The sequence below is a fragment of the Schistocerca serialis genome, chromosome 2 (assembly GCF_023864345.2).
Source record: "Schistocerca serialis cubense isolate TAMUIC-IGC-003099 chromosome 2, iqSchSeri2.2, whole genome shotgun sequence".
Classification (NCBI taxonomy): domain Eukaryota; kingdom Metazoa; phylum Arthropoda; class Insecta; order Orthoptera; family Acrididae; genus Schistocerca; species Schistocerca serialis.
This window is the reverse complement of record NC_064639.1, coordinates 798,297,739-798,441,917: the sequence shown is the minus strand read 5'-3', so window position 1 is coordinate 798,441,917 and position 144,179 is coordinate 798,297,739. Positions and strand designations below refer to the sequence as shown.

Genomic DNA, 144,179 nt, shown 5'->3' with positions numbered 1-144,179 from the left:
TATTTTTCTGTTAAAGCACAGCTCTTTTGCTTTACACATGCAAAATTTTACATTCGTACATTAATAAACATCGCTGTAACGATTTTTTAAATAAATGTTTACATTTTCCGTTATACCCCCTTAAGTCGTTACGTCTTATCACGGACAATGCAGTGGCTGACCGCCTTCACTTAACGACTCACAGCAGCGGCGTTTCCTAAGAGTTGTCAGTGCTAACAGACAAGCAACAACGCGTCGAATAACCGCAGAAATCAACGTGGGGCGTACGACAAACGTATCCGTTTCGCCAGTACGGGGAAATTGAGCATTAATGGGCTACGGCAGCAATACAATAGTTTGACGCGAGTGCCTCGACTAACAACAAAACATCGCCTGTAGAGGCTCTCCTGGGCTCGTCACAATGTGGACAGGACGTTAAACGACTGCAAAACCGTGGACTGATCACACGAGTCCGGATTTTTGTTGGTAAGAGCTGACAGTAGGGTTAGATCGTGGCGCAGACCCCACGAAGCAACGGGTCCAAGCTGTCAACGAGGCACTCCACAATGGTGTGAGTTGTGTTTACATGGAACTGAACCGATCATTGACTGGAAATTGTGTTCGGCTACCTGGAGACTATTTGCAGCCATTCATAGACTTCATGTTCCGAAACAACGATGCAAGTTTTATGCGTGACAATGTGCCATGCCAGCAGGTCACAATTGTTCGCGAGTGGTTTAAAAGAACATTCCGACAATTCGAGCGAACGATTTGGCCACCCAGATCGACCGACACGAATCCCAACGAACATTTACGGGACATCATCGAAAGGTTAGTTCGTCCACAAAATCCTGCAACGGCAGCAATTACCCATTATGGGCGGCTATAGAGGCAGCGTGGCTCGATATTTCTGCAGGGGACCTCCAACCGCCAGTCAAAAGCCTGAATAAACAGCTTTTGGAGCGCGGACCAGAGCGAGACGTGAAGGAAGAGGGTCAGTGAGGTTCCGGGAGACAGCGATAGGGATGTGGATGTGGAGCCGTTTCGGGCCCAGCGCGGTGGCCGGTTGTGCAAAGAGCCCGATAGAGGTGGTCCCACAGATTCCCAATCGAGTTCTGATCCGGGGGTTTGTTGGCGAGCGAAGGACCGCAAAGTCGTGCAGGTGCTCTTCGAACAACGCATGTACCCACTGGTACATGCCATTATGCTGAGGAGAAACAAACTGTACGCAAGGATGGACATGGCCCCCAAGGACAGATGCACATATGTGTCGATGCACTGTGCCTTCCAGAAGGACGAGATGACCCTGAGAATGCCACGAAGACGTCCTCAAGACCATAACACTACCTCCTGGTTGTAGGGTGTTTGCTTTCAGACGTTTCGCGCCGTAACTGCCAACGCGGTACTGTCGTGCAAACTGCAGCCTTGGTCAGCGATGAACAGCAGTCGGCGTTGGTGCAGGTACCAGGAAGCTGCTGCGGAGGCCCTCTTTGGGTGGGCACTTGCTTTACAGTTGCACGTTGGCGCCATTTTACCACGTAGGGTATACTTAAACCAGTGCTGCATTCGTAAACTTTACAAACTTAGCCGTTTCGGAAATGATTCCATCCTCGTCCCGAAAGCCAATGATCAAGGCCTTTTGGATGTCAGATAAATCACTCCGTTTCAGCATTGCGTTTCTGTGGTCTGAATAGCTGAATGATGGTAAAAAGAGGCATCTGGCGTGCGCTGAATTGGAGGGTGGTGTCCAATGGTTCTTCATACAGCTGATGGTCTTGATGATCTTTTTACGAATGGACACAGGTCTCAGGGTATTTCCTACAGCATTTTGCAGTGTATCAGCTTCAGAATACAAAGTTCCCGAACACATATATGAAATATTTCACAAGAAAATTGTGAGATAAACAAGGCTCCCAGAATTTGAATTTCAAAAAAACCAGGGAAATGCCAAAATGTCTTCTTAACTGATTTGAAGTTAAGTGAAAAGAATATTTGGCAAACCCTTAGGCAAAAGCAAATACTACCTCATCTTGAAAAAAAATTTGAGAAACATTACTAAAAAGGTTACTTCTCACAAAAAAATAAAAAAAAAATAAAAAAAAAATTCAAAAATAGATTTTGTCGGCTATAATTATGCTGTTGAATTTTGTACTAATACTAATTAGCAATATTAAAAAAATACTTATAATAAGACAAAATTGTAAAGCAAATATTAATGTAATAGGGGTAACAAGACTAGAACTAACATTCAACAATCTATAAATTTTAACCTGGATGCAGAAAATAATACGATAAATGATTTGTTCTCTTATACACTTGACTTCCTAAAGTTACTCAATTTTTGAAAAGTTAATACTATTTTGAAAATAGCCTTTTCTGTTACTTTCATCATAACTGTGTAATACAATACCACTTGCAACATTGCAGGTTATGATAGCAGTTTCACTACCAAAAAATGCAATACCATACCTCAGAAGCAAGTCCTCTGTGCCTTTTTGGCACTACCATGGCTTACAATACCTTTTATATTGTCAATAGTTCATGAAATACTGTGTGCAGCATAGACACTACTAAAACATCAAAGCATTTGATGAAGTTTGCTAACATGGCGCAACTTCAATTTGGGATACCATATGGTAAAATCTATCACATAACTAAAAGTTCTGTATGATAATTTAAGTTCAAGTCTAGTTGGGGTTACCATGTAGTGTGTTTAAACACAAGTTCATTATCATTTGGTTCAACTCATGATCAATGAAATAACTTATATTTATAAGCGCTATGGTGAGTGTCCATAGAACATGTTGTGTAACTAACACTTAAAGCACAAAAAATGGAAATTTTCTCCCCAGGTCATGGAGTTGTCTGAAATTTACATACCATTTCTGGTTGAAAATTCACGTAAAGCTAGATAGAATTGGGAAATGTCCACTTAGGTAATACACAAAATTATATACTGTACACAGGTGATATTATGTATCAAATTTTGGGAACCAAGTGCCCACAGATGTCAATAACTCTCCTTATACCTTTTATACACTTCGGTGAAAATAGGATTTGTTTTACTTTGGAGTTCTGTATCATAGATGTCAAGATAAAATTGCATGGTGCATTCTGCACTGTTTACAAGTACTTTAAACGCAAAGAATAGTATACATATATTACTAATTATTAGACAGTATCTTCAAGGCATTCGCAAAATGATAAAATGTTATGCAGTGCTTATGGGGTGTGAGTATAGTATTCAATAGCAATGTAGTCTTTGTACCTGTTAGTATCTTTCAAGAATGACCCTCATACTCATAGTTGGTTACATAAATAACAAAACATAAAAGAAAATATGTAACAGCACTAAGATATTTACAAGTCATTGTGTGGGATATAGTTGTGTTGAAACACTTAAAAATTAGAATTTCTGTACAGATAAATGTTGATAATTGGATGTTTCAATAAGTCACTGTATGGTTGTAACATTTGGTGCATGTCAAGCAGAAGACAAATTCAGTATAAAGTCTTAAGAAAAGTAACACAATAACTCCAACCTCTGATTAGATTTTCAGGAACAGTAACGCAACAGTTATATGTTTCAAGTATATAGTCTGATACCATAAGTAGTTCAATTTATAAAGCCTTTTGAGTACTGAATACATCAAGCATCAAGTGTTCAGATTTGTCATACTGACTTACTTTATATGATTCAGTGAAAGTATAAAAAAATTTCATACATTCAGAAATAAACAGTTTTCACTTCTCATTACCTTTCAACAGTGTACAAGTATGTAGTGGTGTATAGATGTAGTTATTAATTCATGAAAAACATTCTCCAGTTTACTTCCATTTTCAAGTGTCATGTTCTTCACATTAATTACCAATAAGATGCTTAATCACCTTTCAGTGTACAGATTACTGACATGTTGCCTAATTACAAAAGATGCCAACCTTGTCCACTGTCCACCCCTATTTTCAACATTCCTATCACCATTTCTGTTACCAGAATTTCTATTTTCATAAAGCTGTTGGTCCTCGCAGTTTGGTCCTACATCCTGATGATTTCTAAAATTATTTGGATTCCTGTCATTCCTCCCTAGGTTGTTGTTGTTATGTCCTCGGTTAAAATTGTCATTATTATTTGTATTTCTATTATGATTGTGATTACTCCAGTTAGGCCTACTGAAATCAGTACTGTGTTGGCCAAACCTTTTATACGCCCTGTCCAACTTTTCTACATATTTTAGGAACCACAGAATCATCTGGTCCATAAACTAGCCCTTCTCTTAATTGCATCTATTTGAGTTAATTCATAAAAAGATTGGTCTAAGTGAGCAAGTTTCATGATCTGGTCTTTGCACAACTCTTTCATACCCTCTCTCTGCTCCCTGTAGATAGGTCCATTTAAAAGCTCACTCTTTATCCTTGCCTATTCAGTGTTAGACCAAAACTTTCTCAAGAAACACTTTTCATATTCATCTATGGATAAATTTCTACAGTCAAGTTGTTGTCCCATGACAAGGCTTCCCCTTCTGCTGGTCTTTTAATGAACTTAATTTTTAATTCATCACTCATACCAGGGAGCAAACTATCATGGAAATGTTGTATAAAGTCAACTGGATGAAATTGCTTGTCACCAGGGAAAGACTTTAGTGGCATAGTAGGATAGCTTTGGTGTTCTACGTTACAGAATATATTAGGATAAAGTCCCATCTTGTAATTGTTGTGGTTGTTTTTTGAGAATAGTGGCATCACTATGTAAGTCTGACACACTTGAGTCTGTTACCTCAACTATCTGCTGAACATTATCATCTACACCTGAGGCAACACTGTCTATTTTTTCATTTAGCTTATTTATAGTGGTTACAGCTTGTTTACTAGTGTCTCTAACAGCATCTTTACAGCTAACTTCAACAGCACCTATCTCAGATCTGAGATTCTTGTCTACTTTTCCCATTTTTGTCTCTAAAGATTGTATTTTGAACTCTGAAGCCTCTACCTTCCCCTCTACTTTTTTCACACGTTCATATATAGATTTCACTTGAGAAAATGCACCAACTAAGTCTTTTATAACATTATAAATTTGCAGATTAAGCTCTGCTCTAATGAGATTACATTCTGAGTCTACTGACTTTTCAAGTTTTTCACTATTTTTTTCCACTGGTGACATTAATGCAGTAAACATGTCCTGTAAATTTAACTGTCTGGTTTTTTCACTCACCATTGTTTCACTTACATGCGACTGTACTTGTTTCTCACACCAGGACTCGAATCTAACATGCTGCTGTCTAAAAATCCTGAGTCTGCACTGATTTCATTTAACTGTTTTGATTGACTATTGTCTAATACATCCTGAAATGTGTCTTTATTGGCTGTGTCCTGTTTAAAGTCAACAGTTGAAGCTGCTACGTTCGGCATATTTATTTTATTGTTCTGGTCACTATCTATTTTTTTGTAAATTTGTTCATAAATTATCAAGACTTTTGGTCAGGTGAATACAGGATTATAATTACAAAATCAAATAGGTATAATGTAGGGGTAGTTTCAATAATGAATAAAAAATAGGAGCACACTACAAACAGCATAGTGAATTTATTATTGTAGCCAAGACAGCCACGAAACCCACACCTGCCACAGTAGTACAAGATTGTATGCCAACTAGCTCCTCAGATGAAGAGATTGAAGAAATGTATGATGTGATAAAATAAATTATTCAGTTAGTGAAGGCAGAAGAAAATTTAATAGTCATGGGGGACTGGAATTCAGTAGTAGGAAAAGGAAGAGAAGTAAAAGTGGTAGGTGAATATGGAATGGGTGTAAGGAATGAAAGAGGAAGCCACCTGGTAGAATTTTGCACAGAGCATAACTTAATCATAGCTAATTCTTGGTTTAAGAATTATAAAACGACGTTGTATACTTGGAAGAGGTCTGGAGACACTGGAAGGTTTCAGGTAGATTATATAATGGTAAGTCAGAGGTATAGGAACCAGATTTTAAATTGTAAGACATTTCCAGGGGCAGATGTGGACTCTGACCGCAATTTATTGGTTATGAACTGTAGATTGGAAATCAGCATTAAAACCGTAGAAACTGCAAAAAGATGGAAATTTAAGAAGATGGGACCTGGATAAACTGAAAGAACCAGAGATTGTAGAGAGTTTCAGAGAGAGCATTAGGGAATGATTGACAAGAACGGGGGAAAGAAACACAGTAGAAGAAGAAGGGGTAGCTTTGAGAGATGAAATAGTGAAGGTAGTAGACAATCAAGTAAGTAAAAAGACGAGGGCTAGTAGAAATCCTTGGGTAACAGAAGAGATATTGAATTTAATCAATGAAATGAGAAAATATCAAAATGCAGTAAATGAAGCATGCAAAAAGGAATACAAACGTCTAGAAAATGAGATCGACAAGAAGAAGAAGTGCAAAATGGCTAAGCAGGGATGGCTAGGGAATAAATGTAAGGCTGTAGAAACATATATCATTGGGGGTAAGATAGATACCATGTACAGGAAAATTAAAGAGATCTTTGGAGAAAAGAGAACCACTTGTATGAATATCAAGAGCTCAGGTGGTAAACCAGTCCTAAGCAAAGAAGGAAAAGCAGAAAGCTGGAAGGAGTGTATAGGGGGTCTATACAATGGTGATGTACTTGAGGGCAATATTATGGAAGTAGAAAAGGACGTAGATGAAGATGAAATGAGAGATATAATACTGAGTGAAGAATTTGACAGAGCACTGAAAGACCGAAGTCGAAAGAAAGCCCCTGGAGTAGGGAACATTCTATTAGAACTACTGATAGCCTTGGGAGAGCCAGCCACGACAAAGCTCTACCATCTGGTTAGCAAGATGTATGAGGCAGGTGAAATACCCTCACACTTCAAGAAGAATATAATAATCCCAATCCCAAAGAAAGCAGGTGTTGATAGGTGTGAAAATTACCAAACTATCAGTTTAATAAGTCACAGCTGCAAAATACTAACGTGAATTCTGTACAGACAAATGGAAAAATTGGTGGAAGCAGACCTTGGGGAAGATCTGTTTGGATTCCGTAGAAATGTTGGAATACGCGAGGCTATACTGACCCTACGACTTATCTTAGAAGACAGATTAAGGAAAGGCAAACCTACATTTATAGCATTTGTAGACTTAGAGAAAGCTTTTGATAATGTTGACTGGATTACTCTCTTTTAAATTCTAAAGGTGGCAGGGATCAAATATAGGGAGTGAAAAGCTATTTACAGTTTGTACAGAACCCAGATTGCAGTTATAAGGGTAGAGGGGCATGAAAGGGAAGCAGTGGTTGAGAAGGGGTGAGATCCTATCCCCAATGTTATTCAATCTGTATATTGAGCATGAGGTAAACGAAACAGAAGAAAAATTTGGAGTAGGAATTAAAATTCATGTAGAATAAATAAAAACTTTGATGTTTGTTGATGACATTGTAATTGTTTATGAGACAGCAAAGGACCTGGAAGAGCAGCTAAACGGAATGGACAGTGTCTTGAAAGGTGTATATAAGACGAACATCAGCAAAAGTAAAACAAGGATAATGGAATGTCATCGAATTACATCAGGTAATGCTGAGGGAATTGGATTTGGGAATGAGACACTTAAAGTAGTAAATGAGTTTTGCTATTTGTGGTACAAAATAACTGATGATGGTTGAAGTAGAGTGGATATAAAATGTAGATTGGCTATGGCAAGGAAAGTGTTTCTGAGGAAGATAAATTTGTTAACATCGAGTATAAATTTAGGTATCGAGAAGTCTTTTCTGAAAGTATTTCTATGGAGTGTAACCATGTATTGAAGTGAAACATGGACGATGAATAGTTGAGACAAGAAGAGAATTGAAGCTTTCAAAATGTGGTGATAGAGAAGTATGCTGATGATTAGATGGGATGATCATGTAACTAATGACGAGGTACTGAATAGAATTGGGGATAAGAGGAATTTGTGGCACAACTTGGCTAGAAAAAGGGATCGGTTGTTAAGATACATTCAGAGGCATCAAGGGATCACAAATTTAGTATATGAGGGATGCATGGAGGGTAAAAAATCATAGAGGGAGACCAAGGGATGAATACACTAAGCAGATTCAGAAGGATGTGGGTTGCAATAGTTACTCGGAGATGAAGAAGCTTGCACAGGATAGAGTAGCATGTAGAGCTGCATCAAACCAGTCTCTGGATTGAGGACCAGAACAACAACAACAACTACAACAGAAATTATCAATGCAAGAAAAACCTGGTCAAAATGTTCACACAACACTGCACTGACAAAATACAAAAATAAATGTTTTAATTGTAACTTAGCTTATTATTATCCTGGATTGGGTAGGTGGCATCAACTTTGATAACAATGCTTCAACCTTTTACAACAATGTATGTCCATAGTGTTGTGTCGTTCCACATGTACTATGTCAAACTATACTTGGTGTAAAATCATTCCACTTTTCCACACAATTATATACTTTCTTAGTCACCTGAAACATAAACACTGTCAAAAATCCAAATGTACAAGTTTCCTGGTCACAATGGCACCACTTTACCTTTGTTACGAACAATTGGAAGACCGTTAATTGCAATAAATGTTCTAGGTGTTCACACATTGTTGGCCGGTTATAGTGGTAGTTTTAAGGAAAAAACATTGATCTTGTTTTTTGAGGATCTCCTTCAATCCGTTGCTTGAATTTCTTCTGTTTGGAAGTCAGGTTCTCTTGTAGGTCTGGAAACCCTACAGGTTGGTGTGTTTCTTGAAATATGGGGCAACTAACTGATTTCTATGTAATTTTTATTTTTAGTAGTCCTGGATGCCTCGCTGCCATCAAATTTACAATGTTCACTCAGTGGAATACATTCCATTTGTATGCAACTCCAGAAAAACTTTACATTTCTCACCCTCCTTCCTTGCTGCCAGACAACATACAAGCAAACCCTACCCAGTTAACATCATTCCAAAGTACATCAGTAAAGATATAGTCATACTAACATCGAAATATAGAACATTAAATCAAAACTGATTTACAGAAAATGAAATTTACTCAACAGCACAACAGAACAATTATGACAACATAGGTTCACATAAACAAAAATATATCTTTTTTCATTACAGTAATTTTATGAATTTTTTTTTAAATCAGAGGGGTTAATTGTGTTAGCATGACATATTATGTAGTTAGAGTTTAAAATATTTCAAATAAGATAAAAAAAATGATAAGATTGTAAATTTAAGAATATATATGGTCCAAATGGCTTATTGCAAGTTACAGTTCCCTCTGCCATGCATTTCATTGTGGTTTGCAGAGTATAGATGTAGCTGTACATGTCGATATACAGAGAGCTTGTGCTTGGAGCCAACACCCTTTCGGTGGTAGTCAGCAGTCATCATGTGATTTCTCCCCCATGCTTACCAAGAATGGATTAACAGTGAGCAGTCAGAGCAGTCACATGCTACAGGAACAAACAACCTTTGCTGAAGTGATGCTTCTAATCAGCATGTAGGTCACAATGATTTATACTTTAATATTGCATGAAAATATTACAGTAAAAATTTGATGCACCAACTAAATTGACTAGGTGATCTGCACAATTGCTCCCACTTTCATTTTTAGACATACAGTGGGAGGGGGTGGGAGGATCTGCATTGAGAGACTTATGCAAGGGTTGTTCAATAAGTAAAGCAACACATTTTTTTCTCAGCCAATTTCAGTTGAAAAAATGCAGAATTTGTTGTGGGGCATTGTAGAATATTTCCACATCAGCCCCTATGGTTTCATGAAGTTCCAACATGTGATGGTGCTACATGTAGCCTTCCAGTGGTGTCTGTAATGGAGGTGCCTTCCAAGTGGATACCTGACATTGGGTTTCTTTTGGCTGAAAAACAGATCACTGTAGATATTCATAGGTGCTTTCAGAATGTCTATGGAGATCTGGCAGTGAACAAAATCACAGTGGGACATTAGGCGAGGCATGTGTCATCATCACAATGAGATCATGCAAATCTGTCTGTCTCCTGCTTGCCGGCAGCACACAGCTGTGACTCCTGCAATTTGTTTATCACCACAAAAATGCAAATGATCTTCTCTTTCTCCGTGACAATGCCAGGCCTTCCCCAAGTCTGCACACCCAAGATAAGCTCAAAAAACTTCACTGGACTGTTCTTTCTCATCCACCCTACAGCGTGAGCCTCACACCTTCCAACTTCTATCTGTTTGTCCCAATGAAGGCTGCTCTCCACGGGAAGCAAGATGTAGATGCTGGAGAGGGTAGTAATGCAGCTGGACATTGGCTCCAGTGTTGACCAATAGTGCGCTACTATGTTGGCACACTGGCCCTTCCAATAAGGTAGCATGAGGCCATCACATTGAATGGAGATTATGTTGATAAATAGGGTTGTGGAACCAGAAGAATGGGGAATAATGTGGTGTACTGGAATCCTGAATAAAACTAACCTGCTTTCAGAAAAAAAGAAATGTGTTGCATTACTTATTGAATGCCCCTCGTGACTTCGGTAACAAAGGCCTGAGTGACAAAATTTGCTAGATGGAATTACATCTTTTCTTTTTTTTTATTGGCCTGAACAATGGCCAGATGGTGCTGTGCTTGTGGCTGAATGCGTGAAATGATAGGATTGGCCTCCACACAGTTGACTAAGCACAATCAACAAACACAGCTGGCGATCTGGAACACTTGTATAACTTACATTAAAGAGTGTTTTTGGGAAAATGTTACAAATTAATATGGGCTTTGGATACTGTGGCCAAAAATTTCAAGCAATGTTAACATTAATGATAATTTTAAGTATTGAAGATCACACAAAACCGAATAAAAATTTACGTATTAGTACATTTAGCTTGAACACATCCAAAAATGATAATGTTAAGAGTGGGGCATCTCATAGAATTTTCAGAAAAAGAATTGAGACTCATTGGGGTCATTTCTTAAAAACCCATTATATAAAACCCAATAATCAAAATGATATTAGCTCGAATATTAAGTAAAAGATATTGCTACTACTTTAAACAGATGAAAAAAGCATATTGCTTAAATTTTCTCAAAAATCTGTGAGCATCTTATCTCCCCTAATCATATTTGCACACCTTCAAATGATCATATCCAATAAATGTGTGAAGCAAATAGTGTGAACTGCAAAGATAGTTACTGCAGTAATCATTCATTTACCACACAGTAAACGACAAAAAATTCAACTGTCACTTTCAATATTGCCTCAAAAACAAGTTAATCTCTCATAACTCACTTAAGAGTCCTTGCTATGGATCCATTGAGAGTTCAGTTAGTGAACAGACTGCAATGAAGTTTTCTTCTTCAGTCAAGAAATCAAAGTAACTTGAAATACACATTAATCAAGCAAAGGTTGCAGCAGGTGGACTTAAGTGCCAACTCAAACATCAGTGGAAAGTAAATCATAGACAAATATTCCTTACTTAAAATCATATAGAAAAAGTGACAAAAAAGCATCATAAAGATCATGTAGAGGAAAGAAAAGAACGTATCCAATCTACAGGCAGTCCAAAAAATATTAAATCGCTACAGCATGTTCAAACTCTGACATGAGACTTTGCAGGAATACAGCTTGATGATATCAAACGCCATTTAAAAACATGTCAACAGAAAACCACATGGAGCCGGAGAGTGGGGATGAGCTTACAATACTTCAGTAAATTTTAATGACTGCCAAAGAGAAATAAGGGAAGCTTTTAATAGCAATGAGTTATGGGCTCTGTAGGTGGTGAGTGCCAGACAGTTCTGTAGGTCCAGATGAGGGAGCATGCATCCTTGCAGTTTTTGTGACATGACATCTGGCTTGCATGCCTCATGTATATGATCTTCCAGATTGCATACTTTGAGATGTTCAGCCTGCAACACATATGGCAGCAGGGCACAGGGGACAGTCCACGCGTGGTACAGTGAAATACATTGTGCATCATTTATCAGAGACAAACAACTTTCTTTCCATGGGTGAGCACCAGCACAACTATAATTCACTGTTAAAAGTATTTTGCAACATATATTTTGTATATCCACTGAAAACTATTCACTGTGAACAATATAAGCTTTTCTCAGGGACTTCATAAGTTCCTGGTTGATGTTGCAGCAAATACAAGATTCAAAATTGCTACCATCTTCAGAACTCATTATCTGCAATGAATACACAACAGAGATGCACAAAACTGGCAAAGATTTCAAAACAAAAAAGTACTGAGATATGCTAAAGAGCATTGTAACTTGGATATGAAGTAAAATTGTGCTAGTTGACAAGCAAGCAAGGACAGAGTGTATATTAATTTAACTGAACAAGGTGTCATGACACTAAGATTGATGAATAACATAATCATATTAACAGAACCCATGCACAAAATGAAAGGGGCGCAGCAGGAAATGCAGTCACACAGAGGCCAACAGTGGCAGCTAGGATCAGGAAACAGCAGTATTGTGTTTTCTCTTATGAAATGCATGACGGATAAGACAACCATTTAAAACAAACATCAAAAGTCTATGGCAACAGGGAGATGATCAATGATGTTTTGAGATTGATGTCATTGGTTGTGTATTAAGAGAGGGAGTAAGGGGACTGCCACCAACAGCAAAGCCAAGTAGACTAGCAGTGGGTAAACAATGAATTAAGGGGAGCACAATCCTTCAATATGGAACAAGAACAAACATGATAGGTGCATCCTTCTTGAGATAAAAAAAGAAGAAAATAGGATACCACCAATGGTATGACAGTAAGGCACAAAAATAGAGGGGGAGGGGATATAAAAGCTAGCTGGAGTTAGACCACAGAGTTGTCCAACATTTATTAAATGTACAGCACCAGAATGATCAAATGTGAGTCTCTCCAAACATAGCAGCATAAGAAACCATAGTCATGAAATTAATTGTGTCCCATTAGTCTGGGATCCACTGCAGAAGTGAAGAAATATACGAACTTACAATTAAATCATCTGTAAGCATACTATACATTTCTCACATAAAGTACTTTTTATAGAAAGCTGCAAGGTATTACATGTACTTCATGTTTTAACTTCAAGTTGAACAAATATATTTCAAGAACAACCCAATACATGTAAGTCACAGATCAAGTAAACAAAGTAAGTGGTATGTACACTTTGACAGTCAAATCAGAAATGGGTCTGAGTCTAGTGGCCGCTGGCTGGCTGGCCACTTAGGTGGCGCTGCTGCTGCATGGCTGGCGGAGGACAGCGCTGCATGTAGAGGATGTGCATAACTGCGCAGCGGCACTTTGAAAGATCGGTGAGTCACAACACTTTTCCCCCCTTTGAAGTTTCTGCACAGGTCTTGATGGAAGTGGCCTGTAGATTGTTAACGTCCATTGGTGTTGTTTGACTGGCTGTAAAGTCTTGAGGAGGAGGCTTCCCGTACGGACGGAAGTGTCCCCGATGATAACGGGTCGAGATGACAGGAGACATGGCGGTCGAATCTGCTGGGGCCCCATTCACCAATCTGCCTGTTGCGGCAAGTCCGGTTGTTATAACAGGAGACATGGGTGATGTGTCTGCGTCCGTAGGAGAAGGAGGTGAGTAGAGGTGCTCCGACAGATGGTGGTCATCTGGTTCCTGCATGGGCATGTCTCCTGTAGGCGCCAGTTCTTGTGCTGGCACCGATATGATGGTGAGAGGACTGCGTTGTGAGTAATGAGAGATTCCAGGATCCCGAGTGGCAGGTAGAGCCGAAGGCAGTGTAGCGGCATCCAGAACAGGCGTTGCCGGCACACGAGGCCAAAGCTGGTCCGAATGATGCACTGCAACACCTGTGTCCGTCTGGATTTCATACAGGCATCAGCCACGTTGTCGTAAGATGTGACCAGGACTCTATTTTGGCCGCCTGCCATATCCCCGTACCGATACAAGGTCGCCAGCGGTGAACCGGCCAAGTGAAGGCACCCATGGCCGTGAGGTGGACAGCCGCAGAAGATGAAGTAGTGTGCGGGGCTGTCGGCCATGTAAGAGCTCAGCTGGGCTGTGGTCGCCCATGGGTGGGGTGTGAAATGCTAAGAAGCTAGAAAATTGGAGAAGCGCATCATCAGCAGCAGAAGAAGTCAGGAGTTTCCTCGTCTGAGCCTTAAATGTGGAGACCAGGTGTTCAGCCTCACCGTTTGACTGTGGATGGAACAGAGGGGCCGTGGCATGCTTGACGCCGTGGTGGGCACAAAAATTGCGGACCATTATCAGTAACAAGAGTAGAGGGAAGGCCATCCAAAGAGAAAATGCGAGCTAGAGCATTTGTGGTTGCCACGGTGGTAGGCGACATGCAACGGACAATGAAAGGAAAGTTAGAGTAGGCGTCAATAACGAGAATCCAATAAGTTCCTAAAAAAGGTGCCGCGAAGTCAGCATGAATACGCTCCCAGGGCTTCTCAGGCGAAGGCCACGGTGACAAAGATGACTTTGGTGCGGTGGTCTGTGATGCACAAGGGCTGCAAGCAGCGACCATGTGTGCGATTTCAGAGTCGATGCCAGGCCAGTACACATGACAGCTCACCAGAGATTTTGTGCGAGAGACACCCCAGTGCCCTTGGTGAAGGGCACGTTGCCTAACTTCTTTGTTGGGCGCCAACCGGATAATAGCATCCTGTACCATGGAATTGGCGTAGGATTCTTTGTGAACGTCAGTAACAAATTGACACTCTCGACTGAGGCCGTGAAGTTCACCTGCCCAAGCGCGATAGGATTGATTTTGTTGTTTTTGACAACGATAAAAGGCAACACGAGAGGCTACCTCATGCGTATACTTTTGAAAATATACGGACAGAAGTGAGCACATTTCAGCAAAGGACAAAGACGCAGGATCTTTCAAAGGAGCCAATTGCGACAACAACCGATACATTTGAGGTGAAATCCATGAAAGGGACAGAGACTTACATGTTTGGTCGTCCGCGACATGAAATGCCAAGAAGTGCTGTCAAAGATGTTTTTCGTAATCAGACCAGTCTACCGCCATAGAGACAATGAGGAGAGATGCCCCGCATTGGATGCGGTGACAAAATCACGAATCACAGTTGTGAGAAGCGTTTGCTGTTCTATGAGACCTTGCAATAGTTGCTCTAAAGCAGCCATGGAAAGCTGTGGGTCAACGATGAAAAAGAAAAATTCACTACCTCGTCACCAATTGTTATAACTTCAAGTTGAACAAATATATTTCAAGGACATCACAATACATGTAAGTCACAGATCAAGTAAACAAAGTAAGCCGTATGTACACTTTGACAGTCAAATCAGAACCGGGTCTGAGTCTAGTGGCTGCTGGCTGTCTTGCCACTTAGGTGATTCTGCTGCTGCATGGCTGGTGGACAGCACTGCATGTAGAGGACATGCGTAACTGCGCGGTGGTACTTTGAAAGATTGGAGAGTCACAACACTTTACATGTTGTAGCAAATCAGCAGAGAAAGAAGAAAACCGTGACTGAGTCCTAGACTTGGAAATATTCTGTTGTGGCTGCTGCTTAGCAGCGCTGAAATTTCTGGTAAGTACTGATGTATAGCAACATAGTCTAACAAAATACATTCAATGGAAAGGGGGGTTCCACATCCTATACTTAGAAGCAAAACTCAACACTCAGTAATTCTGTTCATCTGGCAAGCATAATTATGTATTACAACAAGTTCACTTTGTTTGATACTACTAACAGATAAATAGCAGATTTCAAACATGTAGATTGCAAAACAAACTTGGTACATTCTCTTCAGTGACAAAGAAATTGTAATACATAAAATACAAAAAATTTGAAGAGTATTCTTGATAATCAAAAAACAGGCAAACTAATATTGACTCCATGGGGACTTTACAAACTAGCTGGGCAACATTACAGAGATTGGTATAGACAGACTGAGTCTCTAGCAATTAATAGCACAAAATGCATTTCACAAAGATCTTGTCAGAGGAACAATGGTGAAAAATACAAATAGGAGACCACCTCTCGTCTGAAATATGTGAAACTTGCATGAAAGTAAAAGCCTTGCAGTACAATAATGGTATTCATAATGCATTTGTCACCAAGCATTTTGAATCATAAGATCATCAAATTTCTTAAGAAGATCTTAAAAACAGAGTAAGCTTATGTACCATTTCCATTATAAGTGAACATATATTTTAAATGGTGATTAAGTGGAATACAAGCAGATGTGCTAGACAGAGTCAAAACCTCCAACATTGGAAACACAATTCTTCATACAATACCTTCTGAAGAAGACAGTTTAAAAAATGTTGAAATCATAATCAAGGTTTAATCGACCTCTATTTTGCAACTGGTTGGCTGTTATTTCCAGTCCACTGAAGCTCTGGCATGCACAGTTGATGAAGTGCAGCCATAATCAAAATCTTAAGGTAGTGGTACAGAGAAGATTTTATTTAGTTGAGAATGAATATTTCTGCTGCACTGTTCAGACAGTAGGGTGATGGTTGAAGATGAATAAGAGAGAGTGCAATGTTTCAGAAGACCATAAAACAAACACAGGCTATGGTAATCTCTACACTCATTGCTACACAGCAATGGTAATTGCTCATATGCAGGAATGATATGGTCGAAATAGCACACATCACAAATGTATCAAACACAAGCATTCATTGCAAGTTCTAGCCATTGTGAGTTATCATATCAAATCCCTTGGAGAAAAAGATCACCATAATCAAGAACATGGAGTGTTAATAACATTCTATGACTTTACTTTTAAATTTTTTATGTTCCTGTAGTGAATGAAGTCATAATAATAAACACACAAACTGTACCAACCCTTGCATTTGTTTACATTAGGGCCAATGTACGTGGTAGCTCTTCTCATAATGACAGGACAGTGGTTCATTGTAATTGTGTTTTATTGCTATATGACCATTTTCCACACATTAAGTTGTCAACATGCTCTTTAAAAGGACTTCCAAGTGCCACATAGAAATCACTTGGATCCATAAGAAATTAAATTGATGTCATAATTCAGCAATCATAAACGTTAAAAATCGCTTACATATGTTGGGCAGTTTGCCACACCGTCTGCTGTTAATTAGCAAAAACTGTGCTTGGTTGTATTTGGGGTGTCTGTTTTAGATGAATGTGGCTCTTTTAGATGAAGTGCTCAAACAGAAGTGTCTTCAGCCTTAACAAGAGATATCCTTTCAAATGATGTTGGGTAAATATTTTTGTTGATACTGGAAAAGTGGCAACTTAGACAAGAGGCTAAAGGTCTTTTGAAATGCATAAAATGTTGGAAATGGAAATAGTGGTACTACTGTGGGATAAGATATTGCAAAGTTTCAGACCACCAGTATTTCATTTCAATGAGAAGAAGGGGAAAAACTACCATCACTATTGTAGGAAAATTTCACAACAGAACCAATGAAGTCCAAAGCATGAAAATTCTATAGAGATTAGTGTAATTGAAAATATTACCAAAAGTCTGTGGCCACTTGAAAAGTTCAGAATTACATTTTTTTCTTTTCTTTTTAGTGTTTTCTGACAGTTAGATTGCCACTTGATCAAGAAGACAGAGATAAATCTTGAAGTTGCAAGCTTCATTTGGACTCATTCAACATTTAATAACACTTACACTGTATGAAATCATAACTGGTGCAACTAAATCAATTCAGAACTGCTCACTTCAAAACTGTCCCAGAGATACTGAAAATAGTTTTGAATAGGAACAGATCTAATTCAACAAAGTTTTCAAAACTGACGTAGATAAAACTATTTCTGAATTTCATGATGACACATACAAAGCAAGGTTTTATCAACACACAGTACACAGTTCATTTGACTTCTGGGTTTTTTAAGCATAAATTGTACTGAAGATTTTTCTCACTCTTATTGTTGCTAATTACAATGATGAATTTCCTTTTTCATAATTTGAAAGAATTAAGAACAAAGTAATGACCAGAATAGTGCTACAACAACCATCTGTCTCTGATGTGTACTGTGCATGAGTTGCTAAAGAAAATGGACATCTCAAAAGAAACCAAAGTATATTTGCTTGCTATATTTTGTCAACTCATTGTCAGAACCAAACTGAAGTCTGGTGTAAGTGTGTATTGTAAATAATGCTGATTAATCACATAGTTGTTTAATAACAGGTGTTTGTAGCAAAGTATGTGGAATTATTTGCGTTAACCTTAGCAACAGTCTTGGAAAGATTAGTAAGTAATTTGTGTGCAGCTGCTAGCACCATTACATAAAAAGCATAAAGTTCCAATATAACTGCTTGTCTTATGTTAGAAACCAGGCTTGCTCTACTAACACTGCATCAGATGCACATTATGGTGTGGTAAATTTTGTGAATATTTTCTGTTCAAGTCTTTGGATATAATGATGATACACTCTAGCATGAAATCCTTCTAGTTTGAAAACTGGTGCACATAAGAACATAAGTGGCATTTTGCTGTCTCCTGCCAAACAGGGGTGTTTGTTTTACAGTGCAGCCATGAAACAATGAATGTTTAAATCTATGTGCATATTCATGCTCTAATGTAGACATGTTTATTAGAAATTCTTCCTGTTTTTGTAAAGCATAACTGAAACAGAAATGATATCCAGCACACTAGTACCTAGATGAATGTGTGTAAATGTCTGGAAACCTCATTGAATGTGGCTAACAGGACTGACTAGGAACCTAATATCAAATTTGGATAGCACTCACCTTCGCAATTTGAATGTTAACTCATTACTTTAAATGTTACGCACTACCGTGTTTCAGGTGTCATATGGAGGTGGACTACACGCAAGCTTTCGTGGTAGCCATCAGTCATCTGTATTAACTGTTTGACTGGACTGTGTTGCTCCGTCTTGAAGCAGCAGATTCCTTTCTCAAAGATGCCAAGTTCTTGCCAGTTGAAATGTCAAACACCAGTCACTACAAAATAAATTCTTGTGCTGCATCTTAACTGTGCATGTATTTTACCTCCATTATACACATTCCATGCTACAGCATACAACTTGAACTAAGCTCACAATACATATTACTCTTGTCATTTTTGTCCTGTACATTGTCTCTGAGTTTCTCTTGACAAGTGACATCATGACCATTGTTTTGCACAGTGGAGTTCTGTGGTCCACAGTGAATCTCCAAGGTGGGACAGTGTTTCCATTGAATATGTGCCCTGGTTAGCAGGTGTTGCCATGTGTAGGAATCCAGGTACCCATCACATGACATGTGAAAAAGAAACAAAAATATCCCACACAATATGTGGTCCCAAACACACACTTACTAAAAAAACAAAATACTTGCAGAAGGCCATGACTATTCTTTGTTGGTTAGGGAGACAGAGAGAATGACACATTTATTTTTCCAAAGTGATATTACCTCTCATATCCTGCTAGTTACAAAAATATCCCACACAATATGTGGTCCCAAACAAACACTTACTAAAATAAAAAAATGCTTGCTGAAGGCCATGACTATTCTTTGTTGGTTAGGGAGACAGAGAGAATAACACATTTCTTTCTCCAAATTGATATTACCTCTCATATCCTGCTAATTAGATGAAGGATGTCTTGACAGCTCACTTAGCTAAGCAAATAAAAATATATTCAACTATTTTAAAGGTTGTGACAAAGCAGGGTGGGATCTTCCTATTTCCTCTCTAGTTTTGCCATCTGCCTCGTTAAATCCATTTTTTCAAAATGGCTCGGAGCACTGTGGGGCTCAATATCTGAGGTCATCAGTCCCCTAGAACTTAGAACTACTTCAACCTAACTAATCTAAGGACATCACACACATCCATGTCCGAGGCAGGTTTCGAACCTGCGACTGTAGCGGTTGCGCCATTCCAGACTGAAGCACCTAGAACTGCTCAGCCACAGCGGCTGCCTCATTTTATTCATTTTTTTTACTAATTACCATTAACATACATGAATATAATCTGCATTTCCATAAAAGAAAAAATTTGGCCCTCAGTCTTAAGAAATATAGCACCAGATCTAATTTTGTGCTTAGTTTTGTGTATGTAATTATTTTCCTAATTTATTTTGACTATTCCTAGTTAACATCTTTTGTTATAGTGTAAAATCATTAATTGTTTCATGACTCAAATGCCATTGTTGACTTATAAACAAATATAAATTCTGGACTAATTATAAACATTTGGAAGAACTACTAAGATTCTTAAAGTATTTATCTGGCTCTTTTCAAAAACATATTAGCAAAGCCAACCCTTAATTTAATTCCATAATAATTACCAGGTTTGTCAAAAGTATTGTTTGTATAACTAGATCTGTTAATTTCATTATTTAAACAAATAATTTGGCCTAACCTTTGTGGTAGAAGTAACTGTTTAAAAGGAGATTTTTTTCTATATATTCAGTTAATTGATTGAGTTATGTTTTAATTGTAATTTCTGTAACTTGAACATTGAACAATGTGTAGTTTCAGTGACTATTATTGTGAGGATATATAAAGGCCTGATTTTTGGTTCAGAGACAGTCAGTCCACAGCTGATTTTCAGACAGGAGGTCTGTATCAATTAGAGTAATGCGTCATCTGAACAGTGGAATTAGTGTTACATAAATAGGCCATGTGTTAAAACAATAACAGTGTCTGTTCAATTTATTTGAGAAATAGTGAACTGTGTTGTTAGGTATTTACTGTTCATAGATGTTCAACAGCAAACTATTGTAGCAGTTTGCTGATATTTGCCTGCAAGCTATTAGTGAGCCTTATCTGAATTTACCGACAGTGAACTGACCATATAACTGTGTAATATTGGGAGGTTGTGAACAGTGAAAGTAAAGAACTGTGAAACACAACTGTGCAACTGTCGGCTACACCATTTACAGTAGTCAGTGTTGAACTTCCACCTCCTACCTCCTTATTTTTCAGCCAGTATAACAATGCAGTACATCGACATTGAGGACAATCAATGACAAAACAAAGCAGGCAGATGCCACCAGGTGACTTTGCACTTAACTCAGCAACAATAGACAATAATTCTTTCTTGTGCATTACTTACAACTACTTTCTAAAAGTTGCAGTAAATCACTTTATGGCGTTTTACTTCTCATTTCAAAAGAAAATATAGCTTAAAGTAATTCCTGTACCCTTATATTTATATTTCAGTCACTGGATGTTGCAAGTCTTGCTAGGTATTGGGTATTTACCTGTCTTTCCATTTATATGTCAATCTCTTTTAGGAAGTAATTTTATTAACAGTACCATCAACAATTTTAACATAATCTGTGTGGACTAGTCACCCAAAACAACTGTTCCATTATTTATAATTTTCAGTTAGTCATCACTAGCTTTCCAACTTCTGGTCCATCTTCAGAATCCATCCATTTCACTCAAGAAACTGTCAAGTATTGTATATCTACCAGTCATTCTCTTGTTACTGTGCTCATTTTGTCATGTAGTTTACTTAAGAAAATATCTAGATAACTTATCCTAAGTTAAAAGTAACCTCCCTTGGGAAAAGTACTTATAAACTCCACCAGATACTTCTTATATTCCATAAAACTATAAAAATTTCCAGGTACAAACAATTAATCCCCTTATAACAAATGGCCTACCAACTCAAACACGTAAAGGCTATTCTCCATAATGCATAAAGTAAAACTTGATTGTCTTTTATTATTGAGGTAGGATTGTCCCCAGATGATTCTTGGAATTTTTTCTGCAATAGACTCAAGTATTTTATTGCATAGATAAAAAATCTACTCACCAAGTAGTGGCAGAACACACACATAACAGACTGTTGTGAATGGCAAGCTTTTAGAGCCAGTGGTTCGTTCTTCAGGTAGAAGGGTTGAAGGGGAAGGAAGAAGTGTGAAAGAGAAAGACTGGAGAGCTCTACGAAAAGGGGTAGATTTTGGGAAAGTCACCCAGAACTGCGGGTCAGGGGAGACTTACCGTATGGCATGAGAAGGAAAGTCTTTCCTTCTCATCCTGTATGATAGATCTCTCCTGCCTGCAGTTCTGGGTTACTTTCCCAAAGTATACCCCCTTCCCTAGACCTCTCCAGCCCTTTTCCTTCACCCTTCTTCCTTTCCCTTCAACCCTTCTGCCTGAAGAAGGAGCCACTGGCTCTGAAAGCTTGCCGATCATAGCAGTCTTTTATGTGTGTGTTCTGCCACTGCTTGGTGAGTAGATTTTTTATCTATCCAATTAAATAATTTTATCAATAATTGATTGTTTACGTTGTTGTGTACTTATTTGTGTATCATCAAATTTTTTATCATGCTATTCTCAGCTCAGAGTTACCACACGCTTAAGGGTATTTGCAAATTTCTTTTACTTTTACTGCTACTAATTCACTTATGCTCTTTATGCCACAACTGGATAACAAAGCTTAGATGTCTGTCCCCTTTTTCATTTATTTTTTTAAGGTTACAGAATACCACTGAGTTAGTTTACTTTGTTAGCTTGGAGTCAGCCAAAAAATTTTACATTGGTGTACTACACTTACAACACTGTTAAATACATCACTTATTGCAGAAAGACACTCTCTACATACTTACAGTTCTCTACTGAGATAGTCTCCCCTTATTTCTTATCTCACTTATCCTTTTAGTTCACCCCACCTTTCTCTGACACAAACATGGAGCACATTATCCTGTGGCATGTGAAGCATCTACCTATCTTCCATTTTATGTTACCTAGCCCTCATTCCTATGGCATCTAGAACTCACTTCTACATTTTGAACTTACACATCCACTGCAGCTGCTGAAGAGTGCTCCTCCAAGTGTTGAGACACTGTAAGCTGGGATATTCATACATGATCTTCACCAGGGTATAGCCTGGATGTCACCTCATCATTAGCTATGGTACTGTACTTGTTTATTTGGGCCTGACTAACCCTTCTCCTGTTTCATATGACATCAGCAACATTCAGGTTTTTCCATTTCTCTATGAACATGCAGCCAGAAATGTACATTTATTTCTTATTTTAACAATACATCTGGGGTACATTGGCTGGATTATATTTTTCATTGCTAATACTTAAGCTTTTATATCACATACCTTCTTAAGGAAACTTATTCATAGAGTTGGTTCACATTGATTGAGGGTCAAGCTCATTATTGGTAAGTAATTTATCTTCTTCTTATTCTAATTGCTAAGTGATCAAATAATTGGATCACACAGCTCCCTAATACTTCTGTAGTCGGGCTACTAAATCATATTAAATCCTGAATATATTAATCAATCATGCCAAAAGTGCCTGTGACAATATTGTTTGCTAACACTTACACATAGTTGTAACTGACCAGATATTGTGTAATCACTAATTTTATAGTCTTCAGCAACAGCTGACAAAACTGAACATTGATAACATCACTTAATTCTACTCATTCAGTATTAAATCCCAACCATGTAATACATGATTTAACATACAGTAACACTTTATCACCTGTGAAGACTTAATTTAATACTGAACTTAAACTCTGCCTCTGCCAATATCTGTCTATATCCTACTAATATTTAAATTTTCTGCAGTAGCAGAGCAAACAAATTTACTTTCAGTATGCACGGACAAACATTTCTCTCAATAATATTCCTCTCCTTGTGCAATAAACAAATGACTATATAAATGTAGATCCTATCCTTAGTTAAGTAAATAAATTCAAAGCACTATAATGGTGTAATAGCTGCTAATCAATGCTTAATATATGGTAAATGAAAGACTCTCCAGCCCTCTGACTGGCAACATGAACCATACTGCATCTTTAATGAACTCCAGTAAGCTCAGCATGAGATAACATGTCCACCACTGGGATTTGGACAGTAGTCATATCTCAGGTGTTTACTCCCTACTGTGCTATTTAACAACTCTCCACTTACTAGTAAATAAATCACACCTTAAGAGTATATGACATGTAATGCAGTATGGGGAATTTTTCTTGAATGGTCCCAATGTTTAGGGAATGATCCAGAAAATACCTTCCAAAAATACATTGGCTGTACTTCTTCTGATTTGAGCTTTGTAAACTGCTTCAAAAAACTTCTTCCATTCCCTAGTTGCAATTCCTCAATTAGCTCTCCTGCCAGTCTGCTACTGCCGATTATTTGCTGTTTATTTATCTCCCCTTTCATTTCCATGCACTCATCTCAGATTTACTGGAGTTCCTCCTGCTGCCTATCTGAGACTGTGTGTTGTACTGACAGTCAGTTTGATTTTCTTTTGTTCTAATACAGTCAGCCTTACTGTGTGTCTGAGCTTTGTTGCTTTATTGTCTTAAATTGCTCTTCTTTAAATTCTTGCATTTTCTTTACATCATTATTTACCTCATGAAACTGTTGATTAACCTCTTTTCTTACTAGTCGTGCTGTTTATACACCTCTTTGTGTGACTCCCCAGTTAAAGTCTTTATTGCAGTTTGAAACTCTGTATTTTTAGTATTTATTATTTTTTTCTCTCTTTTTGAGGTTCCCAAATATGTGTCTCTCAACTTGTTTTCGTTTCTCTTATGCTAGTAGACAATTCAGTTCTTACAGCCCAATTCACACAGAAGTGGCATGGTATGGATGTCTGTCATGAACATGATGCTGTTTCATGCCATGTTAACAAATGAGGCAACTCACACAGAGATGCCATGGCATGAATACATCATTTGTGGTCCACAAGTGGTGCACCAAAGGGATGCTTGGTGGAGACATCCAAGTGACAGGCTAAAGTTTTCATCACTTTCATGTGTCAAAATGCAAGATAATTTAGAGTGTAATGTAAGGTTTTGTGAAATAATAGAAAAGTATCCTCAGTTATATGATCATAATCATGCTGATCAGTGTGCAAGCAAAAGCATGGCAGAACATCACTGGAGAACTACAACATGTATTTGGTTGTTGCCACCTATCTGGTTTTAATTTACGGTAATTTCTTCATTCCCTTTTAGTTTTCTGTATCTTTGTTTTCTAACCTGCCTTTTTTTCACTGTCCCCTTTCCAACCTCTATCACATAAATTGCATTTAGCTTTTTGCTCTTATTAACTTGTGCACGATGTATTAGCATTAATCTCTGTTTTGGATATTACCCTATCTTCCATCTTTAAGCTACCAGGTCTTCCAATCTCGTATGGTGCAAACCCCAACAATCAGTCTTCCCCCTCATCCTGTCCGTTTCTAAACCTCAACAGTCATTTTCTTTCACTCTTCTTCCTTCCTGTTCAACCTTTCTGCCAGATGATGGAGCTACTGGCTCTGAAAGCTTGCAAACTCTAATACTATTTGTGTGTTCTCCTGCCACCACTTGGTGAGTAGATTTTTAATCTATCCAGTATATTATATTTTAAAAAAAACTGGATTTTTTATGTTACTTATTGCAGAATAGGAAGCTTATTTTGAGAAAATAAGAGAGCACAAATCAAAACATATAAATTTAACACTATTCATGTTGCAGTTATACTAAAGATGTACAATCAGCATCACATTTTCTGTTCTCAGCCAACGGGTTCTGCCAGATAGACATGCGTATCCTCTGTTCACCTTGTAGTTGCTTATAGAAATAGTTTTTCATTTGATATATACTGTCATATGTCGCTATTTGCAGTTTTTATTGGTAGAAATTGATCATACAAAATAGGGGAAACAGACATGTTATCTGGTGGCAGATTTCTTTTTCCAGTACCTCTCCATTACTGTGCAATGCCTTGACAAACCTATGGTTGCAGGATGTTATGAGTTTTTCTTCCCCATTAGTGTATTAGAGTCACCAGATAAAATTTGTAGCCAGACATATTCTGTTCTCAAAGAGTCTCTATGTGTCCCTTAGTCTAATGCACTAAGGACCATGAAATCCTCTAGTTACTCCTTGCAGACAAAGAATCCATTGTCCTTGTCATTGGCAGTGACTGGAGTTCAGTCATGTGGTTGATGCAGCTTACGTGAAAAACTCTTTTGTTCTTCTCTATAAGAGTACAATTTCTATGACATGATAGGAAACTATGCTCTATAACAAATAATTTCTGGCCTACAGCATGAAATATTTAGGGACAATCAGATTTTGGAGAAGTTTCCTAATAATTAGAAGATACGTCACAACATCTGTGATATTTAGGCTTACCGTCAAAAGAAAATATATGAGAAATCGGAATTATGACCAAAACATTCCAGTTTCAGCTAGATGGTACACTACTACATTAGAACTCTGAATATGTTTAACATATAGTCCTTTTGACTACACATATCATGAGGAATGTTTTTCTAATTACGAGTTTCAGTTACAACGTTATTCCACACACTCCATCAGGTGATAATTTCCTAGGAACAGGACCATTTCTCCTCGATATAAATGGCATCCACTATCCTCAATGCCTTGCATTTATTGTCTCTTCCACAGTTCATTAAAACAGTGTGTTATCTTTTCCCACTTGGCTGCAGAAGGTTGTAGGTTTTGCCATACAACGCGTGATGTTTCATGTGTAGTTGACTGAACTGTGGAATGGCCTTTCAGAAAATAGAAATGAAAGGACTTTGAATGAACTTCGAGTACCATACTACCTGCAAAAACAAAATTGCATTCATTTTATTTTCTATTTCATATGCACAGTGACAAATAATGATTACAAAGGATAACATTGATCCGGCAGCGTGGGATTTATTAATCAATTTCAGGTAATTTTGGTCTGATGAATATGAAAATAATAATATTTTTGTTGAATTGACTCTACTTTTTGAAATAAAGGCAATCCATTTAAGCTGGAAATTAAATTATAAAAAAGAGTAGAATGCTTTTTAAAACATTTATTTTAAAGTTATCAGATGATTTCAAACAAACAAAGTGCTGTAAATGATACAAAGAATTATAAAATTAATCATAACAACAAAACCATAATAATAAAAATTGAGAAAAACATTTTGTATGGGATTTTATTTGGTGTTTTTGGTCCAGACAGTCTCTCTGCAAGTTTTAGCAGTAGTCTGCTGTCATATGGTGATCCTGGTGACCTTGATACCTTTCTCCTGTAATGTTGATGGCCTGGTAGAACCATTCCCATTGTTTTTCACTGCAATCTTCCAAGTTGTCATGAAATTTATCTAAATGACTGCAAAAAATGCAATTTCCCACTCATATTAGTTCCTAGTTTTTGGAAATTCTGGAGAGTTTTGTCTACTATTTCAGAATATTCTTCAGCTTTGTGATTTCCCGAAAATTTTTTAACAATTGATACAAAGCTTGCCCATGTTTTCCATTCAACTTCAGCCATGTGCTTTGTGAAATTATTGTTGTTTATAAAAGTACAGATTTGTGATGAAATGATTGACAAATACATTTGAAGCAATCACCATTCCTATCTAAAGTTTTAACAAACTGTTTTATAAGGCCAAGTTTAACAATAGTGGCGGAAAAATGATTTTTTCCCAACTGACCGACAGTTCATGAATGATGTTATCTTTTCCTATAGTCAGGTTCATTCTCAGTGGCCAGTCTTTCCAACTCCACTGTTCATTTTTTTTTATGACTGTACCACAGATGAAGAAAACAGGGATATTTAATGTATCCACTTTGCTGATACAGCAAGAAATTCACAATTCTTAAATCTACACACATCGAAAATTGATGTTGATGAAATGAAATTGTCTCTAATACAAGTTTAACATTTTGATATTCTTATTTAAGACTAGTTGAATGAGCTATCCAGATCAAAGCTGATGTATTTGCATTATGCAGTAACACACATTTAAAACTTTGCTTTGAGCTGACTAGGAAAACTCGCCAATCTTTTGGTTTGTATACTGGAAGATCCATTAAATTTAAAAGCCCAGAATTATCACTACAATGTACATAATTCATCTCATTAAAATATGGAAGACTGTTGTCTTCCGCAGTGTGATGGGATGTTATTGATACGTCAGGCTGAAGATAACGTCTTTCCTTTAGTCTTGATGCAGGAAGCTCAGCTGATTTCTTAGACAAATTTAAATCTTGCATCAAGCCATTTAGCTCACCCTGAGAAAAATCTTGCAGTGTAGGACTACATTATTCGAATTCACTTTCACTACTGCTTTTACTTTGACTGTCTAACATTTTGACAACATCACAGTAACCATATGATAAGGAAGTAAATATTGGTAATGACAAATCTTCACTATGCCATATTGGTGGCTTAGCGGATTGTACGTTTGGATAAACACAAGAATAATTTTTGTATCAATTCATACTTTTTACATTCACAGCACAAAAGTTTATGTAGCAGAAATGGTCGGCGTTATTAACATAAGACTTCCATGAAAAACTCATACCTTCTGTAACAAAAACGTCCAAACAGGACAGTTGCATGAAGTAAGAAACACAGTATCACATTTGTACAAAAATTGTAATGAATGAGTAATTCAAGAAGCTTACCTGCAAAAAATAATAAGGCAAACCACAAAAGCTCACTTTTGAAATGGTTGATACAGTGCTATCTGTGAGAAGCAGAGCTAGTTAATGCAGATTGCCAAATGTGCACAAGGTGCCATCTGTTGGATTCCTGACCTCTCAAAGGCATTTGACACAGTAAACCATAAGCTACTGCTCCAAAAATTGGGTACCTATGGCTTCCATGGAAAATCTGTAAGATGGTTTTCATCTTATCTCAAAAACAGACACCAGAGGGTGGTGATACATCAAAAGGGAGAGAGAACTTGCTCTTGCTGGAAAAAAGCACAAGCAGATGTGCTCCAGGGCTTGATATTAGGACCACTTCTGTTCGTATAGTAGATAAATGATCTGCCTAGCAAAATAAATACAGATACAATACTTTACGCAGATGACTCAACTGCTGTAGTCTGCTGCAAAAACACTGAAGAATTAGTATAGACCACGAAACAAACTCCACAAGAACTTGAAAAATGGATAAAAAATAATGCTATGAAATTAAATCTTGAAAAAACCCAAATCATACACTTCTGGACCAAATAAACTACTGACTGTATATCGCAAATAGAATATTTAGGTAAAGAACTGTCCACAGTTGATTCTGTAAAATTTCTTTGGATAACTTTAAATAAAAACTTGCAATGGGCTGACCATGCGGATAGTTTACTGAAGAGATTAAATAGTTTAGTTTATGCAATGAGGGTGCTACACAAAGTAACGGGTTTAATGGTGTAGAAAATTGTATACCATGACAGGAACTGTTGTGACTCGCCGATCATTCAAAGCGCCGCTGCGCAATTATGCACGTCCTCTAGTCCTCTACGTGCGGCGCTGTCTGCCAGCCATGCAGCAGCTGCGCCACCTAAGCAGCCAGCCAAGCAGCGGCCGCTAGACTGGGACTCAGTGCTCATTCAAATGCTAACGTGTACACATGTCTTGCTTGTCAACTTACTCTGTGACTTATATGTGTTGTGTCGTTCTGAAATATATTTGTTAAACTTGACATTATAACAATTGGTGAAGAGGTAGTGGATTTTTCCTTTTCACCGTTGACCCACAGGGTTCCATGGCTACTGTCGAGCAACTATTGCAAAATCTCCTTGAACAGCAAACGCTTCTCACGGCGGTGATTCGCGATTTCGTCGCGGCGTCAAATGCGGGGCATTTCTCGTCATTGGCTGTACCTCCTTTTCCTCCTTACAATGAGATGGCAGAAGACTGGTCTGATTATGAAAAACGTCTTCGACAGCACTTCTTGGCATTTCATGTCACGGACGAATAACCATGTAAGTCTCTGTTCCTTTCCTGGATTTCACCTCAAATGTATCGGTTGTTGTCGCAATTGGCTCCTTTGAAGGATCCTGCAACTTTGTCCTTTGCTGAAATGTGCTCACTTCTGTCTGTCTATTTTCAAAAGCAAACGCATGTGGTAGCCTCTCATGTTGCCTTTTATCGTTGTCAAAAACAGCCACATCAATCCTATCGCGCTTGGGCTACTGAACTTCACGGCCTCAGTTGAAAGTGTCAATTTGTTACTGACATTCACAAAGAATCCTATGCCGATTCCATGGTACGGGATGCTATTATCCGGTTGGCGCCCGACAAAGAAGTTCGGCAACGTGCCCTTCAGTTGGCGAATCCAACTCTAAATGAAGTTCTCTCCATTGCGCAGTCTTTTGAAATTTCTCGCGCCGCTGGGGCGCAAATAGAGGCATGGGGTGATGTCGGGGAAATACAACCTCTGTGTGCTGTTGACGATGCTTGCGGTGTGTCCCCGCCGGCCGACGTCACCGCAGTGCGCTCCCACGCGCAGCCTCAGCCTAGCCGTAAACAACCCACTAAGAAACTGCAGCAAAACCCCCGGCAACTTCCTTCATGTCCGCGGTGTTTTACGAAACATTCACGCGAGGATTGTCCCCAATGTTGGGCTGTGTGTCACAATTGCAAAAAGAAAGATCATGTGTCTTCCGTTTGCAAATCCGACCGCATACATGATGTTCATGAACATGACGCTGATTCTGATTCTGTGTTATCTGTCAATTGCACTTCTTCCCTTTCAGGGAAGTTATTCCTCACTGTCCAAATCCTTGGTCAAGATGTTCACATGCAAGTGGACACTGGTTCTGCTGCCACTATAATTAATTCTCAGACGTATCTTCAGTTGGTTCTCCACTCATGTCACCTGTCACTCGGTAATTACGGACGTACAATAAACAGAAGATTTCTCTCTTGGGACAGTTTAATGCTGAGGTATCTTAAAAATCCGTTGTTCGCACTGTTCCCATATTTGTGGTCGACCAGAGCAACGCAGAAAATCTTTTTGGTTTCGATGCCTTTCGCGTTTTTGGGTTCTCCATAGATGACTCTGTCAATATTGTCTCTGATGCTGTTCCTTATGCTCAACTGGGTTCCTTGTCGACGACATTTTCATCCCTTTTTTCTCCTGGGTTAGGCCATGCAAACGACTTTGAAGCTCATATCACACTCAAACCCACTGCTCGGCCTAAGTGTTTTCGGGCTCGGCCCATTCCTGTGGCCCTTCGTGATTGGGTAAAATGGGAGTTGGATCGTCTCACTACTTCAGGGGTCTTGCTTCCTGGCACTTCCAGTGAGTGGTCCTCTCCTGTCGTTGTCGTTGCTAAGCCAAATTGTGATATTCATCTCTGTGGCGATTTCAAAGCCACTGTAAATGCTCAATGCCTCATCGACACTTACCCTATGCCCCGTCCTGAAGAACTGTTCACTAAATTTGCTGGAGGCCAGTATTTTTCTAAAATTGATCTGTCAGAAGCTTATCATCAACTTCCTCTCGACACTGCTTCCTGGCAGTTTCTGGTCCATAACACGCCTTTTGGCCTCTATCAATACCAACACTTGCCATTCGGGGTTGCTAGCACCCCTGCTCTCTTTCAGCGATTCTTGGAACAATTATTGCTCCCTGTGCCTGGGTGTATCAATTACATGGACGACATTGTTGTCACTGGCTCCACCACTGAAGAACATCTTCAAAATCTCTGCACACTTTTTCATGTCTTACAGACTGCCGGTCTTAAGTCTAATCTTCAGAAATCACAATTTTTTCAGGCATCTATCACGTACTTGGGGTTTCAACTCTCTCAGGATGGTATTCATCCGCTCCAGCAAACTGTCGCTGCGATCGATGCCCTTCCTCGCCCTACATCTGTTAAGGAACTGCAAGCCTTCTTGGGGAAAATAGCATACTATCACAAGTTTTTACCGTCTGCGGCTTCGGTGGCTCAGCCGTTGCATCGCCTGTTGCATAAAAATGTGCCTTTTTGCAGGTCCGCGTCATGCGAAGCGGCTTTCCAGAAATTGAAGACTATGCTGAATCAGGCCCCATGCCTGGCTACTTATCGACCTGGCCAACATCTTATTCTTGCCATAGACGCCTCTCAATACGGGGTCGGTGCAGTCCTTGCACACCATTTTTCTGATGGTTCGGAACAACCCATTGCTTATGCCTCCAAAACGCTCACGGATGCCCAACAAAAGTATCCTCAAATTGAGAAAGAAGCTTTGGCCATTATTTATACTCTTTGTAAGTTTGATGTTTTTCTCTACGGCTCAAAATTTCATCTTGTTACGGATCACAAACCCCTTGTTTCCTTGTTTCATCCATCAACGTCACTTCCCAACAAGGCTGCACACCGCCTCCAGCGTTGGGCTCTTTACTTGTCTCATTTCAATTATGAGATTCATTTCTGGCCAATGGCTCAACATGCAAATGCTGATGCTCTGTCTCGCATTCCCATGGGTCCTGATCAGGCATTCGATAGGGACAAATTTTTGTGTTTCCACCTGGATGTTGCCGGGCAGCGGGTTGTGGATGGGTTCCCCATCACTGGGGACAGGCTGGCGGCTGCTACAGGTTCTGACCCTACCCTCTCCCGGGTTTTACGCTGTATTCAGAAGGGTTGGCAAGATCGCCCGTCCGCTAAGACTTCTGATCTGTTGCAGAACTACTATGCTTTGCGCTACCGCCTCACGGCTAGGGATGGTGTTATCCTCCTCTCCACTGAAAATGCTTCACCGTGTGTTGTGGCACCTGCGTCTTTGCGTGCTTCGGTCTTGTGCCTCCTTCACCAAGGGCACTGGGGTGTGTCTCGCACGAAATCTCTGGCGTGCCATCATGTGTACTGGACTGGCATCGACTCTGAAATAGCACACATGGTCGCTGCCTGCGGCCCTTGTGCGTCACAGGCAGCTGCCCCGAAGTCACCTTTGTCACCGTGGCCTTCACCTGAGAAGCTACTGGGAGCGCATTCATGCTGACTTTGCGGGACCCTTTTTAGGTACTTACTGGCTCCTTGTAATTGACGCCTACTCTAACTTTCCTTTCATTGTCCGTTGCACGTCGCCTACCACCGCTGCAACCACCAGTGCTCTCGCCCGCATTTTTTCTTTGGAAGGCCTCCCCTCTACTCTTTTTACTGATAATGGTCCGCAATTTGCCTCTTCCAAATTTGCGGATTTTTGTGCTCGTCATGGCGTTATGCATGTCACGGCCCCGCCGTTCCATCCACAATCCAACGCTGAGGCTGAACGACTGGTCCGCACATTTAAGGCTCAGATGTGGAAACTTCTGACTTCTTCTGCTGCTGATGTTGCGCTTCTCCAGTTTCTGGCGTCTTACCATTCACCCCCATGGGCGACCACAGCCCGGCTGAGCTCTTACATGGCCAACAGCCCTGCACGCTACTTCATCTTCTGTGGCCTTCCACCTCACGGCCGCGGGTGCCTTCCCTTGGCCGGTTCACCGCCGACGACCTCGTCTGTGTACGGAGATATGGCAGACGGCCAAAATGGAGCCCGGGCCACATCTTAAGACACTGTGGCAGACGCCTGTATGAAATCCAGACAGACACGGGTGTTGCAGTGCGTCATTCGGACCAGCTTCGGCCTAGTGTGCCAGGAACGCCTGTTCCGAATGCCGCTACACCACTTTCGGCCCTACCTGATGCTCGGGGTCTTGGCATCTCTCAATACTCACAACGCAGCCCTCTCACCGTCATCATGATGCCAGCACAAGAACGGATGCCACCAGGAGATGTGCCCGTGCAGGAAGCGGATGACCATCCTCTGTCAGAGCAAATCTACTCGCCTCCTCCTCCAGCGGATGCCGACACATCCCCCATGTCTCCTGTTATAACAACTGGACTTGCCGCAACAGGCAGATTGCTGCAGGGGGCCCCAGCAGATTCGATCCCTACGTCTCCTGTCATCTCGACCCGTTATCATCGGAGACACTTCCGTCCATATGGGAAGCCTCCTCCTCGAGACATTACGGTGAGTCAAACAATGCCTATGGACGTTAGCCATCTCCGGGACACCTCCATGAAGACCAGTGCAACAATTTCAAAAGGGGGAAAAGTGTTGTGACTCGCCGATCATTCAAAGCGCCGCCGCGCAATTACGCGCGTCCTCTACGTGCGGCGCTGTCTGCCAGCCATGCAGCAGCTGCGCCACCTAAGCGGCCAGCCGAGCAGCGGCACTGGGACTCAGTGCTCATTCGAATGCTAACGTGTACACATGTCTTGCTTGTCAACTTACTCTGTGACTTATATGTGTTGTGTCATTCTGAAATATATTTGTTAAACTTGACGTTATAACAGGAACTAATAGTAGACATTCATGCAAACCACTATTCGAAAGCCTGGACTTCATGACAATCCCTTCTATCTTCATATATGAAATACTCCTTTTTGAACAGAAAAACTCACATCTGTTTGAAGGAAATACATTCACACATGCCTATGAAACTAGACATAAATTGAAATACATGCTACCTTGTCACAGACTCACACTATATGAAAATACTCCATATTACATGGCTCTGAAGATCAGAAATAAGATAAGGTCAATATTTGGTGAATCCACATTGGAGACCATTGGCACATACCTAAAAAGCAAATTTTATTATAGCCTAGAAGAATTTTTAAATGAATAAGAAGCAAATGTTATAGTTAAGAAGAATTTAAAATTAGGAATATGGAGTAAGGATACAAGTACAAATGGTATACTTTTGAAGCCATATAGATAAAAAGTATGCACGTTCACTGAATATTCATGTTTATGTATAGAATTATAGTTTGAATGGCGGTTTGTATTCCGTTCAGTACATCCATACTTCATATAGGTGTGTGAAGTCTATGGTAATGATTCGATGAATTATGAAAATATTTAAAACATAATGTTGTATCTTTATTATAATAAGCAATGTATGTATTATGTATTTCCTGTAGTATATAAAATACTGTAACAACTTAGGTTAAAGACTGACGAGTCACCAATGTTCTCAATCGAATGATTATATAAAAACATGTTATATGACAATAAAGTATCTTATCTTATCTTATCCTGTCATAGTCACCAAGACAAAGGCACTAGGCCATATTCAGTCACAGGCCATACTGAGTATAATTACCTTACTTCAAAAAGGACACATTAATGAGGGTAGATTAGTAAAAAACACATATTTTTTTTATAGAATGGTTCATCATGATAACCAGGGTCTATTCAAACAAAATAATTTATAGGCTAAGTACTTATTCATCATATATACCTAAGTAGATTCCATAAACTTATGATGGAGAAAAAAAATTTTTTTGCTCCCCTGTGTTATTTATTCATGTTTTTAGAAAATGTTTTCAATGAGTGGTTGGTTAAGAAACTTAGACTGACTACTATTCAGATTACCTGAAGGTTATTAATAATCTCTTTACTAGACAAATCGGCTGTCTCCAATTCGATGCTTTTCATTAAATGCTGTCCTTCATTTTGTCTAACAAATTGCAAAAACAGTTTTGAAATGTTCTGTAAAAATTCCAGAAACAATCAGGATACACATTCAGTTCTTCATCATGTTGAGTATACTGTACTTTCTCCCTTTTTCTCAGCTACGGTTGGTGTACCCAATAACTTTTTCACTGTTTAATAGTTGTGGCTTGAAAAAGATCCAGTGCACTATTAACTTCATCTCATGACAATGACATATTTTGATACATTCGTAGGATGACCGTCCTGCAGCTCTCTTTAGCATGACCATCTCGTGTCTCTTGGCTACCACTTCAGTGGCAACCACTCATGTCTTGCTCATGCCATGTCTCTGCCTCACCTCCACCAAGAGGGTGCACCATGCCATTTCTGTGTGAATTAGGCCTAAGATGACATCACAAGAAGTCTGAGTTTGGACAGTTAACATTTTGCACTTTAAATCAGCTATACTGTTAATCAAGTCCTTTAATCATTCAGGCACATTTGTTGCCAAAGCTGTGGTAATTACTGGCATGTACTGACAAAATCAGCACACTATCAGAGGATTCTAATTTGATGTCTATTTCCACAGCAATATGAAGGCTCAGTACATACCCAACAAAAGAAAACTACGATAACTTAAAACTATGGTGATTCCACTAGCACACATATCAAAACTAGCACCAACAAAAAAAATTGTTTCAGATACAGCTCACTAATGACTGAGAACAGCACTCATCACCTCGAGATATTGGTGAGAAGCTGATTCACAAGGCAAGGTGGTAAGCATTACCAACAATTAGCCGACTGCAGCTGACGCTGGTATAAACTGCACTGCTGATGCAACTGTAGTCCACTGCAGATGCGTTGATATGGTGCTGAGAAGATGATAGCAGCTTACAGTGAACTCACTTGTTGTTCATCTCACTCATGGACTTATTTACTACTTTAAAGGGGTCTCTGTCAAGGGATTCAGCAATTTGCCTTCAACATATTTACTTTTTGTAGAATGTGTTGTATAATGTTGCAAAACCTTGTTGCCTTAATTGCTAGGGATAACAACATTGTATTCCAATGAAACTTTTCTTCCTCGATTGTTTATTTGCATTTTAACCAAACTAGTGCACAGATGAGTGTGGTTAAACATGGAAACCTCATTGAGTATGACCAGCAGGACTGACTAGCAACCTAGTAGTGAACTGGGACAGTGCTCACCTCCATCATATGTAGTCCTGAGATGTTACTTGGTATGTTAGACACCAACTGTTGTTCAGGCTTCATATGGCAGTGGACCTTGTACATGTTTTTGTGGTTGCCATTACTTATCTGTATGAAATGTCTGTATGAACCATGTTGCTCTATCCTGAAGCAGCAGACTCCTTTCCCAAAGATGCCAGGTCCACACTGGCTTGAAATCTCAAACGGCAGTCACTACAAAATAAATTCATGTGATACTTCTTTATCATGCATGTATTTTACCTCCTTTATATACATTCCATGTTACAGCCTATGACTTTAACTAAGTTCACAATACATATTAGCGTTGTCATTTTCACTCTATACATTCACTCTGAGTCTTCCCTGACAAGTGATGCCATGGCCCTTCTCTTGCATGGTGACATTCTGCAGTCCACAGTGAACCTCCAAGGTGCAATGGTGTTTTCATGGTATAACTGTCCCAACCAGGAGGTGTCGTCATGTGCAGGAATCTAGCTACCTATCACCCTTGCCTTGCACTTGTGGCTACGAGGTCAGACTAGCCTTCTTAGGTTAAGGAGACAAAGGGGAAAACACATAAGTTTCTCCAAAGTTATATGTTATCCCTCATACTCCAGAGCCAACACTGAAGGATAGTATTCATTCACTCATTCACACATCATGTTCTGTAAATCTGGTCATGAATAAGAGTCTTCAGGGATGTGGAATAAGTCAAGCTACCTACTTTAACCGGCAGCAGCAGCCACCTCTGGTGACTTCTGTAAAATATGCTATGAACAACTTATGACTAGTGCAAATATACTCACTCTAGTTATAGAATACTTTATATATGCAAATTAGGACAAAAACAGCTACTTTGGGAAAATAAAACAAAACACTGCTCATACACTTATACTACTTGGCTGCTGTTCCTATTAAAAGCTTCAAGAAAAGCATTTGCTTTGCGATGTCTGCTATCAGCTGTCTATATTCTGACAAAGTTAAGATCTGTGAATACAAACATTAGTGTCATTTGGAACTTACAACATCCAAGTCTATATGTACTGATAAATTGTAGAAGGAATGGCTAATGAGGTTTTTGAATAACTGGGGAGTTTCAGTTTTCTGTATGGAGTCTACTGCAACCTGCAACAGGGTATAAAACTACACTGTGGCGCTAGACAGGAATATGTAGGCTACATGGGAATTATTTTTACTTCTAGTATTGTGGTTCAGAATTGGTGAGTTCATCAAAAATCTATTCTTGTTATTTACTGCAAATACCATTAGGGACTAAATTTATTGGTATATAAGTAACACTCTTCTTATTAGAAATCGTCAAAAAGTGTGGGATGCTAACTGACTTCTGCTTGTCTATAAGGAGGTATTTAGTTACTAATGAAAGGTGCCAGAGTAGTCCTGCCTCACAAAAAATACCTCACCAAAAATACCTCAATTTTTGTTCTCCATTTTACTAACCATTGTTCATTTTTCTTACCTAGTGCCCCTATCATGCTAGCATATATCTCCATAGAACTAATGGGTATTATAATGCATTCTCTGCTTCAGTATCTCTTTCTGACTTGGAAGTGTTCTCAATACTTTCGTGTTATGAGCCATACACATATAGCAAATGTTAAATTTCACGCTCCATTGCTTACAAAGGCCCTGAAAAGGAATACAAATTCACAGTATTAAAACCAGTAGTTATCAGATGTATCATTGTGTGTACTGCAATCAGCTCCAATGAGGATGCCATATGGTTGAGGAAGGTTGTAGCAGCAGCCACCAACTATTACTGTCAGTGATGCTAGTTCATACTGTAGAAAAAATTAGCTTGCTGTCTCCAGTATAGGTCACATATCTTTACAAGACATCTAATACACCTAATACATACTGTGCAGCAGACATATGCAACGAATATCACATATTAAAACTGCACAAAATAAATAAAGCTCACAGGATGCAAGAAGGAACTACAGTCAACAAAAGGCAAATACATCATGATTATATCAATGATGGTCTAATGGTGTTATAAGGCTCAACTGTTTTGGAATAGTTCAGAATTCTTTCTCTCTATCCTTTAACTGAATCAAACAGTGATAATGGTAATGAAAATCTGATGGAACAGAACAAATGTCCAGAGTCATTATCTTTACTACACAACTAACTATACATAATATGTACAAACAAGAATTTGCAATCACAAGTCTACATTCTGAATTCAGTCAAAAGTTAAAGTCCATTACTTTTTATAAGAAATATGCAGGTACCGAGAAAACTCTTTCTGCCCAATACAGAAATCTACATAAGAAATCTACGTAAGTTACCCTCCCCCCCATGAACCATGGGCCTTGCCGCTGGTGGGGAGGCTTGCGTGCCTCAGCGATACAGATAGCCGTACCGTAGGTGCAACCACAACGGAGGGGTATCTGTTGAGAGGCCAGACAAACGTGTGGTTCCTGAAGAGGGGCAGCAGCCTTTTCAGTAGTTGCAGGGGCAACAGTCTGGATGATTGACTGATCTGGCCTTGTAACACTAACCAAAACGGCCTTGCTGTGCTGGTACTGCGAACGGCTGAAAGCAAGGGGAAACAACAGCCATAATTTTTCTCGAGGGCATGCAGCTTTACTGTATGGTTAAATGATGAAGGTGTTCTCTTGCGTAAAATATTCCAGAGGTAAAATAGTCACCCATTTGGATCTCTGGGTAGGGCTACTCAAGAGGACGTTGTTATCAGGAGAAAGAAAACTGGTGTTCTACGGATCGGAGTGTGGAATGCCCTTGATCGGGCAGGTAGGTTAGAAAATTTAAAAAGGGAAATGGATAGGTTAAAGTGAGATATAGTGGGAATTAGCGAAGTTCAGTGGCAGGAGGAACAAGACTTTTGGTCAGGTGAATACAGGGTTATAAATAGAAAATCTAATAGGGGTAATGCAGGAGTAGGTTTAATAATGAATAGGAAAATAGGAATGCGGATAAGCTACTACAAATATCATAGTGAACGCATTATTGTGGCCAAGATAGATACGAAGCTCACACCTAACACAGTATTACAAGTTTATATGCCAACTAGCTCTGCAGATGACGAAGAAATTGAAGAAATGTATGATCAGATAAAAGAAATTTTTCAGATAGTGAAGGGTGACGAAAATTTAATAGTCATAGGTGACTGGAATTCGAGAGTAGGAAAAGGGAGAGAAGGAAACGTAGTGGGTGAATATGGATTTGGGGAGAGAAATGAAAGAGGAAGCCGCCTGGTAGAATTTTGCACAGAGCACAACTTAATCATAGCTAACACTTGGTTTCAGAATCATGAAAGAAGGTTGTATACATGGAAGAACCCTGGAGATACTATAAGGTATCAGATAGATTATATAATGGTAAGACGGAGATTTAGGAACCAGGTTTTAAATTGTAGGACATTTCCAGGGGCAGATGTGGACTCTGACCACAATCTATTGGTTATGACCTGTAGATTAAAACTGAAGAAACTGCAAAAAGGTGGGAACTTAAGGAGATGGGACCTGGATAAACTGAAAGAACCAGAGGTTGTACAGAGTTTCAGGGAGAGCATAAGGGAACAATTGACAGGAATGGGCGAAAGAAATACAGTAGAAGAAGAATGGGTAGCTTTGAGGGATGAAGTAGTGAAGGCAGCAGAGGATCAAGTAGGTAAAAAGACGAGGGCTAGTAGAAATCCTTGGGTAACAGAAGAAATATTGAATTTAACTGATGAAAGGAGAAAATATAAAAATGCAGTAAATGAAGCAGGCAAAAAGGAATACAAACGTCTCAAAAATGAGATCGACAGGAAGTGCAAAATGACTAAGCAGGGATGGCTAGAGGACAAATGTAAGGATGTAGAGGCTTATCTCACTAGGGGTAAGATAGATACTGCCTACAGGAACAAAATGTATGAAACAGGCGAAATACCCTCAGACTTCAAGAAGAATATAATAATTCCAATCCCAAAGAAAGCAGGTGTTGACACATGTGAAAATTACCGAACAGTCAGTTTAATAAGCCACAGCTGCAAAATACTAACACGAATTCTTTACAGATGAATGGAAAAACTAGTAGAAGCCGACCTCGGGGAAGATCAGTTTGGATTCCGTAGAAATACTGGAACACGTGAGGCAATACTGACCTTATGACTTATCTTAGAAGAAAGATTAAGGAAAGGCAAACCTACGTTTCTAGCATTTGTAGACTTAGAGAAAGCTTTTGACAATGTTGACTGGAATACTCTCTTTCAGATTCTGAAGGTGGCAGGGGTAAAATACAGGGAGCGAAAGGCTATTTACAATTTGTACAGAAACCAGATGGCAGTTATAAGAGTTGATGGACATGAAAGGGAAGCAGTTGTTGGGAAGGGAGTAAGACAGGGTTGTAGCCTCTCCCCGATGTTATTCAATCTGTATATTGAGCAAGCAGTAAAGGAAACAAAAGAAAAGTTCAGAGTAGGTATTAAAATCCATGGAGAAGAAATAAAAACTTTGAGGTTCGCCGATGACACTGTAATTCTGTCAGAGACAGCTTAGGACTTGGAAGAGCAGTTGAACGGAATGGATAGCGTCTTGAAAGGAGGATATCAGATGAACATCAACAAAAGCAAAACGAGGATAATGGAGTGTAGTCAAATTAAGTCGGTTGGTGCTGAGGGAATTAGATTAGGAAATGAGACACTTAAAGTAGTAAAGGAGTTTTGCTATTTGGGGAGCAAAATAACTGATTATGGTCGAAGTAGAGAGGGTATAAAATGTAGACTGGCAATGGCAAGGAAAGCGTTTCTGAAGAAGAGAAATTTGTTAACATCGAGTATAGATTTAAGTGTCAGGAAGTCATTTCTGAAAGTATTTGTATGGAGTGTAGCCATGTATGGAAGTGAAACATGGACGATAAATAGTTTGGGCAAGAAGAGAATAGAAGCTTTCGAAATGTGGTGCTACAGAAGAATGCTGAAGATTAGATGGGTAGATCACATAACTAATGAGGAAGTATTGAATAGGATTGGGGAGAAGAGAAGTTTGTGGCACAACTTGACCAGAAGAAGGGATCGGTTGGTAGTACATGTTCTGAGGCATCAAGGGATCACCAATTTAGTATTGGAGGGCAGCATGGAGGGTAAAAATCATAGAGGGAGACCAAGAGATGAATACATTAAGCAGATTCAGAAGGATGTAGGTTGCAGTAGGTACCGGGAGATGAAGAAGCTTGCACAGGATAGAGTAGCATGGAGAGCTGCATCAAACCAGTCTCAGGACTGAAGACCACAACAACAACAACAACATAAGTTACAGACAAACACGGATTCTGCTTCTAACTGACTTGATAAAACTGTGTATCCAAAAATGAAATGATTATAAATTCACAGCCTGATCCTGTCACATGAGTCAATTTTAGTTTTAACAATGTTAGATATCAATATGTCAAAAAATGTCTATTTTTGCTGCATGCTTCATACCACCCTTAAAATTAATATATTTGCAGAAGTAATAGAAGTATATACTTGGAAGGAGAAACAACATTGGTCATATTTTTTTTGTTTTATTAACCGCAAAATCAATTTTCGGTCACTTAGTAACCATCCTCAGTGCTGTAATATACATTTAAATTGGTAAGCACTGGTGTCAACAAGCTTAGAGCGATCACATAAACTCAGTTTACATAACTCAGTTTATGTGATCGCTCTAAGCTTGTTGACACCAGTGCCTACCAATTTAAATTGTATATTACAGCACTGAGGATAGTCACTAAGTGACCGAAAATCGATTTTGCGGTTAATAAAACAAAAAAATACGACCGTTTATGTGATCGCTCTAAGCTTGTTGACACCAGTGCCTACCAATTTAAATTGTATATTACAGCACTGAGGATGGTCACTAAGTGACCAAAAATCGATTTTGCGGTTAATAAAACAAAAAAATACGACTAATGCTGTCTCTCCTTCCAAGTATATACATTATCTGGTCATGGTGCACAGGACACTCCATGGAGTTGCCAATCAATAAAGTAATAGAAGTATTTGATGCACCTTCCATACAGTCTTTTCAGCAATGCCTTGATCTTTATTGTAACATGTACATATTGTAAAATTCAACTGCCCTTATAAATTGATGAAACAGAAAACCTAGTTTATTCCATTAAAAATAACTTACAGCTGAACTATTAGTATTGCAGAGTATTGGACCTTATTGTTCATTTGATCCCTTTTATTTGTGTATTTCATGTACTAATTATTTATGATTTGAAAGTGAAATAATAACAATAAAATAATAATAAAATAACCACTATGGTCATGTTGTGTCTACTGAGGATTGTAATGGAAACTGTCAGTGATGTTCAAGGACACAATTTTTAACATAAAATTCTATTGAAAAATTTAAGCAAAACAAGGAAGCCAATATTGTAACCTGTCCAAGAGATGAAAAATTCATCTAGAAAATGTCTTTCAAACAACCATCTCAGAAATTTAAAATAAATTACCATTTGTGTGTACAGCTGCTGAAAATATTCTATGAACGTTGTTCAGTGGAAGAAACCCACACATTCATAATTAAATTTACTCACCACTTTAGAGTGTGAAACAACATAACTCTTCTGAATCAAGGGTATCTTGGGCACAGTATATTGAAAATAGTCCTACATTTGGAAATTTCATCATAATTTCTGTTCAAAACTGATTTTGATTGCACAATCTTCATAAACTAGTAATACAAACGTGCAGACAATATTATAGAAAGGGAAGAGGAAGCAGATGAAGATGAGATGTGAGTTGATGTAATGCTGTGAGAAGAATTCGACAGAGCATTGAATAGTGTAATCACAAGGCACCTAGAGTAGATGACATTGCCTAACAATTATAGAGACCCTTGGGAGACAAAACTATGCTCCTGATGTGCAATGTATACGAGACATGAAATAACTCTCGGACTTCAAGAAGAATGTAATAATTCCAATCTTTCTCCCCAAAAAACAATAAGAGGGGGGTGGGGGGTGGGGGCGGTGGCCGGGGGGGGGGGGGGGGGGGGGAGAAAGCACTGGCAAGTGTGAATATTACTGAAATATCAATTTAATAAGCCATGGTTACAAAATAATAATGCAAATTACTTATAGAAGGAACACATAAGGCAATACTGACTCTACAACTTATCTTAGAAAATAGGACAAATTCAGGCAAATCTACATTTATAGCACTTGAAGATTTAGAGGCAGTTTTTGACAGTGTTGACTGCAGTACACTCTTTGAAGTTCAGAAGGTAGCAAGGATAAAATACAGGAGCCAAAATATTATCTGTAACTTGTACTGAAAGCAGACTGCAGATAAAAGAGATGAAAGACATGAAAAGGAGGCAGTAATTGAGAAGGGTTGGAGAAAGGGTTACAGCCTATCCACTGTGTTATTCAATTTGTACACAGAGCAAGCAATAAAGGAAACCAAAGAGAAGTTACAAAAAGTAATTAAATCTCATAGAGAACAAACAGTAAGGTTTGCTGTGATTTTGTAATTCTTCAATATATGGCAAATGACTTGGGAAATCAGTTGAACAGAACTTATAACATCTTGAAAGGAAAATTTAAACAAGGGTAATGGAATGTAGTTGAATGAAATCAGATGACACCGAGATGCTATAAGTAGTAGTTGAGTTTTGCTATTTGGGTATCAGAGAAGCTGATGATGGCAGAAGTGGAGAGGACACATACTGCATGATAAAGAAGTAAAACACCCAGAAGACATTGTCAGATTTTGATGTACTTTTGCACATGTACACACCATTGACAGGTATGAAAATGGTTAGAGTTACAATTGTCTGTGACAGAACAACCACCAGGGCACATTAGTGTTGCTCATGTCTAGTGTTGTTGCCAGACCAAGTAGAGTACATGTTTTTGTTTTGTCTTGGAAGTGTATATCATTAAAAACATCAGTGCAATCAATAGACAAGTTATTGACCTTTTAAATCTTTATTATCAAATCCATTAGAGAGATAATGTTAATGTAAAAAGCTCTGATAACTTAAGAGTGCCTCACAATAATTTCTTGGCTTCTGTTATCTAATCTATGTTTGAAGATAAGATAACCTCCACAGAGATTTATTAACAAATTTCACGTTTAAGTCTGTTACATTTATTGATATCCTGAAACCAAAAACTGAAAAATATGGAAATAAGTTTCAAGTCAAAAAGAGCTCTGGTCACTGGGGCAGAAAGAGGTAATTCACTGGCGCATTGCTTTTTAAATCTTCTCAGCATTACACAGCAATTACTTTTTCTGTGGTATATGTATATATTTTGTCAATTTTTTAAACAATTTAGATAGATGGTGTAGTTAAGACTATGTTGTATGAGAATATTACTACCATTGTGACCATCATTTAAATATTAATATTTTTATTGCTTTATGTGAGACCAATCCCTTACAATTTTCTTTGTTACATTAGCAGAAAGGATATATTTTGCTTTACAATTGTCTAGTTTTGATAGTAGCCATCACAAGTAACTATATTCTAAAACATTTATTCAGAATCTTATTTCCCAGTGAACACATTTTCACACTATCACTGGATGTGTGAAAGTAAAAGTCATACACACAACAGAGTACCAGAAGGAATGTTGCAGAAGGTATATACCAGTTGCAGTGACAATAGTTATGCATAATTTAACCTTCAATTACTTAAAAAGTGAATACATTTTTCCACACAAAGGCACAGAGATAAAGATGAAAACTTACATAAAGATCTACAGAACATTAATTGAGTCTACAAAATGCACAACATGGAAGTGATACTACTAAGATCACATACAAACCCCTGGATCTCTTTATTTTACTTATTGGCTCTCTGTTTCTACCATTAATTAACAGACAACCACAGGAAATTATTTCTTTGCTGCTGTTTCTGTGGCAGCAGAGACACAGTGAAACATTCTAAAACCACTTTATGGCAGTGTGATCTAGCCGTCATTCATACATCATCCTCTGCTAATTCCTTCATGAAGGAAAACTTTTAAGGATGTAGACTGAGTAAAAATGTACACTAAAAATTGAACCAGTTGGCAGAAACTTTATTAATGATGAACAGTAGCTAAGCTACTCCGAAATATTTGCGATTTCTTGAAACAAATTTAACACAGTGACATAGGGCTGAAAGCTGTTTTTTCTTTAATGCTTGTCATGTTCATTTTTATATTATATTGCTAGTAGTTATTTTCCAACAAGAATGAAGAACACTGTTAGAAGCCAACCTTGATGAAAATCAGTTTGGGTTCAAGAGAAATGTAGGAATATATGAGGCAATACTGACCATACAATTTATTTTAGAAGATAGACTAATGAAAGACAGAGCTACATTTATAGCCTTTATAGACTTACTGAAAGCTTTTGACAGTCTTGACTGGAAAGCCCTGTTTGATATTATGAAGGAAGCAGGTATAAAGTAAAAGGACCAAAAGGTTATATACATCTTAAACAGAACCCAGACAGCAGGTAGAAGACTTATTGGAATGCTTGGAGCAGTGGCAAGCTTGACGCAAACACCCTAGGTATTTTTGTACACCTTTATTACAATCACAATTACAACATCACAGAATCAGAACATGAACAGAAAGAGGTGCTAACACACAGAAGAATATCAGAGATGAAAAGTTTAAAAAAGAGATGACCCACTTCCCAAGATGAAATCATTTGTTACAGTTGATTGTTAGGTTGCCACACCAACAATCTGCCGCCCCATTCCCTCTCCACCTTTTTTCAAAATCCTGGAGCCTCAGACACCAATCTTCCTATGTGTCTTCTCAGCATTGGTACTTCTGGCAGCTGAAGCTGGCACCCACAGCTTGGGCTCCTCTTGTCATTGTCGGCCATGCACAGATGACTGGAAGAATTTGAGTGCAATGAGGGTATGCACTGGTAGTTGTGTTTGTCTCATCCATTTGCAAGAATCAATGTCACCTGTAGAGTGTGGTGGTATCTTTCCACTAATCCATTGCTGGGAGGGTGATAACTAGTTGTGTGGATATGGTTGTACCTGCAGAGATGAAGTTCTTGGGATAATGCTGCCTTGAACTGTCTGCCCCCATTAGTTGTAATAGTTTGCAGAGGTCGGATATCCATCCACTGAGTACTGTCTTGGCCACTGTTGTGGCAGTGATGTCTGCAACCAGAAACGCTTCTAGCCATCCCTTAAAATGATACACTATGGTTACTAAATCAGTAGCTGTTTGAGTAAGCTAATGGCCCTACCAGATCCACATGAATGTGACCAAATCTTTATGAAGGTGTGATGATGTTTCCTGTGGAGCTGGCAATGGGCCTTCCAACCATGCATTTTTGACATTTCTCACATTGTTGTGGCCACTTGCGGCCATCTTTATTCATTTCTGGCCATACCACCCTCCTCATCAGCAATCACACCATAGTTCTTACTCCTGGTTGTGGAAGACTGTGGGACATCTTTGCACCTTTGCACTATAATGTTAAATGTCATACTTGTGTTTTTACATACTTGAGAGTCAGACTAGATGGCTTACACTCATAATTCATGTAATTCAGGGTCAAGAGTTTGTACTTGGGCAGTGTGGTTTACTGCTTTTACTCTTGCGCAACATCGCGATAAGCAATTGACCACAACGTTCTTGCTACCTCTAATGTAGTGGACATCCGTGGTGAACTGTGAAATAAAATGGACTCATCTGAGGAATCTCAGCAAGGCCTTTGCAGTTCCCTTGCTGAAGAATGATGTTACTGCTGCATGATCCAGGTAAACAGTGAAAGTGTGGCCTTCAATTGAATCTCTGAAGTGATGGACAGGTGCACATGCCACAAAAAGTCTCCTGTCTATAGTAGCTCAAGCCTTTTGCATGAGTGTGAGCAAGAGGAAAGAAGGCAAGAGGCTGCCAAGCACCACCAACAAGTTTCTGAAGTGCTACCCCACAGCTGTTTGGCTGGTATCCTCTATGATGGCTAGAGATGCATTAATCTGATGTTGTATGACAAGTACTGTTCTTGCAGTATATTCCTTTAGTCTGTTGAACACCTCCGCCTGCTCATTGCTCCAAGGAACTGTTTTTGCACCATCCATATGTTTGCCCTTGAGTAGTTTTATTAACAGTTCCAACAGTGTCACTGCATGGAGAAGGTGTGGCAGTAATAATTAAGCATTCCAAAAAACCACCTTAAGTCTTTGAATGTTGTGGGGATTGCAACAAGTTGTATGGCTGACATGCACTCCGTTAGCAGTGGTAACCCATCTGCCGAAACCTCAGAACTGAGGAACTTAACTTTGTTCTGCATTTATCAACCCAAAGTGCATCCAGCATTACTCAAGTAAACCAAAGGGGCATGGTGACTGCTGTCTTGTCAGTGTCCAATATGGCCACAGCAATTTGCAAAGACACCTGAGTGCAATCGAATACACTGAAAAAAAGCATGGCTGTCATTGAACTGTTCACATCCATGATATGTGGAATGGGGTACCTGTCTAAGATAGTCCTGGAATTTAACACTCGATTGTCTCCACACAGCCTACATGTGCTGTCTCATTTCTTGACCATATCTAGAGGTGACACCCACTGCCTATTTGTAGTCTTGTTACATTATTGCACTTTTGTCTCTCTATGTCTTGCCTAGCCAATGCAATTCTTTCAGACGTGAGATACTACTGGCTGCCCCTGCATGGTGAGAATGAAATGTTGGGTATTGTGTCAAGTCTTCACCTGTGCTTTGGCTCTTCATAGGATACCTGGAAATTCTTGTACTATGCTGTGCCATTTATCATGTTTGCCTGCAGCTGCAACTGTTGCTTTTTGCAGTAATCCTCTCATAATGTCCACTGGAGGTCAAAGTCATGCAAAAAATTGGTGCCTAGCATTGGCTCAGTGCCATCAGCTATCAGGAGACTCCATGTCATATGATCTTGAAAGTCAAGGTCTACCATTAATCATTTGTTTTCACTTGCTTTGACTGCTGACTTATTTGCTGATGTTAAATGTAGAGGAGTGGTTGTGCTGTCTGGTTGGAACAATCCTATAGGTAACACACTTGACATGTGATTGCATATCTACCTAAAACTTCTTTTTGTAGCATCTATCTATTACATGTTGCCAAGGGCATACCCAGGATCTGAACTGGGGGGGGGGGCAGGTCATACTAGTCTCAGGAAACAAGGACTCGAGACAACATACAGCACTTCTTATTAAATAAAACAGTAAACCAGTGAAAAACTGCTTTTAATAAACATTTTAAATAGAAGAATGCACTTATACAATCCGAGAAAACATGCAGCATTTCTTATTAAATAAAATAGTAAACTAGTAAAAAGCTGCAAATATCTTCTGGGGGGAAGGGGGGGGGGCAGCTGCCCCCCCCCCCCCCCCCCTGCCCCTCACTGGGTTCACCCATGCGTGTTGCCACTTTGTCCAGTCCACCAATGTTGTGAATCCTATCCTCAGATCATGATAGTGCCCATGAAAGTGGAGCTCCTCAAAGCTCATGTATCCATCATGTGACATTGCTGTGATGTGACAATGCCTTGTGTGCATTACTTCTACATCTACATCTACATCCATACTCCGCAAGCCACCTGACGGTGTGTGGCGGAGGGTACCTTGAGTACCTCTATTGGTTCTCCCTTCTATTCCAGTCTCGTACTGTTCGTGGAAAGAAGGATTGTCGGTATACCTCTGTGTGGGCTCTAATCTCTCTGATTTTATCCTCATGGTCTCTTCACGAGATATATATAGCAGGGAGCAATATACTGCTTGACTCTTCGGTGAAGGTATGTTCTTGAAACTTTGACAAAAGCCCGTACCGAGCTACTGAGCGTCTCTCCTGTAGAGTCTTCCACTAGAGTTTATCTATCATCTCCGTAACGCTTTTGCGATTACTAAATGATCCTGTAACGAAGCACGCTGCTCTCCGTTGGATCTTCTCTATATCTTCTATCAACCCTATCTGGTACAGATCCCACACTGCTGAGCAGTATTCAAGCAGTGGGCGAACAAGCGTACTGTAACCTACTTCCTTTGTTTTTGGATTGCATTTCCTTAGGATTCTTCCAATGAATCTCAGTCTGGCATCTGCTTTACCGACGATCAACATTATATGATCATTCCACTTTAAATCACTCCTAATGCGTACTCCCAGATAATTTATGGAATTAACTGCTTCCAGTTGCTGACCTGCTGTTTTGTAGCTAAATGATAAAGGATCTATCTTTCTGTGTATTCACAGCACATTACACTTGTCTACATTGAGATTCAATTGCCATTCCCTGCACCATGCATCAATTCGCTGCAGATCCTCCTGCATTTCAGTACAATTTTCCATTGTTACAACCTCTCGATACACCACAGCATCATCTGCAAAAAGCCTCAGTGAACTTCTGATGTCATCCACAAGGTCATTTATGTATATTGTGAATAGCAACAGTCCTATGACACTCGCCTGCGGCACACCTGAAATCACTCTTACTTCGGAAGACTTCTCTCCATTGAGAATGACATGCTGCGTCCTGTTATCTAGGAACTCCTCAATCCAATCACACAATTGGTCCGATAGTCCATATGCTCTTACTTTGTTCATTAAACGACTATGGGGAACCGTATCGAACGCCTTGTGGAAGTCAAGAAACACGGCATCTACCTGTGAACCCGTGTCTATGGCCCTCTGAGTCTCGTGGATGAATAGCGCGAGCTGGGTTTCACATGACCGTCTCTTTCAAAACCAATGCTGATTCCTACAGAGTAGATTTCTAGTCTCCAGAAAAGTCATTATACTCGAACACAATACGTGTTCCAAAATTCTACAACTGATCGACGTTAGAGATATAGGTCTATAGTTCTGCACATCTGCTCGACGTCCCTTCTTGAAAACGGGGATGACCTGTGCCCTTTTCCAATCCTTTGGAACGCTACACTGTTCTAGAGACCTACGGTACACCGCTGCAAGAAGGGGGGCAAGTTCCTTCGCGTACTCTGTGTAAAATTGAACTGGTATCCCATCAGGTCCAGAGGCCTTTCCTCTTTTGAGCGATTTTAATTGTTTCTCTATCCCTCTGTCGTCTATTTCGATATCTACCATTTTGTCATCTGTGCGACAATCTAGAGAAGGAACTACAGTGCAATCTTCCTCTGTGAAACAACTTTGGAAAAAGACATTTAGTATTTCGGCCTTTAGTCTGTCATCCTCTGTTTCAGTACCATTTTGGTCACAGAGTGTCTGGACATTTTGTTTTGATCCTCCTACCACTTTCACATAAGACCAAATTTCTTAGGATTTTCTGCCAAGTCAGTACATAGAACTTTACTTTCGAATTCATTGAACGCCTCTTGCATAGCCCTCCTCACACTACATTTCGCTTTGCGTAATTTTTGTTTGTCTGCAAGGCTTTGGCTATGTTTATGTTTGCTGTGAAGTTCCCTTTGCTTCTGCAGCAGTTTTCTAACTCGGTTGTTGTACCACGGTCGCTCTTTTCCATCTCTTACGATCTTGCTTGGCACATACTCATCTAACGCATTATGTACGACGGTTTTGAACTTTGTCCACTGATCCTCAACACTATCTGTACTTGAGACAAAATTTTTGTGTTGAGCCAACAGGTACTCTGAAATCTGCTTTCTGTCACTTTTTCTAAACAGAAAAATCTTCCTACCCTTTTTAATATTCCTATTTACGACTGAAATCATCGATGCCGTAACCGCTTTATGATCGCTGATTCCCTGTTCTGCGTTAACTTTTTCAAATATTTCGGGTCTGTTTGTCACCAGAAGGTCTAATATGTTATCGCCACGAGTCGGTTCTCTGTTTAACTGCTCAAGGTAGTTTTCAGATAAAGCACTTAAAAAAATAACACTGGATTCTTTGTCCCTGCCACCCGTTATGAACGTCTGAGTCTCGCAGTCTATATCCGGCAAATTAAAATCTCCACCCAGAACCATAACATGGTGGGGAAATCTACTCGAAATATTTTCCAAATTATCCTTCAGGTGCTCAGCCACAACAGCTGCTGAGCCAGGGGGCCTATAGAAACATCCAATTACCATATCTGAGCCTGCTTTAACCGTGACCTTCACCCAAATCATTTCACAGTTCGGATCTCCGTCAATTTCCTTCAACACTATTGCACTTCTTATCGCTATAAGCTATAAGCTTGCTGGCTACTGGCTTGAAGCTGCTTGCCTGTCACTTCCAATATGTGTAACATAATATCTGGTTCAGAAATTCCACTCAGACCTGCCTCATACATACTTGACAGGTGTGGAACCAATGTTGTTAACGTGGCCATCTTCTTGTGATGCACACCTTGGTGTTTCCCGCAGAGGTTACAGTTTGTGTCTTGTGAACTCACTTATTCAAAGTTGATTGCTTTTAATTATAATATTGGTTGCAGTTCCTTCCACACAGTCATTGACTGCCTTTATAATGTGTCTGAAAACTGTTACACTTTCATTGGATAAAGCCTACAATTTCTTCACATTAGGGAAACATCATGACAGGAGACCACAAATTCTCTTGAATTGTTAGTTGCTCCAGGCAGAAGATGTGCTCTGCTGTTGGTATACATTTTCACAACTTTAACTGAGATAAACTAACACTGTAGAATTCATCTTTGGCCAGTGTTGTGGAGGTTGTCACAGAACAAGATAAATAAAATAAACTGTGCAATTGGCATGTTTATTTATATGTAAAAGTCGCCTTTGGAATTTTCTTTTGTGGGAGACCACATGTGACAAATATTTGTGCCAATTTGAAATTCTAGATTCACATATTTTACTATTCACATTGCTTCTCCATAAACTTTCACTGATTTTCTCAATACTCGTTTATGTAGTGATATATTATGAAATTTTGAACATTTGCAAGTGCCATGAAAAACTTGTACTGTTATCATCAATTTTAGACTAGAACTTATTTGTGAACTTTTAAAATTTATGAGAACATCAGGTCTCTCCTTGTTCTAAACAACCATTCTCTAATTTCTCTACATAATTACATGAGCCACATTTTTTTTAGAATTTTTGGATGCTTGCAAAACTATATTTTATAAAATTTATATAAGTTACTGGTATGAATATTGTGAATAACTTGTTTTGCAGCAAATCACCAGTTTTGATTCACAGTTACTGTCAACAAAAAGATTACCCCAAATTTTGGTCTATATACAAGCAAATAAATGCAAATTTTTGAGAATTTTTGGATGTTACTCTTGTCCGACATGTAATCTAATTTGTAGTAAATGTGTGTATGTGATTTAGTTACTGCAGCAGATACTGTAACTAAAAAAAAATTGTGTTACACTTAGTTTTCACTTCAGGAGGAGTATACACACTGAAGTGTGAAAGAAAGTGATATAGGCATGTGTATTCAAATACAGAGATATGGCAACAGGCAGAATATGGTGTTGCAGCTGGCAATGCCTACATAAGACAACAAGTATCTGGCGCAGTTGTTAGATTCGTTACTGCTGCTACAATGGCAGGTTATCAAGATTTAAGTGAGTTTGAACATGGTGTTATAGTCAATACATGAGTGATGAGACACATCCAAGGTAGTGTTGAAGTGGGGACTTTCACGAGTGTACCGTGAATATCAGGAATCTGATAAAACATCAAATCTCTGACATCACCGTGGCCAGAAAAAGATTCTGCAAGAAAGGGATCAATGACAACTGAAGATAATTGTTCAGTGTGACAGACTTGCAATCCTTCCACAAATTGCTGCAGATTTCAATTCTGGGCCACCAGCAAGTTTCAGCATGCAAAACATTCAATGAAACATCATCAATATGGTTTTTCAGAGCTGAAGGTCCACCCATGTACCATTGATGACTGCATGACACAAAGCTTTATGCCTCACCTGGAGCCTTCAACATGGACATTGGAGCGTTGACACTGGAAACAAGTTGCCCAGTCAGACGTGTCTCATTTCGAATTGTATCATGTGGATGGACATGTAAGGTATGGAGACAGCCTCAAGAATCCATGGACTCTGCATGTCAGCAAGGGACTGCTCAAGCAGGTGGAGACTCTGTAATGGTGTGGGGCATGTGCAGTTGCGGTGATATAGGACCCCTGATATGTCTAGATATTAATCTGACAGGTGATATGCACATAAGCATCCTGTCTGATCACCTGCATCCTTTCATATCCATTGTGCATTCCGACAGACATGCAGCATTGCAACATCCCGGCTGGACAATGCAACGCCCACACATCCAGAATTGCTACAGAGTGACTCCAGGAACACTCTTTTGAATTTAAACACTTCCACTGGCTGCCAAACTACCCAGACATGAACATTATTTAGCATATCTGGGGTGCCCTGCAACGTGCTGTTTACAAGAGATCCCCACCCCATGATACTCTTACGGATTTATGGGCAGTCCTGCTGGATTCATGGTGTCAGTTCCCTTCAGTAGTACTTCAGACATTAGTTGAGTCCATGCTACATTGTGTTGTGGTATTTCTGCGTGCTTGCGGGAGCCATGCATGATATTAGGCAGGTATATGTGTTTCTTTGGCTTTTCAGTGTATTATCTACATTTATTCCATATTAACTCTTTTCTTGAGTTTATCAAGGACTACAACTAAGCCTAAAATGTTTTAAGAAAGTAGTGATTCTTACCAAAGATTTCTCTGTTGGATTAATAAAAATCTCATTTCATGTATCTGCTTCAGTTCCTACAGAGAATTAGTAATTTTTTAGCTCAACAGATTAAAAGATAGTTAGCAAGTTCAGTTTGCAGTTCTTTGTTCACTATCCTCTAATACACTGCACCAGCCACAACACAACCCTACTGTGAATGCTGTTCTTCAACAAGGAATGAGTTGGCCAGCATCGATAAGCAGATGGAAATTGCCCTGACTACTGTAAAACAATTGGAATTGGTTGTGAGTTGATGTGCTGGAGGAGTCATGGTGACAAAGGTACCTCTAGTACTATCCTCTTGTATGGATCCCGTCTCTTCTACTGGAAGTACAGGATCTGTCATTACTCATCCACTTGACTGTGAGTAGGGTGTCAACGGGAAACCTGGACATCCTGTACAGTGTAGACAGGGACCAGATGGGACTCAGGGTGTTATATCAACCCCCAAACTAATGAGATCAATGTTCTGTCATTCACTGAAACTGAAACTGAGCCAGTGGCACTCACTTCACCTGTTCCAGGGAAAAAATCATGAGGAAGCAAACACAAAAGGGTAGGGGCTATTAATTGTTGACATTTCAAATGTACAGTGAATGATAGTACCCTTTAGGGAATTGGAAGCAAGGGGCAGGCAAGAACACCAGATGCACTCAGTGTGTATACCTGGGAGCCTCATGTTGAAGAGGCTGCTCTGGCAGCCACTGAGGACAGAGGGTGCAACCAAATGCAGATGGTAGTGCACACTGGAATGAACAGTGCCTGGCATCTGGGCTTTGAGGCCATATTTGGATCATTCCAGTGACTTGCAGAGAAGGCTGAGAAGACCAGCCTTGCAGAGCTTCAATGAAGCTCACATTTGAAGCATTGTTCCCAGAACTGATTGTGGCACCCTGGTTCTGGATCAAGTGGAAGGACTGAGAGACATCAAAGCTTCTGTGACAAGCAAGGCTGTTACTTCTTGGACTTGCATCAGATTATTGAGAACTGTAGGGTCCCCCTAAATGGGTCAGACATCCACTGCACATCAGAGGCAGTTATCCAAGTAGCTGACTGTGTGTGGGGTTCATACAAGGCTTTTTTTAGATAAGTGTCTTTCCATCCAGTACAGAAAATTACAGTTGTAGGAGATATAAGTGTAAGATCCAAAAGAGTGCCCCCCACAGGTGAGAGTATTAAAGTCCTAGTAGTTAACAGCAGAAGCATTTGCAACAAAATGCCAAAGTTTGAAGCACTCCTGAAAAGCAGTGAACACACATAATATTAAGTATAGGTCATTATCTACACATTGAATATTGAAACAAGATGTATCTGAAAATGTTAAGCATGATACTTGTGAAGACAAAAAAAAAAAAAAAGTAACAGTAAATTTGCTACATCAAAATATCAGACATTTAAAAAACAAAATTAATGAATTTCAGATCTGTTTGGACGAACTACAGTGTATAAACCCTGTTGATATTATTGGTATTCCTGAACATCATTTAAGTAGTGAAATTGAAATGCTTAACATGGAAGGGTATACCTTAGCTTCAAATTATTGTAGAAAAGAGATGGAGAAAGGAGGAGTTGCCACTTACATTGGAAAGCGTCACAATTATAAAAACACTGACATTCTTAAATACTGTAGTGATCAGTACTTTGAAGCATGTGACACATAAGTGGACACACACAAAAGAAAAATAATTGTAGTCACAATATACAGGTCTCCAGCTGGTAATTTCAAGCTCTTTGCTAAACAGCTTGATGCAGTATTCAGTTTCTTAGCTTCTAAAAATAATGAACTCATACTAAATGGAGATTTTAATTTAATTTTTTTGGAGAATAGTCACTCAAGATCCATACTAGAGTCTCTTACCACTTCTTATAATCTCATTCCCTTAGTACAGTTTCCAGCCAGGGTTATGGGTACCAGCAGCACTGCTATTGATAACATTTTCATAGATACTACCACACTAGCAAATCATAGTATAAATCCAATATTTAATGGCCTTTCAGATCATGAATCCCAGTTCTTTACATTTAATATAGTGGGGTCTCATTCAACTAATAACAGGAAGTGGGAAACTATATGAATAATAAAAGAAACAGGAATTGAAGAAAAAAAGGCTGTTTGAGGAATACAGACTGGAAAGATGTACATAAATCAGCCGGGATGAATGAAAAATATAGCTATTTCTCTAATACCGTAATAGGTCACATTAAAAACTGCTGCCCTAAGAGAGTAATCGAAGCAAATACCGGTAGATTAAATGTTCCATAACCTCGGATTACAAATGGAATAAAAGTATCTTATAAAACAAAAAGAAGACTGTACTTAATGTCAAGGAAGAACAATGACTACAGAGCTAAATCACATTACAAATTATATTATAAGATTCTAAACAAAGTAATCAGAACTCAAAATGCATTTTTTTTAAGAAAAATAAATGCCTCTAATAACAAGATAAAAACTATATGGTACATAGTAAAGAGTGAAACAGGAAAAACTAATCAGGCAAATGAGGAAATTATGTCAAATGTAAATAATGAGTTGGTTAGAGATACCTCCAAAATTGCAGACAGTTTCAACCACTGTTTCCTTTCAGGAGCAGGCAACTTTGGTTTGCATAGTTCCTCAGAAGACAGCTTAAAATATTTAAAAAATGCGTTTCTGCAGAAGTTTGACATAATTCAACTATATCCTGCCTCACCGAAAGACATTTCTAAAATTATTATCTCTCTTAAAAACAAATGTTCCAGTGATTATGATGAAATCAGCACTACCATAATTAAATGTTGCTCCTCAGAACTTTGTGATATACTGAATTTTATGTAATGAATCCCTCCACAGTGGTACTTTTCCAGATAGACTTAAATATGCTATTGTCAAACAATTATACAAAAATGGAGACTAATCATCAGTGGAAAACTTCCGGCCCATTTCATTATTGGCAATATTTTTAAAAGTCTTTGAAAGGGTTATGTACAATAGACTTTATAAACACCTAGTACAGAAAAATATTCTCATTCACAATCAGTTTGGATTTCAGAAAGGATTGTCAACTGATCAAGCTATATTCACTTTTAGAGATGATATATTAGAATTAATAAATCAAAAGTTATTACCACTTGGAATATTCTGAGATCTGGCTAAAGATTTTGATTGTGTTTAGCATGAGATCCTTATACATAAAATATCCTATATCCTATCTTTTTAATAGAAAACAGTGTGTGTCTGTATCAGGCTTACCACATAACAATAGTCATTTAAAATATGAAACCATCAGACTAGGGGTGGCCCAGGGCTCCATTTTAGGCCCCTTGTTGTTCCTATTATATATTAATGGCCTTCTATATGCAGTGTCACAAAATGCAAATTTTGTCTTATTTGCACGTGATACAAGTATCGGTATAAAAAACAGTACCCTTAATCTCACTGAGCAATCAGCTAATGAAATATCAATGTGTGGTTCACAGCAAATGGATTGTCACTGAATTTTGACAAGACCCAGTACACAGAGTTTAGTACCTCACAACGAATACCTGACCCTATAATTATAATGTATTCAAACAATGAAGTTAAAGCTGTAGACAGCGTCAAATTTTTAGGGCTACAAATTGACCACAACCTAAATTGGAAAACTCACACTCTAGACTTTATGAAACACCTTAGTTCAGCTACTTTTCAGTATGCATGACAGCAGAAACAGGTGATTTAAAAATGAAGAATTTAGTTTATTTGGCCTACTTCCATTCACTAATGAGTTATGGAATCATCTTTTGGTGAAACTCCTCTCACAAAGAGAACATTTTCAAAATTCAGAAACGAGTGATTAGAATTATACATGGTGTCAGTCCTAGATTATCATGCAGAGACCTCTTTAAGAAACTTGGTATTCTAACTACTACTTCCAAAGTTGTGCATTCAATTAGTGACTCAACAATTAGAAATTTCAGGGAAAATCTTCAGCAGTTAGACTGGGATGAGGTGTACTAGGAACCCGATGCTAATTTAAAATATAACTTATTTCATGATATGCTTGTAACAGAATTTGAAAACTGTTTCCCCAAGAAGAAAGTTAAATCTAATTATAAGAAACCATGTAAAAAATCTTGTCTTACTAAAGGAATAAAAATATCTTGTAACCACAAAATGGAACTGTATCTAACAACAAGAAACAGTAATGACGCAGAAACAGTCAAATATTATAAAAACTACTGTGCTACATTAAGAAAGGTTTTTAAAAATTCCAGAAGCATGTGCATCATGTATGAGATTAATACCTCTGATAACAAAATAAAAACAATTTGGAATATTATTACAAGGGAGACAGAGCAACCAAGAGTACAGGATGACAGTATAACCATCAAAGCGAATGGGAACTTGGCGGAAGTCAAAAACATTTTGAATAATCATTTTTTAAATGTTGTAGAGAAAATAGGATCTAAATGTTCATTAGAATATGCAAGGCAGTTAATGGAAGAGGCCTTACCCACACAATTTGATACAAATTGAAATTCCATCCACCTCTCCTTCTGAAATTAGGAAGATAATAAACTCGCTCAATAATAAAAGCTCACATGGAATTGATGGCATTTCCAGCAGGATAATAAAAGCTTGTTCCCAAGAGATAAGTGGGATTCTTAGCCACATATGCAATAGCTCTCTGAAGCAGGGTATTTTCCCAGATAGACTGAAGTATACCATTGTTAAACCACTGCATAAAAAGGGGATACATCTGATGTCGACAACTACCATCCAATCTCTCTTCTGACTGCTTTATCCAAAATTCTTGAAAAAGTAATGCATTGTACAGTAGCTTCACACCTTTGCAAAAATAAAGTTTTAACAAAATGTCAGTTTGGTTTCCAGAAAGGTTTCTCAACGGAAAATGCTATATATACTTTCACTAATGAAATATTAAATGCTCTGAGTAACTGGAAGTCTCCCATTAGGATTTTTTGTGATCTCTCAAAGGCTTTTGATTGTGTAAATCATGGAATACTTCTATATAACCTCAAGTACTATGGTATGAATGGGACAGTGCTCAAATGGTTTAAATCATACCTGACTGAAAGAGTGTAGAAAGTTGAAACAAGCAGTTCACATAATATGAAAAAAAAAAACTGGTGATTTCTCAAACTGGGGAACAATCAAGAACAGGGTGCTGCAAGGTTCAGTCTTGGGTCCTCTGCTGTTCTTAATATATATTAATGATTTGCCATTCTATGTTCACGAAGATGCAAAGCTGGTACTTTTTGCTGATGATACATGTATAGCTATCACACTCAACAGACAAGAATTAACTGACGAAATTGTAAACGATGTTTTTCAGAAAATCATTAAGTGGTTCTCTGCAAATAGGCTCTAATTAAACTTTGACAAAACACAGTATATACAGTTCTGCACAGTAAATGGAATGACACCTTTAATAAATATAGACTTCAATCAGAAATCAGTGGCTAAGGTAGAATATTCAAAATTTCGAGGTGTGTGCTTTGATGAGGGGTTGAACTGGAAAAAACACACTGAAGATCTGCTGAAACATTTGAGTTCAGCTACTTATGCTATTAGGGTCATTGCAAATTTTGCTTATGTACATGCAACCTGTCAGATTAATATCTAGACATATCAGAAGTCCCATATCACTCCAACTGCACATGCCCCACACCATTACATAGCATCCATCAGCTTGAACAGTCCCCTGCTGACATGCAGGGTCCATGGATTCTTATGGCTGTCTCCATATTGATCTCCTGAGAGCCAACTGCATTTCATTCAGCATCTCTCTCTATCTATAGTACTACGCTTTGTTTTACACAAGTCATGCAGTACTCTCCATTTCATTAGAAATTTCTTTACAGAGACTGTATACCACTGAAGGTCCAGCATCCTTAACACTGATTTGTTATAGAATCTTGCATCATATTCTGAGTTCAAATATAATGAGGTCTCTCAAACAGAATGACCCCTTCTGTGCCAACCATCAAGAATTCCGAAAACATCAATCATGCGAGACCAAACTAACAGTTTTCTCAAATGACACAATGAAAGCTTTGGATCAAGGCAGTCAGGTAGATGCAGTATTTATTGAGTTCTGAAAATTATTTGACTTAGTACCACATCTACACTTACTGCTGAAAGTACAATCATGTGGGGTATCAAGTGAATTTTGTGACTGGATTAAGGATTTTTTGGTAGGGAGGAAGCATGTTATCTTTGATGGAGAGGCATCATCAGGTGTGAAGTAGTTTTAGGTGTGCCCCAGGGAAGTGTGTTGCAACCCTTACTATTCATGTTGTATATTAGTGACCTTGTGAACAATATTAATTGGTCACATTTTTGGGAAAGGATTAACAATAGATATTTAAATCAGCCTGGGAAATTATTACTATTAATAAGTCCATTTTAAAACTACTTGGACACAATTTTTTTTTTTTTTTTTTTTTTTTTGGGGGGGGGGGGTGGGGGGGGGGAAGGGCAGGGATGGAGGGAGGGTGGAGAGAGGAGGGGGGGGGGCAGAGGGTGAGTTAATGCTTTTAATAAAATGTTCTTCTGAGGAACTGTTCACACTAATAGAAGCAGTATCCTTATTTTCATAATTTGCTATGGAAGCCTCATTTTTACTATACCCAACATATATATTTTTTTTAAATTTCTCTTTAAATGCTAAACACTTTGATATTTTGTTTACTTTGCTTAAAATTTTAGAGCAGAATTTGTATTGACATTTAACGCATAACATTTAGTGTTTCTGTATGTTAAGCGTAGTCTCTTCTCTATTTTATATTATTTTCTGATGCTGTTTGTAACCAGTCTTTGGAAATAACTAATCTATAATTTCTTAGGACAACTGTTTTGTAATAACCTGTCACCTCACAGCAAAAAATGTTATACTTTTCATTTACTCCATGTGTGCTGTGTTTGTCTTCTCAGGCTATATTCTGAAAAATAATGCCTTTTCATTATTTTTAAGTGCTCCATTAATTTCCTTATATCACAGAGAAACGAGACACAGTTTTGCACATTGTTTCTTCACTTCCAATTAGTTTAAGTATATTCTGACAGAATAAAATATTTATGTTTACATCTTCACTCAATAAACCACTATAAAGTGCGTGAAAGAGAATACTTCCCATTATATTACTTAGGATTTCTTCCAGACAACATGTGTAGAGTGTGGAAAGAATGCTTAAATGCTTCTATGCACTCTGTAATTAGTCTGTTCTGTTATTTGTGATTGATATCCAAGCAACATATAGGGGATTGCCCTATGTTCCTATGATCCTCACTTAAAGCTGGTTTTTGAAACTTTGTATTGTAGGCTTGCATGGAATAGTTTGCATCTATCTTCACACATCTTCCAATTGAAGGTTTTCAACACTTCCATGAAGCCCTCCTATTGGCCAAAAAAAACCTGTTATCTTTCGTGCTGCCTTTCTTTCTATACTTTCAGTTTCTCCTGTTAGTTTATCATCTGCCCCCAGTAGCTGAGTGGTCAGCCTGGGCCTGGGCCTAGGTTCTATTCCCGACTGGGTCGGAGATTTTCTCTGCTTAGGGACTGGGTGTTGTGTTGAACTAATCATCATCTCTTCATCCCCATCAATGTGCAAGTTGCCGAAGTAGCATCAAATTGAAAGACTTGTACCTGGTGAATGGTCTACCTGACAGGAGGCCCTAGTCACACGACATTTATTTTATTTATTAGTTTATTTGGTATGGGTTCCACACACTTCATTAATATTGCAGTATAGATTCAATGACTGTTTTGTAATCAATCTTGTTAATTGACTACTACTATTTTGCCAGTGTCCGTTCAATGAACTCAAGTCTGCTCCTGCTCTACCTCAACTGAGCCTATGTGATCATCCCATTTCAGGTCCCTACAATTTCTTACATCCACGTAAGAGATGATTGATTCTAGTGGTGACACACTCATATTATATTCACAGGACACTATATATTTTTCGTTTCATTTTGTTAAGTGCACAATTTTGCATTTCTGAGTATTTATAGCAAGTTTCGAATCTTGTGGCACTTTGAAATGTTATAAAGATCTGTCTGAATATTGGTACAGTTTTTTCCAAACAGTAGCTCATTAAAGATAATGGCAAAACCTACAAAAAACTTCAGGTTATTGTTAATATTGTCTGCCAAACCATCAGAATACAACATGAGCAGCAAAGGTCTGAGCATATGTCGGCACACCTGAAGTTATTTCTATGTGTGTCCATGTCTCTCTGTCTAAGATAACACGCTGTGTTCTCACTACCAAGAAATCTGCAACCAATTACAAATTTCACTTGATATATCTAATGATCTCCCTTTTGTTGTTAGTTGTCAGTTTAATATTGTCTTTCTAGGTGCCATACTGGGCAGAATATCCTTGTGGAAGTGCATTGTGTTAAAATGAAACAAATTAGTTCAAACTACTGAGTGTCTTATATTTTTGCTGATTAAATCAGTTTCAGCTCACAAATAGCTGTAAGAAACTACAATCTGGAATAGCTGTTATCCTAATTGTGGGATCATAAAGTAATACACCACACAGTGTTCACAATTAAAGTTCCAATTTTAAAATGCTGTAAAAAGAGAACCACTGCTCAGAATGACATCAAATTTGAGCATTATGATACTGACCCAGGGGGAAATGTCATGGAACACAACAGATGCGCAGCACATGGCTATTCCTCAGTTTGTGTCTAAGATTTCCAACATGACTGTTTCTATGAAGGATCAAGTGCTGCTGGTAAAGCTCTTTTACAAAACAGTGACTATGCACCAATAGCCCTGCAGGAGTCCTGGACACTTCAGAATATGAAATAAGGCACTGATTTGATATCCATTAGGTGTCTGGAGAAAATGGTTGTAAAAGACAGGTTCTTTTGAAGCGAATTGTGGCAGAAGGAGGAAAGCTGTTGATCCAAAGTCTGTAAATATGTTGTCACAGTATTTTAAGACAGGTTGAGTTGTGGTGTGGAAACATCCAGTGCACAAGAAATTGCCCAAATGTTGGACAAGTCAGTTAGTACGGTGCATAAAATCCTATAAAACATCCTGCAATGCTATCCATACAAAGTCACCCATGTTTGGGAGGTGCTTCCTTCTGACCTGCCTGCAAGATAAATGGTCACTCTGGAATTTCTTGCTTGCATGGAAGTGGACAGTGAATGGACATGGAACATTCTGTGTATAGATGAAGCCCATTTCCATCCCCAAGGACATGTCAGTATGCAGAATTGCAGAACAGGGCAACAGAAAATCCACAGACACATCAATAAGTACCATTTCATTTTGCAAAGATGACTGTGTGATGTGGGCTGATGGCATCTTTTTTTCAAAATACCCTTTGAAGAGATGAGTCCTATTACTCATACTGACACTGGTAAACACTATAAAAGTCTTTTGCACACCAATATCATTCCAAACCTCCGGCACTGTGGATGTGTGGGTAGAAACGTTTTTATGCAGGATGGCTCTCTTTCACACATTGCAGAGCCAGTGACATGGCTGCTGCAGAGGTACTTTGGAAATGCTAGAATTATCAGCCTACAGCCTGGCCATCCATATCACCTGATCTTAATCTGTGTGACCTCTGGGTGTGTGATTACCTCTCATAATAATTAGAACCAATGTCATTTTGCTTCTTATCCAGTTTTTGGCCCCAGGACAGTTAAAAACTTATGTCATAGAAACTTATGTCATTTTGCTTTCCATGCAGTTTTTGGCTCCAGGCTAATAAAAAAGCAATGTAATTTTGCTTTTATATGGTTTTTGGCCTCTGTACAATTGAAAACTGATTTTTTCCATCCATTGTGGTATGACCTTGCTGTGGTGGATGGGCTTACCTAACTAACAGTGTCACTGCTGAACTCAAACCATAGGCATTGTACTGCGATTCATCTGTCATTTGAAGCAAACCCCATTTATGTTAATGGGCATACAGTGCCATCTACTGGTAAAATTTTCATTAAATTTGTTTGTTCCATGATGTTTCCTCTTGCTGCAATAATATGCTGTTCAAAGTTGACCTCATTCTAAGCACAATTCTCTTCCTATGGGGGTTTTAAACTGGAACTTTGATTATGGACACCCTGTATGTCATCGTTAGACTACATAATATGAAAAAATCATGAACAAAGACATCAAGCATGGTGAAAATTTCAAAATCACAAAACAAAAGAAATAGTAGTCAACCTCAAAAAACATCAGAAACAATTCACCCAAATTACCAGTTGAGTCAAGAGGGAATACCAAAATGGTCTGATCAACTAAATGGAAGAGCACTATCTCAAAGTCAGTGCCAGATACTATTATAAAACCTTAGGATGCTAACTACTAAAATGAAACTTCTCTATGTTAATGCTGAAAAGTGAGGATGAAAATTACACACATAATGACAAGAAAAACGCCAAAATCATGGCAAAAGTGTTAAATAAACTTTTGAACAATGAAGAACTCAGAATGCTTTTGAATATTTATGTGAACACCCCAATAAAGACCAAACAACAAGAAGTAAACTTTCCAACAACTTAAGAGGCTGAACCACCACTTAGGAGTTGAAAAATCACATTGCCTGTTAATGAGGCCAAGTTTTTTGCAGAAATATGGAAATATACCAGTGATACTCATCAGATCTCCCAACACATGGCTCTGTGAAAAATGTGGATAACAGCAAAAAATTCCTGAACATTAGGCAGACCAGTCAAAGATCTATATGTTACTCAAGGTATTTGTGTTGTGAACTCCAGTGTGAGGTCCTGCATTATATTACTGGAATATGCTGACCACGATGGACACAGCAACAGGATTTACTATTCACGCTATATAACCTATCAAACCAGTCCTGTTGCCATATGCAAAAGATCCTCATACCATGATTCTGTAAGTTGGAAATGTGTGGGTCTTGAGAACAGATGCCTTCTGCAACCTTTCACCAGGTAAATCAGTGACACATTTTTACTAATCTGACAACACAAACAGAAGCAAGACTCATCACTGAAAACCACACAATGCCACTCACTGTCTCAGTTCGCTCTAGATCTACAGCATTCAAGTCTGTTGTTTGTGGTATAGTGACAGTGGTAAATGATGCATGGCATCATCCAGTAATCTGCTTCCGATGGTTTGTGATACCACTCAGCCTGTAACCTCAGCCCGTAATTCAGCAGCTGTCATCCATCTATTAGTCAAACTCAGTCGGACAGTTCTATGACATAATGACATCCTACATAATTATAACACGCTACCTGTAACGTGAGCCTGGATTTCAGCTGTTCTCATCTGTCTATTCATGACATGTGACATTACACTGAACAATCCTAAGATCTTCTCATGGTGTAGTCTTCTTGGAAGGACCCTTGCCTATTCTTTTTGTCACATTGCTGTCTTGGTTCCACCTCATCATCATCAGTCCTGCACTCACTGCACTACAGTCAACAGTCTGTGCAATGTGTTAGTAGCATGTGCCAATATCTTCCATGTCAGTGATTCAACCTTTCTCAAAGTATGAAATATGGCAATAAGCTGAAAGTAGACGTCCTCTGGGTGTGTTCTGTTGTTTAGATTAGATTAGATTAGATTAGATTTACTTTCATTCCAATTGATCCGTAGTGAGGAGGTCCTCCAGGATGTGGAACATGTCAGAAAAACAATAATACATGACAAATATTTAAACTAAAACAAATAAGCTAATGTACCATTCCACAGGTCCCAAGTGGAATGATCGTCATTTTTTAATGAACACTAAGAGTCATTTTACAAATACTATTGCACTGAATTTAAAATAAAAAAGTTTTATATTTATTTATAAGGTAAGAAACACGTAATACAACTACTGTAATACTTATTTACAATGAACACATTACTGCACTGAAATGGTGCAGAAGTTAGATTATACTTACACACACACACACACACACACACACACAAATTTTCAGTGAACACATTACTGCACTGAAATTGTGCAGAAGTTATGTTGTACTTATATACAAATCAGTTGGTTTTCCTCAGAAATTCATCAATGGAGTAGAAGGAGTTGGCCACCAATAAATCCTTTAGGCTTCTCTTAAACTGAATTTCATTGGTTGTTAAGCTTTTTATGGCTGCTGGCAAGTTATTGAAAATGTGTGTTCCTGAATAATGCACACCTTTTTGTACAAGACTAAGTGACTTTAAATCCTTGTGAAGATTATTCTTATTTCTAGTATTGATTCCATGAATTGAGCTGTTGGTTTGAAAAAGTGATATATTTTTAATGACAAATTTCATTAAGGAATAAATATATTGGGAAGCTGTAGTTAGTATCCCTAGTTCCCTAAACAGGCTTCTGCAGGATGTTCTTGAGTTCACACCACATATAATTCTTACTGCACGTTTTTGTGCCCGGAAAACTTTAGCTTGGCTTGATGAATTACCCCAGAAAATAATCCCATATGACATTATGGAATGAAAGTAAGCATAGTATGCCAGCTTTTTCATTTTTATATCCCCTATGTCTGACAAAATTCGCATTGCAAACAGAGATTTGTTAAGACGCTTCAGCAGTTCTGTGATGTGCTCCTCCCAGTTGAATTTATTATCAAGCTGTAATCCCAAGAATTTAACACCGTCCACTTCTTCTATCTTCTTGTCATCATATGTTAGACATATACTCTTGGGACACCCCTTACAAGTTCTGAACTGCATGTAGTGTGTTTTTTCAAAGTTTAGTGACAAAGAATTGGCTAGGAACCAGTGATTAATGTCTACAAATATTTTATTGGCTGATCTTTCTAAGACTACATTTGATTTGCTATTTATTGCAATGTTTGTATCATCAGCAAACAAAACAAACTTGGCATCTGGTAATGTTACTGATGAAAGGTCATTGATATACACAAGAAAAAGTAAGGGCCCCAAAATGGAACCTTGTGGGACCCCACATGTAATTAGTTCCCAGTTGGATGCTGCCTGATAGCTTGATACATGTCTCTTTCCTAATAACACCCTTTGTTTCCTGCCAGAGATATAAGATTTGAACCATTTTGCAGCATTTCCTGTTACACTATAATATTCTAGTTTACTTAAAAGGATATTGTGATTTACACAGTCAAATGCCTTTGACAGATCACAAAATATACCAGTTGCCTGCAATTTTTTGTCTAATGAATTAAGTACATTTTCACTGTAAGTGTAGATAGCCTTCTCAATATCAGAACCTTTTAGAAATCCAAACTGTGACTTTGACAGTATGTTATTTGAGATAAGATGGTTATAAAGACGACTGTACATTACTTTTTCGAAAATTTTTGAGAATGCTGGCAACAGTGAAATTGGACGGAAATTTGATGCTATTTCTTTATCTCCCTTCTTAAACAGTGGCTTAACTTCAGCATATTTCAGCCATTCGGGAAATATTCCACTGATAAACGACTGGTTACACAGATAGCTTAATATGTTACTTAGCTCAGAATCACATTCTTTAATTAACTTTGTTGATATTTCATCATACCCACTAGATGTTTTTGATTTTAAAGATTTTATGATGGACATTATTTCTGTTGGGGTAGTGAGGGTCAAATTCATATTATGGAAGTTACTTGAAATGTCTGGTCTAAGGTAATCCATAGCAGCATCTACCGAACCTGACAACCCCATCTTTTCAGTAACAGTTATAAAATGTTTGTTAAAAAGTTCTGCAACACTATACACATCTGTCACCAATGCATCATTTACTCTTAATGCTATTTGTTCCTCTTCATGTCTAGTTCTACCGGTCTCCTCCTTCACTATATCCCATATTGTCTTTATTTTGTTATCTGATATGACTATCTTTTCCTTGTAATATATTTGCTTTGACATCCGTATTACAGTCTTTAATATTTTGCAGTATTTCTTATAATGTGCTATAGCATCAACATTGGAAATGTTTCGGATTGACAGATACAGTTTTCTTTTTGTTTTACAAGATACCCCTATTCCTCGAGTAATCCATGGCTTCTTTGTAGACTTTGCTCTAACCTTGGTAAGTTTTGGGGGAAAGCAGTGTTCAAATAAGGTAAGCACTTTATTAGCAAAAATGTTATATTTTTCATTCATGCCATGAGCACTGTAAACATCAGTCCAGTGAATGTCTCTGAGGAGTGTCCTAAAATAATCAATTTTTGGCTTACTGATTACCCTCTTGAGCTCAGATTTAACAGATTTTATATCCTGTTCAGTATTAACATTTAACAGAAGGAACTGCATGTCATGGTCTGAGAGGCCATTGACTATTGGTTTTGTAATATAATTTTGTTCATTTGACTTTTCTATAAAGATATTATCAATGGCTGTTTGTGAGCAAGTGGTTATCCTAGTGGGGAACTTTACTGTGGGAATTAAGTTGAATGATAGTGTTACTAACTCAAATAGGTTCTTATTGGGAGAGTCTTTAAGGAAATCTACATTGAAATCACCAGCAACCACTATTTCTTTATTTTTGGTTGTTAAATGGGCCAGTACAGCTTCATCTACATCTGAAAAGTTCCAGTAATGTTAGACACATCCAATAGCCATCATGTTCTCACACTGTTCTACTTGGGATGGCCCTTTCCTACACCAAAATTAAGCTCACTTAAGGATGAAATTTTAACCAACAGGATTTCATGGTGCAACAGTTTCCATTTCTGACCATGTAATATATGGAAGTGAAAGCATTTTCAAAACAACTAACACTGCAAAAGTAGACATAATACTCAAGGTGGAAAAAAGAAGAGTAAGGATGTGCACAAACAAAAAATACCAAGAAAACAGACAATGGAGACTAGTTTCTAAGAAAACAGTATACACGCTAATTGAACTGCTAATGAGCACAATCAGCAAAAAATGTATTTAATTTTTTAGATATCTCATCAGTATATCAGAACACAGAGACCTTTGGACAGTAATCAATAAGTTGTGAAATAGTAAGAGTAACATTTGATGCAGTATATAGGTGGGAGTGACTGTCGTTAGTCGACAGGACACCATGTGGATTATCTTTGGGGCCAGTTTCTTTGGACTAATTTTGAAAAGTTGTTTTGTTTCCCACTTGATGTAATTCATTGTCCTATTATGCTGTGTAATAAAGTTAAGTTGATATTAGCACAAATATGTGTACACAGTCTTTTATGTAGTGCGAGTTCCCCTGCATAAGCGATGACCCCAAAACTGCAGCGGCATTGCAGTGGACAAAATTTTCTTTACATATATTCAACATCATCCTGTACCAGCAAAACTTCCTCCACAACTTTGATGGTGACTTCCAAAACATCAAGAAGGAACTCAACATGATACAACAGACTCCCCCGTTCATGGCATCATGAGATCCTATGTCTCAAACCAAATCCATCCAAGACATTACAGTTTCTATTGTGCTGGTAATGCCTTCATTTCCCATGACACTGTCACAAGATATTGCCTCACACAACAAACCTACAACACACTGTGGAATCAAGTCCAATGGGAACATGTTCTCTTTTCTGTCATTTCACTGGTGCTGCTTCCACGAGCTACCCACTTTTCTCTCACCAGTGCTCATGGCCCACCCATGTCAAAATTGCAAATTTGGGCCTGACTGTTTGTGCCCAAACACCCAGACATGTGGTTTGTGATTATGGAGAACATTTTTATGCAGCAACAAATAGTAGATGATTTCGAACAGTTCATCTCGTTGACATACAACCATGACCAATGTGCTTCATCGGTGGTGTCGGACATCATTTTACACCTGCCTCCACACTCAAGATGGCATTAATCTCTTGCTGCACAGAACCTATATATCAGTGACTAAGACTGTACCCTTGAAAAGTGTGGTGGCAGGTTGCCTTCAGATTTCAGGAGGCACTTATGTGCTATGCTGGCCCTTTGCCTGTGTTCAGACACCTTACTTTCACACATTTGGCAACAATAGTTACCTCCACAGGTGCGTTTAGATTAGCACACAAGAGTTGGCCATTTAGTGAGCTGTGTCGGCGGGCACCCTGTTCAACTCAAATGCCACTGCTGCAACCACCATGGCTAATGAATCCCCTGCAGCAAGGCCAAAATCGGCTGATGCAGCTGCCCTACCATGGCTGCCTGACAACCACCAGATGTGAACAAAGATCTCCAATCCCTCCACACTGTCACAATCAGCTGATGGCTCAGCTGCAGTGCTTAGAACAATGTGACTTTGGGACAGAGGATGCACACACACACACAATTGTGCCATACAATTTTGGATGCATGACTCGTAAATAATGAAACTGGTTATTGGTGGTTCCAAAAGCATTTCGGTTTGAAAGCTATGAAGTGCAGGGCACCATTTTCATAACCGAATGTCCATCACCACGTACCTTAGGTGCAGATAACCGTGCCGACGGCCACCTGCGTCTAAACTCACAGCACAGCAAGACACTCCCATTCCAGTGCAAGCCTATATCATGCAGATCGACTTCAAAAGCTGTCAGATACACAGCTTCACAAAGGTCGTTCATCACTGATCACTCTATGGGGCACATGTTTTTGGTTGACATCAAGTCAGATGTCAGCAACCTATCTGTTAATTTCTTCCCTGCAGGCAGACACATAGATGAGATTCATGTGAAAATGGCCAATGAATTCACCATTCAAACATATGGACAGAAAACACTGGTGATTGACATTGGACTTGCAGAGAAGTGCAACTGCATCTTTGTGCTGGTCGATATTGATTGACCTATACTGGGCATTGATTTCTTGACAAAACACACAATGACTGTGGAATCACAAAACACGTACCTCATCCATTCTTACATTGCCCACATTATCCGTGGAATACAGGGACAGCTGATACCTCACACCTGCATGTGGGTGGCTAACCTTAGTAAGCCTACATTCAAGGATGACAGAAGCAGGTGGGAGCAATATCACCACAATTTGCAAGCGACCAACCATAGTTTGGTGAAGGATAGTGGTGCAAAAATATCATGTCCAACACGTTACATTCAGAAAATGGCAGGATAAAGACTACTGTGCTGAAGGACTAGTCTGACCTGAAGATGGCTCAAATGATCGTAAAACGGCTGATGGTGCAGCATCAGCCCATCACCACTTTCCCTGAAGTGGCAGCACCTGAGCCGCCATGTCACAGAATAAGACTGCACACCACCTTTGGACAACACCAGCTCATTGGTCTCTTCCCATGTTAGTAGACTTCCAGCTGATCGCTTACGTGAAATGAAGGCCGTGTTCAATGTTTTGATGAGATGTTACAAGAAGAAATCATCTAACCATCTGACAGTCCATGGTCCTCTCTGCTATATCTCAATGGTAAGAAAGACGGTTTGTGGCAGCCGTGTGGTGACTTAGTGAGTATCGAGCACTGAAGGCCCGAACTGTGATGGATAGATACCTCATGCCACACATACAAGACTTTACTCATTCATTGGCTTGGCCGACCACATTCAGTGTGTTGGATTGCCGTAAGGCTTACAACCAGATTCCCAGGGCAAAACCAGACATACCTAAAATGGCAGTGAAAACCCCATCCTGGTTATTTGAATTCTTGGTAATGCCATTTGGACAAAAAATGCTGCCCAAACATGGCAGGAGGTTTTTGCACAATGTACGAAGAGGTTTACCTTATTTTTTCCTACCTAGACAATATTTTGGTATTCTCTGAAAATGCTGAGGACCATGATAAGCATGTGAAGGAGATCTGAAACAGCCTCAGTGATCACAGAATAACACTTAATGAGGACAAGTGTATGTCTGGGGGAACCAGTGGTGACTTACCTAAGTTACATTGTGTCAGCTCAGAGCATTTTCCCACCCTCAGGGAGATGTGAATTTTTGCGTACCCTCCTTTGGCCTCCAAATGATTTGGAACTCATGCAATTCCTAGGATTGATAAAACTTTTATCAAGACACCTCCCCACAATGGTCACCATTCAGACACCGCTAAACAACACTTTGGATAGACATAACAAAAATGGCAAATGCCTGCTCCATGGATGACTGAGATGGAGTTGTCCTTCATGCTGCCACAAAATAGCCTGCATTATGCAGTGGCTCTCACACACTCCACACCAGGAGCTCATCTAGCCTTAGTAGCTGATACAAGCCAGTTTGAAATAGGTGTGGCACTCCATCAGAATGTGAACGGACATTGGCAACTACTAGATTTTTTTCTCTCAAAAGTTACCATTACCAAACTCACTGGAGTGCATATGACATGGAATTCCTCATGATGTACAAGGGTGTCAAGCATTTCTGTCCCTTCATTGAGGGCAGACCTGCCACAGTATTCACCAACCACAAACCCATAATGTCAGGTTTCCACAAAATTGGTGATTCATGTTCTTCTCATCAGGCTCATAAAATTGAGTACATATGCCAATTTTCTGCAGATGTGCACCATATTCATGGAGCTGACAATATTGTGGCAGTCTGTTTTTTCACACATCAACAGGATAAATCCAATGCTGGATTATTCTGAACTTTTCAAGGCCTCAAAATTCAGATGCACAGCTACAGTCTTTGTTGACAGACTCTTCTAATGGCCTGTGTTTCAAACTTATGGATGCACCCTGCTGCTCTGCTAAGAGAAGGTCAACATTTCTAATACCAGACCATACCCATACATTACTCCCCAATTCTGAAAAAAAGTATTCAGTGGCATCCACAACCTGCAGCACTAAGGAACTAATACGCCGGTGAGGTTAGTGATGGACCTTTTTGTGTGGCCATCAATCAAGAAAGATACACGGGAGTTGGCTTGCACCCGCTTTCAGCACCAATGCAGCAATATAGGAAGCCATGTGCATGCTCCAGAACCCAATTCCTGACTTCTACTGTGTATTTCGGGCATGTCCACATTGATTTGCTGGGACCCTTCCCCCATTCCAAAGGTTATAGATATTTATGTAAGTCTGTAGGCTTTTATGGCCGTTGTCACTGAAATAAAAATCTTCTGGGTTATTAGGCTGCATCAGTGTTCTAGTAGTAGTGGACACCAGAAGATCCTGAGGAAGATCCCAGAAGAGGGGTTGAAACGTCGATCATTTTAGAAGAAATATGATGCAGCCTAATAACCCAGAAGATTTTAACTTCAGTTATAGGTATTTGCTTACAACAGTGGATCATTGTTGGGCAGAGGCCATTCTGATCAGAGACATTTCTGTGGAGACCATCCCATGAACCTTCATGGAAACTTGGGTGGTCCATTTTGGATGTCCATTTTTTGTTACCACTTACCAGGGATGCTATTTTCAGTCCACACAGTTCCAGCAGTTATGAAGACTTTGTGGCTTGGTAGAAAGGTGACACCACATCTGAAAGGTCACCCTGATGTGTTATGAAGACTTTTGGACTCAAGAATTGTTGCTGGTTTTCTTGGATTTACAGACAACCTTAAAAATAATGTGGGCTGTTGCTCAGCAGAGTTAGTGTATGGGGAACCATTAAGCAGCCTGAGGGGAATTTCTCACACCCACGCCATTCCTGAATGAGGTGCAGCTATCCCATCTCTTGCAACAAATCAGAAAGCCAATGGAGACCCTTTGTGCAACTCCAGTGTCATAGCATGGCACACACCCTTCTTTCATACACAAGGCTATCGATAGTTGTGCACATGTCATGCTTAGCACAAACCTGGTACGTCATTCTCTGCAGCCACTGTACACTGGCCTGTACCAAGTACTGCAGCAACACACACACAGTGGATGTCCTCCTCAAGGGAAAGCTAATCAAAATCCCCATAGAGTGGGTAATATCTGCTTGGATGCTGCCATCATCACCCACCACCCCACAGTCAACTTCAAACATGCCTCATATTGAGTCAGCAATCCCACCAGAGCCAGACAGCTGTGACTGGCCTGACTTTCACAGCCTGGGACCAGATGTATCAGCAGAACCATCCAACAGCACCCACCCCCTGCAGTGTATATTCATGTAGGCCTGAAGGTGAAGTTAAAGTACCCTGTCATACCTGCTGCTCTTCACTTTAGGGGGTGAAAGAGGGGGTGGTGATGAGGGAGGGAGGGAGGGGGGGGGTCATAGTAACTATTCATAGTTGACAGGACACTGCATGCATTATCTTTGGGGCTGATTTCTTTGGACTAAATTTGAGAAATTTATTTTGTTTCCCACTTGATGTAATTTGTTGTTCTGTTATGCTATGTAATAAAGTTAAGTGGACATTAACACAGATACATATACATTTTCTTTTATGTAGTGTAAGAGAACTACATATCACAAATGAAGATTTAAAAATCAAAGCAGACAAAATCAATAAGCTTATAGCAAAAAAGGCTAAAAACTAAATCCAGTAAACGGACAATAGGAAAGATGATTTCAGATGAAACAAGAAAGTTGAGATGCATGAAAAATATGAAGTACTTTGACCAACAGAAAAAAATTAAAAAAAATAAAATTAAATTAAATTAAAAAATAAAATAAAAAACAGAATGGACTGAAATGGTTCAATGAAGGCAATAAAATAAAATAAGTAAATTTGTCACTTTTTAAGGGTGCCATAATAGTTCACACATACAGTCACTATGAAATCATGTGTGAAATTCAGCATTTCCTTCAGAGATAATAAATATATATTTCTACTGCAGTGTCACATATGTCCTTCAGTTCCACTAAAAACAGTCATGTATTTAAATGCAGAAATGAAGCTTCAAGATAATTTATTCAGAGAGTTATTCTTTGTCATTGTTTGGAGGACATAAAATATTTCTTTAGTATATTTCAGTAACTGTTGTTTCAGGTATTGGGAAAGAAATTGCAAAGCAGCTTGTGAAGTGTGGCGCTGAAGTTGTTGCACTTTCACTCAACAAGGAACCATTAGAACAATTGGCCCGTGAAGTGAATGTTACTACAATTGCTGTAGACCTAAGTGATTGGGATAAAACAAGAGAAGCTGTGAAATCAGCTGGACCTATAGATCTCTTGGTCAATAATGCAGGAGTAGTGAGCCTCAATCCTTTTCTAGACATTAAACCAGAAGAATTTGACAGGTAATAAAGGTACACCAAAAAGTAAAAGAGACTGCTTGCATTTATTTATTTATTTATTCCATTTGATCTGATAGTACGCAGTGTGTTGCAGAAACTATCTGTTTTGAAATATTGGTGCACGCTTGTCTCTTACACCTTCAATTGTGTTCATATGTTGCAGCAAGCTTCATTAAAACCAATAAGTTTAATAGCAGTGGTTGAGCAGTTTACTACAGAAGTGTTACATAATATGATGAATCAATAGTGGTTGCCTTCAGAGTGAGACAAATTTGAGTCCACGTATGTCAGCATTCATTTCTTACACTGCTCAAAACATTTCTGCAAGTAATTTTCCATGATGTTATGCAACGAGTCCGCAATTATACATTCAAAAGAGCGCTCAAATATCTTTAGTAAATGATTCATCCAATGCCACTGTTGTTGCTCATACAAAAGTTGGCACAGCATAAGGACAAATGTGAAACTAAAAAAACAGGTCTAAACACACAACAATGAATATATATGTGTACTGTTGTTATTACCGTCACAATCAAAATTTTTCTGTCATTGTTTTGACTCATTTCTTGTAGGTATTGTTGTTGTCCAGATAGTTTAGCTTTCATAAAATGTAAACAGCAGGACTGATAATGTTTCAATTAAAGAGCGCTCAAATATCTTTAGTAAATGATTCATCCAATGCCACTGTTGTTGCTCATACAAAAGTTGGCACAGCATAAGGACAAATGTGAAACTAAAAAAACAGGTCTAAACACACAACAATGAATATATATGTGCACTATTGTTATTACCGTCACAATCAAAATGTTTTCTGTCATGGTTTTGACTCATTTCTTGTAGGTAAAATTGTTGTCTAGATAGTTTAGTTTTCATAAAATGTAAACAGCAGGACTGATAATGTTTCAATTTGCTAAAAGTGTGTGTGTGTGTGTGTGTGTGTGTGTGTGTGTGTGTGTGTGTGTGTGAAGAAGTACTGCAGGGATAAGATGCATTGGGGTATGGTGACGTAGGAGATGGACAGAGGGAGGGGGGAGTAGAGATGGACTTAGGGAGGTGGAAGTAAAAGATGGACATAGGGAAGGGTAGGTGGAGATGGACAAGGAGGAGCAGAAGATGGACAGAGTGAGGGAGAATGTGGCAGTGGACAGAGAGAATGGAGAGGAGAGGAAGGACAGAGAGAGGGGAGGAGGAGATAGACAGAGAAAGGGATGAGAAAGACATGGACTGAGAAAGAGAGGACAAGGAGATGGACAAAGTAAGGGGAAAAAGGAGATTTTCAGAGAAAGGGGAGAGGTGACATTCATAGAGAGTGGAAGGAGTAAACAGACAGAGAGGGGGTGGGGGGAGGAAGTGGTGGACAGAGAAAGGGAAGAAAAGGCGATGGACAGAGAGACAGGGAGAGGGAGATGAACTTAGGGTGGGAGAGGAGGAGATGGACATATGGAGCAGGAATAGGGGACTGTCAGAGAGAAGGGGAGGAGAAGATGCAAGAGAGAGCAAGGAGGAACAGAGAGAGAGGTTTTTCCTAAAAAGAAAATTTAATTTAATTATGAGAAGCCGTAAAGAAATTCTGGATAACTACAGGTATCAGAGTCTCGTGACAATGAAAAAATGACTTGCACAAAATAGCCAGAACAAGTAATCACTATGACTACCGTCTTATTATAAACAGTACTGTAACATAGTCAGAAAAACTGCAAAAAAAAAAAATAAAAAAAAAAAAAAAAAAAAAAAAATCTAGTAGTCTTCACATCATGTCTGAAACTGACAGATCAAATAATGAAATTTGTTAAAAGAGAAAAAGGTTAAGAGGCCACAGAAGATGGCATTACTTCTTTTAAAGGGAATGAGAGCATTGCAAAATAAAGTCATATGCAGCAGTTATTTTTAATAGTTACTTTTTAAGAATAGGTGAGACGATGGGAGCAAGTAGTGCAGAAAAGAAAGCAAAAGAGTACACTGAAGAAGCAATACAGAGAACATTTAGTGGATAAAAATTAATCTTACATACTCATCTCAAATAAGAAATATCATCATGGCTCTAGAAAGTAAAAATTTATGTGGGGTGGATAATTTCTCTATTAAGTTCCCCATAATATGTTATGTCCTTAGTCCTTAAGTAATGTGTCATTAACTCAGGGCGTTTTCCAAGAAAGATTGAAATATGCCACTACTAGGCCTCTCCACAAAAAGGGTGAATCCACAGATGTCAATAACTATTGCTCAGCATCCCTTCTTATATCCTTTTCTGTGATTTTTGAATAGGAAATGTACTCCAGGATTGTTGTTCACCTGCATAGTAATGGGATACTTGGCTAGTTACAGTTTAAATTTCAAAATGGCCATTCTACTGAATCAATATTTTTACATGCACTGAGCAAATAATAAAACCTTTAAATGATTAAATATGACCAATTGGGATGTCTGGTGAGTTACTGAAGTTATTAGATTGTGTCAATCATAATATTCTGTTAGAGACATTAAGTTTTTATGGAATACATAGTTAAGCAAATGCCTGGTTTAGTCCTGAGTTAAGAAACAGAGTCCATAAAGTTACCATACAGTGTTTGAGTAGTACAAAGATGCCACACTACATGCATGGGAAAAAGTACAATCTGAGCCTCACAGGATTCAATTATTGGTCCACTACTATTCTTGCTTTATTTTAACGACCTACCTTTTCATTGGAATCAGGGGGCAGAATTAGTCCTGTTTGCAGATGATTCAAAAATTGAAGCATTATTGTGAACAACAACACAGTTCACATAGTCTTTACATGTCAAAAATAAGCCACCCCAATTAATCTAGTATAGCAACAATAAATAATAAACAGGATAGAAAATTATAATTTCTTAAGTGTGCATGTTACTGAAAACATAAACTGGAGAAACTGATTGCAGTTGTTTATAACAGACAAAGTATAAAAGATGGAAACACATTGTGCATGTTACTGCATAGAAGAAGGTTCAAAGTTTTGGCACAGCTGCACTGTTATTTGTTTGTAGCAATATGGCAACTACACCACAAGAGAAATCATTTTTTGTGTTGGAATTTGCACAAAGTCAAGTTACTGTTGAAGTGCAACATGCTTTCTGCTGTCAATTCAGCAAGAAGCCACCTCTGCACAAGCAAATTTATGACCGGTTGCATGTGCAAAGGGAAGAGCCCTGGCTGTCCACACACTTCTGATGAAAATATGAAGCATATCTGAGACATGTTCACATGGAGCCCTCAGAAGTCCACAAGATGCGCTGGCCAGGAACTTCAGTCTCCTCAAATGATGGTGTGGTGGGTTGTGAAATGGCACCTGCATCTGAAGCCTTACAAGTTTCAGTTACTGCAGCAACTGTGTCACAATGACCATAGCAGAAGGTATGAATTTTAAATTTCAGTTCTCCAGGATATGCTAGGAGACAATTTTTGCAAATGACTCATCTTTTCAAATTAATATTTCATCTATCCTGTCACCAGACCTCACACTTAGCAGTTCTTTTCTGTTGGGCTACATAAAACACAGAGTTTTTCTTCCACCTATGGCAACTTCTCTTCAATATCTGAGAAATTAAACTGTTGATGCTGTTGATTCAATAAACAGAGGCCTGTTGATTCTTGTGTGGAATGAAAGGGCCTACCATGTCAATGTTTTCTGAGTGTTGCATGGTGCTCATGTTGACTGTATGGCAAGCGTCTGTGTGAACAACATTTAAGGTATGGTATATGTACCTCAAAGATTCAGGATGTAAATAAATAAATAAATAAATAAATAAAAACACAAAACTTTGAAATGTCCTCTATCCAGTGAAATGCACAATGTGTTTCTATCTTTCACAGTTTGTCTATAATAAGCAATTGATATCATTTCTTTCTTTTTGATTCACCTTGTACAGTAAAGCAGATGAAACTTTTAGGTTTGACTATTTTTGCCATAAGGATAATTGCCAACCTTGGGGATATAGAAGTCAGTAAGTTAAAACAGTTTGCTATTTTTCATTCATTGATGTCTTCTATTCTGGGGTAACTTAAGCAAAAACTATCCATTGCATGAAAGAAAGTAATTTGAATTATTTGTGGAGGTCACACATTTATATTTTGCAAGTATGTCTTTAAACAGCTGGAAACGTTTACTGCAGCCTCACAGTACTCTTATTCACTTAAGAAATCTGTTATCAACAGTCCATTTCAGTTTGAGAGTAACAGAGATATTCATAAGTACATCACTAGAACAAAAAATGACCAGCATTACCCTTTAATGAACCTAACTTTGGCACAAACAGAGGTGAAATATGCAGTGATAAAAATCCGTGAACATCTATCCAGGGAAATAAAATGTCTGACAGATAATAGAAGTTTTTTCAAAAGTAAATTACATGGTGTGAATGTAGACTTTCCCAGTGTATACTATAGATGAGAAGTTCTTGGGTCTCCAGTTGGGTGTTGAGTGTTAAAGTACAATGATGTTTCGAAGAATGTCATACTCATCACCTTCTGACAATGTGTCAAGATATTGTGAATGCCATAATAGCTACACTAGTGGTGGGTGCCCTCCACCTCATTATGGGGGCTAGGTACTGTCCAGCCAGTGGGCAGGAAGGGTGGTGTTAGATTGCTGTGGTGGTCATGATAGCAGATGCACATTCTTGCTTGTGTCTGGGCATTCTTGCTGCAGCTTGCAAGATGACTGGGGCTGGGTGTGCTCTCATCATTTTGTCACTAACACAGGATTCAACATTGGTATACTTAATCCCTGTTGACCTGAATTTCATGAATCTGTATTTTAATGGATTTTTTTATGATGCCGACCCAATTACTCAACATAGCATCTTGATGTTCTGATGTTATGCTCTGTATGTCCCAGTTCCACATACCTGGTGTGGTCCTTGCAGCATTTTGAAATACATTGCTGCATTTTCACAATGTATTGTTAGCCACATTCTCAGGCAGTGCTGTAAAACCCAGGTACATTTAGTTTAAAAGGGACTTTTGTAGAACCAAGCTAATATTTCATCTTCAGCAGTGGTCAGAAAATGGTTTTTAACTTGGATTTTCCAAGTAGCTACACAATTTTGGCTGAGAGCAGACTGAGTTGTCTTCTGCTTTCCCTTCCAGGTTCAGTCTTTTCTGTTCTCAAATGCACCACTGATCTGTGCCCATCCTTGTGAACACTTCCTCTAAATATTGTACTTTGGCTGGAAGGTTTTCTTTATTGCACATGACACACATCTTATGTACCAGGATGGTCAGCAGCATCTGCTGTTGAGCTGGATGGTGGCAGCTTGTTGCATACTAGTAAAGCTCTATGTTTTCTTCTTACATACTGAATGTCCCAGTCTACCATCTGACTTCTTCTTTAGTAGTATGCCCAGGAAAAGGAAATAACCATTTTCCTCTACTTCCATAGTGAAATCATTGTTTTGATGGATGCTCTTCAGATGGTTCAGAAAATCATTGAGTGTCTGTCTACCACGCTCTCATACAACAAATGTATCATCACCATAGTGGAAAAAGTGCTTGCATTTCTGGCAAATGGTTTGAAGGAACACCTCCTCAAAGTGTTCTCTGTAGAGAGTTGTGATCATGGAGCCAATGGGGATCTCATTGCCATTCCATTCAGCTGTTCATAAAATGCTCCATTGTATTGTAAGTGTGGTCATTGGTCCATGTTCAAAATGTTTCACTTTTTACAGCTTGAAAAGTTGAGACAGCAGTGTCATGGAGTCTTCTAGAGGACTTTTATGATTAGTGATATACTGTTGAAACTCAGGAGAATGTCCCCAGCACCATCCAATTTGCAACATGCAGCCAGAATGCACAGATAGAGATGCATGATCACTACCATCACCTCTGCAACCTCAATGACCCCCCACACTCTACCCTCTGATGGGCAGTACCCAGCATCCTGTTGCCAGATGTAGGGGGCTACACCACTAGTATAATATTATGGCATCCACAATATCTCTTTACCATAGGATGATAAGTATGACTCTTTTCAAAATGTCATGGTACTTTATTCTTGCCACTTGGCTGGAAACCCGAGAGCTTTTCATTGGCAATATACTGCATTCACACATACAGCATATTTGTGGAGAGGAGATGATCTGGAGTTTCAAACACCTGCTGAATGAAAGCACCAGGAAAGCAAACCTTCTTAGTACCTTTGCTTTCTACAGTGATGCTGAAGTGAGGAATTTACCATGGTTAAGACAGTCACAAAATCCAAGAAGACAGCCCAGATTTTACAACAAGCAGGCTTGGCCATAGTGAAGGAGTGCATTCACTTTTCACAGAAAGAGGTGGAAAAGAATGCTTACACCCTGCTCGCATGCCATCTGCTTATGGTAAAGGCACTACCGGTATGTGGAGAGAAGCTATTATGCTCATTGTGTGGTACCAAAATGAAGGACTGTTTAAAATCAGCTTGGCAAATTTGACAGACTGTTAGAAGCTCAGATGACTAAGAAGCAGGCAGATAACTCCAGAGCTAACGTAAATTTGACAGAGAAAGTACTGGGTTCAGCTACAATGTCAGTCCTCACAGAAGGGCTGAACTTAACACACATGCTGTGGATCATACTGAAACAGGGCCTTATTAGTGATGTGCTAAAGGAAGAAGCAGAGGAGATCAGGAAGCAAACATGCAGGGTTGTCAACAAATCCCAACTTCTAAAACTGAATATGGCTTTAGTGAACTGGAAGGAAATCTGAACATGGAGAGATGATGCTGACACTATAGTTCTTGCAGTGACAAAGGAAATGTAATGGTGTTGATGTGCTATGATGACGACCATCATAAAATTGTCTCACTGCTACAGGACCTGGTCTACAGGAAGCTTAAGATGGATCCAGTCTCAGCAATGACCAGGAAAAGGATGGCTCTGTTGAAGAGTTCAGATCTACCAGAGGTAGTAAAGAAGTGTCTGTACCCCAGGATGCAGGCAACACCATATCTATGTGGAATGCCCAAAATACACAAGGACGAGTGCCTCTGCAGCCAATACTAGACACCATTAATTTATACAATTATGGACTAACCAAATATCTGGTGACACTTCTAAAACTTCTTGTGGAACACTGTAGTCATCGCATTAACAACTCAGCTGATTACGTGAGACAGCTTAAGCACATGTGACTACAAACAGATGACCTGCTCATGAGTTTTGATGTTACATCACTATTCATGAAGGCACCTCTGCAAGACTTCTTGATGACACTGTCTTAACTTTTTGAGCTGAAAATAGTGAAACTTTCTGAACATACACCAATGCCCCTCTACTTCAAGTGCCACAAAGAATTTTATGAACAGATACATTGGGTAGCTATGGGATCCCCACTGGATTTTTGAGGAGCTTTCCTGTCAAACTGCTTGGCAGGAACCAAGTATTTCTTCTGCTATGCTGACTATACTTTCATGGTATGGGAGAATGGTAGAAAGGCACTTGATAGGTTTCTGGATGACATTAACAGTGTCAATTAAACATTGCTTTATAGAGGAGAATGGCTGTCTCTCTTCCTTGGATATGCTAATAAAGAAGAAAGCAGATAATATACTGGGTCTTCACTATGTAGGAAGAAGACTCACACAGATCTTTACCTGTATGCAATGAGCTGCCACCATTCATTACAACAGCAGACACTGTTGACTACCCTGGTACATAGGATGTATGTCATGTGCAACAAAGAAAGCCTCCCAGCCAAAGTACAACATCTTAAGGAAGTGCTCAACAAGAACAGGGACAATGAAGCACAGATTAGTAGAGGATTCAAGAAGAGATAAGATGGCATGAACTGGGAAGGGAAGCAGAAGATAAGAAACTCACTTTCCTTCTGTACTTGGACTGCTCTCGGCCAAAACTGTGGGACTACTTAGAAAATGTGGCTTAAAAACCACCAAATCACTGCCAAAGAAAAAAGAGTGGCTTGATTCTACAAAAAAACCATTTAAACTAAATGTATCCAGAATTTACAGCACTGCCTGAGAATGTGGCCGACAACACATTGGGCAAATGCAGGCCTGTATTTCAAAATGCTGTGAGGAGCATATCAGACATGTGCAACTGGGACATGCAGAGGGACAATAGCAGAGTATAGCATCTAGAAAGACTACACCTTTGACTTACAGAACATCAAGGTGCTATGTCAAGCAATCAGCTATTGGGACTGCATCATAAACTAATCCACAGAAATACAGATTAATGACAATCGGGCCAATAAGGATGCAGGATACCAAATGAGTGCAGCAAGGAATTCTGCATTAGTGGGAATACAATGAAAGTACACCCACCACCATCCATCTGACAAGATGCAGCTGGATTGCCTATATAGGGATACAAACTTGCACCTGATACCACCACCACAGCAACTTCACTCTGCCCACCCCTTGACCAGGTGGTACCCATCCACCAACTGCCAGGTGGATTGGGGTACACCACTAGTATAAATGTTATGCCATTCAAAATATCTCTATACTTTGGCAGAAGAAGATGAGCATGATCCTCTTTGAACCATCATGATACTTTAAAACATGCCATTCAGATGAAAATCCTATGGCTTTTCATCCACATTAAAAAAATTTCTCCTTAACAGTGCCTTCTACACCCTAGAGGAATTCTTGAGTAGACATATTAGTCACATTAAAAAGAAATAGTATATGGTCAGCATGCATTTGTATAAACATTATTTTGTATTTATATCTAAAAACAAAGATGATGTAACTTACCAAACGAAAGCACTGGTATGTTGATAGACACACAAACAAACATAAACACACACACAAAATTCAAGCTTTCACAACCCGCGGTTGCTTCATCAGGAAAGAGGGAAGGGGAGGGAAAGACAAAAGGATGTGGGTTTTAAGGGAGAGGGCAAGGAGTCATTCCAATCCCGGGAGTGGAAAGACTTACCTTAGGGGGAAAAAGGACAGGTATACACTCGCATACACACACATATCCATCCGCACATATACAGACACAAGCAGACATTTGTATAAACATTATTTTGACAAATGTCTGTTTGTGTCTGTATATGTGCGGATGGATATGTGTGTGTGTGCAAGTGTATACCTGTCCTTTTTGCCCCCTAAGGTAAGTCTTTCTGCTCCCAGGATTGGAATGACTCTTTACCCTCTCCCTTAAAACCCACATCCTTTCGTCTTTCCCTCTCCTTCCCTCTTTCCTGATGAAGCAACCATGGGTTACGGAAGCTTGAATTTTGTGTGTGTGTTTGTGTTTGTTTGTGTGTCTGTCAACATACCAATGCTTTCATTTGGTAAGTTACATCATCTTTGTTTTTAGATATATTTTTCCCACGTGGAATGTTTCCCTCTATTATATTCATATTATTTTGTATTGTGCATTTGATCTGTGGAACAATAACTAACTAACACTGTCAGAATGCTGCAACTGTTTTGTGTGTGTGTGTGTGTGTGTGTGTGTGTGTGTGTGTGTGTGTGTGTGTGTGTGTGTGTGTGTGCCACTCAAGTGGACTTGTAACCATAATAATGAAATCTTGTATTAATTTGATAGTCCATCCCTTTGCTACATTTTCATCATTCAATAACTCAGTGTGAATTTTCTGAAAGAATAAAGTATATAATAAATTATTAATCCATAAAAGTGAAGATTAGGAAATAACAACTATTTACAGACACAACTTTCTTCTCTAAATTAAAAAAAAATTGTTTTCAAGAATAACAGTCCACTTTTAAGATAAGGAAGTTTTAAACTGGATTCTGCTTTTTGTTAGTTATTTGCATATTGCACTGATCATAATTGTGACATTCACTATGATACAGAAAGAGTTTGATTTATAATTATAGTACATCTTTTTAGTGGAAAATATGGCAAAGTACTAATAATTTGCATGAGTTTATGCTTTTTTTCATGCATACATTAATTTACACTTAATGTTGCTTGATCTCTCTCTCTCTCTCTCTCTCTCTTTCAACCTCAGTTTTATCATCCAAAAATTCATTAAATGATTGGGTAAGTGATCAAAGATTTGTTTGGCTGAATACTTCACTCCTTTGTGTGCCATACTTAGACTTAGTATGCAATGTGTAAATTATTTCTCCTTCAGGTATTATATTTATGGGTGTGTTTTTTTTTTATTTTCAAACTGTGATTAACTGTTGACATTATACTTCATAAACAGGTAAATATACCTTAAGGCTCTTGTCTATGCACTCAAATGTTTCAAGAGCTGTCTGGAAGAGGCTCCAGAGTGGACACCACACATTATCCTTATTACAAGCTACTGTGTAGCAATCACATTTCTCTTCAATGGTGGTAGAAAATATTATTGAATTAAAATGAGACATATAAGTAAACTTTTTGACATTTTCACTTCCCCCCCCCCCCCCCTTCCCCCCAAAACCTGATATCAGCACTGCAAAAGTTGCAGTGCTTAGATGTTTAAGAAGATCTGTAACATGTGGCTTTCAGTTCAGATTCTTATGAATATAAACACCCAATAATTTTGAATATTCTCTTTTATTTTTTGTTTTACCCTCATGAATTTTTTTCCAATTGTATAGTCAGGCCTTTGCAGTGTAGAATTTTATACCATATTTTACGGACTATAAAATGCTACGGACAATAAGATACACCTTAGTTCTAAGCAATTTTTTTTTACTGAACTTTCTTCTTATCTTTCTTCTTCTTCTTCTTTTTCCTCTTTGTCATCATCATTGTCCTCTTCATATATAAGATTGTCTTCACTGTCATCAACAGCATTACTTATGACATATTTATTGAAAGATTTAACAATAATGTCTTCTCTCATTCTAGACCATGATTGTTTTATCCACTGACACACATGTTTGATTGTAGGTCACTTTAAAGAGCCCTTTGGCATGAATTCATGTTGGGTTTCATCCATCATCCTTTTGTTCCATTCCACTCTCATATACACTTTAATGGTTTATTTATCGAGACATCAAGATGTTGCAATTGTGAAGTAAGTACTCTCAGAATAACTGCAAACTCGGTATTTCCCTGTCTCAATTTCCCTTTCATAGAATCTTTCAAATGACTACTAAACTGATCCAGCACTAGAAGAGAACTCTTCTTCAATAAAGCACTTTTCCTTTTCTCCCACACTCTGTTAGTCCATGATTTCATACCAGCCTTGTCCATGCAGCCCTTGTCATGTATGTGAACAACAACACCTGGCTATATTTCAGAAGGTTTTGGCATTGTTTTGCACTTGAAAATGATTATTGGATGAAGTTTAATACTGTCAGCACAACAAGAAAGGACAACAGTGTAGTGCATTTTTTCAAGTCCGCACCTTTTTATAGTTATAGTTTTAGCACCTTTCATGGCAACAGTTCTGTTACTCAGCACATCCGATGTCAGAGGAATTTCATCCATTGTTGCTAGACTTAGTTCCACACTGGTTTTATTTTGATGTTGAATAATAAAGCAATGGAAAGAAAACATTTTCTCTTCATACTCTTGTGTCATTTTCTGAGATATTTTGGTTTCGGTTTGCATGCTAAGTCCATAATGCTTCATAAACCTGTAGCACCAACCAGATCCACCCTTGAAGTCTGTTAAGTTTCACTGTAGTGCTAGCTTATGAGCTTGTATTTGAATCATTTTTGCATTAATTCTAATGTCATTTTGACAGTGTCCTTGAATCCATTTCAATATGTCATCTTATAGCTTTGGCCAGTTTGCATTAGTCCTCTCATCCTCATCATCATCATTTAAGACTGATTATGCCTTTCAGCACTCACTCTGGAGCATAGTCCCCCTTATAAAATTTCTCCATGATCCCCTATTCAGTGCTAACATTGGTGCCTCTTCTGATGTTAAGCCTATTACTTCAAAATCATTCTTAAACGAATCCAGGTACCTTCTCCTTGGTCTACCCTGATTCCTCCTACCCTCTACTGCTGAACACATGAGTCTCTTGGGTAACCTTGTTTTTCCCATGTGTGTAACATGAGCCTCTTTGCCCTGATTGCTACATCTATAGAGTTCAGTCCCAGTTTTTCTCTGATTTCCTCATTGTGGACACCCTCCTGCCATTGTTCCCATCTACTAGTACCTGCAATAATCCTAGCTACTTTCATATCCGTAACTTCAACCTTATTGATAAGGTAACCTGAATCCACCCACCTTTTGCTCACATACAACCAAGTTGGTCGAAAGATTGAACCATGCACAGATAACTTAGCCTTGGTACTGACTTCCTTCTTGCAGAAGAGAGTAGATCGTAGCTGAGTGCTCACTGCATTAGCTTTGCTACATCTCGCTTCCAGTTCTTTCACTATGTTGCCATCCTGTGAGAGTATGCATCCTAAGTACTTGAAACCATACACCTATACTAACTTTGTTCCTCCTATTTGGCATTCAATCCGTTTATATCTCTTTCCCACTGACATTACTTTCGTTTTGAAGATGCTAATCTTCATACCATAGTCCTTACATTTCTGATCTAGCTCTGGAATATTACTTTTCAAACTTTCAATCGAATCTGCCATCACAACTAAGTCATCCGCATATGAAAGACTGCTTATTTTGTGTTCACATATCTTAATCTCACCCAGCCAGTCTATTGTTTTCAACATATGATCCATAAATAATATGAACAACAGTGGAGACAGGTTGCAGCCTTGTCTTACCCCTGAAACTACTCTGAACCATGAACTCAATTTACCGTCAACTCTAACTGCTGCCTGACTATCTATGTAAAGACATTTAATTGCGTGAAAAAGTTTGCCTCCTATTCCATAATCCCATGGAACAGACAATAACTTCCTCCTAGGAACCCGGTCATATGCCTTTTCTAGATCTATAAAGCATAGATACAATTCCCTGTTCCACTCGTAACACTTCCCCATTATTTGCCTTAAGCTAAAGATCTGGTCCTGACAACCTCTAAGAGGCCTAAACCCACACTGATTTTCATCCAATTTGTCCTCAACTAATACTCGCACTTTCCTTTCAACAATACCTAAGAAGATTTTACCCACAACGCTGATTAAAGAGATACCTCTGCAGTTGTTACAATCTTTTCTGTTTTCATGTTTAAAGATTGGTGTGATTACTGCTTTTGTCCAGTCTGATGGAACCTGTACCGACTCCCGCGCCATTTCAATGATCCTGTATAGCCATTTAAGACCTGACATTCCACTGTATTTGATGAGTTCTGACTTAATTTCATCCACCCCAGCCACTTTATTGCACTGCAATCTATTGACCATTTTCTCCACTTCTTCAAATGTGATCCTATTTCCATCAGCATTCCTATCCCATTGTACATCAAAATCTGAAACATTACTGATTGCATTTTCACCTACATTGAGCAAAATATTCCCTCCATCTGCCCAAGTCATCAACAGGATTCACCAGCAGTTTTCTTGACCTGTCCAAAATACTTGTCATTTCCTTCTTACCTCCCTTTCAAAGACTGCTAATTACACTTGAGAATGGTTTTCCAGCAGCTTGACCCAATGTCTCCAACCTGTTTCCAAAGTCTTCCCAAGATTTCTTCTTGGATGCTGCAATTATCTGTTTGGCTTTGTTTCTTTCTTCAACATAACTTTCTCTGTCTACCTGAGTTCTAATATGTAGCCATTTTTGATATGCCTTCTTTTTCCTTTTACATGCTGCCTTGACTGTGTCATTCCACCAAGCTGTTTGCTTCATCCTACCTTTACACACTACTGTTCCAAGACATTCTTTAGCCACTTCTAGTACTGTGTCCCTGTACCTTGACCATTCCTTTTCCAATGACTGTAATTGACTATATTCAACTAACTGGTACCTTTCTGAGATCGCTGTTATGTACTTGTGCCCGATTTACTTATCCTGAAGTTTCTCCACTCTTATCCTCCTACATATGGACCTGACCTCCTGCACTTTTGGCCTCAAAATACCAATTTCACTGCAGATTAAATAGTGATCAGTGTCATCAAAGAATCCCATGAATACATGTGTGTCCCTCACAGGCTTCCTGAATTCCTGATCTGTTATTATATAGTCAATGACAGATCTGGTTCCCCTGCCTTCCCAAGTATACCGGTGAATGTTCTTATGTTTAAAAAATGAGTTTGTGATTACTAAGCCCATACTGGCACAGAAATCCAAGAGCTGTTTCCCATTCCTGTTGGCCTCCATATCCTCTCCAAATTGATCCATAACCTTTTCATACCCTTCTGTTCGATTTCCAATCCTTGCATTAAAATCACCCATGAGCTGAACACTGTCCTTGTACTTTACTCTAACAACTACATCACTGCGTGTGTCATAAAAACTACCCATCTTATTTAGATCTGTCCCTTCACAATGCGAATATACTGACACAATCCTAATTTCTTTGCTAGACACTGTCAAATCTATCCACATCAGTTGTTAATTTACATACCTTATTGCAACTACACTGGGTTCCATTTATTTCCTGATGTAAAGCCCTACACCCCATTGTGCTATTCCTGCTTTGACTCCTGACAGGTAGACCTTGTATTCTCCCACTTCCTCTTCTTTCTCACCCCTTACCCGAATGTTGCTAACAGCTCAAACATCCACCCTCATCTTACTTGCAGCCTCTGCCAACTCTGCCTTCTTCAAAGAGTAGCCCCCATTGATATTAATAGCTCCCCATCTCGTTACCATTCGTCTGCCGAGTTGTATGTCAGGAGTCCCTGGTTTGTCAATTAGAGGTGGGACCCTGTCACCTCCAAAGGTCCGAGGCATTTTGTCCTGATTGTTGCCAGCATCACATTTAAAGTACCAGGGAAGAAGGTTGCTAGCCGTACTTGCCCTGGGTCCCATTGAGTTTTACCCCTAACGGTTGAGGGACTAACTGCTGGATTTGGTAGTCTTTGCCGTCTGAGCACAAAAGTGACCACAACTAAGAATATGTCTGAGACGCCCAGCCTTATTTCAAAGTAACTGGTATCCCAACTGTCAGGACCACTTACTTGGCCACTCATACGTTGCCTGTGGTTCATGAACTAGGACATGACAACAGGAACCCACACCATGAACCACATTCAGTCCTCTATTTGAACATTTAGTTGTCCTCCTTTTTTCTTTACTAGCCTGCCAATCACAAATGGTTTTTTCTGTTGGCGGATGGCCAAAATGTCACTCAGCTGCTCTATTTCCATGTTCTTCTGCTTAAGCTATTGCTTTCAGTTTATAGCCTGCATCATATGAATACCTTTTATTTTCTTCCATTACAAAACTAGCCATTAACAAAAATATTGTACTGTTACTGATAACACAAATCTCTTTCAATTCAAGTTCACTGGCACAATAGGCTAGACACTGTACTGGTTTGTGATGGTGGGGCAGGAAGGAGACAGTGTTAGCAAGCTGCAACTCCTGTTTGTCACAGTGGTGTACTGCTGCTGCCACCAGTTGAAACCATTGTTGCCAAATAGAGATAGGTTTCCGCAGCATCAAATACATGGCCTTTTTTAAGATTGCCATGAATTTTAAATCAATCACAGGACATTTTTATGTTAGTTTTGAGTATAAGATCCACCTGAATTTTGGAGGAAATTTTTTGAAGAAAAAAGTACCTTACAGTTCATAAAACATGGTATATTCTGTTTTATCTAAATTCAGTGACAGTCCATTTGCAGAGAACCAGAAGTTAATTTTGAAGATTATATTATTTATATTTTCATATGTTGAAATTACTCCCTTAGGCTTAATGATACTACTTGCATTGTGAAAAGGAGGACATTCAAAGACGGGCAGCACATTTTGTATTATTGCAAAATATGGGAGAGAGTGTCCCTGAAATGATACAGGATTTGGAGTGGACATCATTAAAACAAAGGCATTTTTTGCTGTGGAGGAATCTTCTCAGCAAATTCCAATCAACAACTTTCTCCTCCAAAGGAGAAAGTATTTAGTTGATGCTGACCTACATAGGGATAAAGGATCACCATAATAAAATAAGGGAATTCAGAGCTCACACAGAAATACATAGGTGTTCATTTTTTCCATGTGCTGTACAAGATTGGAATATGAGAGAATTGTTGTGAAGGTGGTTTGATGAACCCTCTGCCAGGCACTTAAATGTGATTTGCAGAGTATCTACACAGATGTAGATGTAAATGAATGATAAATCATTGTGACATCTCTTTTAGAGCCACTAAAGGTAGGGAACACCAATGATTTAAGGTTTATGAACTGATTGAATAAAGCAAACTCCAGGTAAACAATGTACGAAAAGACAGATTGGTACTCACCATAAAAATGACATGTTAAGTGTGTGAGGAGAAATGGTGTGGGGGATCTGGTTGTAGACTAGGGATAGTGCCTGTCTGTGAGGGTCTTGGTGAGACCCTCAGCAAACCAAGCAAGGGAGTTCTTGTCACTGCAGGTACGCTGTCCCTGGGTGACCAGAGTTTATGGGAGGAATTTGTTGTTGTGAAAGGATGACAGCTGTCAAAATGCATGAAGTGTTGGTGGTTGGTGGGTTTAATGTGGACAGAGGTGTGGATGGAGCCATAAGAGAGGAGGAGGTCAACATCTAGGACAGTGGCACACTGGGTTGAGGAGGACCATGTGAAATGGATGGGAGAGGAGGTGTCGAGGTTATGAAGGAACACAGTTGGGATGTCTTAGCCCTGATTCCAGATCATGAAGATATCATCAATGAACCTGGACCAGACAAGGGGTTTGGCGTGGCTAGGAAAGTCTCCTCTAGATGGCCCATAAAAAGGTTGGCATAGGATGGTGTCATGCGGGTGCCCATGGCTGTGCCATGGATTTGTTTATATACCAAAGGAAAAGTGTATTTGCAGTGACAGAACTGCCTTGCCCAGTATGCTGAAGGCCTCACCAAGGTCTTCACAGACAGGCACTAACCCACAGATATAGTCCACAAACAGATCTCTCATACACACTTCATCACCAAGTACCACACTGGACTGGAACAACTGAACCACATCCTTTGCAAGGACTTTGATTTCCTGTCATCATACGCTAAAATGAGAGATCCAAGATACTTCCCACCATTCCTAAAGTGGTGTTCCATCACCCACCCAACCTCCATAAAATACCACTCCATTCCCATGCCACTTCCAATTTCTGCCTCCTGCCACAGACAACATATTCCAGTGAGAGACTCAGGAGCAAAACCTGCTGAGCCACACAACTAGCACTTCCTATTTCTTTCCTGTCACAGGTTTATCCTATCCCATCAGGATCTGGGTCGCCTGTGAAAGCAGCCATTCATTTACCAGCTGTATTGCAATCATTGCACAGCTTTTTATATTGGTATGACTACCAAACCAGCTTTTCACCAGGATGAATGGCCACTGCTAAACTGTGGCCAAGAGCAAAGTTGACTCCCCCGTGGAGCAACATACAGCTGAACATGACATACTTGATTTCAGTGGCTGCATCACTACTGGTACCTGAGCCATCTGCATCCTTTCCTCCACCACCAACTTTTCTGAACAGTGAAGATATGTTTAATCGTTACAAAATGTTCTCTGCTCCCATAATTATCCCAGCCTCAACCTGTGGTAACACACTGTCCCCACACCCTGCACCAAACAGTTCCACTACCTCTGTCCTATCATTTCCTCCCCATTCTCATTTCCCAACTGTTTATTTGCCACCCTCTGACAGTGTACCTGCCCATCTTTCCCTGCTCCTCTCTTTTTTCGCTCCTTTTTTCACCACCTCCTGATGCTGCACCTGCCAACATTCTAGTCCCTGCACACTTCACCAGACAGCATTCATCTCTCTTCCCACTTGTACACTACTATCCCTTCCACTTTCCTGCCCCTCCAAATTGCTGCTTGCATCCCATGCGATAGCTGCAATCTGGCCCAATATGGTGGATTTGGTGGTCATGTGAGCATGAGTTGTGCTTACTTGTGTGTATGAATGGTGTGTGTTTCTCTTTTCCTGATGAAGGCTGCAGCTTAAAACATTGTGACAGTCTGCAACTTAACGTTTCTGCTTTATGGTAAGTAGCAATCTGTCTTTTCCTACACTGTTTATACTCATACCTGGCATTCCTATTGTTTGATTTTGCCAAAAAGCTTTTCATCTATCCTACAAACCTGTGAAGTTTTGCTCTATTACTGTTCTCTATGGAATGACAGTTCTCAGTGTCTTTGCACCAATAGTTATATTTATACCCACTGATCCCACTTCATCTCTCATCCTGACATACTTTAGCGTTTCATTTTTCACAACTGTCCATGCCATAGGAACTTCTGAAACACAACCTATCCCATTTCCCTTCCCTCTCTCTTCACTTACTGTAGTGCACGTGCGCGCGCGCGAGTGCGCGCTCCCACACACATACACACACACACAAAAACCCCTCATCGTTTCTTTTCTCCCAAGTTTTTGTATGTTTTTAACGTATTTGTGCATATCTTTACGTATCTGTGTGTATTTTTATATGTTTGTGTGTATTTTTATGTATCTGTGCATATTTTTACTTGTTGTTGTTGTGGTCTTCAGTCCTGAGACTGGTTTGATGCAGCTCTCCATGCTACTCTATCCTGTGCAAGCTTCTTCATCTCCCAGTACTTACTGCAACCTACATCCTTCTGAATCTGCTTAGTGTATTGATCTCTTGGTCTCCCTCTACGATTTTTACCCTCCACGCTGCCCTCCAATGCTAAATTTGTGATCCCTTGATGCCTCAAAACATGTCCTACCAACCGATCCCTTCTTCTAGTCAAGTTGTGCCACAAACTTCTCTTCTCCCCAATTCTATTCAATACCTCCTCATTAGTTACGTGATCAACCCACCTTATCTTCAGCATTCTTCTGTAGCACCACATTTCGAAAGCTTCTATTCTCTTCTTGTCCAAACTGGTTATTGTCCATGTTTCACTTCCATACATGGCTACACTCCATACAAATACTTTCAGAAACGACTTCCTGACACTTAAATCTATACTCGATGTTAACAAATTTCTCTTCTTCAGAAACGATTTCCTTGCCATTGCCAGTCTACATTTTATATCCTCTCTACTTCAACCATTATCAGTTATTTTACTCCCTAAATAGCAAAACTCCTTTACTACTTTAAGTGTCTCATTTCCTAATCTAATCCCCCCAGCATCACCAGATTTAATTTTCCTACATTCCATTATCCTCGTTTTGCTTTTGTTGATGTTCATCTTATATCCTCCTTTCAAGACACTGTCCATTCCATTCAACTGCTCTTCCAAGTCCTTTGCTGTCTCTGACAGAATTACAATGTCATCAGCAAACCTCAAAGTTTTTACTTCTTCTCCATGAATTTTAATACCTACTCCAAATTTTTCTTTTATTTCCTTTACTGCTTGCTCAATATACAGATTGAATAACATCGGGGAGAGGCTACAACCCTGTCTCACTCCTTTCCCAACCACTGCTTCCCTTTCATGCCCCTCGACTCTTATAACTGCCATCTGGTTTCTGTACAAATTGTAAATAGCCTTTCGCTCCCTGTATTTTACTCCTGCCACCCTCAGAATTTGAAAGAGAGTATTCCAGTTAACGTTGTCAAAAGCTTTTTCTAAGTCTACAAATGCTAGAAACGTAGGTTTGCCTTTTCTTAATCTTTCTTCTAAGATAAGTCGTAAGGTTAGTATTGCCTCACGTGTTCCAACATTTCTACGGAATCCAAACTGATCCTCCCCGAGGTCGGCTTCTACCAGTTTTTCCATTCGTCTGTAAAGAATTCGCGTTAGTATTTTGCAGCTGTGACTTATTAAACTGATAGTTCTGTAATTTTCACATCTGTCAACACCTGCTTTATTTGGGATTTGAATTATTATATTCTTCTTGAAGTCTGTGGGTATTTCACCTGTCTCATACATCTTGCTCACCAGATGGTAGAGTTTTGTCATGACTGGCTCTCCCAAGGCCATCAGTAGTTCTAATGGAATGTTGTCTACTCCCGGGGCCTTGTTTCGACTCAGGTCTTTCAGTGCTCTGTCAAACTCTTCACGCAGTATCTTATCTCCCATTTCATCTTCATCTACATCCTCTTCCATTTCCATAATATTGTCCTCAAGTACATCGCCCTTGTATAAACCCTCTATATACTCCTTCCACCTTTCTGACTTCCTTTCTTTGCTTAGAACTGGTTTGCCATCTGAGCTCTTGATATTCATACAAGTCGTTCTCTTATCTCCAAAGGCCTCTTTAATTTTCCTGTAGGCAGTATCTATCTTACCCCTAGTGAGACAAGCCTCTACATCCTTACATTTGTACTCTAGCCATCCCTGCTTAGCCATTTTGCACTTCCTGTCAATCTCATTTTTGAGACGTTTGTATATCTTTTTGCCTGCTTCATTTACTGCATTTTTATATTTTCTCCTTTCATCAATTAAATTCAATATTTCTTCTGTTACCCAAGGATTTCTATTAGCCCTCGTCTTTTTACCTACTTGATCCTCTGCTGCCTTCACTACTTCATCCCTCAGAGCTACCCATTCTTCTTCTACTGTATTTCTTTCCCCCATTCCTGTCAATTGTTCCCTTATGCTCTCCCTGAAACTCTCTACAACCTCTGGTTCTTTCAGTTTATCCAAGTCCCATCTCCTTAAATTCCCGCCTTTTTGCAGTTTCTTCAGTTTCAATCTGCAGTTCATAACCAATAGATTGTGGTCAGAATCCACATCCGCCCCTGGAAATGTCTTACAATTTAAAACCTGGTTCCTAAATCTCTGTCTTACCATTATGTAATCTATCTGATACCTTTTAGTATCTCCAGGATTCTTCCAGGTATACAACCTTCTTTCATGATTCTTGAACCAAGTGTTAGCTATGATTAAGTTATGCTCTGTGCAAAAATTCTACAAGGCGGCTTCCTCTTTCATTTCTTCCCCCCAATCCATATTCACCTACTATGTTTCCTTCTCTCCCTTTTCCTACTGACGAATTCCAGTCACCCATGACTATTAAATTTTTGTCTCCCTTCACTACCTGAATAATTTCTTTTATCTCGTCATACATTTCATCAATTTCTTCATCATCTGCAGAGCTAGTTGGCATATAAACTTGTACTACTGTAGTAGGCATGGGATTTGTGTCTATCTTGGCCACAATAATGTGTTCACTACGCGGTTTGTAGTAGCTAACCCGCACTCCTATTTTTTTATTCATTATTAAACCTACTCCTGCATTACCCTTATTTGATTTTGTATTTATAACCCTGTAATCACCTGACCAAAAGTATTGTTCCTCCTGCCACCGAACTTCACTAATTCCCACTATATCTAACTTTAACCTATCCATTTCCCTTTTTAAATTTTCTAACCTACCTGCCCGATTAAGGGATCTGACATTCCACGCTCCGATCCGTAGAATGCCAGTTTTCTTTCTCCTGATAACGACGTCCTCTTGAGTAGTCCCCGCCTGGAGATCCGAATGGGGGACTATTTTACCTCCGGAATATTTTACCCAAGAGGACGCCATCATCATTTAATCATACAGTAAAGCTGCATGTCCTCGGGAAAAATTACGGCTGTAGTTTCCCCTTGCTTTCAGCCGTTCGCAGTACCAGCACAGCAAGGCCGTTTTGGTTAATGTTACAAGGCCAGATCAGTCAATCATCCAGACTGTTGCCCCTGCAACTACTGAAAAGGCTGCTGCCCCTCTTCAGGAACCACATGTTTGTCTGGCCTCTCAACAGATACCCCTCCGTTGTGGTTGCACCTACGGTACGGGCATCTGTATCGCTGAGGCACGCAAGCCTCCCCACCAACGGCAAGGTCCATGGTTCATGGGGGGATTTTTACTTATCTGTGCATATTTTGTGTATCTGTACATGTTTCTCATGTCTTAACATATTTTTACGCATCTTTTTGCTCGTTTAGCTCCTCTCACAACCATCGGCACCTATTTTGCCCATTTCTGAGTCATTCCTGCTTCCTTTACACCATTCCTGCCACAATGAACCATTGCTCCATCTTTCTACACCAGTTCAGAAAAGTATCCCTGGGTAAAACCCTGTTTATCAAATGCTGCGTAAACCATGGAACTCCCCAAATGGCTTAACCACAAAGATTCCTTTCTATGGAGCCCAACCCTCTTTTCACAGTGACCTACACCTTCTCAGATTCCACCAATCCATGGCTCTCATGAGGCTGGTATTGCAAAAACACATCTCCATGGCACGACATCCCAGAATCACCTCTGCTCCCTCCACAAGATACTACTACTGTGCAATCCCTACTCCTTACATCATGTCTCTGAAATTGAATCCTTTGCTCTCCAGTAACTAGAGGAACATTACAGACACTACCTCCATAAGCTATCCAACCTGCTAACATCCTATTGCAGCCTTGGGACACCACTATCCAAACTCTATAATATCCACAGTGCTCATCCTTGACCACCCCTCATAACAACTAAACACTGCCTAGCTGACCTTTTCAGCTTGCCACATCCTCAAAACTCCCTACCAACTCTCCACCAAATCCAGAGCCAAAAGATTTCTACAACACTGCTGTTAACCTTTCCACCAAACCCACAGATCCACAGTTTTAGTGGTATCCAAACCCTCGTCTTTAGTCCTACACCCAAATTTAACCACACTGGACTTATCAAAGGCCTTCTCTCCTTCTCTCAATCCCTTCTTTTCTACCAATCCTTCCAACCAAAACCACCCTGATTCCAAAGGAATTCCTTACCTCCAACTTAGCTTCAACACGCTTCCCCAGGTCCCTTCCTCAGACCACCAACCTTCCAATAGAAGAAAGAGTACCTACACCCAACCTCAAAACAAATCCTGACCTAATCGTCCTACATGCAGGCAAAAGTTCGACAACTGTTGTCATTTTGTGCAGTGTTTGCTTAAGAATTGAGAAAGCTGTCCAAAGTAAAATGAAATCAAAATTGAACCTTTACATTCAGGTCAAAGAAATGAAAAGAGATTCTGACAAAAAAAATCCTCCTGTGCCTTTGGGTGCCACTGTGCAAGTTCCAATTCCCAATGTTGACAAAGGCAGGGTGACTCACGGAGTCTTTTGGCAGTTTTTATGAATGTGACAGAAGATGGCTTTCACTGACTTGGAACTGCAGAAGACTCTTGAAACAGCACTACACAAGATCAGAGTAACGATATTCTGTTAACATTCTTCTTTAAGCCAAGTACAAGATCAAATTGTCAATAGTCAGAAGGGACAAGATTGGGACTATATAGAGGATGATTCAGTACTTCAGATTTGAGTTTCTGGAGCGTTTCAGCAGTGTGGGCAGCAGTATGTGAACAGGCATTGTTGTGCAACAATACAACACCTTTTGACAGCAATCCTAGGCATTTGCTTCGAATTGCAGTCTTTAGCCTGGCAGTAAGCACCTCACTGTAATGTACGCTGTTTATTGTTGTGCCTCTTTCCCCATAATGTTCCAGTACTGGACCTTGTATGTCCCAAAAAACTGTAAGCATCAGTTTTCCTGTGCGTGGTTGGGTGTTGAACTTTTTCTTGCATGGTGAATTTGGACATTTCCATTCCATACTCTGCCATTTACTCTCTGGTTCATAATGATGGATCCATATTTCATCACCAGCAATGATCCTGTCTAAAAGTTGTCCCCTTCATTACCATAGCGATCCAAATGATTTTTGCAGATCTCCAAGCACGTTTGTTAATGCAACTGTGTGAGTTGTTTTGGGACCCATCTTGTACAAACTTTATGAAATCCAAGTCTGTTGTGGATGATTTCACAGGCAGAACCAGGATTAATTTACAGATGATGTGCCACTTCATCAATAGTTAATTGTCTACCTAAGAGAATCATTTCACGTGAACGCTCAATGGTTTCTTCATTTGTGGAAGTAAGTGGTCATCTGGCTCCTTCATCGTGTGTAGCACTTGTGTGACCATTTCTGAATTTTTCAATCCATTTGTAGACACTCTGTTGTGGCAAAACACTGTTCCCGTACTGTACCAAAAGTCTTCGATGTATTTCGGCCCCTGATACATCTTCCGACCACAAAAATGTATCACTGAACATTGCTCTCCTTTGGTGGAAACAGACAGCAGAGCAGTCATGATTAACAGCATGGCAGCGATAACGAAACTAACCTGGCGGAGGTTCGAGTCCTCCCTCGGGCATGGGTGTGTGTGTTTGTCCTTAGGATAATTTAGGTTAAGTAGAGTGTAAGCTTAGGGACTGATAACCTTAGCAGTTAAGTCCCACAAGATTTCACACACATTTGAACATTTTGAAAAATATAACTAAATTGCAGATAATAACTGACTTACCCTCATAGCTAATAAAGGATTTTCATCTTGTGCCCCTTTAACATTTTGTGTAAATGGTAAGGGTCATTCTGTATAATGCCTAGGAATGGTATAGAATACCTAGGAAAAGTATGTAACATTTTCACAAAAGACTTATATTTAATAGTTTGCCTAAAACCATCAGGCATTCTACACTTTACCTAGGTACTTTATAGAATACCAGGACATCACACAATGCTGGTAACATACACATAAATGATTTACAAAATGGAAAGAACAGCATTTTCCAATGTTTCACAGACATTGCTGTTCTATAAAGGAAGTATAATCATTAAATAAAAGTGAGGAAATTCAGACAAACTTGGACAACATTTCTGCCTTATACAGTGAATTCTGAACTGATAATCAAGCAAATACCAAATGAAATACAAAAATATACTTCAGAAATTCTGGGGATATCTAGTGTGCAAGACTCTTCTGAACTCTTTTCTTAAGTAATAATCCTGTGTTTGTGATTCACATGCATATTGGTTGGAGGCTAGACACTGGTACTGTTATTCATTATGAGTGTGTAAGGTAGATTGTCAGGAAATTTGAGTATTATAGAAAGACAGACACTCACATAAAAAATGGTTGAATAAGTCTACACTCACATTCTACAAAACACATGGCAGAGGCTACCTCCCATTGTACCAGTTATTACAGTTTTTTCATGATACTTCCAAGTATGGACTGTGTAAGAATGACTGTTAAATGCCTGTGTGTGTGTTGGAAATAATCTAATCTTGTCCTCATGATTCCTATGGGAGTGATATTGTAGGATACTAAATTTTTTCATTCTGTTATGATTAATGTTGTTCACAAGGTCATCAATATATAGCATGAATAGGAAGAGACCCAACACACTTTCTTGGGGCACATCCAAAGTTATTTCTACTTCTGTCAATGACTCTCTACTGAAGGTAATTTGCTGCATCATCCCTACCAAAAAATCCTCAAGCTAGCCACAGATTTCACATTCCATACATGCTGTAGCTGGTGCTGTTAGTCAGCATGAGTATTTTAGGTGAGAGTGAAGAAAATGATAATTATAGAAAGATAGATGACATACATGTCTAAAACTGTCATACAATTTAAAAAAAAAGAGCATTCTGTATATGTTTTAGCTACTGACACCATAAATCCCGCACATAGACAACAAGGACTACAGAAAGCAATCATGAAACTTGCTGTACCAAACACTGCAAATATGAATCTTTGTTTCATTCTTTATGTTTAAAAGTGGTATGTTTTCACAGACTGATTTATCTTGCACACCTATTTGTAATTTCAATTGCGGTTAGTGGAATTTCCACAAACAGAGTGAAATCGTAATGTAATGTAAATTAGCAATGAATAGAAAATTTGATTGTTTAGTAAGCAGAAGTCTTAGTACATGATACAATAAAAAGTGGTCTTTACTATTTACAAGAAAAAATAATACCTGTTATAGATGTAGATATCACTCATCTGATCTTTTGTGTCCTCATATTTCTTATTATAAACAGTCTGCCCCAATAGCTGAGCAGTCAGTGTGACAGATTGCTGTCCTACGGGCCCGGGTTCGATTCCTGGCTGGGCTGGGGATTTTCTCCACTCAGGGACTGGGTGTTGTACTGTCTTAATCATAATTTCATCCCCACCCAGCACGCAGGTTGCCCAATGTGGCATTGAATGTAATAAGACCTGACGGCCGGACCTGCCCCGCAAGGGGCCTCCCAGCCAATGTTGCCAAACACTCATTTCATTTTTTTTTCATTGTAAACAGACTTAAAATAATGATAATTCTTGAATAAAACTTTATTTTTGTTGTAGTACCATTACAAAGGTTTTATTTTATATTTTTCTTCATAATATCATGAAACTCATTGACTATAAAATAGTTCAATAGTGATTTGCTAATTTAGTCATTCTGATTTCTCAGTACATTTGCAGTCAATGTGAAGCCCATAATTAATGTCAGCCAGGTTGTTGTTGAAGGTATGGTAAAGAGAAAGACTGGAGGGAGCATTGTAAACATCTCTTCACAAGCTTCACAGGTGACTGAAATATGACATTAATGTAAATAAAATTGTGAAAGTTATAAACATTTCAATATTTATTATCAAACATGCATTTTTCAGGCCGCTCTTCTAAATCATACAGTTTACTGTGCCTCAAAAGCAGCAGTTGATCAGATCACGAAAGTAATGGCTGTGGAATTAGGACCACATAACATTCGAGTGAATACTGTAAATCCCACAGTAGTTTTAACAGAAATGGGTAGATTTGCCTGGAGAGATCCAGAAAAGGCATCAAAGATGCTGTCCGAGATACCACTTGGCAAGTTTGCAGGTATGTAATAAAACTGCAAAACACACTTTGATACCATTCTGTCTAAATACATGTTATAATTCAATGAAATTAAATTCACCTTTGATATATGTTATTAAATAGGAGAACAGGTGTTTCCCACTTTTGATTAACACAAGTCAAAATAGTCAAAGGGCAGCCTCTATTTTTGTACTACACAGATAAATAGTAAGTGAAACCTTACAGAACAGATGGTAATTGATTACTTAAATTTGGTTCACCATCCACAATTTATTTGTGCACAGGCAATATAAATATGCAAAAAGCAACAAAAATAATTTATGACAATAAAGTGTTTGTTCCTATCTTAATATTTACTGTCAGAAGACAGTGTCTGGTCACACTGTCTTGACCATTTCCAATAGACACAATATGGTCTTAGTATAAATTGATTTTACTGCGTCCATCTTTCTGATTAGAACTTTATGCATTACACTGTAAAGGACTTTCATCACAAAAATCTTCCGAGCATTAACTTTCACATGGAAACTTGTGTTCTATGTTCCAACTCAATTATCAAAACAAAGAGTCTATAGTTTCCTTAAATAACTACATGGAAGCAGAAATTTTTCTTCATTTCATTTATAAATTGTAAAATGTACTTCATCTTTAATTCATTATCACCACCATCAGCAACTGGAAATCACTAGTTCGAAAAATGTCTCCTCCCTTATACATTCATCATGATCTTCACCTATCTCTATTCAAGTTTATTTTACACATTTTTCTAAAGCCATATAAAGACATTCAGTTTTTTTCTTATGTCTTGGGATTCAGCAAACTGCTTAAGTTACTACCTGTTTACCAAAGAGTTACCCCAACCCCCATATTGCCAACAGCCTTGCTGAAGTGAGTGAAGAAGGAGGTTGAGTTTCAGGGTATCCTCTTGCCCTTTGTGTGGGAAAATGAGCTAAAGGTGGAAGAATATGAAATGTGCAATGGTGTGAGGATGCAGAAGGCAACAGGAAAACTACAGTAGAGATACATAATGTGTATGTACAAACTTGAGTTAAGATGGCGATGACAATAGGTATGTGAAGATCAAGTTCCATGAAAAATGTAAAAAAGAATGTGTCTTTATCTATTCAATGCAAGAAAAGGTGTCATGACTTGACCTGGAGAATGTCACTCCTGTGAAGTTAAAGAAAAAAACCAAATAATATCATTACAAGATCAAAATTGAGTGAAAAACTGTGGCAGTGACATCCATATGTAAACATTGTGATGACTCTTGTCATGTTTTAACTACAAAAACAGTGAAATTGATGAACTTGAAAGAATTGTAGCCTTATTGGAGAATCAGCTGCAAAACACTGGTTGTAAAACTCAGCAAAGAAAATCAGCTACTTACCAGCTACTTACCAGTGATGTAATCAGAGCAAGAATCACAGTGGGAACCAGCACAAAACTAGGAAACTTAAAAGTAAATGCATCAAATAGCTATTATGACAAAAGCGATTTTACAAATTGTCACTCAGAAACATATGAGAACAGAAAATAATTACAAACAGCAGCAATGCACTGTAAAATTTTTCACTCATGTTGCATAATAAACAATGAAATGTGATTAAAAAATCTGTTGACTGGCCTCAGGTGTGCTAAAAAGAATGAAAAGTCTAAATTTTTGCTGATAATCATGGTCATCAGATATCAGAAAAGGTGTCACATACAGAAACTAATGTGTGTCTAAGCCTTTCAGCCAGGAGCAGGCTTTGAAGAAATGACAAAAACAGTGGTGAAATCATGTGAAAACCTTGGCCCAAAAGAATTTTGTTGTAATTTGTCCAGCAGCAAATGAATTTGCCAGAGATAAGGGTAGCGAACTCATCACAGTTACTGAAAGTGTGCTATTCAAATTAGGCAACACAAATGTAGCTGTTGTAAATCAACCACACAGATATGACCTACCTCCTTGGCCATGTGTAAATAAAGTAATAGGAAGAGTAAGTTAAACAAAGAGGTAGATAAAGTATGCATAAATTTGCATATGTTAACTTCATAAATGTAGGCAAGTTACGCAGATTCATGCATAACAGCCATGGCCTTCATTTCAGTCACAGTGGGAAGCAATTTTTGGTTGAAGAAATCTGTCTTTTAGTAAACTTGAAGCACAAGAGGCATAGTATAGAAGCAGTTCAAAGTACTTTGGACAAATGGGTAGTAAAGAAAGATGTGGTGGCTTATGAAAAGAGTGAAAGACTTTTCTAGGGAAGTAGACTGCATCACAGAAAAATGTGACACAGAACTGAACTGCAAATACAAACTAAAGATTGTACACCAGAATGAACAGTCATTAACAAAAAAAGTTGATGAAATAAATATACTCCTCAATAGAGAATGGAAAGATGTTTTTGTTTTATGTTTTTGTGAACACAGTTACAAAATGAATATTTTCATCACTTAAAAACATTGCATATTACACTTGCAAACTGCTTTCATAGAATGGACTCAAAACATGGGGAACTTGTATATATGTAAAAGAAAATGTAGATTATAAGAGTATAGCCTCTGTACGCAAACTAAGTTGTGAAAGAGACTTTGAAACCTCACCTGTTGAGTTAATGTCTGAAAAAAACTATTATTTTATGTGTGAATAGATTTCCTGTTAGCAATATGAGTGTTTTTTCAAAAAGCTGGACCTTGCTTTAGGCAAACTCAAGACAACTGGGAAAACAATGGCACTGAGTGTAGATTTTAATGTTGATGTTCTGCGCCGTAGTTCTCACAGAGAAAAGTTCTTAAATATTATAAAAGCCTACAGTTTACATCTGACTGTTAGCTCTCCAACACATGTAACAAAAACTAGTGTCACTCTCCTTGATCAGGTAAGTGTAAACATGACAAGTGTACATCAGAAAACTTTGATACTGGCCATAGTGACCACCTTTCATAATTACTAACTATACCTGTCAATCAGATTTCATCTAGTGAACAAAATATTATCCATAAAAGGAGTTATAGTTAGAAAAGTACTGAACACTTCCAGTATCTAATCAGAGAACAATCTTGGAGTGAAGTATGTTATACCTCTATTACCAATGAAAAGATGGAAATTTTTTGAACATTTTCAAGCACATACTTGACATAGCTTTTCCACAAAGGAAAGTGATTTCCAGAGGCACAGACAGATTCAAAAACTGGAATACATCAGGCATTAGAGTATCTTGTAAAACAAAGTGAGAATTTTTTCTGCATTCAAAAACTGACAGCAGTCCAGAATTTCTTAGTTATTTCAAAAAATACAAGTTGGTTTTGAAATGTGTTATAAAAAGAGGCAAAAATTAATGAAAATGACAAATATAGTATGAATTCATCCAATAAAACTAAGTCCATGTGGAAATCTGTGCAGGATCTTAGGGAAGAAGACAGCTCACAAAAATATTTTGATATCGCATGATGGCAAGAATGTCACTGATCCTAGGGCAGTTGCAAACAACTTCAGTTCTTACTATGCAACTATTGTTGGAAAATTAGTGAAGGAAAAATTTGGTAATCCATCTAATACAGCATGGAAAGAACTTTCATCTATTGAAATAAATAATATATCCATGTTCCTCAGTCCAATAGGCCCAGCTGAACTCCTAAATACTGTTAATTTACTGAAGAGTAATTATTCAGCTGGTATTGATGATATTCCACATTATATTATCAAAATTATAGCAAGACACTTATTCTCTCCTTTATTAGACATATGCAGTTCATCCTTATCAAGTGGTGTCTTCCCACAGCAATTGAAAATGGCACAAGTAATACCCTATATAAAAAAAGGTGACCTGTAATGTATGGATAACCATAGGCCCATGTCACCACTGTAAGGGTTTTCGAAAATTATTGAAAAAGTGTTCCTTTAGAACAAACTAAAGTTTTCAACAAGAATAATTTATATCTGGATGTGAACATGGCTTCACCACAGTAGTCAACTGAAACAGTGACTTTTAACCTGATAAACTATTCTTTTAAATGCAGTGGACAACCACAGAAAAATCTCAGGTTTATTCTTGCACCTAGCAAAATCTTTTGACGTTATTGATCATTGTGTGCTCCTGAGAAAGCTCGAACAGTATGGTATAAGAGGTGTGCCGAATCAGCTGATTAAATCATATTTAGAATATCACTCTCAGGTAACTGAAATTAAGTACATGGAAGGAAATGAACTCCAGGTACAGCTTTCAGAACCATGCGGACTAAGTCATGGTGTTCCACAGGACTCAATTCTTGATCAATTTCTGTTTTTGGTATATATTAATGATTTCCATTACATGTTAGGGATTCACAGCCAGTGCTGTTTGCAGATGACACCAGTCTATTGATTGAAAGAATAAAGAAGAAAATCTTACTGCATCTGCAAAAGACATTATGAAAGAAGTGTCTGAATGCTTTACCAGAAACAGGCTAACAGTCAATCCCCCCAAAAAAAGTACTTATGAATTTCCACACAGATCAAAATGAAAATGCAGCACAACCAGTAATATATGTAGATAACCAAAACATTAGTGCTGTCACTGAAACTAAATTTCTTGGGATTCATTCCAGTAAAATCTTAAATGGAGCTCTCATATCACATCTCTAAATTCAAAACTAGCATAAGTGAGCTATGTAGCAAGAATTCTTTGCAACAATACTAGTGCAGAAACAGTTAGGGCTGTATACTTTGGCATGCAAACCTTTCTTTAAAGATCTAAAGATCTTACCCGTTCCCTGCATTTATATACTGGAAGTACTCATGCATGTCAAAAAAAGTATACTGAGAAAAGAAAACCTTTTTCCTCAAAACAAAAGTACCTACAGTTACAGTACAAGAACAGACAGTGAGATACATGTTTGTCATTGTAACACCACATTATACCAAAAAGGTGCATATCATGCAGGTACAAAACTATACAATAGATTACCAAGATATATAAAATCTCTTTCTGAACTACGAAACTTCAAAAAGTCTGTGGCAGCCTACCTGCTGCAAAACTGCTACTATTCAATCTCACAGTATCTTATGCAAGAAAAAGTGTAATTTGTATCTTTAATTGTAGAAATAAGTTATAAATATACAGTATTTAATCAAATTTATAGTTATTAACAGTATAGATTCCAATTTGTTATAAAAATTTAAATGATTGTATATTTGATGTTACAAAACCAATAGCTAGAAAGATTTTCTCTCCAGTATACTTGTACGATATATGTAGTGAAAAAGAGATTTATATGGACAAATAAATAAATAAATAAAATGTGGCCTGTTACTGAAAAAGTTCTGTATTCATCCCCCTTTTGGATCTCCAGGAAGCAACTGTCAACATGAAGGTTACCATGAGAAAATAATGAAAAAATCAAGAGTGTGGAATGTCAAAAGTTTAAACATGGTGGGAATGGTAGAAAAACTGGACAGGGAATTGCAAAGGCTCATTCTAGAGGGTGAACGTTAATAAAAACTGACAAACTGCAAGGACAGCTTCCTGACTGAAATTGGAGGAAAAAAGGTGCTATGAACATGTGTCTGGAAATTGGCAGTGTGCATGCAATGACAAAAAATTGTCCTGGAACATAGTACAGAGATGTATCATATCATGTCACAACAGATGTCCAAAGTGGACTTCATGAGATGAAATGCATGCATTCACATATCACATCATGGATTACCACACTTTGGCTTACACTATATTGGTGGAATACTTGCCTGGAGCTTGTACTAGGGTTTGTCTCAATATATTGTAGAAAGTGGTCTTCCAGATCTAGTGTATGCACAATTCACTGCCTCCCTGCACATTCATCTGTCTGAAAGGACCCATGATTGCATAAACACCAAAATTGGCTTGAAATTTTGTGTGGTGTGGTCGGTTTCTGCGAGGGTATTTGTTTTGGTATGGCTGTGCTACCTCTCGTATAGAGGCTTGGCTGTATAGAAACACCATATTGGCTTTTCCCCGACATAAATACCAGACATTCTCCTGCTTGCATTATGCTGCATCAAATACCCAACCTGCAACACACAAGGAACAAATGGCATTTGGTCGGAGGAACTCTCAAAGGATACTACAGTAAAGAGGTAAATTATGCAGTGACAGCCAATTTGAGTTACTAGTCTAATGGTACAAAGACCAGGTCAAATAAGAAGGTTAAATAAAAAGGAAATTCATTATTGAGTTTCTTGACAATTCCTAGTCTATAAATAAACATTTATTAATAAATCTGTAGTATTTAAATGACAAAAGCATAGTATGTCCACTTTTATTTTTCACTATTGTAGATAATCACCTGTAAATGTTCTGCATGCACCTATGCAACTGAATTATGTTAAATTACCTATGAACTGATTTATTTTGTTTGATTATGATGATATGTAAATAGTCAATGGACTCTGTAAATTTTAATTAATAAAATGTTTTATTCTGTTTTTAGAGGTTGAAGATATTGTCAATGCTGTTCTGTTTCTGTTAAGTGACAAAGCAGCGATGGTAAATGGAATCACTTTGCCTGTGGATGGAGGTTTCCTTGCCCGCTAATGTAACTGATCCACTTTTCACTACTGTTTTGTGGCAGTTACAGTTTTGTCTATACTATACACAAGCAGTAGAAATACTATGCAAGCTATTAATTCCAGTATGATAAAACCAGTAATATTTGTTGAAGAAAATATGTTGAAACATCAGACATCTTGATAGATGATACCAGTATGTCAGAAAATGTGTTTCTCTATTACCATTTATGATGACTATGGCACAAGAATAAAATTTTCTCATAAACAAGAGCATCCTATGCTATTCATGCTATTCTTTATTTCAAAACAATATCCATAATGCAAATTTTGTCAAGAAACCTCATGCACAATACTTCCTCTTTCTTCAAGGGAATGTACATCTGAAATAAGCAATTTTGTTTTTCAAATTTAGTGTAAAACGCCATACTGCATGTAGATGCAAAAGCATTTGAAGCAGTTGTAATGGGGCTGAAAGTGAAATGTACATGTAAATAGAGACAATTTGATAACCTTCATTTGTTTAACTGAACTATGTGTCACATGGGTAAGATACTGAAGTCATATTCAGGAGGCCATTGATTCAAATCTCCCTTGCTTAGATCCTACAATGGTCTCACAGAAAAGGACATTGCTAACTTTGTAGCACATCATTCCCTAATTGAGCTACTGCTCTATAACTAATGACATCATCACTGAGAGGGCATTAAGCTCTAATCTCATTCCTTTCCTTTTATTTTTACAGAAATGTTTTCCAGTGCCTTATTTGCAGAGGCATGAACTGTTTTGCCATTATAGGATTATAAATGAAGACTTTTAAATGATGTACTAATGTATAGTTCTAAACAAAGATGCCATATGTACGAGGGTTGGAACTTTAATAGTGGCAGCTATTTATTTACAGCTCGTACAAAATAGATACCTGTTTCAAAGTTTTACTGACCTACAAAGTAGTCACCAGCATTGTGTATAACATGTTACCACTGATGTGGAAGCCATAGGATACTCTTAGCAGTGCCAGTTGTGTTAACAGTTCCAGCGGCCCAGTTGTGTTAACAGTTCCAGCGGCGCGGTCTATTGTTTATTTATTTATTTATTTATTATCATCCCAATGATCACATTTGTGATGTAGGATTTGTCAGGATACGTTTCAACAACAATATAGCCCAACGAATCTGTAACAGTTCTGAAGCGAATGCCATGAAGTGTTTCCATCAGTTTAGAAATCGAGTTGAACTCACGATGGCTTAAGTCAGGGGAGTGCAGTAGGTGGTATAACACTTAGCAGCCCTATCAGTCAAATAAATCAGTAACAGCTTGCACTGTATGTGCTTGAACAATGTCCTGCAAAATGATGGTCAGGTCTGAGCTTGAACATTTTCCTGCAAAGTGTCATCACTTCTGTCTCTAAGCTGGTCGTAGGTTGTGTTCCAAAATTAACAAAAAGAATTGAGCTGTATAGCTGAAGTAGATAGAGCACTAGAAAAAAAATCCTCAAGGAAAATTAGCCACATTTGGAAGAAAAACAGCCAAATATTCGTGAGAAACAAGACTATAAATATGACTGTTGGTCGTTGAACTCACAATAATGTGAACTGTAGTTTTAGGGTCCTGACTAAACTCACTCAGATAGGAAATCATGCCACATTCAGAAAAGAAACGCCAAGCATTTGTGAGAACTAAGATTATAAATATGGTAGCTACACGTTTCACTCGCGGCAATTTGAGCTGTGCTCTTGGGTTCCTGCCTAACCATACCCTAGGAAATCGAAACACATTTGGAAGAAACAGCATAGTTTATGCCAGTTACCAAGACAACCTTTAATAACAGGCCACTTACATCCTCTGCATCATAAACGCATGATGTATTGCATTGTATTTTGTTGATCCAAGTAATTATAATATTGTACAATATGCAGATATAATAATGGACAAATCAGCATACATCTTTAAGTAACTTTTACAATTTTATTGTTGCAATTTTTATTGTTTCATGAAAGTTTATTCAATATTATAAGAAGGTAATAGACATCACATTGTACTTTCACTTGTTGGGTGGGTTGTAACTTCTTTTTACTATGAGGTGAAATGCAATGGAATATGGTGAGAGAAAAATGGGAATAAATACAAACCAGTATATTGCATACTTGAAGAGAATGTGCACAACAATCAGGCCTAAGTGATCAATTGTTAATAAATTAGCTAACATTTACTACCTTTCTCCAAAAAAAAAAAAAAAAAAAAAAAAATCATTTACTGTGTAAAAGCGTTACTCCAAAAGAATTTTTTTAAATTTATATGTGAGAACTCTTGGTATTTCTCTTTTTCTTTTTATTTTATTTCAGCTGGTAAGTTATTATCCATCTGTATCCTAGCATGTCGGACACTTTTTTGGTAACAAGTTGTTCTGGACTGAATCATATGTAGGTCAGACTGCTGTCTTGTTTCATAGCGACATTGTGTCTGAAACCCGAGAATTGGAATCACACTCTAGAATTGACCTGCGAATTCTCAAATGAGACACTGCTCTCTGGCTAGACGACCAAGTATACAACCTTTTGTAAGAGGAGTATTATGATACTGATATAATTGTATATAAGGATTATATTGATAAAGCGAAACGTGCTCTTTTTGTGTCGTTTGGCAGTGTCGAAGGGTCTCTGAATCCATGCATTCTTGAAGTGTGAATGTAGTCCCTCCTGTAAATGCAGTTACTAAGGCAGTCAAATTACCGTTCACTAAATTAGAGTCCTTCTCAGGAGATGCAGAGAGCTGGCCTAGATTCTGAGAACAATTTAAAGCTCAGTGGATAGCAAATCCTCTTCGGCCACTGTTAGAAAAGACGTCTTCCTTCAAGCCTATCTCAGAGGTGAGCTTCAGATGCTCATTGACGGCATCACCATAACTACTACGGTTACGAGAATACAAAGAAAATTCTTCACGAATGTACGGTGATAGTAATACACTCCTGGAAATTGAAATAAGAACACCGTGAATTCATTGTCCCAGGAAGGGGAAACTTTATTGACACATTCCTGGTGTCAGATACATCACATGATCACACTGACAGAACCACAGGCACATAGACACAGGCAACAGAGCATGCACAATGTCGCCACTAGTACAGTGTATATCCACCTTTCGCAGCAATGCAGGCTGCTATTCTCCCATGGAGACGATCGTAGAGATGCTGGATGTAGTCCTGTGGAACGGCTTGCCATGCCATTTCCACCTGGCGCCTCAGTTGGACCAGCGTTCGTGCTGGACGTGCAGACCGCATGAGACGACGCTTCATCCAGTCCCAAACATGCTCAATGGGGGACAGATCCGGAGATCTTGCTGGCCAGGGAAGTTGACTTACAGCTTCTAGAGCACATTGGGTGGCACGGGATACATGCGGACGTGCATTGTCCTGTTGGAACAGCAAGTTCCCTTGCCGGTCTAGGAATGGTAGAACGATGGGTTCGATGACGGTTTGGATGTACCGTGCACTATTCAGTGTCCCCTCGACGATCACCAGTGGTGTACGGCCAGTGTAGGAGATCGCTCCCCACACCATGATGCCGGGTGTTGGCCCTGTGTGCCTCGGTCGTATGCAGTCCTGATTGTGGCGCTCACCTGCACGGCACCAAACACGCATACGACCATCATTGGCACCAAGGCAGAAGCGACTCTCATCGCTGAAGACGACACGTCTCCATTCGTCCCTCCATTCACGCCTGTCGCAACACCACTGGAGGCGGGCTGCACGATGTTGGGGCATGTGCGGAAGACGGCCTAACGGTATGCGGGACCGTAGCCCAGCTTCATGGAGACGGTTGCGAATGGTCCTCGCCGATACCCCAAGAGCAACAGTGTCCCTAATTTGCTGGGAAGTGGCGGTGCGGTCCCCTACGGCACTGCGTAGGATCCTACGGTCTTGGCGTGCATCCGTGCGTCGCTGCGGTCCGGTCCCAGGTCGATGGGCACATGCACCTTCCGCCGACCACTGGCGACAATATCGATGTACTGTGGAGACCTCACGCCCCACGTGTTGAGCAATTCGGCGGTACGTCCACCCGGCCTCCCGCATGCCCACTAACGCCCTCGCTCAAAGTCCGTCAACTGCACATACGGTTCACGTCCACGCTGTCGCGGCATGCTACCAGTGTTAAAGACTGCGATGGAGCTCCGTATGCCACGGCAAACTGGCTGACACTGACGGCGGCGGTGCACAAATGCTGTGCAGCTAGCGCCATTCGACGGCCAACACCGCGGTTCCTGGTGTGTCCGCTGTGCCGTGCGTGTGATCATTGCTTGTACAGCCCTCTCGCAGTGTCCGGAGCAAGTATGGTGGGTCTGACATACCGGTGTCAATGTGTTCTTTTTTCCATTTCCAGGAGTGTAGAATCATTCAGGTGCATCTAGACTGTTTAGAAGCGATTGTGCCTCTACAGTTCATATCTGCAGAAAACTGCAATGGAATGTCCATAGAATGTAACTGAAGAATAAAGGCATTAAAATCACTGGTGGAAAACGTCAATGCCTATGGCACAGTCTTAGTTTTGCAGATATTGTGCATCTTCCCAGAAGAAATCTGTCATTGCTAGGTAAACCTAGCAATACCAATGCCTTTTCCATAACGCATACTACAAAGAGGGGGAGGGGGCGAAGGAGATACTTTGTGCCCACCACAAAAAAGATTACAAAAAACAAACGAATTTTGTTACTTTTGTTAACTTTTATCAACAAAGTCTTTGTTCAGTAGGTACTTGAAAATATCTTTCACCACAATCTTAGCAATACCAACGCATTTTCCGTAATTTGTAGACAGAGACAACCATCATTATAAATGTAAAAAATAAAAATAAAAAATACAGATTTCGTTAATATTGTCATGAGTTTTATTCACAACATACTTTTTAAAGATATATGGACTGGTAGGAGGGGTCCTGGAGTTGGAAATATGAATATGACATTTGTTGTGAAAAGTCACATTCACTACCAAGATTTAAGTCTTGGGTTAACATTCCTGAGAAAATTTCAGAGCAGTTATAGAATCTGGAGTAAGAAATCATTAAAAAAAATTTCAAAATGATTAAATATAAAGTACATAACTAGATTACAATATTTTCAAAAGGCGGGGGGGGGGGGGGGGGGGGGGGGTAAAGTACCTCCTCCCCCCCCCCCCTTTTGTTTTGCGAGGATTAATCCACGTAAAAAGATACTTCTACGAAGCACGTTTTAAGGTCACTGGAATTTCTAGCGGAAGAAGTAGATGGAATACCCATTCCGCAGAAGATATGCGGAGAAGTATAACCAAATTCGGATGCACTACTCTCTGAACAAATTCGCTCTAAACACAATGAAGAGGTCCGTGGACTCAGGACTGCCAAACTGTACTGCAGGTACGGGAAGGTCTCAAGTGCTTAAGTTGTGTAACTGCTCTTTTCTTTGCCTAAAGCAAGGTCACACTTTTAAAATTGCATAAGGAAAGGCAAAAAGCTTTTGCTCATGCTGTAATGGTAACTATGGTAAGACACCCACTAAAGCGTCGTTTTTTTCCCTCTTGTACCAATCGCGTTGTCATCGCTGGTCAAGGAGTCGCCAGACCAGCACTGGACGCCACCTCTCTTCCATGGAGCAAGCACGTTGAGTTACCGGTATTGACTCAGCCACATTGTTGCTTGACGGCGGCACCACTAACCCAGAAGCCGGCCGATGTGGCCCAGCGGTTCTAGGAGCTTCAGTTAGGAACCACGCGACCGCTACGGTCGCAGGTTCGAATCCTGCCTAGGGCATGGATGTATGTGATGTCCCTAGGTTAGTTAGGTTTAAGTAGTTCTAAGTTCTAGGGGACTGATGACCTCAGATGTTAAGTCCCATAATGCTCAGAACCATTTGAGCCATTTTTGAACTGCCCCAAGGGTGGTACCTCACCTAGGCCTGCGGGCGCCGGTGCCAACCAGCTGCGCCACGGTTGACCGTGGCACCAACAGTCGGTTTGTAACCCAGGGCAGAGACCACCTGTGTCATTGTCTCACTTACACTTATACGAGCACTTCCCTCGTGAACTGAACTTGGCTGCAGTCTTGGACTCTGTTTCTTGCTGTGCTAGTTTGAACTTGTGCTGTAAGATCTGTGCTGTACCATGAAATTTTCTGTCGTTATTAAACTGTTTACTGTTGTATGAACTCTTCTTGTATGCTTAGTCATCACACAAGTGGTGACACAGACGTTCAGACTATCATGTGTGTATGTGACAAGTGTGACTATGGCAGTGAGTGCTTTGTCGGCATTTGTACTCCAAAGCCTACTACAAAAGCAACTGAAGAGCCAGTAGCCTGGAAAACACCAGCAAGAAACCATAGTCATGTTGAAAATGTTGCTGGCAGGACTAGCTGCCAAACAGCACCAAAGCCAGCTTATCTGTCACCATTCCCAGTGTATGACGAGGGTTGGGAGGTGTATGAAAAGAGGTTATGGCAACACTTCACAGTGTTCAAAGCTAAAGTAAGATGAAGTCATATGGCATAATTGAGGGGCAGGTTCAGCCACCTCAATTGAAAAGGTGTTTTCTATCCTTCACACCCGTATGCACCTCTCCTTTACAAACCCAAAGCGTTGTGTCTAGCTGAAGTGTTACTGGAAAGTGTAAGTGACTGTAACGAGTGTGTATGAAATATGGTGTCATCTACATGTTGGATGACAATGAAATAAGGGAGAGGGTGAAACATGGTGCCAGCCATCAGACTACTTACCTAGAACAGCACCAAGGGGCAGCCAAGCCTAATGTTCCCATCCGATGTACAGATCACAGTAAGTAGCTTCCCATGCCCTCACCATGAAACAATGTAAAGAGGTTTGGAATTTTATCCAGGACTCTGGCGCAAGGACTGGCAATAGGATCTTTCCGCCATCACCTCTCCTTTCCCCTCTGCCATAAAGGCTAAGGAAAAAATGCCAACAGCACATGGTGTCCATGGACAGTCACCTATCCAAGTACTGGTCATACCTGACGGCACTTCAGTGATCTGACGGGAACTGGTGTATCCACCTGGCACAGACGTTGGACAGTATTTAAGGTGACAGATTAAGCATGTATTGCTTATTATGCAAGTTAGTTCCTCTCACGGAACCCACATTACTATCATTCAAGGAAACGTGTCACGAACGAACGAGTTATAGTCACCGCAATTCCCATGTTATATCTTCGAGGGTAGTGTTCTATAATTGTAAGAAGCAATCTAACCATACATACCGTGCTTACAATTATAAGGCCTTAGTAGGAAGTGCTAATTTGTCACTACCAAGTATGAAGAGTCACGTGCTGATACTACAGCCGGGGATGCAGTAATCCTTTTGACGTCAGACCATGAGGTCCTCCAATTGGCATTACAATCTGATGACCCCACTTTAGAAGAGGTCCAACGCTCTCTCAGTCACTTGAAGTTTCGCGAGCGGTTGGCCGGCAATTAGAGTAATGGAAGGAGTAACCATAGTTAACAGCGACTGCAGAAATCGCTCGGGCACCATCAGATCAAACGAGGCAGAAATCACGGTAGTGCAGCCGTAACCGGTTCGAGAACATATTCAACACAAGAGACTTATCATTTGGTGCCCTTCCCTCCCTCCTCCCCTCCTTTTCCTTTGTGCACTTCCACCCGTGTGAGTTTTCACTACTAATTGTGACACACACACACACTATAACAAATCTTGCACTTGGACGCCCCTGGCAACCCTCTCAACTTGCCACCCCAAGTTGTCGCCACTAATTGTGATACGTCCTGTATAGGAGTTGGCGCCCCAAACGGCTGTTGGTGTCGCTTGGACCTTAAACTGGCCCTGAGAGCTGCATACCTGTAACCATGCCTCAAAAAACTACGTCAGCAGCGGACTCAAGTGAAATCTGCCGCGCACTTCCGTCTTGCTCCGCCTGTTTCATTAATCATGACCATATTGAATGTCCAAACCATTGGCCTTATTGCAATAACTGTAAAAAGTAAGGGCACATTGCGGTAGTCTATGTCAGTTCATGCTGCAATGCAAAGTGCACATCCGAAGGACATAAGCATTATCAGCTTAGCGGGCGAGACCAAGGTAACAGTACCAAATAAATTATTTCTAAACGTGAACATTAACAGCAATCCCATACAAATGCAAGTCGATCCTGGCGCTGCAACATCTCTCATTAACGCCCAAAAGTACCTCCACGTTGATGCTCCAACATTGACGCCCGATACTTGTAGACATTCGAACTACTATAAGCAGCAGATTCACATCAGTACGAACATTGCCTACAAAAACTTGGTACGTCAATTAACGTTTCTAGTGGCGAACAGTGCCTGAGAATTTACTTGGATTGGATATGTTCATATTTGTCGGATTTACTATTTCATACTCTGTAAACCTGGTTTCAGAACAAGTGGCATTCCAGAAGCTACAAGAAATATGCTAAGGATTTTCTGACATTTTTCACTAGAGCTCGGCAAAGCAAAAGATACCGCTGTCCATATTACCCTAAAACCAACCTGCACAGCCATGTTTCTTTCAGGTGCGACCTGTGCTGTTAGCACTACGCGAACAACAAGCCAGGCAGAAACTTGATAGGTTAACGGAGCTGGATGTGATAGAACCAATTATGTCTAGCCAAAGGACGACGCCACTAGTGATGATAAAAAAACCATCCCGGAAACTCTGCCTTTGTGGTGATTTTGAAGTGAGTAAAGGCTCAATGCATGATCAACACTTACCCTTAATAGCAAAATTGGCAGGGGGTCAGTATTCCTCTAAAGGAGACCTTTCTGACTCATATTTGCAACTTCCTCTCACCGAAGCATCTCAACAGCTGCTATTGGTCAACAACGTCCCCCCCCCCCCAAACCACCCCACCCCACCCCACCCAGGGTGTATAAATTCAACGATTAGTTTTCGGCACTGCAAGAGCACGAACACTCTTCCAGCGTCATTTTTTTTAGAGCAGCTCACGCCACATATCCATGTTGCATTTACTATCTGGATAACACTGTTGTCATGAGGTCAGGCACACCAGAACATCTACACAACCTTACACACCTGTTTCAGACCGTCCAGCGTGCGGGTCTAAAGTTCAACTTAGATATAACAAAAAAAATTGTTGACCCCTCTATTGAGTACTTGGGGCACGTCATTTCACAATGAGGAATCACCCAACGGATAGCCAGACTGCAGCTATTACTGCTCTAACATGACAGTCCTTTATGGGCAAAATTACTCATTATGATAAACTCACTCCGATGGCAAATGAAATTGCATGTCCGTTAAATTACTTACGAAAACAATGTACTCCATTTGTCTGGTAAACTGAATGTGAACACACATTCCAAACACTGAAGAACAGTCTTCGTGCCTGGCCACATTTCAGCAATGAAAACAGCTGATAGTTGGCGCTGAAGCATCGAAATTTGAGCTCAGGGGAGTTCTCACTCATCGAAATTCAGACGGTCCGAGCAACCAATAGCGTCCACTTCTCAAACACTGAACAGAGAAAAACTATTTGCAAACAGGAAAAGAGGTTAAAAAATGGTTCTAATTGAACACTATGAGACTTAACATCTGAGGTCATCAGTCCCCTAGTCTTAGAACTACTTAAACCTAACTAACCTAAGGACATCACACACATCCATGCCCAAGGCAAAATTCGAACCTGCGACCGTAGCAGCAGCGCTATTCTGGACTAAACCGCCTAGAGCCGCTCGGTCACAACGGCCAACACGATTACGAAATTCAATTTCGTCTAGCAGCAAATCACGCCAATGCTGACTTCCTCTCTTGCCTGCCGATGGGTCCCTATCCAAGCTTCAACGAAGAAGAAATTCTCTGTTTTTACCTCGATGGTGAGGCTCAACAGACAGTTAATAATACCCCATTTACTTCGAGGCTGAGTCAAACGAAAACCTTAAATTTGTAAAACCAAATCGAAATTTCGCGCTGTTATCATGTGAGTTTGTAAGCGTCCTACAAACACCGTGCAGAATGGCCTGTAGGTGGCAGTATAGTGCAGATGCACACATACCGTCCCAGTATCAGTATTAAGATGGCCGCCCCACTTGCGATTGCACCAGGGAAGAACAGCGTTCTGTTATTCGGCTTTCGCAGCATGTTTACAGATTAGTCATGGGTCACCACACCACATTGTGCATGGTGTGCTCCAGTTTCACAAAGTGTCTGTAAGATGGGCGCCACGGCAGCTGACTCCTGAAATGAGAGAACGACGTGTTGATGCTTGTGAAGAACATCTTCGGCGCTTTGAACGAGAAGGTGATGGCTTCCTTGAAAGAATCGTTACTGGGAAAACGAAGAGAGTGAGCAAGGAATGGCGCCATTCCTCATCACCAAAACCAAAGAAGTTTCGAACAGAACCATCAACAGGGAAGGTTATGCTGACTCTCTTTTGGGACAAAAGGGCTTCATTTTGGAGCATTAGATGCCTAGAGGGACCACAGTCACCAGTGCATCATACACAGATCTCCTAAAAAATCATCTGCGGCCTACATTCAAATCAAAGCGACGTGGATTGCTGTCAGCAGGTGTCCTTTTGCTACATGACAATGCAAGGCCTGACACTGCCTGTACAACAGTTGCAACAATCATAGACCTGCATTTTGAGTGTCTTCCTCATCCACCATACTCACCAGACCTTGCCCCAAGTGATTTCCATATGTTTGGAGCACTCAATGACGCAATGGGAGGAAAGAAGTTTCGTTCTGATGAAGAGGTACGCCACACAGTGCATGAGGGGTTGCGCGGACTACCAAAAGAATTTTTTTCTAAAGGAATTTATGCACTTTGTAAGCGCTGGAGGACTTTCATTGAGCGTGGGGGAGATTATGTTGAAAAGTGATGCAGCTTTGTACCACTTCTGCACAATAAATAATATTTAAAAAGATATTTAAGGTTTTCATTTGACTCACCCTCGTATTTCGCGCCTCGCCGACGCCATCGGCGCGACCCTGTTTTACAACAGGTGCGGCATCACATCCTACGAGGTTTCCCCGAACGACCACCGAGACAGATGTCAGACGCTGTACATCACTATTTTAAGCTGCAACACAGATTAGTTCTCGTGGACGGCATGCTGCTGTTGACGACAGAATGTACTTCCCCCTAGTGGTAATCCCAGCATATGCATAAAGGACACTGGGGTACATAAAGAACTAAAATACTTGCCTAGTGCTACGTTTCCTGGCCGGAGATTGTCAAATCGAGCGATTAATTCACGCATGTAACAAGTGCAGCGGGTAAAAAGCAGCTTCTTGGCAACGTTTTTACCGTGGCCTGTGCTCACACAGCCATGGGAACGCGTCCATCTGGCTATCGGAGGCCCCTTTCACGACGCCAATTGACTGATAGATATTGACGCATATACATGTTATCCTGACATCATCAGCTGCCGTTCCACTGCAGCACAGAATACAGTATGAGCAGTCACGAAGACCTTTTCGATCGAAGGCCTTCCCCACACTCTAATGGCACTATGGGGCCACAGTTTATATCCCAAACCTTAAACGATTTTTGTGCTAAGAATGGCATCCAGAATATCAAAGTTCCACCTTTTCACCCTAAATAAAAGGAGAGACAACACGCTTAATTCTAAAATCAAATGGCTTTGAGCACTATGGGACTTAACAGCTGTGGTCATCAGTCCCCTAGAACTTAGAACGACTTAAACCTAACTAACCTAAGGACATAACACAGACATCCATGCCCGAGGCAGGATTCGAACCTGCGACCGTAGCAGTCACACAGTTCCGGACTGCGCGCCTAAAACCGCGAGACCACCGCGGCCGGCGCCTAATTCTAATGTCCATAAATGAAATGAGAACATACATAGGGGATACTCCAGCTTAGGATGCACTAACGGTCTTTCTTAGCACTTACAGGGCCACGCCTAGTGGAGAGAAGAGCCCAACAGGACTGTTACGTGGTCGACAGTCGCGCACTCTGCTGCTCCTGTTGATGCCAGTCCTCCGGCCATTTCAAGTGCTGCCGTTTCGTAAATTCCAACAAGGGACCCCAGTCTGGACTGTGCCATTGGGTACCCCTCCGATGCTAGCTGTGTGCCTACAGCTGCTTAGGCTGGTCAGTTGCTTCGGCTCAGATTGAAATTTCGTCGAATGATTTTGAACGGGCTCTAGTGGTTTCAACCTGTACACAAGAGCAAAAATTGCAGTCGCACTGCGCTCCAAAGGGGTAAGATCACGTTCGGTGCGCATGCAGCTCCGCAATATCCTTAGAGAGGGACTGAAATGTCCGGGGGTGTCAGTAGCGTCAAAGGCGTCGTCCCGTTGGTCACTGCACTGAGAAGGGTCGTTTTCTACCGGGAAGTGTGCGGGAATTGACGCCGCAAGGAAAGGGGTTTTATCTCTTTTTTCTTTATAATTACAGTCTCATATCTGAACAGCTGAAATACGCCACACGAATCAAATTTCCTTGGATAGTAATTAATCTATATATTAACTGTTTATTTCTGACACTTAATTTTTTTAATATGACTACTTCTTTTGCTTCTACAAAATTACAATAAAACCCTTAACCAGTTAACCAACTTCTAATACCAATATAAGCCCTACAGAATCTGTTCTCCGTTTGTTCATTTATTTTGGTGTATTTAACTTGTAGGTGGTTGTTTCCGCTACTGGATCCGCTGTCGTACTAGCCTTGTCAGCAGCCATTATCTGCTGGATTCCTTGGGCGTCGGGCAAGACGTCAGCAGCGTTTCCACTATAGCAAGCAATCCCACCCGACACTGTTACGGCTTGAAGTCCACTCTTCCATGATCACTTGCACCAGTGCAGTGTAGATTCTTGGGAAACTATTTCATTTGGTGAGCCGGCTGGGGTGGCCGAGCGGTTCTAGGCGCTACAGTCTGGAACGGCGTGACCGCTACGGTCGCAGGTTCGAATCCTGCCTCGGGCATGTATATATGTGATGTCCTTAGGTTAGTTAGGTTTAAGTAGTTCTAAGTTCTAGGGGACTGATGACCTTAGAAGTTAAGTCCCATAGTGCTCAGAGCCATTTGAACCATCATTTGGTGGTCGCCAACTTCAGTTATCTTCTCTCTGTCTGAAGAGTATGTTTTCTAGCCTGGATGGCAGGATGCTGACTTATGGTTGAATGCCTCGTGAAGTTTTCCTTAACCTTTCTCGATACTGTGGCTGCAATGACATCCAAGATGCACCAGGTCGACTCGCTCCTTAGTGCTGCTTTGGGATCTAACATCCTTAATATCTGACTTCCTTTACCCGCCGCATCTTCGTAGAGTTCGCAGTCCCACAATGTATGTTCTGGTGTTGTCACACAGCCGCAGACGCAGCTATCATTCATTTGTCTTTTCATTTGCATAGATACGTAGCATAAGTTCCATGGCCAGTCAGGTAATGGATCAGTCCACTTGGCGGGTTAAAAAATCTCATGTTTAACCTCTCCCTGATTTTAGGGGGAATTTCTTATGTTCTCCTGACTGTGGCCGAAGTGTACCATTCATTTTGCCACAGTTGTAATATGCAGTCTTTTATTACGTTTTTCGAATTGGCTTCAGTTCCAAGCACGCTTCATACTTCCATTTTATTGTCTTTCTTTAACCAGTGAAAAGCTGCCCCCCCCCCCCCTTTTCCTAATTTCGAAGTTCAGTGGGCATATTCCTAGCATTACTAACAATCACCATTCGGGGTCGTGCAGTAGGCTTCTCACTAATGAGGCTGCCTTCACTACCTGCAATCCATGAGCCCAAACGCTCGCACCATATCCTACGACTGATGTTTTCCTGTTTGTTTTCAACCTGATTGTTTTCAAGGGAAGCCGAAACCGCATATTTGCAATCGATATAGTTTTATTCATCACATGTGTGCCTTTTCTACCTGCTTCCTGTATAAGATGTGCAAAGCTACGACGTTCGTCCAGAAATACCCTTAGACATATCGTTGTGCTTCTCCTCATCGTTACAGCATTTTATTTTATTTTAGGGTTTCTTACTAGACTGCCTTTCAGCTTACGTTGTTTTGCGAGGTGCTAGTGACAATTTAGCACTTCGACACCAACTCTCAGGTTCGTGGAGCGCCGCATTACATTTCTCTTCTACTATTCTTCACCACTTACAACGAACAGCACATCATCTGCAGTCCGCTTATGTTACAGCTGTCGTGTAACTTCTGTAGTATGGGCTCCAATGCAACACTCCAACACTCTGGACCACACACTGATCCTTGCATACAAACATGTCGCTCGTGGCAATAATATTTCAGGTAGTTGTACAGCGCTTCTGGACGATAAGTTATCGACAGCGCCAATAATACTGATCATCAACGTTAGAGCGTACATACAATGAGTATCTGTCACTAGCGAAATCACCTTATTAATTGTGTCTTCAGTTGACTTGTCTCTTCTAAACCTGAAATGGTGAGGGCTCATCCCCTGAGCAGCATATGATCTTGTAATCTTTCATGATAGGTTTTCCCGAGGACGTACAAAAGACAAACTGATCTGTAGGATTTGGGTATCATTACATCCTTATCTTGCCCATCACTAATTATTACCACTTCGGCGTTCTTCCATAGTGCAGGGAACGTCTCTTGCAAGAGACACTCGCTGTACAGTTCGCCCAAGTGATAATCTACTTGGTCAGATAGGGCTTGTGTTACTTCATCAGGGATCCCGTCCGGTTCAAATGGTTCAAATGGCTCTGAGCACTATGAGACTTAACATCTGAGGTCATCAGTCCCCTGGAGCTTAGAACTACTTAAACCTAACTAACCTAAGGACATCACACACATCTATGCCCGAGGCAGGATTCGAACCTGCGACCGTAGCGGTCGCGCGGTTCCAGACTGTAGCGCCTAGAACCGCTCGGCCACACCGGCCGGCATCCCGTCCCGTTCTGGAAATATTTTCCTTTTTCATTCTTAAAATTATTTGCCTAATTTCTTCTTGAGTGACTTAGTAATTGTTTGTATAGTCTCCTCATAACATTTTTTGTAATCTACGCTGGTCAGATATCTCGCCTTCTTCTCCACCGCCAGGAAGTAGTGTTTGCATTAACAGGGAAGCTGACTGTACCCAACTTTCTATTACCGTTCCATCATTCCTTTTAAACGAGGCAAAGACTATTGGTGGTCGTATTTTCTCGCAGACCGTTTTATGAGGTACACACCAGAGAGCAATTTCTAAGTTAGTCTCCACGAATTGCTTCTGTCGTTCCATTTTTGTTTTCCATAACTCTTCCATAAAACGTTGTTTAACATACCTCCATATATTCAACCTTCCGACTCTTTCTTCTTGGGTCATGCTGCTCTCGTATAGCTTCCTGGCTCTTCTTGTTTCACATCTTAATTTCTGCGCGCCTTGGTCAAGGTGCAAGGTACTCTTTTCGAATGACATCTGCTGACAGGTATCGATGCCTCCATTGCTCTATGTACAGCGTCTGTCAGTTCTTGCACTTTGCCGGCCGTTGTGGCCGAGCGGCTCTAGGCGCTTCAGTATGGATCCGCGCTGCTGCTACGGTCTCAGGTTCGAATCCTGCCTCGGGCGTGGATGCGTGTGTTGTCCTTCGGTTAGTTAGGTTTAAGTAGTTGTTAGTTCTAGGGGACGGATGACCTCAGATGTTATGTCCCATAGTGCTCAGAGCCATTTGAACCATCCACTCTCAAACTTCCAGCCTTACACATGGCGCGCCGCTGCCATGTTTGCTAAAGTGACGTCAGTATTTGGCGTCGCTCCTACCCTGCCCTTCGTAGGTTGATGGATTGTGAGGTGCATCCAGTATTTGTAGGTTGAGCTCCATAGTGGCTTCTTCTAGTTGTCTTTCACGGTCATGAGTCAGCCGGTTATGACACAACACTGGCTTCGCATTTGCATCCATGACCGCACAAGAGGCTTAGTTCGTCCTAAGCAACTGGCGGACTCTCGTCGGCTTCATCACTAAATTGAAAATACATGAAGACCAGGATGCAACTCCCCCTTCCGGTTAACATTTCCACACAGATTACGTGTTATGAACTTAACTGTGATATTTTTGACATTGTTATGGCCTCGTTAGATACTATTATTGATGTCATAGGACGCTGCCGTTGTGTGACTATTTCGGCAGTTATTGACATATTGGGGATCTTTTCTGCCGTCGTATACGGTTCTTGGAGACAGAATACATCCGTCTACAACTGTTCAGCCACTCTTCTAGCCTCATATAATACACTGACACTCCTCATGAAATTAAGCTGTCCTGTCCTTATCGTCATTGGAGCTGATGGGTATATATATTCGACAATCTAGCCGTACTCGCCTGTAACACAGCGCTATACGACCATGCGACATCACAAAGCGCTTGTACAATGTATGTAAGGAGAATGATTCGTTTCTTCTGGCAGAAACCTGCTCCAATAACTTCTCCGGAGTTTTTCCACTTCTGTTGTCAGATTGTTTACTTTGAGATGGACTCTGTATGTGAAATCAGGTACATGAAAAGTAATAAATGGTTCAAATGGCTCTGAGCACTATGGGACTTAACATCTGAGATCATCAGTCCCCTAGAACTTAGAACTACTTAAACCTAACTAACCTAAGGACATCACACTCATCCATGCCCGAGGCAGGATTCGAACCTGCGACCGTAGCAGCTGCGTGGTTCCAGACTGAATCGCCTAGAACCTCTAGGCCACAGCGGCCGGCGAAAAGTAATACACTCCCTTTCCGGGGAAAAGGGGTGATTTCATTGCGGCCTTTTTGCTACCATATTAGGCCTTTTTGTGTCGATTCTGAGCGACGATGTGTCTGAAATCTTTTCCCCGGTCATTCATAAAAAAACGTGTAATTTCAAAACCGGGTATCGCCGTTTACATTCCATCATGTTGTTGTTGTTGTGGTCTTCAGTCCTGAGACTGGTTTGATGCAGCTCTCCATGCTACTCTATCCTATGCAAGCTTCTTCATCTCCCAGTACCTACTGCAACCTACATCCTTCTGAATCTGCTTAGTGTATTCATCTCTTGGTCTCCCCCTATGATTTTTACCGTCCACGCTGCCCTCCAATACTAAATTGGTGATCCCTTGATGCTTCAGAACATGTCCTACCAACCGATCCCTTCTTCTGGTCAAATTGTGCCACAAACTTCTCTTCTCCCCAATCCTATTCAATACTTCCTCATTAGTTATGTGATCTACCCATCTAATCTTCAGCATTCTTCTGTAGCACCACATTTCAAAAGCTTCTATTCTCTTCTTGTCCAAACTATTTACCGTCCATGTTTCACTTCCATACATGGCTACACTCCTTACAAATACTTTCAGAAATAACTTCCTGACACTTAAATCTATACTCGATGTTAACAAATTTCTCTTCTTCAGAAACGCTTTCCTTGCCATTGCCAGTCTACATTTTATATCCTCTCTACTTCGTCCATCATCAGTTATTTTGCTCCCCAAATAGCAAAACTCCTTTACTACTTTAAGTGTCTCATTTCCTAATCTAATACTCTCAGCATCACCCGACTTAACTCGACTACATTCCATTATCCTCGTTTTGCTTTTGTTGATGTTCATCTTATATCCTCCCTTCAAGACACCATCCATTCCGTTCAACTGGTCTTCCAAGTCCATTGCTGTCTCTGACAGAATTACAATGTCATCGGCGAACCTCAAAGTTTTTATTTCTTCTCCATGGATTTTAATACCTACTCCAAATTTTTCTTTTGTTTCCTTTACGGCTTGCTCAATATAGAGATTGAATACAACAGGAAAATTAAAGAGACCTTTGGAGAGAAGAGAACCACATGTATGAACATCAAGAGCTCAGATGGAAACCCAGTTCTAAGCAAAGAAGGGAAAGCTACAACCCTGTCTTACTCCCTTCCCAACCACTGCTTCCCTTTCATATCCCTCAACTCTTAGAACTGCCATCTGGTTCCTGTACAAGTTGTAAATAGCCTTTCGCTCCCTGTATTTTACCCCTGCCACCTTTAGAATTTGAAAGAGAGCATTCCAGTCAACATTGTTAAAAGCTTTCTCTAAGTCTACAAATGCTAGAAACGTAGGTTTGCCTTTCCTTAATCTTTCTTCTAAGATAAGTCGTAAGGTCAGTATTGCCTCACGTGTTCCAGTATTTCTACGGAATCCAAACTGATCTTCCCCGAGGTCAGCTTCTACTAGTTTTTCCATTCGTCTGTAAAGAATTCGTGTTAGTACTTTGCAGCTGTGGCTTATTAAACTGATTGTTCGGTAATTTTCACATCTGTCAACACCTGCTTTCTTTGGGATTGGAATTATTATATTCTTCTTGAAGTCTGAGGGTATTTCGCCTGTTTCATACATCTTGCTCACCAGATGGTAGAGTTTTGTCAGGACTGGCTCTCCCAAGGCCGTCAGTAGTTCCAATGGAATGTTGTCTACTCCGGGGGCCTTGTTTCGACTTAGGTCCTTCAGTGCTCTGTCAAACTCTTCACGCAGTATCGTATCTCCCATTTCATCTTCATCTACATCCTCTTCCATTTCCATAATATTGTCCTCAAGTGCATCGCCCTTGTAGAGACCCTCTATATACTCCTTCCACCTTTCTGCTTTCCCTTCTTTGCTTAGAACTGGGTTTCCATCTGAGCTCTTGATGTTCATACATGTGGTTCTCTTCTCTCCAAAGGTCTCTTTAATTTTCCTGTAGGCAGTATCTATCTTACCCCTAGTGAGATAAGCCTGTATATCCTTAGATTTGTCCTCTAGCCATCCCTGCTTAGCCATTTTGCACTTCCTGTCGATCTCATTTTTGAGACGTTTGTATTCCATTTTGCCTGCTTCATTTACTGCATTTTTATATTTTCTCCTTTCATCAATTAAATTCAATATTTCTTCTGTTACCCAAGGATTTCTACTAACCCTCTTCTTTTTACCTACTTGATCGTCTGCTGCCTTCACTACTTCATCCCTCAGAGCTACCCATTCTTCTTCTACTGTGTTTCTTTCCCCCATTCCTTTCAATTGTTCCCTTATGCTCTCCCTGAAACTCTGTACAACCTCTGGTTCTTTCAGTTTATCCAGGTCCCATCTCCTTAAATTCCTACCTTTTTGCAGTTTCTTCAGTTTCAATCTACAGGTCATAACCAATAGATTGTGGTCAGAGTCCACATCTGCCCCTGGAAATGTCTTCCATCATATAGGTGTCAAAAGAAGGAGTGAAATGTGTGTAAGAGTGGGTGTGACGGCCTTCCCATTTTGTGAAGCATCCATGGTGGCGTTGGGTAGAACTGTGGTGAAATTTGGTGCCAATGTGTTATCATTAACCTACCTTTCACGTCACATGAACTTCGAGCTCTGACCTTTTCATCGTTTTGTGTCGACACCTTGCACTTTGGAGCGCCGTCTATCCCGAGCGTGATATCGCAGGGCGCCACGCTACAGAAGAAGGTTGTGGGCACCTTTGAACAGAATTACAAACTTATATGTCGCAATGGGAGTGAGTTAAAGAAATTCGGAAAAGTGATCCTTTGATTGTGTTGCGCAGTATAAATTCCTCTATAAACGTCTCAAGCAACAACGTTCAAAAATTTTCCGAAGAAGAAAAGCTCTTTGTCCAGACAGGAGGAGTCTAAGGCCGGTCGATCTTTTCGTCTGACAACACTAAACAGTTATTTGACCATAAGCGAAATGACAAATTTTGTTTTTGTAGCCATGGCAATCATTAGTTGAAGGCTGTTTATCACCTAAGCGTACAATACTGCTAAAAACGCAAAACAAAAATTGCTCTACGGCGTTGGCCCCTTACCTATCTTGCAGTTATCGTGCATCTCTCGCCAGCACAAAGTCCCGAGCCTCTGGAAGAAAGAGCAGGTGACTCCAGTATATAAGGAAGGTAAAAGAACGGACCCGCAAACTTACAGACTAATACTTCTATCTGCTGCAGAATCCTTGAACAAAAAATGTCGTTCAAATGTGTGTGAAATCTTATGTCACTTAACTGCTAAGGTCATCAGTCCCTAAGCTTACACACTACTTAACCTAAATTATCCTAAGGACAAACACACACACCCATGCCCGAGGGAGGACTCGAACCTCCGCCGGGACCAGCCGCACAGTCCATGACTGCAGCGCCCAAGACCGCTCGGCTAATCACGCGCGGCTATCCTTGAACATATTCTCAGTTCTAATATAACAAATTTTCTTGAGACTGAGAACCTTATGCCCACGAATCAGCATAGTTTTAGAAAGCATCGCTCATGCGAAACTCAGTTTGCCCTTCTCTCACATGAGATACTGAGAAATATGGATGAATGGCAACAGGCAGATACCATATTTCGAAATTTCCGTAATGCATTTGACACGGTGCTCCACTGCAGGCAGTTAACGAAGGTACGAACATATGGAACAAGTTTACAGACATGTGAATGGCTCCACGACTTATTAAATAATACACTCCTGGAAATGGAAAAAAGAACACATTGACACCGGTGTGTCAGACCCACCATACTTGCTCCGGACACTGAGAGAGGGCTGTACAAGCAATGATCACACGCACGGCACAGCGGACACACCAGAAACCGCGGTGTTGGCCGTCGAATGGCGCTAGCTGCGCAGCATTTGTGCACCGCCGCCGTCAGTGTCAGCCAGTTTGCCATGGCATACGGAGCTCCATCGCAGTCTTTAACACTGGTAGCATGCCGCGACAGCGTGGACGTGAACCGTATGTGCAGTTGACGGACTTTGAGCGAGGGCGTATAGTGGGCATGCGCGAGGCCAGGTAGACGTACCGCCGAATTGCTCAACACGTGGGGCGTGAGGTCTCCACAGTACATCGATGTTGTCGCCAGTGGTCGGCGGAAGGTGCACGTGCCCGTCGACCTGGGACCGGACCGCAGCGACGCACGGATGCACGCCAAGACCGTAGGATCCTACGCAGTGCCGTAGGGGACCGCACCGCCACTTCCCAGCAAATTAGGGACACTGTTGCTCCTGGGGTATCGGCGAGGACCATTCGCAACCGTCTCCATGAAGCTGGGCTACGGTCCCGCACACCGTCAGGCCGTCTTCCGCTCACGCCCCAACATCGTGCAGCCCGCCTCCAGTGGTGTCGCGACAGGCGTGAATGGAGGGACGAATGGAGACGTGTCGTCTTCAGCGATGAGAGTCGCTTCTGCCTTGGTGCCAATGATGGTCATATGCGTGTTTGGCGCCGTGCAGGTGAGCGCCACAATCAGGACTGCATACGACCGAGGCACACAGGGCCAACACCCGGCATCATGGTGTGGGGAGCGATCTCCTACACTGGCCGTACACCACTGGTGATCGTCGAGGGGACACTGAATAGTGCACGGTGCATCCAAACCGTCATCGAACCCATCGTTCTACCATTCCTAGACCGGCAAGGGAACTTGCTGTTCCAACAGGGCATTGCACGTCCGCATGTATCCCGTGCCACCCAACGTGCTCTAGAAGGTGTAAGTCAACTACCCTGGCCAGCAAGATCTCCGGATCTGTCCCCCATTGAGCATGTTTGGGACTGGATGAAGCGTCGTCTCACGCGGTCTGCACGTCCAGCACGAACGCTGGTCCAACTGAGGCGCCAGGTGGAAATGGCATGGCAAGCCGTTCCACAGGACTACATCCAGCATCTCTACGATCGTCTCCATGGGAGAATAGCAGCCTGCATTGCTGCGAAAGGTGGATATACACTGTACTAGTGCCGACATTGTGCAAGCTCTGTTGCCTGTGTCTATGTGCCTGTGGTTCTGTCAGTGTGATCATGTGATGTATCTGACCCCAGGAATGTGTCAATAAAGTTTCCCCTTCCTGGGACAATGAATTCACGGTGTTCTTATTTCAATTTCCAGAAGTGTAGAACCCAGTATGTTGTCCTCGACGGCGAGTGTTCTTTAGAGACAGGGGTATCGCCAGGAGTGCCCCAGGGAAGTGTGACAGGACCGCTGAAGTTGTCTATACACATAAATGAATTGTCGGACAGGGTGGGCAGCAATCTGTGGTTGTTGGCTGCTGATGCCGTGGCGTACCGTAAGGTGTCGAAGTTGAGTGGCTGTAGGAAGATACAAGGCGACTTAAACAAAATTACCCTAAATGTGGAAAAATGTGGATGAGTCAGAAGATCACACCTGTAATGTTCGGATGCAGTAATAGTATTACTAGTGCCCTGATTGACACAGTCATGTCGTTTAAATATCTGGGCGTAACGTTGCAGAGCGATGTGAGGTGGAACAAGCGCATGAGAACTGTGGTAGAGAAGGCGAGTCATCGGCTTCGGTTTATTGGTAGAATTTTAGGAAAGAGTTGTTCACCCATAAAGGAGACCGCTTATAGGACGCTGGTGCGACCTATTCTTGAGTATTGCTCGAATGTTTGGGATCCGTACCAGGTCAGATTCAAGAAAGACATCGAAGCAATTCAGAAGCGGGCTGCTAGATTTGTTACCGGTAGGTTCGAACAACACGTAAGTGTTATGGAGACGCTTCGGGAATCCAGAGGGGGAATCCAAGGAGCGAAGGCGATGTTCTTTTCGAGAAAAATTATAGAGAAACTTTAGAGAGCCGGTATTTGAAGCTGACTGCCAAACGATTCCACTGCCGCCAACATACATTGCTCGTACCGCCATTGCTCGTAAGGCCCACGAAGATAAGATGCGAGAAATTAGGGCACATACGGAGGCGTACAGACAGTCGTTTTTCCCTCGCTCTATTTGCGAGTGGAACAGGAGGGGAAAAGACAAGTAGCTATACAGGATACCCTCCGCCACGCACCGTACGGTGGCTTGCGGACTATCTATGTAGATGTATATGTAGATGTAGAAAACAATTATCGAACGATTGTTGAGATCAGCCTCAAACTGAGGCGCATTCATAATAGGGAAGTTAGTGGAGACTGTTTATCCTTCCTCACTCCAGAGAGCACTGGAAGCCACATGCACAATGCTACATTTGATGTTATCACCCTAAACTAATAATTCTTTGTCTGCAAATGATTAAAATTTGTGGAAGCTACAGAACTCAAAACCCATATCTACTGCTTACAAACTTAACGTTTTAACCACTCTGATATCCCTCCACTTTTGTACCTTGCTATTACCAATTTGTATCGTGTAATGTGTGATGTACACATTTGCTCACAAACATACTATAGTTCGAGCAACACGACTTGAGTCAGTGTGTGAACCTGAATTTTACTTTTGTCTAAAAACGCTGATATTATTACTACGTACGATATTCTAGGATGCAGCAAAGATACGATTCATCTCTGGGTTAAGAAGATGACGGATGAAGGCCACGTCAACCTTTGTCGCCGATCTGGACGCCTACGGACTATCATGGAGGATCAAGACAAGCGTATATTCCACTGCGGTGATGAAGACCCTTTCAAGACCAGCAAAGAAATTAACAATACACTTCAGTGAAGGGTGAGCAGGTCGAACATACGTCGTCGTCTGCACGAGGAAGAATGGTATGGAAGTAAATCGGTTCAAATGGCTCTGAGCACTATGGGACTTAACATCTGTGGTCATCAGTCCACTAGAAATTAGAACTACGTAAACCTAACTAACCTAAGGACATCACACACATCCATGCCCGAGGCAGGACTCGAACCTGCGACCGTAGCAGTCGCGCGGTTCCGGACTGAGCGCCTAGAACCGCTAGACCACCGCGGCCGGCCGTAAATCAGTGTTTAAGGAAATGCTGAAAGGGCAACATAAGGCTGCCAGATTAACCTTTGCACTGGCGAACGGAAGGAAACTGCATTCATACTGGGACCAAGTCACAGAGGTAAAGGTCAGGTCGAACATGTGTCACAGTTTGGGGAAGGACATCAAAAACTGCGGCGTTTTGTGGGTATAGGTCCATCCGCTTTCTAGTGATTTCTATTGACAAATACTGGAGAACATAATGCATCCTTCTGTTGGTCAGAGATTTTCGGGAGGCAGAATAATCTTCCAACATGACCGTTCCCGACTTCATACAATGAACTGTGTGAAACACTTGTTTCAAATGAACAGAGACGTTGGTCAGCGAGACTGGCCACCCAGAGGTGTTGACCTCAGCCCTATAGAGCAGGAATGAGCAGAGATGAAGAAAATTATTAGAAGACCTGCCACAACAACCAAGTCTCCGCTGTCCGATGCAGTTTATGTCGCAGAATAACAGACTCACTTGGAAACTTGTAGCCTGTCAGGCGTTCGTTAAATGCAGCTGTAGGGAGGAATGTTAAAGACAAATGAAAGTTTTGTTTCCCCTTCAATTACTTTTCTTCAGCATTCACGATACTAAGAAAAAAAAAGAAAAATTGCCTTGTCTTAATCTTTTATTAATAATACTATAACGTAACTAAATCACTAATTTTTGTGCGAAAATGGCTAGGAAATTCTTTTTAAAGAAGAGGAGCAAGATGCACATATAAATCAGTATCATTCTGTCTTATTCTTTTCATTCATTCAGTTGATTTTCAATTATTTTACAGCTATTGATCAAGAAGACCAAGACCTAAAAGAAAATAGTTTTTGTTTTCGCATGATTCATTATATCCACGCCAAAGAAGGCATGAAGGAGACACCATTTAGTTTTTTCACGCAAAAATAACACATAATGTTCATATCTGTTCTCTTTATTTACATGCAGGTAGGACGGCAATACAGACGAAAGCACGAAAGAGATATCCTTTACTTTTAATGCTAAGCAGAAAGAAGAATATTTTAAAAGGAAGAAGTAGAGAACGGCCTCCGTTGTAGGCGCAAAGTCAAAAATTTGATTGGCCTCCTTCCTCAGTTAAATAATTACGAATGCTTCAGATACTACAGCTATCGTTGTCCTCAATTAATAGACGTTACAAACAATTGAATTTTATGGAAGGGACAGCAATCTATCCTAATACCTACAGGCTACAAATTTACTGCTTTCACCATTACATAAATCAAGTACTAATGTATTCTTCTCTAATTGAATGGTGTGATGTAGCGTGAAGACACACCTTTTGTCAAACACATACAATAGTCGGAGAAAAAGAGCCTGTAATACCACTTGAGTCTAAATTTACTTTAAAGTGCGCCATTGCGAAGGCACTGGAAATAGTACAGTCTTTTAAAAAACACCAAGCTCTCTGGTAGCCTCTGCAGCGGATAACAAAGAGACGATTCGTTAAGAGCCAAGAAACATGGCCATTCTCGGAGCCCTTTTTCTGGCAATATGCACAAACTGGCCACGCCATAGGATGTGGAAGTTGGTATAGGAATTGTCTGCATCTGCTAGAGGCATGCAGTGTGGTGTTTGTCAGTCAAAATTTCACATTTTGGCACGCCACTAATGGGAGTCTAATGCAAAAATATTTTTGCTTCAGAGTTCTAGGACGATGTCCATTTATGAACGCATCTGTGCTCCAGATTCTGCTCTCATAGTAACTGCGGGCGCTGGCTATGGGCCATTGTACCTCTAGCCATACAGATGTCCCCTGCGAGTTGCAGCGACTGCTTGCGGTCTACTGCACACGCTGCCACTCTCGCTTTGGCTAGTATAATACCGTTACGTCGCCAAATAATTTTGGTGTACATGCCTAATCTTTTTTAAAATTTTACCCGGCGAGCTCAGAGCCGAGGAAGCTAGGTCAGGGTCGGTGTTCCAGTCGGAATGTCAACAAGGTACCGGTGTGTACAGCAATCTGGACCACCACCTCTGAAGGTCTCGCTGTATGGTGATACAACATGCAATGTGCGGTTTTTATGAGCAATAAAATGGGCGTAAATGATGTTTATGTTGATATCTATTCCAATTTTCTGTACAGGTTCCGATACTCTCGGAATCGAGGTGATGCAAAACTGTTTTGATGTGTGTAGATTTGTTTAACATGAGGGGTCCTTTTCCAGCAACTCTTCTTAATCATCACCGTACACCTATATTCAGTAGTGTGCCATTTTTCAGAAAGCCATAGTGCAAATGCGAAAACAATGTAGTAGAGGAGTTTATAGATCAACAGTTATCGGAGGGTGTGACAGAGTAAAAAAAAAAAAAAAAAAAAAAAAAAAAAAAAAAAAAAAAAAAGTCGCCAGATGCTACTAAGAAGTACAGATTATTTAGTGAGTACTGCTACCTGAATGTGAAAACTGTCGCTGTTGCGTATCCCAGCCTCAATATCACAGAAACATTAAACAATTTAGGACAGTGCTAGTACTTTACAACATTGGATCTAAGAAGCAGATATCATCAATTAGAAGTAGTCCTGGAAGATAGAAAGACTGCTTTCACGGTCGCAATGGGCATTATTAGTGTAAGAGGATACTGTTAAGGTTTGAGAACGCCTCAGCCACATTCCAAAGGTTATTAGATGGAGTCCTACGTGGTTTAAAGCAAAAAACTTGCGTGGTATGTTTGGAAGATATCATAGTATTCTTGAAGAATGTGCCAGAGCATGTGAAACGCTTGGAAGATGTATTCAGCAAGCTACGATCAGCACATTTTTGACAAGTGCCATTTTGTGCAGTTGCGGGCAAACTACCTTGGGCATGTGATAAACGGGAAAGGTGTTCAAGCTGATCCTTGACTAACAGAGGCAATCTGAAGCTTTGCAATGCCACAGACCATGAAACAACTGCAGTCATTCCTGGGTTTATGGAGTTACTATCAAAATTTCGAAAAGATTTATGCACAGATTGTAAAATCTTTGAATCAATTCTTAATAAAGATTGTGAAATCACAGTGGTCAGCGGAATGATAAACACCGTTTGGCACACTGAATACAGCATTAGTTTCTAAAACAGTACTGGTCTTCCATGATTCTGAGAAGGACTTTATCATCTCCTTGATGCCAACAATGGGGAAGTTACCTATAATCTGAGTCAGAATATCAACAGGCAGGAACATCCACTAGTGTACGCTTCAAGGCAACTGAACAGAAAAGGAAATGCTAGCAGTTGTGTATGGGATCACATACTTTCTTTGTTATTTACATGGCTGGAAGTTTAGGGTTGTAACAGAGCATGCATCATTAAAATGGCTGTTGGGATTGAAAGATCCTTCAAGCAGGTTAACGATATAGGCACTCAAACTCAGTTGATGATGAGGTGGCCTAAAAACCGGATAGGAAACAAACAAATGCAGATTCATTGAGTAGGGAGATTGCACTGTTGAATGCACTAGGGAATAATGTAACCAATTGGCAGAGAGCACAAACGGCCAATAAAGACAGTCAGGCATTCAGGTCACAACCACAGCTCATGACACATGAAGGCTTACTCTACAGAACAACAAAATGTGGGCCACACATAGTGGTTCTGGTGGCATTCAGGCATCAATATTATGGACATGTGTTGTCAGGTCATGGAGGATGCGGAATGATGGATAGACAAATAGCAGAAAGGTTCTGGTAGAGAACAAAAGTGTATGATGTCGAGCATATATTAGTAATTAAAAATACCTTTGCAGAGAGTACCAGAATCGTCTAAACTACTTCAGATAACTGACTTGATATGTCTGGAGCACCTACTGGAAATGAATATGTATGGACAGTAATATATCATTTTTCAAGCTTCCCAACAATGGTGGTGATTCCTGATCACCACGGCAGTACAGTAGCTCAGGCTATAGTTAACAGCTGGATACTTAAATTTTGTATAAGCTTGATGATGCAGTTATTTCATGTACTTTGTATCCGGACGTTACAATCTCGTCCCATACACAGACTAACGGCAGAATGGAATGAGTTCACAAGCCCTTCTCTAACACGTTAAGTTATGACGTTAATAGCCAACTCAACGACTGGAATACGTATCTGCAAAAGAAAGCTTATTCCATTTAATGATAGGCTGATTGATGCAGAAACCGATTTCATAATTATATAAAGAGACAGTCTCAGTTGATAAGTTATTTTTATTACAAATAACGCAATTCGCCTAGTTAAGGCGTCCTCCCCCCCCCCCCCTCCCCCCACAATGAAACATGGACCTTGCCGTTGGTGGGGAGGCTTGCGTGCCTCAGCGATACAGATAGCCGTACCGTATGTGCAACCACAACGGAGGGGTATCTGTTGAGAGGCCAGACAAACGTGTGGTTTCTGACGAGAGGCAGCAGCCTTTTCAGTAGTTGCAGGGGCAACAGTCTGGATGATTGACTGATCTGGCCTTGTAACACTAACCAAAATGGCCTTGCTGTGCTGGTACTGCGTACAGTTGAAAGCAAGGGGAAACTACAGCCGTAATTTTTCCCGATGGCATGCAGCTTTACTGTATGGTTAATGATGATGGCGTCCTCTTGGGTAAAATATTCTGGAGGTAAAATAGTCCCCCATTCGGATCTCCGGGTGGAGACTACTCAAGAGGACGTCGTTATGAGGAAAAAGAAAACTGGCGTTCTACGGATCGGAGCGTGGAATTTCAGATCCCTTATTCGGGCAGGTAGGTTAGAAAATTTAAAAAGGGAAATGGATAGGTTAAAGTTAGATATAGTGGGAATTAATGAAGTTCGGTGGCAGGAGGAACAAGACTTTTGGTCAGGCGAATACAGGGTTATAAATACAAAGTCAAATAGGGGTAATGCAGGAGTAGGTTTAATAATGAATAAAAAAATAGGAATGCGGGTAAGCTACTACAAACAGCATAGTGAACGCATTATTGTGGCCAAGATAGACACAAAGCCTACGCCTACTACAGTAGTACAAGTTTATATGCCAACTAGTTCTGCAGATGACGAAGAAATTGAAGAAATGTATGATGAAATAAAAGAAATTATTCAGATAGTGAACGGAGACGAAAATTTAATAGTCATGGGTGACTGGAATTCGCTAGTAGGAAAAGGAAGAGAAGGAAACGTAGTAGGTGAATATGGATTGGGGCTAAGAAATGAAAGAGGAAGCCGCCTGGTAGAATTTTGCACAGAGCATAAATTAATCATAGCTAACACTTGGTTCAAGAATCATAAAAGAAGGTTATATACATGGAAGAAGCTTGGAGATACTGACAGATTTCAGATAGATTATATAATGGTAAGACAGAGATTTAGGAACCAGGTTTTAAATTGTAAGACATTTCCAGGGGCAGATGGCTAGAGGATAAATCTAAGGATATAGAGGCTTATCTCACTAGGGGTAAGATAGATACTGCCTACAGGACAATTAAAGAGACCTTTGGAGAAAAGAGAACCACTTGTATGAATATCAAGAGCTCAGATGGAAACCCAGTTCTAAGCAAAGAAGGGAAAGCAGAAAGGTGGAAGGAGTATATAGAGGGTCTATACAAGGGCGATGTACTTGAGGACAATATTATGGAAATGGAAGAGGATGTAGATGAAGATGAAATGGGAGATATGATACTGCGTGAAGAGTTTGACAGAGCACTGAAAGACCTGAGTCGAAACAAGGCCCCGGGAGTAGACAACATTCCATTAGAACTACTGACGGCCTTGGGAGAGCCAGTCCTGACAAAACTCTACCATCTGGTGAGCAAGATGTATGAGACAGGCGAAATAGCCTCAGACTTCAAGAAGAATATAATAATTCCAATCCCAAAGAAAGCAGGCGTTGACAGATGTGAAAACTACCGAACTATCAGTTTAATAGGTCACGGCTGCAAAATACTAACGCGAATTGTTTACAGACGAATGGAAAAACTTGTAGAAGCCGACCTTGGGGAAGATCAGTTTGGATTCCGTAGAAATATTGGAACACTTGAGGCAATACTAACCCTACGGCTTATCTTAGAAGCTAGATTAAGGAAAGGCAAACCTACGATTCTAGCATTTGTAGACTTAGAGAAAGCTTTTGACAATGTTGACTGGAACACTCTCTTTCAAATTCTGAAGGTGGCAGGGGTAAAATATAGGGAGCGAAAGGCTACAATTTGTACAGAAACCAAATGGCAGTTATAAGAGTTGAGGGGCATGAAAGGGAAGCAGTGGTTGGGAAGGGAGTGAGACAGGGTTGTAGCCTCTCCCCGATGTTATTCAATCTGTATTTTGAGCAAGCAGTGAAGGAAACAAAAGAAAAGTTCGGAGTAGCTATTAAAATCCATGGAGAGGAAATAAAAACTTTGAGGTTCGCTGATGACATTGTAATTCTGTCAGAGACAGCAAAGGACTTGGAAGAGCAGTTGAATGGAATGGATAGTGTCTTGAAAGGAGGATATAAGATGAACATCAACAAAAGCAAAACGAGGATAATGGAATGTAGTCGAATTAAGTCGGGTGATGCTGAGGGTATTAGATTAGGGTATGAGACACTTAAAGTAGTAAAGGAGTTTTGCTATTTGGGGAGTAAAATAACTGATGATGGTCGAAGTAGAGTGGACATAAAATGTAGACTGGCAATTGGAAGGAAAGCGTTTCTGATGAAGAGAAATTTGTTAATATCGAGTATAGATTTAAGTGTCAGGAAGTCGTTTCTGAAAGTATTTGTATGGAGTGTAGCCATGTATGGAAGTGAAACATGGACGATAAATAGTTTAGACAAGAAGAGAATAGAAGCTTTCTATATGTGGTGCTACAGAAGAATGCTAAAGATTAGATGGGTAGATCACACAACTAATGAGGAGGTGTTGAATAGGATTGGGGAGAAGAGAAGTTTGTGGCACAACTTGACTAGAAGAATGGATCGGTTGATAGGACATGTTCTGAGGGATCAAGGGATCACCAATTTAGTATTGGAGGGCAGCGTGGAGGGTAAAAATCGTAGAGGGAGACCAAGAGATGAATACACCAAGCAGATTCAGAAGGATGTAGGTTGCAGTAAGTACTGGGAGATGAAGAAGCTTGCACAGGATAGAGTAGCATGGAGAGCTGCATCAAACCAGTCTCAGGACTGAAGACCCCAACAACAACAAGGCGTCCTCAGATTTTTCTAAAAGACAAGGAAAGCAAGGATGTAATTAATTAAATTACAATTAAGGAGCATGGTTCTGAGCTGTGCTAAATTTTAAAAAAATATTTTAAAAAATTGAAAATCGAGTTAGCACACACAAAAGGTGCAGTGTTACGTGGCTTTATGCTTAATTACAGACTTACTATTTTATCAGTTGATTTGTTTTCACCACGTAATGCCCGCTGTCTACGTCCTTCTTCGTTACTGAGCGATGTATCACTTTTCGTTCTGACGCCGAAACTGTTCAAATGGTTCAAATGGCTCTGAGCACTATGGGACTTAACATCTATGGTCATCAGTCCCCTAGAACTTAGAACTACTTAAACCTAACTAACCTAAGGACATCACACAACACCCAGCCATCACGAGGCAGAGAAAATCCCTGACCCCGCCGGGAATCGAACCCGGGAACCCGGGCGTGGGAAGCGAGAACGCTACCGCACGACCACGAGATGCGGGCCCGCAACTGTTCCTTTCCTATATATTTACTACTTTTTATCTATATAAATGATGAAATATTGGCTTTGCCGTTTAACAACTTTTTAATAACTGTGGAAGTATTACAGGCATCGGGTCCCACCTAAATGTGCAACCCGCCTATACGTTTTACATGAACCTTTCAAGACTCCATCGATCTGTTTACAAAAAGAAAGCAGAATATCTCTTCCTTTGACGTTGTCCAACAACGACCTAGGAAGCTCGAAGCCCTCGCGGCCCTGGCTCTTCCATGGCTCGCGGTAGTTTGCAGCATTCGTTTTATTCCTTGCCCACTTGCTGCTACGTCGAACTTTCGTGATGATCGTTGGGCAACGTCTCCCACGTTATCTGCAACATAAATAGACTTTCTTCCCACAGTATTTCTGAAAATCCAAAAACAAACTTAAAGAACATAATATTAATAACGGTTCTTACAATTATTCGTATAAGTCTTGGTCGATTTAATGAGGGGTGGGACAGGCCTAAGCCTTGTGACACCACAAAGGCTATCTAAGCAATGCATGTCACCGGCTGGTAGCGGGGCTAGTCAGAATGATGGAAACAACCATCTAAAGGATGGACTGTCAAACAAGATACACTGGTACAAAACGTGTGTAAAGACTTACAAGGATAAGGACAGGCGTAAAATTTATGAAGGCAAAAATAAAAAAAGGGACGGAGGGAGGAGGGGCGACACAGGCAAATAAAGTTATGGAAATTACCTTGAAATAGTCATAGCTGCCAGGTAAAGTGCAGTGTAGAGCCACATGCACATCAAATGAACCTGGAAAGCAGGAGAATAAACGGTCGAGGAGATGGACACACTGAAACAAGAGTGCAGAGGAAACCCACGTTTCCCATGCTGGTAGGGCAGTATGTCAACAGAAGGCACTAGTGTTGGAAAAACTTAATTTATCTGCCTATACTATAAAAAGTAGCTCCAGGCAATAAATGAAAGTGATTAGACAGCACCTTAACTGATAATGTATGATAGCGTATAGAATAAAAATTCAAGATGTTAGGAAATTAAAAGAACATAAAGAATAACAAACGGTTTAAAAACAAATATTGTCATAAAAAAGGGATCCTAAAAGCCTGGAAATGGGTATACGTAAAACACAACTATGTTACGTTTGAGATTGGAAGCGATGAGTTGATGTTAATCAAGAATGCCTTTAAGGCGACAAAGAAGCCTTTATCAATACCCCACTGAGTTTGAAGGAAATCCTGTAACAGAGCTACGAGAAGCTGGAATTTCCTCCTGCAATATTACAGAAAGACTTGACAGGAATGTAGCCACTGTACATGATTGCTGACAACGGTGGTAACGAGAACGTGCAGTCGCAAGAAGACTGTCCTCCGTTCGGCCACATGACACAACCGAGAGGGAAGACCGTCGTACCATCGTGTTCGGCCTACCGACCTCGTCCATCGTGCTGCATCTGCAGCGGCAATTTGAGCAGCAGTTGGCACCACAGCGGTGCAATGGTCTGCTACAAATCAGTTACTTCGAGACAGCTCCGAGCCAGACACCCTGTAGCGTGCGAACCGATTACCACAAACGACCGCCATTTGCGCGTCAGTGGTGTGAAGCTAGAGGTCATTGGGGGGGCAAGGTCGAGATCCATTATGTTTTCTGATGAAAGCTGGTTCTGCCTCGGTGCCAGTGATGGCTTTGTGTTGGTTATAAGGAACCAATTGAGGTCCTGCAACCAACATGTCTGCGTACTACAAACACTGGTCTTACACCTAGAGTTATGGTTTGGGGTTCTCTCGTGGTTATCCTACGCAACTTGACTTCAAATTTGTATGTGAGTCTGGTGATTCGACTTGTTGTGCTGCCATTCATGAACAACATTCCAGGGGGTGTTTTCCAGATAGATAACGCTTGCCCACATTGCGTTGTTGTAATCCAACACACTCTACCGAGTGTCGACATATTGCCATGGCTTGCTCGATCACCAGGTCTATCTCTGATCGAGTACATATGGGACATCATCAGATGCCAACTCCAGCGTCATTCACAATCAGCAAATGTATTATTTATTTCAAGTTTCTGCTACCAGTCAGTTTTTTATTTTATGCTTAATCTAACATAATGAAATGCGTTTCGAGCATGTTCTGTTCATCTTCAGGCGTTTATACATACATACATAGAGAAATGTTACTTAAAAATAAACAGTTTTGAACGGAATTAATCTAGAACACTTTGTCGATTGTTTTTTACTGTAGCTGCTGGTGTGGCATTTGGGGGGAAGGAGGGGGGCAGGGTGTGGCTAGAAATCGAAATCAGTGATGCCTTCTGCTGGTTTTCTTCTTTGTGGTTGACTATGTATATCACAGCCTGTATAGGATGCAGATAGATCTGCATTAGTTTTGTGTTACGTAAATAGTGTGAATGGCTTTTATATGACAGTTGATCACTTACAATTTCATCATCTTGCTGCTTCACTTGCATGAATGGTGTAATGGCGGAGCTGTTGATTGACATTACACTATTGCACATTATATTTTGTCACTGATTGCCAACGTAATTCACTGCACAAATTGCTTCGATGTTATACACACAACACAAGATGGCGGACTGCAGCATGTGAGTCTTTATCGATTATCGAGGTTTTGTATCGATATTCTTGGTACTGACGGATTTGTAGTCAATTATTTACATTGACATATCTTGACTCTATTGAGTTAGAACTGGCTTAAGACTGTTGAAGAATTCTGAGTTTTTGAATTCGGTTGTTTCATTAAGGATGTTATCTCCATGCTTCGTGTTATGTATGAAAATGTATGGTGCTTGTTTATGTCGCATATCTGCAAGTGGAACGTATTTGACTACCGCAAATCTGTATTTGTGTGTGTGCGTGTGTGTGTGTGTGTGTGTGTGTGTGTGTGAGAGAGAGAGGTTCTGGAGAAACAAGCGTTTATGGATAGCAGACGCAGTTTGAACACTAGATTTTGTTTGAAGAAGTGACTATGTATAATTCAATAAGTGTTGCAAATAGAGTTTTGATGCATAGAGCTGTGTTTTCGTTCAAAACTTTGCTCATTCGTGTTACTGTATTCTTTATGTGGAAATACTCTTCTTTTATAAGTTTTCGTTGCAGGGAGGCAGAGTTTTAAAAATTCAAATTTAATGAAAAACACGAAGTAAAAGGCGTAAATGGAACTTCCAACTTCATAAAGATAACATCGAAACAAAAAAATAATATTGGACGTCCAATTATTCATCCAGAGGAGATGTGACGCTAATTCCGTGTAAGACGAGCTCTGCTTTTAACGATGGTCTCAGTTCGGAAATGAAGGGAACCCACAGGTTTCTTCAACGTCCAACTGATGCCAGTCATTAATTATTAGATACCACAGAGCTACTGCACTGCAGAGTTGTTGGTTGCAGTATTTCATCCCCTGTACCAAACAGTCCCAGAAATATTAATGGGATTCATTCAGTGGGACAGTCGAAATGTGATAGGTTGCTTGAGAGCTCATCAAGCCAGAAAAAAGATGTTTGCAGCTCAGTGAACAGGCTTTTCCAATCTTGCTAGACGGATGTCTCAACTGGAAGCTTCTCTTGAAGATGTCGAAGGAAGGTGAACACTTGGCCACGGAGAGTGTTCAAATGAACATCCTCTCTCATTTTCACAGTAATCTGAATGTGCGAGCCAGGTCGCGTTACGTGAATACAACCAAGACATCACAGAACCACCTCATGAGTGACCAGCACCATCCACAAAGTGCATGTTCACCAGGCGCCTGGTATCATTTGAAAGGAACCAAAATCGCAGTGCGTCGGTCCACGCTATACGTTACCAGTTACTGCTCAGTTTTTATGTTGTTTGGCCGCTGTGAACAATGGCGAGATTCCTTAATCCAAATGTCAATTGCAGGCAGTTAACGTTCCTTCAGAAACTAGTTAAGACGGACCTGACTTCATTCATATAGCAATTCCTGTCAGGTTTGAGACCGATTGTTACTGACAAGCCGTGACAAACGTCTTTACTCACTGTCTTTTGCGATCTTTTTATGACTACTGTTCTTGTGCCTTCCGACAGCATCACAAGTGGCACATCTTTCCTAGTAGACATGTTGGACAGTCCGTGTTCATACAACTACAAAGAGAGCAATTTGAAAGAACAGTGCAGTCACGGGACACACCACTCGTTACTTCCTCATATCAATCCATCTTACTGCACTGATGCCTTACAACAGACAAGCATGAATACGAGGCGTGTTTTTTAAGTAAGTACCGTTTTGAAAATAAGAAAAGACTTGCTAAGATATCTCAATAATTTTATTTTTACATAAAAGCCTGAACCTTAATCTACTTTTCTACATAATTTCCGTCAATATTGAGGCACTTGTCATAACGTTGTACCAGTTTTTGAATACCCTCCTCATAGAAGTCTGCCGCCTGACTTGTTAACCACTGTTTTGTCTTCGTCATCGTCTTGAAGACGTTGACCGCCCAGGTGTTTCTTCAAGAGCAGGAACAGATGGTAGTCACTGGGCGCAAGATCAGGGCTGTACAGAGGATGATCTAGAGTTTCCCATCGGAAAGATGTGATGAGATCTGTGATCTGTTCGCCACATGCGGACGGGCATTGTCGTGCAGCAAAACGATGCACTTGCTCAACTTCCATGGACTGTTGCTTTGATTCTGTTGTGACGTAGGTCACCAATGTTTCATCGCCAGTTACAATTTGGCTAAAGAAATCGTCACCGTCGTTGTGGTACCGCCCAAGGAAAGTCAATGCACTGTCTAAACGTTTGGTTTTGTGCACATCCGTCAACATTTTCGATACCCAACGTGCGCACAATTTTCGGTAATTCAAGTGCTCGGTCACAATGCCATTCAAGACACTACGAGAAACATTAGGAAAGTCATCCCGCAAGGAGGAAATAGTAAAGTGTCTGTTTTCTCTCACCTTATTGTTCACTCCCTGCACCAAACTGTCATTAACGACCGAAGGACGCCCACTCCG

General features: G+C 40.0%; 1 protein-coding gene across 1 annotated transcript; it reads left to right on the top strand.

Annotated features, from left to right (window-relative positions):
* Window positions 1-44,414: 44,414 nt before the first annotated feature.
* LOC126456428 (L-xylulose reductase-like) lies at window positions 44,415-107,927 on the top strand. The gene is made up of 5 exons (XM_050092179.1): window positions 44,415-44,466; window positions 74,615-74,864; window positions 101,003-101,117; window positions 101,202-101,412; window positions 107,824-107,927. Exons 1-5 carry the CDS (start codon window positions 44,415-44,417, stop codon window positions 107,925-107,927), a joined length of 732 nt encoding a protein of 243 aa, XP_049948136.1.
* The last annotated feature ends 36,252 nt before the right edge of the window (window positions 107,928-144,179 follow it).

Excerpts from the sequence above, each read along its gene's own strand:
- LOC126456428 (XM_050092179.1), top strand. The coding sequence starts at position 44,415 with ATGGAAATAAGTTTCAAGTCAAAAAGAGCTCTGGTCACTGGGGCAGAA. Across the intron at positions 74,865-101,002 it reads AAACCAGAAGAATTTGACAG|TACATTTGCAGTCAATGTGA; the intron begins GTAATAAAGGTA and ends CTGATTTCTCAG. Across the intron at positions 101,118-101,201 it reads TCTCTTCACAAGCTTCACAG|GCCGCTCTTCTAAATCATAC; the intron begins GTGACTGAAATA and ends TGCATTTTTCAG.